The 120,197-nt window shown below is 35.2% G+C and overlaps 14 protein-coding genes, 1 long non-coding RNA gene and 2 pseudogenes across 21 annotated transcripts; 6 read left to right on the top strand and 11 right to left on the bottom strand.

The window, feature by feature from the left end:
• Positions 1-683: 683 nt before the first annotated feature.
• On the bottom strand, positions 684-2,108 carry LOC100251037 (short chain aldehyde dehydrogenase 1). The gene is made up of 2 exons (XM_019221458.2): positions 1,801-2,108; positions 684-1,664 (listed from the first exon to the last, which is right to left on the bottom strand). The coding sequence occupies exons 1-2, from the start codon at positions 1,827-1,829 to the stop codon at positions 845-847; spliced, it is 849 nt and encodes a 282-aa protein (XP_019077003.1). The 5' UTR covers positions 1,830-2,108; the 3' UTR covers positions 684-844.
• A 3,981-nt stretch (positions 2,109-6,089) lies between these two features.
• LOC109122966 (RNA pseudouridine synthase 4, mitochondrial-like) lies at positions 6,090-6,938 on the bottom strand (annotated as a pseudogene).
• Positions 6,939-15,472: 8,534 nt separating this feature from the next.
• Positions 15,473-22,871, bottom strand: LOC100245895 (short chain aldehyde dehydrogenase 1). Its single transcript, XM_059739368.1, has 3 exons — positions 22,573-22,871; positions 16,519-16,524; positions 15,473-16,365 (listed from the first exon to the last, which is right to left on the bottom strand). Exons 1-3 carry the CDS (start codon positions 22,869-22,871, stop codon positions 15,546-15,548), a joined length of 1,125 nt encoding a protein of 374 aa, XP_059595351.1. The 3' UTR covers positions 15,473-15,545.
• Positions 22,872-25,265: 2,394 nt separating this feature from the next.
• LOC100240801 (short chain aldehyde dehydrogenase 1) lies at positions 25,266-26,424 on the bottom strand. The gene is made up of 2 exons (XM_002281316.4): positions 26,365-26,424; positions 25,266-26,228 (listed from the first exon to the last, which is right to left on the bottom strand). The coding sequence occupies exons 1-2, from the start codon at positions 26,391-26,393 to the stop codon at positions 25,409-25,411; spliced, it is 849 nt and encodes a 282-aa protein (XP_002281352.1). The 5' UTR covers positions 26,394-26,424; the 3' UTR covers positions 25,266-25,408.
• A 15,120-nt stretch (positions 26,425-41,544) lies between these two features.
• LOC100242499 (short chain aldehyde dehydrogenase 1-like) lies at positions 41,545-42,830 on the bottom strand. The gene is made up of 2 exons (XM_019221572.2): positions 42,727-42,830; positions 41,545-42,562 (listed from the first exon to the last, which is right to left on the bottom strand). Exons 1-2 carry the CDS (start codon positions 42,756-42,758, stop codon positions 41,761-41,763), a joined length of 834 nt encoding a protein of 277 aa, XP_019077117.2. The 5' UTR covers positions 42,759-42,830; the 3' UTR covers positions 41,545-41,760.
• A 2,550-nt stretch (positions 42,831-45,380) lies between these two features.
• Positions 45,381-46,886, bottom strand: LOC100264788 (short chain aldehyde dehydrogenase 1). Its single transcript, XM_002275710.5, has 2 exons — positions 46,724-46,886; positions 45,381-46,640 (listed from the first exon to the last, which is right to left on the bottom strand). Exons 1-2 carry the CDS (start codon positions 46,759-46,761, stop codon positions 45,836-45,838), a joined length of 843 nt encoding a protein of 280 aa, XP_002275746.2. The 5' UTR covers positions 46,762-46,886; the 3' UTR covers positions 45,381-45,835.
• A 5,577-nt stretch (positions 46,887-52,463) lies between these two features.
• Positions 52,464-53,830, top strand: LOC100259603 (tropinone reductase-like 1). Its single transcript, XM_002275732.3, has 2 exons — positions 52,464-52,504; positions 53,044-53,830. The coding sequence occupies exons 1-2, from the start codon at positions 52,464-52,466 to the stop codon at positions 53,828-53,830; spliced, it is 828 nt and encodes a 275-aa protein (XP_002275768.1).
• A 6,982-nt stretch (positions 53,831-60,812) lies between these two features.
• LOC100263063 (secoisolariciresinol dehydrogenase) lies at positions 60,813-64,155 on the bottom strand. 2 transcript variants are annotated; one of them, XM_003632600.3, is made up of 2 exons: positions 64,071-64,155; positions 60,813-61,843 (listed from the first exon to the last, which is right to left on the bottom strand). In XM_003632600.3, the coding sequence occupies exons 1-2, from the start codon at positions 64,106-64,108 to the stop codon at positions 61,054-61,056; spliced, it is 828 nt and encodes a 275-aa protein (XP_003632648.1). In that variant the 5' UTR covers positions 64,109-64,155; the 3' UTR covers positions 60,813-61,053. The 2 variants fall into 2 exon arrangements, with proteins under 2 accessions (XP_003632648.1, XP_002281462.1); XM_002281426.5 differs by lacking the exon at positions 64,071-64,155 and adding an exon at positions 62,715-63,976.
• Positions 64,132-67,750, bottom strand: LOC100249382 ((+)-borneol dehydrogenase 1-like; annotated as a pseudogene).
• Positions 67,751-68,766: 1,016 nt separating this feature from the next.
• LOC100244216 (IAA-amino acid hydrolase ILR1-like 3) lies at positions 68,767-72,361 on the top strand. Its single transcript, XM_002275802.4, has 5 exons — positions 68,767-69,151; positions 70,619-70,744; positions 70,856-71,170; positions 71,397-71,525; positions 71,984-72,361. The coding sequence occupies exons 1-5, from the start codon at positions 68,810-68,812 to the stop codon at positions 72,359-72,361; spliced, it is 1,290 nt and encodes a 429-aa protein (XP_002275838.2). The 5' UTR covers positions 68,767-68,809.
• LOC104880157 (uncharacterized) lies at positions 70,735-73,210 on the bottom strand. Of its 2 annotated transcripts, none has more exons than XR_009466439.1 (3): positions 72,645-73,210; positions 71,280-72,545; positions 70,735-71,179 (listed from the first exon to the last, which is right to left on the bottom strand). It is a non-coding gene; the product is annotated as an uncharacterized LOC104880157 (long non-coding RNA). The 2 variants fall into 2 exon arrangements; XR_009466440.1 differs by having other exon boundaries at positions 70,735-71,194.
• LOC100257930 (IAA-amino acid hydrolase ILR1) lies at positions 73,210-75,863 on the top strand. 2 transcript variants are annotated; one of them, XM_002281471.5, is made up of 5 exons: positions 73,210-74,072; positions 74,409-74,534; positions 74,656-74,970; positions 75,095-75,223; positions 75,305-75,863. In XM_002281471.5, the coding sequence occupies exons 1-5, from the start codon at positions 73,719-73,721 to the stop codon at positions 75,695-75,697; spliced, it is 1,317 nt and encodes a 438-aa protein (XP_002281507.1). In that variant the 5' UTR covers positions 73,210-73,718; the 3' UTR covers positions 75,698-75,863. The 2 variants fall into 2 exon arrangements, with proteins under 2 accessions (XP_002281507.1, XP_059595145.1); XM_059739162.1 differs by having other exon boundaries at positions 75,095-75,863.
• A 6,412-nt stretch (positions 75,864-82,275) lies between these two features.
• On the top strand, positions 82,276-85,062 carry LOC100266557 (IAA-amino acid hydrolase ILR1). The gene is made up of 5 exons (XM_002275830.5): positions 82,276-82,839; positions 83,343-83,468; positions 83,578-83,892; positions 84,233-84,361; positions 84,463-85,062. Exons 1-5 carry the CDS (start codon positions 82,483-82,485, stop codon positions 84,856-84,858), a joined length of 1,323 nt encoding a protein of 440 aa, XP_002275866.2. The 5' UTR covers positions 82,276-82,482; the 3' UTR covers positions 84,859-85,062.
• LOC100261353 (putative pentatricopeptide repeat-containing protein At5g37570) lies at positions 84,196-88,158 on the bottom strand. Of its 3 annotated transcripts, XM_059739163.1 has the most exons (4): positions 86,152-88,158; positions 85,282-85,395; positions 84,740-84,837; positions 84,358-84,656 (listed from the first exon to the last, which is right to left on the bottom strand). In XM_059739163.1, exon 1 carries the CDS (start codon positions 88,032-88,034, stop codon positions 86,349-86,351), a length of 1,686 nt encoding a protein of 561 aa, XP_059595146.1. In that variant the 5' UTR covers positions 88,035-88,158; the 3' UTR covers positions 84,358-84,656; positions 84,740-84,837; positions 85,282-85,395; positions 86,152-86,348. The 3 variants fall into 3 exon arrangements, with proteins under 3 accessions (XP_019077429.1, XP_059595146.1, XP_002275884.1); XM_019221884.2 differs by having other exon boundaries at positions 84,196-84,837; XM_002275848.3 differs by having other exon boundaries at positions 84,358-85,395.
• A 4,486-nt stretch (positions 88,159-92,644) lies between these two features.
• Positions 92,645-97,156, bottom strand: LOC100256259 (uncharacterized protein At5g41620). Of its 2 annotated transcripts, XM_010655824.3 has the most exons (4): positions 96,916-97,151; positions 96,237-96,695; positions 95,017-95,139; positions 92,645-94,466 (listed from the first exon to the last, which is right to left on the bottom strand). In XM_010655824.3, the coding sequence occupies exons 2-4, from the start codon at positions 96,669-96,671 to the stop codon at positions 93,048-93,050; spliced, it is 1,977 nt and encodes a 658-aa protein (XP_010654126.1). In that variant the 5' UTR covers positions 96,672-96,695; positions 96,916-97,151; the 3' UTR covers positions 92,645-93,047. The 2 variants fall into 2 exon arrangements, with proteins under 2 accessions (XP_010654126.1, XP_019077450.1); XM_019221905.2 differs by lacking the exon at positions 95,017-95,139 and having other exon boundaries at positions 96,916-97,156.
• Positions 97,157-101,218: 4,062 nt separating this feature from the next.
• LOC100252778 (uncharacterized) lies at positions 101,219-107,352 on the top strand. Its single transcript, XM_002281582.5, has 10 exons — positions 101,219-101,743; positions 101,941-102,130; positions 102,242-102,375; positions 102,681-102,793; positions 102,892-103,015; positions 103,169-103,324; positions 106,310-106,465; positions 106,553-106,632; positions 106,730-106,779; positions 106,978-107,352. The coding sequence occupies exons 1-10, from the start codon at positions 101,360-101,362 to the stop codon at positions 107,112-107,114; spliced, it is 1,524 nt and encodes a 507-aa protein (XP_002281618.1). The 5' UTR covers positions 101,219-101,359; the 3' UTR covers positions 107,115-107,352.
• A 5,524-nt stretch (positions 107,353-112,876) lies between these two features.
• LOC100245964 (B3 domain-containing protein At2g36080) lies at positions 112,877-116,654 on the top strand. Its single transcript, XM_002275919.5, has 3 exons — positions 112,877-114,502; positions 115,122-115,312; positions 115,974-116,654. Exons 1-3 carry the CDS (start codon positions 113,704-113,706, stop codon positions 116,022-116,024), a joined length of 1,041 nt encoding a protein of 346 aa, XP_002275955.2. The 5' UTR covers positions 112,877-113,703; the 3' UTR covers positions 116,025-116,654.
• The last annotated feature ends 3,543 nt before the right edge of the window (positions 116,655-120,197 follow it).

Genomic DNA, 120,197 nt, shown 5'->3' on the forward strand with positions numbered 1-120,197 from the left:
TATATAAATCGTTTTCCGAATAGACGATTTTAAAAGGAAATAATGTTCTCTTTCTTACTTGACAAAAACTACTGTAAATTTGGAATTATTTTTTCCACAACGGTAATTTATGAATTATTTTTTTAAACTACCGTACTCTTATAAAAAATCTGGCATTCGAATCCAAACAGGATGCTACGGTGGTTGCAACCTCATTTGTTAATATATGATAATAATAATAAATATGTTAAAGTTCATTATTAGAAAATAAATAAATAAATTTTAATTATTTTATTTATTTAATTAATAAATATATAAATATATAAAAACTATCATTATAATTTTCTTAATAAATATTTTTTAATATCATTTATATGATAATTAAATATTAAAAATATATAATTATTTATTTTACATTATTGGATGTATTTGAATTAAATAAATTATAGTTTAAATGTTCAATGTATCATCATTTATCTCATTAATCTTATTTTAAAAAATTACTATCGCTTCACTTTTAAAAAAATTTTATTTATCATTTTAATTTTATTTAATTTTGAATGTTTTTATTTTAAAATATTTAAAATATAAATTTATTTTAAAATACTAAAATATTAAAAAAAATAATTAAGTTGTAATATTTTATATATTAAATTTAATTTGATTAGATAAATAATAAATTATTAATACCGATATATGGGACATGGACCGATGAATGGTACTTTATTACAAAAAATTTCCATAAAACCTGGTTCGCAATGTGAATTTCAGAATTCTGAGTTGGTTACAACATGAAATATGAACATGAGAACGTTGACAAAACTAGGTTAATTTATTAGGAAATAGAATTAAGAAGGGATTGATTTTAGTTTTGGGATGGATGGGTTGATGACGAGTGAGACTTGAGTACCATTCCCAAAGAGGGATTAGTAATGCTGTAACCGCCATCCACCACCAAGTTGATCCCGCTAACGTACTTGGAGTCATCGCTCCCCAGATACAAGGCTGCCTCTGCGATGTCTTCCGCCTCTAACGCCGCACCTTTTAGGTTGGCCGCAGAGGAAACTAACTCTTCAACCTTCCTCTTCTCCATTATTCCTACTCCTTTCTGTAACATGGGTGTTGGCACTCCGAAAGGAGATACACAATTCACTCTTAGCCCATATTGTCCCAACTCCACACATAAGTTGTTGGCAAGTCCCACCACAGCATGCTTCGATGCCACGTATGCATGTGAGATCTCCCCCGAAACAACTGAAGCCACACTTGACGTAAATATAATACATCCTGTCTTAGCTGGAATCATAACTCTAGCGGCATGCTTAGCGGCCAAGAAAGCCCCATACGCATTCACATCGAAAACCCGCTTAAAGTTTGTGTTATCAGAGAGTAAGATTTCTGAATCCACCTCGCCTGAGATGCCGGCGTTGCTGAACATGATGTCGAGTTTCCCATACTTGGATATGGCAGTGTCGACGGCGTTTTGGACGTCGGAGTCACATGTTACATCGCAGTGGTCATAGAAAACGGTTTCTTCTGGACCAATTTCTTTGCAAACGGAGCGCCCAAGTTGGTCTTGGACATCTGTAACTATGACCTTGGCACCATGTTTCACAAATAACTTGGCAGTGGAGGCGCCTATGCCACTGGCTCCGCCAGTTATTAGTGCCACCTTACCTGATAACCTGCAAAACAAAAGAAGCATTAATTAGTACATGAGAAACAACATCTCATAAAGATATTTAAGTAGTCTGGAGTACTGAATCTGTTAATAAAAGAAATGAAGATCACAAGCAAAAAGCCTAACAATCATCGGCTTACCTCTGGGTGAGGGGAATGGCAGCATTCATTTCTGCCGTGTGATGAAGAAGAGGAAAGATCTGGGGCAATTTCTTCTCAATGTTTTCTGTCTTTATAGGACAAAATTCTCAACAATGTACGTCACAACTCCCAACTTGGTCATTTAAAAATAAAAGTTCTAAGCCCAAGACTGGGGCGGCTAAATTTCTTAACAATGGGCCGGTCGGGCCACGTTAGTCTTACAAATATATTCCAAGCATCTTATTCATTAAAAAAAGATGTTTCACAAATAACTTGGCAGTGCAGGCGCCTATGCCACTGGCTCCACCAGTTATTAGGGCCACTTTCCCTGCTAACCTGCAATTCAAACAAAGGAAACATTTCATCTTTTACATATTTCCATGTGAAATGAATTAATTACATAAGAAATATCTCGTACCGATATTCTCAAAATTATCACATAATGATATGAAATGTATTTGTTTTAGAAGATTAAGTAGCCAGGAGTACCTGAATCTGTTAATCAAAAAATGAAGATCATAAGCAAATTAAAAGCCTAACTATCATCGGCTTACCTCTGGGTGAGGGGAATGGCAGCACTCATTTCTGCTACGTGATGAAGAAGAGGGAAATGTCTGGGCTATCTCTACTCAATGTTGTCTATGCCTTTATAGGACAAAATTCTCGATATGGTAAGTCACAGTCAACTTCCAGGTTGGCCGTTTAAAAATAAAAAGTACTTTGTAGAAGCCCATGTAAAAATAGGAACTCATAGTCATATAGATTAATCATACATGATTAAAGGATACTAACAATAGAAAATCACTATAAAGAATATACCTGTTTGAGCCATGATAAAAAAACGTGATTGATTGTTGTAACCAAGTCTTCCTCTCTATGATCTTGATAATAGCTATGGTGGCTCTATGGGAAAATAGATAAACCCTTTTTTATCTAGATTAGAGAGGGGACTTAGCATAACTCAAATTGGATTCTCATTGGGCCCTCCCATAATGGGCTTTAATGAGACCCATAGCCTACACTTGCTACTCAACTGAGCTTCTACTCAAAAGATGCAAAACCCAATCCAAAATGTGATCACTAGTTAATTGGGCTTATTATAGAATAGATTATCCATTAACCCGTTTTTGCAAATACAAATTATTCAATTAATGTTAGCCCGTTAAATTAAAGTGGCTGCCAAGGGCATTGGAAGGATTTTTTATAATAGTACGGCAGTTTAAAAATATAATTCTTAAATTACCATTATGAAAAAATTAATTTCAAATCTATCATAATTTTTGTTAAGTAGGAATTTTTGTTAAGTAGGAGGGATAACGTTATTTCCTTTTAAAATCGTCTCTTTGAAAAACGATTTACATATAAAAAAATTGTTTTTTGAAGATACAATTTGTAAAAGAAAAAAAATTGAAAGAAATCATCTCTTAAATAGACAATTTTTTCAAAAAAAAAAAAAAACTAAATTATTTGGGAGAAATCGTCTTTTCAAGAGACGATTTTCTCCAAAAAAATAATAAATAATGATATTTTTTTAAATAATATAATTATTATATATATATATATATATATATTATAAAATTGATGAATTTTATTTATTAAATTTAATATATAAAAAATTATAATTATTGAGATATTTATCAACAATAATATTTATAAAAATATAAATTAAGTTTAATACTTAGATATTAATTTTTTTTTATTTCTTCGTTGATGGTTCATATAAACAAGGTTATTGGATTTTGCATTCATGATAATAATTGATTTTTTTTTTATCAAGGTTGATACTTTATTAATTGTCGAGATATTTGTTAGTTTTTTAATATTTACATAAATAATATTATTGGTTTTCTTATCATCATGATAATAAGTGCTTTAGATTTTTTAATATTAAAAACATTTGATGATTAAAGATTGACTTGGTGTTTATATTTATGATATTGTATATTTAAATTTGAAGGCTTTTATTTGGATATATAGTTTTTGAAAAAATGATTTCTTAATTTTTATTTGATGGATTTTCTTGAAACCTATAACATTAAAAATTAAAAACAGATAAAAAATTTTATATAACAAAATATTTCCTCAATTTTTTCTTAATAAAAAATAGTTAATCATTTCTAATTTTAAGTGTATTAAATTATTTTTAAAGAAATATTTTATTATTTTTTCAAATTACTTTAGTTGTTTACCATTTATAATTATTAAATAAAATATTTTAATATACAAATGATTATTATTTCTTTTTAAATTGATTAATACTTAAAAAATTATATCTCTTAATGCTGAAAATTTTATTGAAAATTAATTTATTGAATAATAAATTAGTTTATTTTTCTATATTTTATTCCTTTTATAGTACAATTTTTAATTAAAGATTAATATTTTTAATTTTAAAATTTATATAATAAAATTAATTTAAAAATTAAAATAAAAACAAAATTATTTATTTTTTAAATAATTATTTAATAAATTAATAACAAATTTATTTTTTATAAACTCATTTTTCACATAAAATTGATAATAATTTTTTTAAATTACAAAACAAAAGAAAAAAAATATTAGATAAATATTATTTATTTTATAAATAAAAAACAATATCAAAGTAAATTAATTTTATTAGTTATAATTAATTGAATTAATTTAAAGAAAAAATTGAAGATTAAGAAGAAAATATTTTTTAAATCAATATCTAAATATTAAACATAATATATCAATAATCACAATTTTTTATATATTAAATTTAGTAAATAAAATTAATTAATTTTATAATATATATTTATAATAATTATATTATTAATTAAAAAAATTTATAGGGAATGAAAAAATGTTTTTTTTTTTTTGGCGGAAGAAATTGTCTCTTGAGAGACGATTTCTCCCAAACAATTTTTTTTTTTTTTTTTTGAAGGAGAAAATGGTATCTTGAAGAGACAGTTTCTCCCAACATTTTTTTTTTTTTAAAGAAATCGTCCCTTCAAGAAACGATTTTAGTGTGTAAATTTAAAAAAAAATAGAAATCGTATATTCAAAAGACGATTTCTTTAGTATATAAATCGTTTTCGAAGAGACGATTTTAAAAGGAAATAACGTTCTCTTTTTTACTTGGCAAAAACTATCGTAAATTTGGAATTATTTTTTTCACAACGGTAGTTTAGGAATTATTTTTTTAAACTACCGTACTCTTATAAAAATCTGGCATTCGAACAGAATGCTGCCATGGTTGCCATTTGTTAATATATGATAATAATAATAAATATGTTAAAGTTCATTATTAGAAAATAAATAAATAAATTTTAATTATTTTATTTTAAATTTTATTTATTTAATTAATAAATATATAAAATATAAAAACTATTTGTGGACCCCGCATTTCGGCTCATGCAAATCTTCCACTCGATGGCGAGCTTGATTTTAATTTTTGAAAAATGATTTTTATTGATTAAAAAAAATGACTTGAAGTCGCCGAAAAGATGGTTTGCGGAAAAACCGGATCGGGTTTGGGGTCAGGTTACTTATTGGGAAAGTACAGTAAAGACCGTAGCACCCCTCTAAGTCCCTAAAGTCGGGTTTCTACTAATAAAATGAAACTGATGTGGCAATTGATGCGTAAATCAATGAATACCTAGAATGATCACATATTGTAAGTCAAAGCATATATGGATGAATGATGAGAGTGGGATGAGGTGCGTACCTGGGCAACGAACCACTATACGCTATCAAGACAGGAGATTAACGCACAATTAAGAAATAATCTCACGCATGTCATATAGTAGAATAAAGTAAATCAATCTCGTATGATAATCAGATCAATCAAACAACCAATCACTCAATCAATCACGTATGTGGGGCCCCCACTAAAGCCCGATTTATTTTGAGTGAATAAATTTCGTAAATTCTATCGCTAAGAATCACGAAAATAAATTCACACTTATTTTAAAACATCCTAAAAATCAAAGAAGATTTGAAAGTGGCTTGCCCGAAAGAAAATGATGGCCAAATTTGACTAAAAATGGGATTTTCATACCTAAAACCCTACAAGGACGAAAGATTTCTTTTAGATTTAAAACTATTTGAAAACCAAAGTTTGGAGAATTATTTGCAAAATGGGGTTTGAGAAATCATTTTTTCAAAATCAAGGGATAAGGAAATGGGAGAATAAATAAATAAATAAATAAAAAGTGATATGCGGTCCAAAGTTGATCATGCAAAAGGTGGCCATGCGTATCTGCCTTGGAGGTTTGATTAGATGCAAGCATCCCACTACAGTTACTGCATCTTGAAGACATGGCAAGTATCCAAAAATTTGAGAGGCTCCGCTCCTTAGCTTCCCTCAATCATTTCAATAATTTCCTCTTGTTTTGTACATTGTCAACAATGGTGATTCGTTCAGACTTTCCATCATCCACCACTACTTTTTCTAATGGCGCTGAAATTAATCCCCTTGGACGTCTTGGAGAACCAATGACAAGTGCCCAATACCTCCTTGGCAAAATTCTCTTCTTAGTGTCAATATTATTATTTGATGCTCCAAATGTTTTCTCACGAAATATGGAATGCAGCATTGTAGCACTTGTTTGTGTCCTCCCCATGATTAAGATGCCACTACTATCCCTGTCCAGTCCGTGTGCTAGTCGAGGGGGGTTCTGAGCAGTCATATCTTAAATAAGTAGCAGCCAGTTCATCTAAAACTTCTTTTGATGCAAATGCCACCCTTAACAGGCAATCCCGAAGGTTTATTGACAACAATAATGGCTGGATCCTTATATAATTCAAGGCCATGGATAAAGTTTATTTCTTCATCCTTGCAATGGCACCCATGTTTTTCCGAAGGCAACTCTTCAACTGTGATAGGAAGAAAAATTCGATCTCCTAAGTTCATCAAGTCCTTGGCTGACTCATGCATGCAAAGAAATCTTGCCAATTTCAAAGTAGCCTCAAGTTCAAAGCTCAAGGGTGAAACCCTCTGAGCATTGTCTTACATAAAAGACTTTCTGTAATGCAAGATAACATTATTGTACCGATATTTGACCTCCTCCTCCAAAATTGGATCCTTTTGGCCCATTCGGTCTATTAGTAGAGCACAAACACTGCCCTCCAGAGTTCCAGTATACCAGAAATAAGTCCATGTCAACCGAGCAAGCTCTAATCACTACAAGGAAAAAGGTATATGGTGACATTTATAACGAGTCACCATAATCATAGGGTGTCACTACAACATAACGTCACCTTCTCCACTGACATCATAGAGGGTACCAATTGGTGACGTATTTGGAAGTGACACCAAAGTAGATAAATGGTGACCCATTCGGAAGTGACACCATATATTTCTAGTGATGATAGGGTGTCACATTAAATACATCATCTTTGAGTTATGATGTCACATTAAATGCATCACCTTTGAGTTATGGTATCACATCATTGTAAATTATTGTGGAAGATATGATTGGTTTTAGTTGTTGATTTTTGTAATGCTTATGAATTAATAAGATTAACATGTTTATATTTTGTCCATAAATATAACAATCATATTATATTTAACTCATTTTTCTGTAATGTTTATGGAATAACTCATAATACATTAATCATCTAATAATATTTGTATACCAAATGTTCACAAAAGGATAGTACGTCCAACATATCAAACCCATCAAAACTAAAAAAGAAGAGTGAATACATACCAAAACATGATTCAGAAATGTTAAAGATCCCAAGATTCATGTATACCTCCATTTCATAAGCATAAAACTGGCTAACCATAAAATGACATAAAAGTCTCATCTAAAAATCTAAATTTCTCAGTTGCAATTAAAGTAACGTTTATGTCCTATAACGTATGACATAAGATTTACATTTAAAAACCCAAAATCTTGTTGCCTTCTTCTTTTTTATTCTCCATTTCACCCTCCCAAGAGTGTATACTTGCATTTCAAAATTTAATGAGTTTTAGAGATTTTTATTGAAGAAAATAAACATGGATCGATGTTATCATAAATGAACAAATCTAAGAACTATTTTTTTTTTCAAATAGAAACATTATTCAAAGAATAAGCATTACTATACAATACCTATGGAAAAATTCATGTAGTAGCTAAGGGACTCACCATGCATGGTGATCATGATGCATGAACATGATTCATGATTAGTTGTAGCACAAAAGTAGCCCATTCTCCTCTAATTTCATCGAATTCTACTTGAGAATATGTTTTTTTTTTTTATCACCAAACTGAAATCAAATAAGAAAATAACATTAAAATGCATAACATTTGGAGGCCTAAAACTATGTACAATTCATTAAATAAGTAATACCTTTGAAGCAATAATTGTAGGATAAAAAATTATCTCTTTAATGAATCTCATAACAAAGTAGCCACATTCGAACCCTCCTTCTTGTCTTGGACACTAATCGATCAATTATAAAATAACATTAGTACTCACATATATAAATGGTGCAAATGCATAAGCTAATGTGTAAAGAAAAATTTTTGGATGTCACCTGCACTAGTTGCTAAGATGGCTCCCTCTTAGATGTTTTCTTTGCAAATATTCGAAGAACCCTATGTAAATAAGTTCAATGGGTACATTTTTAAAATAGGTAAATGTTATATGTTTTAATATATATAAATAATCAAAAAAATGTGTTTGAGGTGAATGTATTTTTTTATTTAAAAATAATACTATGAAAAATAATAGGAAGAACTTACATGTTTACGATGTCATTTAAGTCCTCACATGGTTTGTGATGCACAGGGTCAAGATAATGGACTATCATTTTCCTTGGCTCAAGCACTACCTAAATATAAACCCTTTAAGTCCTCATATCTATTTCTATTAACAAAATATAAAAACTTTCCAAAACTCAACTACTTAAATATAAAAACAAAATCAAATAAAATATCTAACTAATTGGATTTTAGAAACTAAATAAACTATAAATAAACTAAATATAAAAACTAAATAAAATATCTATGCCCATGAATTAATTGAATAGGATAGAAAGACACAGAGAGAACATGGTTATGGTTATGATTTCCATCTTATCATCTCCCGTCAATACCACACATGCCCATTTTAAGGTTGGACACTACTTTTGTTGCTAGACTTGGAAAGGGAACTTCAAAATTGAAAACATAAATAAACCCTTCTGTAAAAAAAAATAACATTAAAATATAATTGAGCATTAAAATATTTACTCTCTTTCATCACTTTCATTTGAATATTAATAATCTCTTATTGAGATAGATACTTACAATTTAACAAAATAGAATTTCCTAATAATAAAAAATATAAAAATTTCTATTTCTATTAACAAAATATAAAAACTTTCCAAAACTCAACTACTTAAATATAAAAACAAAATCAAATAAAATATCTAGCTAATTGGATTTTAGAAACTAAATAAACTATAAATAAACTAAATAAAATATCTATGCCCATGGATTAATTGAATAGGATAGAAAGACAAAGAGAGAACATGGTTATGGTTATTATTTCCATCTTATCATCTCCCGTCAATACCACACATGCCCATTTTAAGGTTGGACACTACTTTTGTTGCTAGACTTGGAAAGGGAACTTCAAAATTGAAAACATAAATAAACCCTTATGTAAAAAAAAATAACATTAAAATATAATTGAGCATTAAAATATTTACTCTCTTTTATCACTTTCATTTGAATATTAATAATCTCTTATTGAGATAGATACTTACAATTTAACAAAATAGAATTTCCTAATAATAAAAAATATAAAAATTTCTATTTCTATTAACAAAATATAAAAACTTTCCAAAACTCAACTACTTAAATATAAAAACAAAATAAAATAAAATATCTAGCTAATTGGATTTTAGAAACTAAATAAACTATAAATAAACTAAATATAAAAACTAAATAAAATATCTATGCCCATGAATTAATTGAAGATGATAGAAAGATACAGAGAGAACATGGCTATGGTTATGATTTCCATCTTATCATCTCCCGTCAATACCACACATGCCCATTTTAAGGTTGGACACTACTTTTGTTGCTGGACTTGGAAAGGGAACTTCAAAATTGAAAACACAAATAAACCCTTATGTAAAAAAAAATAACATTAAAATATAATTGAGCCTTAAAATATTTACTCTCTTTCATCACTTTCATTTGAATATTAATAATCTCTTATTGAGATAGATACTTACAATTTAACAAAATAGAAATTCCTAATAATAAAAAATATAAAATTTCTATTTCTATTAACAAAATATAAAAACTTTCCAAAACTCAACTACTTAAATATAAAAATAAAATCAAATAAAATATCTAGCTAATTGGATTTTAGAAACTAAATAAACTTAATATAAAAACTAAATAAAATATCTATGGCCATGAATTAATTGAAGAGGATAGAAAGACACAGAGAGAACATGGCTATGGTTATGATTTCCATCTTATCATCTCCCGTCAAAACCACACATGCCTTCCCGGATTGGTCCTTTTGGGGTTGGATACTCTCAACGAAATTCTATATCTCATTCCCACTTAGATACAAACAGAAAAATCATTCTTTTTTTTTCCTCTCTCGTTTTTTAGAAAGGATGAAGATTATGTGATAATAAATCTCAAAAAAATTATGTACCTGTCATTCTCACACAAATACATATTAAAAATCATTCATTTTTTCCTGTTTTTCACTTTTTTTTAAAGACTTGATCATGTGTTTGGTTTAGATTAAAAAATCAAAATCTACAGTTTTTTCTTCTATGTTAGAAGATTAAACCTAAATTTTTTTTCCCTACAACTCAAGAAAACACAATTCACAAAAACCTTAATACAAAGATGTTGAAACAAATAATATAATGACATTAATAAAAGAAAAAAAATGATAGATCCAAGAGATTTTGGGTTACCTGGGAGTCCACAAAGTGAAGAATGTCCGTTGTGAGCGTGTTGACTATGGATGGGTGAGAGAAAAGGTTGAAGAAGATCATGATTTTATATATAGGATTTATATATTGAGATTTTTTGGATTGTGGGTGAAATATGGAAACAATGGGATTTTTATATAGTATCCATCATTATTAATTCTAAAAGTGGGCTCATTAAGTTATAATATCTAAAAAAATTTATTTTATATGATGTCACTTCCTAAAAAATGACACTATAAATATAAAATTAATATCATCTAACTACCTCAATTGAAGATTTTTTATATGATGTGTCACCTTTATTAATTATAAACCCTATGGTGTCATTATTTTAAAAGTGACACCGTAAATAGTGACACCATAAACTATTTTTGTAGTAGTGAATGCAGTAGTATAATGGGCATTGGCATCAGCAGGTGATCCAGCCAGTAAACAACAGTCACCTATAGTCCTCTGTGCTCGCTCTCTTACTGCCGTTCTCTAGCTGAGAGTCACCGGGGCAAAACCCGAAGCAGCGCTGGACCAGCGCGGAGGAGTAACCCTTACAGACGGCGGCGAACTGATCAACAACGGCGTCAAGATTGGGTGAGGAGGGGCAGTGACAAAGGCCGATGACAGCGAGAATATTGCGATTGGACTGGAAATCCTCCCAGGGACTGGGCGGTGAGCCGCCAAGCATGAACTTGAAGCGAAGGCTACCGGAGTCCCAAGGCTGATTGGAGAAGGGGCCCTTCTGGTGCTCTGTGTAGAAGGAACTGATGGTGGAGAGTGAAATGATGCAGTGGCGGAGTAGTCCCGAATTATTTGGCAGTTGAAGGCAGCATTGGAGTCCAACAGTGACAAAAACGATTCCAGTGCATACACAGGGACCATCAAAATGAGTCCAATTAGCAACTTCTGCTCCTCAGGCTGATCATAAGCAGCTAGGTGCTCGACAATAAGATACATGGACAGCACAAAAGCAACAAGCACGAATATGCTTGCACTAGAGATTGCCCTGCTGTAGACTGATGGAGGCTTTGCATCAAGATCTAGTAACCGCGTTTTCCCTCCGATGCCGGAGCCACCATCTCCGGCTGACTGTTTTGACTCAGGGCTGGAAGGTTCTGCCTCAGCAACTGCTTGTGCAGCAACAACAACAAATTCATGAGCAGTCATGCTCCTTCAGCACTTGTGATATATCTTCGGATCCGCCTTCAATCCGCCCCTAATAATGGTCAAAACGATCTGAAACTCAGCATTGTCGGTGGAGGAGGGGTCCGGAAACCTGCCGCTCTTGACGTACTCCTCCTCAGACTTGACCTCCTCGTGGATCAACAAGGTAGCATCGCCGCCGTCGTCCACGATGAGATAAGGGCCGCCACCGAGAATAAAGAGTAAACAACAATGAAGCAAGGACCAAAACAGAGTATAAAATGAACCCCCCAGAAAACAATGACCCGAGCCCCGTCTTATATTGAAGTCATAGGGCTTATGTATGGGTGGAAAAAGAAACCAGATGGAAACGAGATTCAAACCAAATGGAGACTAGATTCAAGGATATCACTCAAACACACAAAGGAGAGCAAAAGAAGAATTCTCATTCTAAAATCAAACTTCACATGAAGAACAGGGAGTGGATATAGTACAACACAGTCACAACAACCAAAAAAACATCAATGGCAATCTAAATATGGTCTAGCAAACGTACCTGAGAACGTTCCCTCTCTTTCTTTTGTTTCAGCTCCTTGTTGCCTTTCCCTCTCCTCTCTGTTCTCTTTTTCCAGAAAAATCTCTGTTTTCTCAGCTTGCCTCTCAAGAATGTCTCCCTCTAAGCTCTCCGAGACTCACCTCTCTGCAACCAGAAATCCCTACCCTCTGCAACTCCTCTCTGCCAGCCTCAAAAACCACCTCCTGTCAAAATATCTCCAGCCAGCACCTAAAAAGCATCCTTTCTGCCAACTTCCTCACTCTCTCATCCGCTCCTCCTCTGAAAAAATCCGCAACCAAATCACCACCCCCTGCACTCACTAACGACCTGCAGCTTTTAGAATATACAGGTGTCCAACCCTGATTTGTTCTTCAATTCCACTACTATAGCAGCCATCCATGAGCCGACAAGTGGCTCATTGAGAGGCGCCCACCTGGTAAAAATGAGTTGCTGGGATATGACAAAAACCGAGCCCCAAGGTCTACACTATCATTATAATTTTCTTAACAAATATTTTTTAATATCATTTATATGATAATTAAATATTAAAAATATATCATTATTTATTTTACATTATTGGATGTATTTGAATTAAATAAATTGTAGTTTAAATGTTCAATATATCATCATTTATCTTATTAATCTTATTTTAAAAAATTACTATCACTTCACTTTTAAATTTTTTTTATCTATCATTTTAATTTTATTTAATTTTGAATGTTTTTATTTTAAAATATTTAAAATATAAATTTATTTTAAAATACTAAAATATTAAAAAATAATAATTAAGTTGTAATATTTTATATATTAAATTTAATTTGATTAGATAAATAATAAATTATTAATATCAATATATCACTTCTTACAGATATTTTTCTCTTTAACCATACCTATATCAATTACAATTAAAAAAATAACTTTAACATGTGCATTTTTATTTATTTTATCATTTTTTACAGTTTCTCCAAATATTTTTATGAATTTTGAATAATTTTCAGGGATATTTTTTTCAAAATATTTATAAGTTATAGTAGGGAATTTGAATTTCGAATTTTCAAATTTTAGTTGTTTAATTTAATAGATTTAGTTCCTTGATTTTAACAACTTTCTTATAAGGAGGTTTTACCAAAGGATACATATTTTTATTTATTCACTTATCAATTTATTTATCAATTTTGAAGATCAAATGATAATGTAATCCACTAAAATTTTTATATATACGGAAGGATTAAAACAACTTGCTACTATTATATTTTTCAGGTAGGGGTGGAATTTTTGAGAAATATTACATACACCTAACCTATGAATACTTAAAAGCATGGATGACGTTGTGGGGAAAGAGTTTTGGGGCAAAATGGTCATTTCATGTAAACAAATATAACCTTTAGCTCCCTTCCAAAGCTTATGTTCAAACTAACCCCTTTATTGCTACATAAAAGTCTTGTTGGTTTTTTTTTTTTTTTTTTCTCAAAGAAAATTTTGAACTGAAGCCTCAATTACCGATGAGACTTCATTTCTGAACTAAAGCCTCAATGCCAATTGAGGCTTTAGTTATTTTTATTTATTTTTACTTTAAAATATTAAATTATAAATTATTATTGAAATTAAAAATTTATACTTTAATAATAAAAATTTATATATTTAAACTTAAAATCTTATATTATTTTAATAAAAATAATTTGATAAATATAATAATAAATGAATATTTTATTTATCAATAAATTAACAAATTTAAAATATTAAAGTTATATTGCATATAAATAAGATATAAAATTATATAATTTATTAATTTAAGATATTTAATTTATTGTATTTTTAATATATTAATTTATTTGTATTTTGACAAATATTGAAATAAAAGTATAAGTTATTTGTACACACAATATATATGCTTTGAAGATATGTTTTGAAATTAGTTAAAAAAATTAATAAGAAAAAGTCTATAACAAAATCTAATTTTTATTAGTTTCATCAAAGTCACAAAAAAAAATACCTATTAAACATTTATATAGTGAAAAAAAACCTCTCGTCCCTAATCATAACAGGTATTACATGTGATAGAACTTAAATTAATAAATTATATAATTTTATATCTTATTTATATGTAATATAACTTTATTATTATAAGATTATTAATTTATTGATAAATAAAATATTCAATTATTTTTATATTTATCAATTTATCTTTATTCAAGTAATATTAGATTTTTAAGTTTAAATATATGAATTTTTATTTTTAAAATATATGTTTTTAATTTCAATAATATTTTAAAATTTAATATTTTTAATTAAATTTTAAACTAAAAATAATAACAATAATAACTAAAACCTTAATTGACAATTAAGGTTTTAGTTCAAAAGTGACGTCTTAGTTGACAATTGAAATTTTAATTAAAAAATAAAACCTCAATTGACAATTGAAGTTTTAACTTAATTTTTTTTATAAATAATATTACGATATGATTCTTATATGACAATAAAGAGGTTAGTTTGAGCGTAAGTTTTGAAATGTGACTAAAAGTTATATTTGTTTACATGAAAAGATGATTTTGCCCCAAAACTCCTTAAGAAAATTATCTTATCCGCATGTCACATTCAAAATAGAATACCCTATTAAAAAAAATTGGTAGAAGTTGATATGAGTTGTGAAAGTTTCATCCACTTAACCTAACCTAGCATGCTTCAATGCACGAGATCTCCTTACAAAGATCCTAATAATTATTTTGATTATATACATCTATTTGGTTTAGTTAAATTAATGAAAATGGATATTTTGGTATATGAAAGAGAGTAAAATCATAACACGGAGTAGAGAAAAATGCATTTTCGAGGAATTTTTAGTAATCAACGTTGGTTAGGGGTTTAAATGAGACTAGGACCAGTCAAGAAAATAAAAATTAAAAGGGTGAGTTGGAAGCGAGTCAGGTGGTTGAACATCCAACACTAGTTTGACTTTTCTAAATTTTTAGGATAACGTAATGGGACATGGACTGATGAATGGTGTACTTTTATTACAAAAAATTTCCATAAAACCTGGTTCGCAGTGTGAATTTCAGAATTCTGAGTTGGTTACAACATGAACAATGAACATGAGAACGTTGACAAAACTAGGTTAATTTATTAGGAAACAGAATTAAGAAGGGATTGATTTTAGTTTTGGGATGGATGGGTTGATGACAAGTGAGATTTAAATACCATTCCAGCAGAGGGATTAGTAATGCTGTAACCGCCATCCACCACCAAGTTGATCCCGCTAACGTACTTGGAGTCATCGCTCCCCAGATACAAGGCTGCCTCTGCGATGTCTTCCGCCTCTAACACCGCACCTTTTAGGTTGGCCGCAGAGGAAACTAACTCTTCAACCTTCCTCTTCTCCATTATTCCCAATCCTTTCTGTAACATAGGTGTTGCCACTCCGAACGGAGATATGCAATTAACTCTTATCCCATATTGTCCCAACTCCACACATAAGTTGTTGGCAAGTCCCACCACAGCATGCTTCGATGCCACATATGCATGTGAGATCTCCTCCGAAACAACTGAAGCCACACTTGACGTAAATATAATGCATCCTGTCTTAGCTGGAATCATAACTCTAGCGGCATGCTTAGCGGCCAAGAAGGCCCCATACACATTCACATCGAAAACCCTTTTAAAGTTTGTGTTATCAGAGAGTATGATTCTTGACTCCATTTCGCCATGGACGCCGGCGTTGCTGAACATGATGTCGAGTTTCCCATATTTGGATATGGCAGTGTCGACGGCGTTTTGGACGTCGGAGTCACATGTTACATCGCAGTGGACATGGAAAACGGTTTCTGCGGGACCAATTTCTTGGCAAAGGGAGCGCCCAAGTTGGTCTTGGACATCTGCCACTATGACCTTGGCACCATGTTTCACAAATAACTTGGCAGTGCAGGCGCCTATGCCACTGGCTCCACCAGTTATTAGTGCCACTTTCCCTGCTAACCTGCAATTCAAACAAAGGAAACATTTCATCTTTTACATATTTCCATGTGAAATGAATTAATTACATAAGAAATATCTCGTACCGATATTCTCAAAATTATCACATAATGATATGAAATATATTTGTTTTAGAAGATTAAGTAGCCAGGAGTACCTGAATCTGTTAATCAAAAAATGAAGATCATAAGCAAATTAAAAGCCTAACTATCATCGGCTTACCTCTGGGTGAGGGGAATGGCAGCACTCATTTCTGCCACGTGATGAAGAAGAGGGAAATGTCTGGGCTATCTCTGCTTTATGTTGTCTATGCCTTTGTAGGACAAAATTCTCGATATGGTAAGTCACAGTCAACTTCCAGGTTGGCCGTTTAAAAATAAAAAGTACTTGTAGAAGCCCAAACCTTGGGCGGCTAGATTTCTTAATAATGGGCCGGCGGGTAAAACGTCAGGGCCTACGTTAGTCTGACAACTATATTTTAGGTATCTTATTACTGAAAGAATATGTCAACCGTTGTGAGTTGTGACCTTAATTAAAATAAAAATAAAATAAAATAAAACTGTTGAAAGTTTGGCCGAAAAATCGCTTATCGACTATGAATAGGTCACCGCTACCCACCCTGCCCATGCTTCAAATTTCAAATTTAAAGTGGCAGGATGCTGCCACCGAATTTCAAATTTAAAGTGCTGCGCAAGGGATTCGAACCAGGCCAAAAATTCTTGGATTCAAGCTTGGTTGTTATTACACCTCGTTTGTTAATATGTTATAATAATAAATATGTTAAAGTTCATTATTAAAAAAAAAAAATTAATTATTTTATTTTAAATTTTATTTAATTAATTAATAAATATATAAAAAATAAAAACTATCATTATAATTTCTTTAATAAATATTATTTATATAATAATTAAATATTAAAAAGTCATATATACATCATCATTTATTTTACATTATTAAATATATTTGAATTAAATAAATTATAATTTAAATGTTAAATGTATCATCATTTATCTCATTAATTCTATTTTAAAAATTACTATAACTTCACTTTTAAAATTTTTTTATTTATCATTTTAATTTTGAATGTTTTTATTTTAAAATATTAAAAATATACATTTATTAAAAAACACTAAAATATTAAAAAAATAATTAAGTTGTAATATTTTATAAATTAAAATTAATTTGAATATATAAATAATAAGTTATTAATTCTGATATATTCGATATTTTTTCTCTTTAACCATACCTATATCAATTATAGTTAAAAAAAAAAACTAACATGTGTATTTTTATTTATTTTATCATTTTTTTACCATTTTTTCAAATATTTTTATGAATTTTGAATAATTTTTACCTTATCAATATTTTTGTTAAAATATCTCCTTATATTTTTTTGATATTTCCTATATATCCGTAAAATCCAAGTATTGATCTAATTTTTTGTTTTTTTAAAGAAAAATTATAAATCTAAATTCTTTTTAAAAATCTTTATTAAATTAGTGACACTATTAGTTTTTTCCGTCAACCATGATCTTAATAGAAAAAAAATAAAATAATAATGATAAATGGATGTTGACGTGGGAATAGTATGTGTTGGGAAAAGAATCAAAAGAGAGTAGTTGTGGCAAACTCCCATATTTTACAAGCCACTTTGCAAGAGTCCACTCCACATGCCTCAGCCACTTGCGCCGCCTGTTCTAGGTACCACGCACCTTACCTTCCAACAAATTAAAGAACTATCTTGATTGTGCCTTCGTCTTTTTTTAATTTGAAAGAAGTTAGCAAAAGATCTCGTATGGAGAGCCCTTGTGTGACAACAAGTTATCATCTTTTAATTTATTTTTTTGGTAGACTTAAAACATAATACAATATGCACTTTAATCAATTGTATAATATGCTATTAAACATAATACAATATACTTTTTTCTTTAATATTGTGAGAAATATTAATGAAGTTAAAATATTTTGAATTATTAGAAGTTTAAGAAATATTGAAATTTAGAGTTTGTTTAGCCTTTTAATTTAAAAATGTTTTTTTTTAAATAAAAACTAAAAATTAGTTTTTAAGATTTATAGTATTATTTGTGGTATGGAAAAATTAATCTGATTTATTTGATATCCTTTGTTTGATGAGAAAACAAGTCACTAATGAGAAAATTAGTCAGATTCTACAATATCAAACTTATGAGACTTAAAGGAATAAAGAAAGAGAATTTTAAAAAAGAAAAAAAACGAGGGAATTAAAAATCATAAATAAATTAAGTAAATAAAAATAATATAAAAGGATTGGATTCTAAATGAACAAAATTTAACTTGAAAATGATCTTTTTGATGACGAAGAATGAAAGAGAAAGGGATTGATCCATAATAATATTTTATTCTTATTATAAGATCATGATTTGATTTCCATATCTTTGATAAAAAGAATAATCCTTTCCTTCTATAAAAATGGAAAATATTCAATTGAAACATGAAAATGTGACTAAATTGGTCCTAATTACTCTTTGAGACAAAACAAAAAAAGGGAGGAGATTCTTGAATAAAGAAAAAATCCAATGACTTCGATAAAACCGAATGAGGAATGGTATGAGTTGAAATAACATATATATGATTTTGTAGAGTGACCATTAGAGTGACTTATCTATAAACTTTTTCATTATTATGCACTAAAAACTCAACTTTACCCCATGTAAAGTTAGAATGCAATATTCCTTTACATTTGAAATCACTAGTTATATACTTGGTAATTGGTATTGATCTTAATTCATAAAAACATTTTATAATCATAGTAATAGAAGGAAAAGTTGAAGTTTCCTTTCCTTTTGTGAGATGTCACACTATTCAAGTAACCTTAGATGTTGTTCATTCTAATTTCAAGACTTAGTTTATACTCTTTCTTAATCTAATGTCATGACCATCTAATGCTAGATCCAAGACCTTAAAAGGTTTTTTTATAAAAAAATTATTTTTAAAGATTTATTATATTCTTGGAGTGTTGTTACCTTAAAAATAGTTTTTAAAAATAAAGTTAAAAAATAATAGTTTGAAGAGATATTTTCACTTATTTTTAGAAAAAAAATATGAGCAAATAAAAATAGATTCACGAATATTATAAAAAGCAAAATATAATTTTTTTTTCCTTTTATTCTCTTTAGTGCTCAACATTTAAAATCTTTAAATATAATGTCTCTAAATTTTCTTGTTAGGTAAACAAATTTAAAACTTAGACTAAATTTTCTTGTTAGGTAAACAAATTTAAAACTTAGAGGGACTTGATGCATGGGATTTGCTCATGTTTAAAATAATTTGGAATAAAAAAATTATCAAAATTAAAAAAAAAAAAAAAACTTAAAACCTAATCAAAGTAAGGCTAGAAAGTGTTGCACCAAAACTAGTCATGATAGATTTTGCTTGTTCTCCTTTACATATAATTATGATTTTTTTGAATTTTTCCACTAAGTAAATAGACTTTATAATTAAGACTTTAACGTGTTTGAATTCCTTAATCAACCTAATAATTTTTAAAAATAATTTAAAATTCATATACTAAGCCAATTAATACAAGAGATTTATGAACAAAAATTGGTTCAAAATTTATTTTGTTATTTATTTTCTATGTAAAACTATTTGTCACTAAATAAATAAATAAATTTCAAATCAAATGACACTTAATACTTTAGATGTGTTAACAAGACTATTTGGACAAAACTTTTTTTTTTTTTAGGTGAAACTAGATACGTTACATAAACTTGAGTTAAATTCAATACATAAATTTCAAACAAAATTAACAAGTTTCCTTTTTTGTCAATCTAATACATTAATCTTTCATAATCTATAATTTATCAATAAAATTTTTAACTTTGTTAATTTAATTAATAATAATACTAAATAATGAGATATAAATGAAAATTACAATATCGAATAAAACTAATATATATATATATAATTGAAAGTTCTATTTATTTACAAAATTCTAAAAGGTTACTTTTAGTGAAAGCCCTAAATGAAGGAATTATTTGACACTTAAGCATAATTTAAAATTGACATTGCTTAAAAAGAAATGGGTGTTAATTTGAAAAGTGAGCAAAAATGGAAAAGCTTCTTTTTTTTTTTTTTTGAATTTACGCTTAAATTAAGGGGGAAAACAAAGAAGATTATTTGAAAACAATTTGACTAATTTGAACTTGTTCTATATTTTTACTCACATTAACTTTTTAGCTTAATATTAGTATAAGAAAGGTTGTACACTAATAAAACTATTGATTTAGTAGAAAAAAAATTATAGAGACCTCTAACTAGAAGATAATGGAAAAGTATCTTTGTAACCATTCCATCGTGTCGTTGAAGGAACCATAACAAATCTTTCTGGTCCATTAAAAATGAAACAAATTAATTGATCTTTCATTGGTTAGAAGACAAATATAGCGTTCATTACTTTTGGAAAAAAATCATATAATTAATTACTAGTTGACACATGGCAATCAAGAGTGTATAAAAACTAAAAAGTAATGAAATTTCACAAGGAAAGAAACTTTTGAAGACATTATATTTTAATGAATTCATATAATTAAAAGTTGTGCCTTTGACGAAAAGTATCCAAAATTTTAGTAAATTTTATATAGATGTATTAAATTTGGATTTTAGATATTGAAGTTTTTATTTTGTTTTGTTTTGTTTTGTTTTTTTGGTTTTTTTTTTTTTAATTTAAATGTGAACACACTTCCTTTCCATTTCTTTCTTGAAGAAAAGACATACTGAAAAAGTTCACTTGAAGGTCAAAAATCAAATAAAAATACAATGGAACGAAGGTGTATGAACAAATTTCATAAAAGGTCTTGCAAAATTAGTAAAACAAATAAAAAAATAATACAAATAAAATATTTATTGAAATTAAAAATATTATGGGTATAATATCAATATAAAAAATAATATTATTTTCAAAAGAATATTTTTTTTTCTTATTCTGAATTCATTGAATAACACGTACACGTGTTACTAATTTGTAGAGAGATTTGATGAAATTTTTTCTTTTGTTACGAAGAAAACTTTTTCTTTTATTGTGAAAAGCCTCTTTTCTTGTATTGAATTTTCTCTTTTTGAATTTCAAATTTTCGGATTTTAATTAAAAAGATTTAGTTTCTTGATTTTAACAACTTTTATTATTATTATTATTGTTATTATTATTATTATTATTATCTTGGAGATTAGTTTCCTTTTATAGGAAAATTATCTATAAAAGGATACATATTTTTATTTATTCACTTATCAAGTTATTTATCAATTTTGAAGATCAAATGATAATTTAATCAACTAAAATTTTTATGTTTACATAAGGATTAAAACAACTTCTTCTATTATATTTTTCAAGCGGGGTGGAATTTTTGAGAAATATTAGGTACGCCTAACTTATGAATACTTAAAAACATGAGATCACCTTGTGAGAGAGTTTTGGGGCAAAATAGCCCTTTCATGTAAACAAATATAACTTTTAGCTCCGTTTTAAAACTTATGTTTAAACTATAACCCCTTTATTCCCACATACAAGGATTGAAATATCGGTAAACACGGATATATCGGTACTTGAATTTTACGGATATATCGAAAATATCGGAGAAATATCGGTGGATATTTTTCATCAAATATCGGTGAGACAAAAATTATCCAAAATTGATGGGAATGCTTAAAAAAAGCCAAAGAATGATAAAATAAGCAAGAATATGCATGTTAAAGTTATTTTATAAGTGTAATTGACATAAATATGATCAAAGAAAAAAATATCGGTAAATAGTTTACGATACTTGGATTTGAAGAATAAAAAATATGAAATTTGGAATTGTACACTTAGAAAGTTAGAATTGAGTTAAGAAATATTTGATTTCATTAAATGAAAACAATTTACACATAAACATAATACATATGACATTGCAATGGTCCTTAATACCAAAATGAAGATCGATGTGGTTCCATCATATTGTTATTGTTAGATGAAGGGAGCCCATCTTGTTGAAGACAATATTCATACCAGGACATGGAGTTTCGATAGTATTGATTGTATGTACGAACATGCCATGCATAAATTTCTTGAGTCCTACCAACAACTTGTCCATGGATAGGAAATCCAGGGTTTTCCCATGTGCTCGTTTGAAATCCTTGTTGTTGCAGCTGATGTGGAAGGTAGTATGGCATTTGTGTGGAAGAAGGATAGTTATACCTTTCATACTCTTCATCAGTGGAACTTGAAAGATTTTGAGGAGGCTGACCATAACTCATTGCATAAGGGGCATAAATGTTGGCTTCGTTTGATGAATCACTGAATTGAGTCTCTACACTCATCGACTCAAAACTGGCCGACAATGAGTCCTCGTTGTATGGCATCATCCTTCGTTGTCTTCCTCTATATGGCTTTCCAATGGCTCCAACACCTGGACCGGCTCTTCTAGAGCCGTGGTCTTCATCTTGAGTACAATGTGTGAAATCATCTTCACAAGTAAATGCCAAGGTTCTCCTCATCGTCCTCATCAATTAAATGCATATGTCTTCTTCCCATTGTGTCTCGCAGTTCTGCTCGAATCTCTTCTATATCAACAGCTTTCTTCGCTTTTGCCTTATTTCTTTGCTCTATAAGTCGTCTTATTTCTTGTTTCACTTCTGGAGGCACGTTAGGACACTTTTTTGTATTTGAATTAGGGTCTGTATGTGATAGGTGAAATTTAAAACGAGTAATCCCACCACTCTTTATTGCCAACCCACAGTAATTGCATATTGTTCCATTTTTGTTCCCTTCCATAGGTGTACAATATTTCCAACAAGGATCTCGACCCATGGTACCGCTTTCACTAGCCATTTTCTAAAATTGAATTATGAAACTAATATCAAATTTAAAATTATTAAAGATAAAACATGTAAGAAATTTAATATGCATGAAATTGATAAGAACTAATAAAAATTGAAATTAAAATTGAATTATGCATATATGAAATAGATAAACATTACAATAAAATTTTGATAAGAATTAAAATAAATTAAATTTGCATATTCATGAAATTGATAAGAATCACTACTAATAAAAATTAAAATTAAAAATGAATTATGCATATATGAAATAGATAAACATTACAATAAAATTTTGATAAGAATTAAATTAAATTAAAATAAATTAAATTTGCATATTCATGAAATTGATAAGAATCATTACTAATAAAAATTAAAATTGAATTATGCATATATGAAATAGATAAACATTACAATTACATTTTCATATGAATTAGAAAATATCAATTAAACTATATATAACAAATAAAATTTAATTATGCATAATAAAATAAATTTTATGAAAGGTAAGACATACCTTAATTAGCCTTTGACTTGGAGTTAATCCCCTTCACCACCAAATTTTCAAAATAAAAAATTTTTGCTAGATCATATAAGAATTTTGATGTATGAAATGAAATGGAATGTGGGTATTTATAGGAATTTTTTTGGTCAAACTAGCCGTTGGATGGTCAAACTAGCCGTTATAAATTAATTTTAACCGTTGGATCAAAATTTGGTTCAAATTTCACCATTAGATCTTCATATAACCGTTGGAAACACTCCATAGCCCTTGATAAAAGTCAAGATTGATTTTCCACCATTGGATCACAAATCTGACCGTTGGAGGCCTTTACATACACGGGTGAAATCTGGGCCATCAGATCCTCAAAAATTCAAAATTGGCCGTCAGATCAAAAGCAGGGAATCTTCAAAAAATCGCCGATTTTTTCAAAAAATCGTCGATTTATCGCGATTTTATCGGCAAAAAATCGCCGATTTTTCCGATTAATCGCCGATTTTGCCGATTTTTGGCCGATTTTTCCGTCGATCGATAATCGGTGCCGATTATCGTTTCGATGCCGCCCGATAACCGATATTTCTCCGAAATATCGGCGACATTTTCCGATTTTTCAATCCATGCCCACATAAGAGTTATGTCATTTTTTTTTTAATATTAAAATTTGAACGGAAGCCTCAATTGCCAATCGAAACTTCATTTTTGAACTAAAATTTAAATTGACAATTGAGACTTTAGTTATTTTTGTTTACTTTAAAATTTAATTAAAAATATTAAATTATAAATTATAATTGAAATTAAAAATATATACATCAATAATAAAAGTTTATATATTTAAACTTAATGATCTAATATTACTTCAATAAAGATAAATTGATAAATATAATAATAAATGAATATTTTATTTATCAATAAATTAACAAATTTAAAATATTAAAGTTATATTGCATATAAATAAGATATAAAATTATATAATTTATTAATTTAAGATATTTAATTTATTGTATTTTTAATATATTAATTTATTTGTATTTTGACAAATATTGAAATAAAAGTATATTCTTAAGTTATTTGTACACACAATATATATGCCTTGAATATTTGTTTTGAAATTAGTTAATGAAATTAATAAGAAAAAGTCTATAACAAAATCTAATTTTTATTAGTTTCATCAAAGTCACAAGAAAATACCTATTAAACATTTCTTGTGTGAAAAAAAACCCCTCGTTCCTAATTACATGTGATATAATTTAAATTAATAAATTATATAATTTTATATCTTATTTATATGTCATATAACTTTATTATTATAAGATTATTAATTTATTGATAAATAAAATATTTATTTAATTTTATATTTATCAATTTATCTTTATTCAAATAATATTAGATTTTTAAGTTTAAATATATAAATTTTTATTATTAAAATATATGTTTTTAATTTCAATAATAATTTATAATTTAAAATTTTTTCCAAATTAAAAGGGTGAGTTGGAAGCGAGTCAGGGGGGGTTGAACATCCAACACTAGTTTGACTTTTCCAAATTTTTAGGATAACGTAATGGGACATGGACTGATGAATGGTATTTTATTACAAAAAATTCCCATAAAACCTGGTTCGCAATGTGAATTTCAGAAACAACATGAACAATGAACATGAGAACGTTGACAAAACTAGGTTAATTTATTAGGAAATAGAATTAAGAAGGGATTGATTTTAGTTTTGGGATGGATGGGTTGATGACAAGTGAGATTTAAATACCATTCCAAAAGAGGGATTAGTAATGCTGTAACCGCCATCCACCACCAAGTTGATCCCGCTAACGTACTTGGAGTCATCGCTCCCCAGATACAAGGCTGCCTCTGCGATGTCTTCCGCCTCTAACACCACACCTTTTAGGTTGGCCGCAGAGGAAACTAACTCTTCAACCTTCCTCTTCTCCATTATTCCCAATCCTTTCTGTAACATAGGTGTTGCCACTCCGAACGGAGATATGCAATTAACTCTTATCCCATATTGTCCCAACTCCACACATAAGTTGTTGGCAAGTCCCACCACAGCATGCTTCGATGCCACGTATGCATGTGAGATCTCCTCCGAAACAACTGAAGCCACACTTGACGTAAATATAATGCATCCTGTCTTAGCTGGAATCATAACTCTAGCGGCATGCTTAGCGGCCAAGAAGGCCCCATACACATTCACATCGAAAACCCTTTTAAAGTTTGTGTTATCAGAGAGTATGATTCTTGACTCCATTTCGCCATGGACGCCGGCGTTGCTGAACATGATGTCGAGTTTCCCATATTTGGATATGGCAGTGTCGACGGCGTTTTGGACGTCGGAGTCACATGTTACATCGCAGTGGACATCGAAAACGGTTTCTGCGGGACCAATTTCTTGGCAAAGGGAGCGCCCAAGTTGGTCTTGGACATCTGCCACTATGACCTTGGCACCATGTTTCACAAATAACTTGGCAGTGCAGGCGCCTATGCCACTGGCACCACCAGTTATTAGTGCCACCTTACCTGCTAACCTGCAAAACAAAAGAAGCATTAATTAGTACATGAGAAACAACATCTCATAAAGATATTTAAGTAGTCTGGAGTACTGAATCTGTTAATAAAAGAAATGAAGATCACAAGCAAAAAGCCTAACTATCATCAGATTACCTCTGGGTGAGGGGAATGGCAGCATTCATTTCTGCTGTGTGATGAAGAAGAGGAAAGATCTGGGGCTATTTCTTCTCAATGTTTTCTGTCTTTATAGGACAAAATTCTCAACAATGTACGTCACAACTCCCAACTTGATCATTTAAAAATAGAAGTTCTAAGCCCAAGACTGGGGCGGCTTAATTTCTTAACAATGGGCCGGTTGGGCCGCGTTAGTCTTACAAATATATTCCAAGCATCTTATTCATTAAAAAAAGATGTAAAATGTTGTCACGTTAATTAAAAAAAAAAAATACTAGTGGCCATGTGGCCCTCGTTGACAAAAAAGCATCTACCGTTTCAGTAGTATAACTTATTTAGAATCTTATATTTACATAATTTGCTTAATATTATATATTTAATCCATATATGTAATTTTATGATTGAATTTGTATTATTAATTAATTAATTAGTCACTGTGCATTATATATTAAATTTATTAATAAAATATGAAGTGAAGCCAAGTGACTTGTTGGAAAAGGAAAATTAGGTACAAAAGTATTTTATCAATATTTGGGGTGATAAAGTTTATTACGATTTGTCAATATAACTTGATTTTAATGTATTTTTGGTGGATTTGAGTTGAGTATGATGATATTTATATCAAATTTGTATCGATTTGCATAACTTATTTAAATAAATAGTTTTTATGTTAATTGCATAATATGAATTTAACTTGAATTGATCTATTTAATAACGGTATTGATTAAATTAATTATAATTTTAAACTATTTAACCACTTTTAAATTTATTTTTAAATAAATAGATCAATTGAGTTATTCACATATTTGGTTGCGACATTAGTTGTATAGACTTATACCAAACTTAACTTGATTATTAAATAAGACCTGATTACTAAATGAGTTAAATAAGTTACATGATATATTGGTCGATTTCATAATTAGGTGATATTTGGGTTAATGTTTTTAACACAATTATCATCTGTATCGAGTTTTAGATGACTTATGTAGTAAAATATTTAAGCTTTGACAAAATATGATCATGACTCATTTACGTGAATTGCCACCCCTAATCAATGTCTATATTTTTTTTTTCAAGTTAACAAAAGATTTGGTATGGAGGATTTTTGTGTTTAATACAAGTTACGCATGCCCATTCATCTTTTAATTTATTTTTTTAGTTGGCTTGAACCATACTACAATATACTTTAATCAATGGTACAATATGCTATTAAACATAATACAATATACATTTTTCTTTTAATACTGTGAAAAATATAATAAAGTTTAGAATTATTAGAAGTTTAAGAAATATTGAGATTTACCATTTGTTTTTCTATTAAAAATAATTTGATGATATCATACCCTTGGTTCTTGTTTTGCATGGTTATCAGACCTGATCACAAAGCATTGATGCATTCAATACTCATTTTTTGAAAGCCCTTTTTATCCCAAGTATATCGACATACAACAAGGTTACTTCTGGTGCTTCAGTCATTCAATCATACCTTCCTACCAAAAAGATGATCGATAACAAAGGTAAACTACCCCATGGTCTTGCATTCTAAAAAAAACATGGGTGTTTTATCTTTCTTTTTCTTACCAATCTCACTTTGTTTTTTATTGTTAATGTGGGTGGTGTCGTATAGTGAGCAACCAACAAAACATTGTCTTATTGTACGGTTTCTCTAATCATTATTTAGTTGATATAGTGGTTGTTATCGAGTCAAATCTATTTGCACGTGAACTTCCTTTTTAATATTAAGTTTACGTTTGATTGATTAGATATACCAAAAAATAAAAAAATAATATATCATATTTCATGTTTATTCAATCATAAGATGAGTTATCATATTTCATCTTCAATTAAATATGAGATAATTATAAGGTAAGATATAAGATATCAATTATAAATTTATAATATATATATCAAAGTTCTAGAATCATATGGATAAAAACTTCGGTAAAGGTTTTAAAGGATCCACTAAAAAGCGCATGGATAAAAATATGAAAAATTGAAGCAGTTACTATTGATCTTATACCCTAACAATTAGGTAATTATATATAACCTTTTTTTTATTTATAATTAATGGATTATGTAATAGGACTTCATGGCAAACTTTCCATCTACCTCAAAGCACACACATTACTCCCTCTTGTAGCAAGGAAAGAGTCCATGGCTCCAATTACATATCTTAATTGAAAAGTCTCCCAAAAACAATGTTTGCTCAATTTTGCTAATTTAATGGAATCTAAGTATTATTCCTTCATTTTCTATACTAAAAAAATTGCTTGGAATTTTTTCCCATCGGAAAAATTTGTCAGATATTTTCATGGGTGATTTTACAGTACATACCTTGATGTCAATGGAATGTTTTTGGACGTTTTGAATTTAAAAAATGAATAAAATGAAATAAAAATGGATAAAATATGAAACTATAATTTCTTTATGTCCTTTTCAATTTTATCACCTTTGGAATAAAAAAAAAAAAAGAAGGGGGCAGGAAACATACAATTTTAATTTTTCATTAGGGTTCAACTTTGTTTTCATTTTTCTTAATAATCATATAAGATCAATCAAGATTAATTCCTTTTAATTTTATTTATCAAATATATTTAATGGAGAAATATGAATGATAAATATAAAAAAGTACAATGTGATTTTGGTAAGCATTTATATTATGTTCAAATTTCTCATGTTTTTCCTCTTAGGCAAATCTATGATAAAAGAGTTTTTTTAGGAGGATTTATGGTAAAATATAATAATCTATGATAAAATATAATAATTTAATTATTTATAAAATATATTTATTTTAATATAATTAAAATTTTTAAAAGTAATTAAAAAAATTAAAATTCAAAAAAAAAAAAATTAAACAAATGAATATGAGAATTTATCATATCTGTTTCGCCCCATCAATGAGACAGGAATGAGAATTATTTCAAATAAACGGGGTGGGGTTAGGATGGGGGCGACTCGTCCCGAACCCGCCCATTTGCCATCCCTAGTCACTTATGTAGGGACCCCTCCCCTTGGGAAACACGTGGCACGCAGCTCATGGTGACGCGTGGCACGTGTTATCAGCCGGACTATCATCATCCGGATCCCCCTAAAGATATGCATGGTACAATTATCCTATCCGGATCACCTCAAGGAAAGGCAAACGACGTTTCAGCTTCTCCTATCCAAGGAAGAGCAAAAAACGCTGGCAGAGCGTAGACATCCGGATAGTCTCCACAACACATCCGGATAATCAGCATGAGCCATCCGGATATTGATCATCTGGATGATCAATTAAAGTAAAGCGAGTCTTACACGCAATCACGACAAGCAGCCATGGCCCACATCCTATCACCTGCAGAGTGAGAAGACAAGAGGAAGTGACAGCAAGTCACTTCCCACGATCATTCTACATAATCACTTCCCACGATCTCTGACAGCCGCATTACCTACCATGGTCTCTGACAGCCATTCGTAGGATGATAGTGCTCCTACTAACACCTATTGTCATCATCACAACAGAAAATATCTCTTCACCATAAATGAGAGGAACAGTACCCCTGAAGCTGTATATATATGCCTTCGCATGAAGAAGAAAGGGCTGATCCCCCGGTAACCTCTTGATACCTAGTAAAAGGCCAACTGATTTATATATCTCTCCCTCACCATGGCTAACAAAACCATCGGAGGGTGCGTCCGGACACCCTGTCCGGATGCCTTTTTGCAGGTACAAACGCTGAATCAAGAACCCTTTGTGTGTTGAGAATCGCGTGTCTATCCATTTAGCAGCAACGTGGTCCACCTGATACGCGAGGTGACAACATTGGCGCCGTCTGTGGGAACCTTTATTTTTTTATTTTGATTCAGTTACTAGCAAAGATGGCCACACCTTCCCAAAGTCGATCATCTGGTAGAAAGGAGGAAGATAACCACGAATGGCGTCAGGCCATCGAAAAAAGACAGTTGGCGAACGAAAAACAACTAAGAGCTCTCCTCCAGGAGACGGAGAGGTTAAGGGAAGAAAACGCGGTGTTACGCATTCAAGCCTCAACTTCAGGCTCTCCTCGTCGTCAGCGTTCAAGGGGCCAGGTGGCAAACTCTAGGCCAGAACCAGAATCAATATATCCTGGGTCAACAGGAGTTGTCCCAAGAGCATACAACGCAAGGCCCCATGAGCCACGCACACCCATGCCTCGAGCTCCCCGTGAGGAAAGCTCAGATTCCACTCATTTTTCAGCAAAAAGACAACGTGATAGAAAATCACAGTTGTCAAGTTCTATGCGCGCAAGACTAGGCCCACAAGAGCCTGGGAGATCAAGGCCACCAGTAGCCACAACCCGGGCACCACGCCCCGATCCTGTGATCGCTCACATGGTGCAGAACGTACCTCCGCATCGTGACCCCATGGTCACCCCAGCGATGCGGAACGTTCACTCACACCTAGCGGAACGACCAGCTGGGAAAAACCTCCCAAACGAGCCACCCATTGGCTCCATTAGCAAAAGGCTGGATGACATGCTCTCCACGCCCTTTTGCTCTCATATCACCCATTACGAGCCCCCAAGGGGATTCCTCGTACCAAAGTTTTCCACATACGATGGAACCAACTATCCCTTCGATCACATCATGCACTATCGACAGCTTATGACGCTCGATATTGGCAACGATGCATTATTATGCAAAGTATTCCCCGCCAGCCTTCAAGGGCAGACCCTCTCATGGTTTCATCGCCTACCTCCTAACTCTGTTGACAATTTAAGGGACCTCTCTGAAGCATTCGTGGGACAGTACTTATGCTCTGCTCGACACAAGCAGAATATCAGCACCCTCCAGAACATAAAAATGAGAGACAACGAATCCTTGAGGGAATTTGTGAAACGATTTGGCCAAGCCGTACTCCAAATAGAGGTTTGCAGCATGGATGCTGTCCTACAGATCTTCAAAAGAAGCATCTGTCCAGGCACCCCATTTTTCGAATCGCTGGCAAAAAAACCTCCTACAACGATGGACGATTTGTTCAGACTCGCTAACAAATATTCAATGCTCGAAGATGACGTACGTGCAGCCACTCAACAAGTTTTGGTTGCCGGACAGGCTTCTAGAGATAACGCGGACAGACATGCCAAACCTCCGGACCGGCCAAAACCAGTTGACCGGAGGCAGGACGAGCCGAGTCGTCCAGATAGGCCGCCCATCACACCCCTATCCATATCATACGAAAAACTTCTCCCAATGATCCAAGGGTTGTCCGACTTCAGGTGGCCTAGACCCCTCGAAACGGACCCATCTATAAGAGACCGCAGCAAGAAATGCGCCTTCCACAAAGACCATGGTCATATAACAGAGACATGTCGGTCCCTCCAGTATCTAGTTGAAAGGCTCATCAAAGCAGGACATTTAAAACAGTACCTCCGCTCAGATACTGGAGGAAGGGACGTATCTCAGCATCATAACTCTGGGGCCCCGAGGGCCCCAGTCGCCCCCAAGGCTGTCATAAACTATATCAATGGGGACCCGTCTGACGAGGAATACGATTCCAGGCGTAAAAGGCAAAAATTGCTGCGGGCCGCGTCGATACGCGAACGCATCAATTCCATCCGGCCGGGTCTTACTGGAGAGGGCCCTCGCCCCATAGATGGGACAATCATTTTCCCACCAGTAGATCCCACCCGGACGCTACAGCCACATCGCGACGCCCTCATCCTCTCCCTAGAAATAGGAGATTTCGATGTAAGACGTATCTTGGTTGACCCAGGCAATTCAGCCGATCTAGTACAAGCATCAGTCATTGGCCATATGGGACATAGTCTCGCGGGTCTCGAAAACCCCGGACGAATCTTATCCGGATTCAACCGATCATCAACCACGTCCTTAGGAGACATTATACTGCCGGTCCAAGCTGGCCCAGTCACTCTCAACGTGCAATTCTCAGTGGTACAAGAGTTATCACCCTTCAATGTCATCTTGGGACGCACATGGCTTCACTACATGAAAGCCATCCCGTCCACATATCATCAAATGGTGAGTTTCCTCACCGACGAAGGGCAAACTGACTTGTATGGCAGCCAGTTAGCCGCTCGTCAGTGCTATCAAATAGCACGTGAGGCAGTCGCTAACCAGGAGGATGCATCTCCCCCTGAGCCTAGCATTGCACACGACCAATAGCAATTATTGGGTCCGGCGGACAAAGATCCCCCGGCAGCGGATCCCTTACAAACAATCCAAATCTCAGAAGAGAATGATCACCTCACGAATATCAGTTCCCTCATGACGCAAGAAGAAACTCAGAGCATACAAAATATCCTTCGAAGCAACCAAGACATCTTCGCATGGACACATTCGGATATGAAAGGAATTCATCCCTCTATTGCCTCTCACAACCTTAACGTCTTTCCAGCAGCCAGACCCATTCGACAGAAGATTAGACGCTTTCATCCGGATAGACAAAGAGTTATCCAAGATGAAATTAACAAGTTGTTGAAAGCCGGATTCATCAGAGAGGTATCTTATCCGGATTGGTTGGCAAATGTAGTAGTGGTACCAAAGAAAGAGGGCAAATGGCGAGTCTGTGTTGATTACACCAATCTCAATAATGCATGTCCAAAAGACAGTTTTCCCTTACCACGAATAGATCAAATTGTGGATTCCACTTCCGGGCAAGGGATGCTCTCTTTCTTGGATGCCTTCTCTGGATATCACCAAATTCCCATGTCTCCGGATGACGAAGAAAAAACAGCATTCATAACGCCACACGACCTCTATTGCTACAAAGTCATGCCATTCGGACTAAAAAACGCTGGCGCCACGTATCAAAGATTGATGACTAAAATATTCAAACCTCTGATAGGCCGCTTGGTCGAGGTATACATTGACGATATCGTGGTTAAAAGCAAAACTCGAGAGCAGCATATCCTCCATTTACAAGAAGTTTTTTACCTCTTGCGAAAGTATGGCATGAAGCTAAATCCTTCCAAATGTGCCTTTGGCGTGAGTGCTGGCAAGTTTCTGGGATTTATGGTCAGCCAAAGAGGCATAGAAGTCAGCCCGGATCAAGTCAAAGCAGTCATGGAGACACCTCCTCCCAGGAACAAAAAGGAGTTACAACGCCTCACAGGCAAGCTCGTTGCATTAGGGCGTTTTATAGCCCGCTTCACTGATGAGTTGCGACCTTTCTTCTTAGCGATACGAAAAGCTGGAACGCAGGGATGGACGGACAATTGCCAAAACGCGTTGGAAAGAATTAAACATTGTCTTATGCATCCACCCATCTTGAGCAGCCCCATCCCAAAGGAGAAGTTATACATGTATCTAGCTGTCTCAGAATGGGCAATCAGCGCCGTTCTATTCCGCTGCCCTTCACCAAAGGAGCAGAAACCTGTCTACTATGTCAGCAGGGCATTGGCAGATGTAGAAACCAGGTATTCAAAAATGGAGCTAACAGCCTTAGCTCTTCGAAGTGCTGCCCAAAAGCTCCGCCCCTATTTTCAAGCCCACCCAGTGATTGTACTGACCGACCAACCCCTTCGTAGCATTCTACACAAACCAGATTTAACTGGGCGAATGCTACAATGGGCCATCGAATTGAGCAAATTTGGAATCGAATTCCAACCCAGATTATCCAAAAAAGGCCAAGTAATGGCCGACTTCGTGCTCGAATATTCACGAAGACCCAACCAGCACCACGAGTCAAGTGAACAGGAGTGGTGGACACTATGAGTTGACGGAGCCTCACGCTCATCGGGCTCTGGAGTTGGGCTCTTACTACAGTCCCCAACTGGGGAACATCTGGAGCAAGCCATCCGGCTGGGATTCTTCGCGTCTAACAATGAAGCAGAATACGAGGCCATCCTGTCCGGATTGGACCTCGCCCTTGCGCTATCCGTCTCCAAACTTCGGATCTACAGTGACTCGCAGCTAGTGGTAAGGCATGTCCAGAAGGAATATGAGGCTAAGGACTCACGCATGGCGCGATACTTGGCCAAAGTAAGAAGCACCTTACAGCAATTCACCGAGTGGACAATCGAAAAAATCAGGCGAGCTGACAATAGGCACGCTGACGCTTTGGCCGGCATAGCTGCCTCCCTCCCTATCAAAGAAGCCATTCTACTGCCCATACATGTGCAAGCCAATCCCTCTGTCACAGAAGATTCCACTTGCAACACCATTGAGGCAAACCAAACGGATCATCAAGAATGGACGCATAATATTGCAGAATATCTCCGGGCAGGCACTTTACCCGACGATCCTAAACAAGCGCACAAAATCCGGGTGCAAGCTGCCCGTTTCACCCTGATCGGGGGGCACCTGTACAAGCGATCCTTCACAGGACCTTATCTTCGCTGTCTTGGGCATTCAGAGGCCCAGTATGTGCTAGCTGAATTGCATGAAGGAATATGCGGAAATCATACGGGAGGACGATCCTTAGCACATAGAGCTCATTCACAAGGGTACTATTGGCCAACAATGAAGAAAGACGCGGCAGCATATGTCCAAAAGTGCGATAAATGTCAAAGATACGCTCCCATTCCACATATGCCATCAGCAGCATTGAAATCGGTCTCAGGCTCATGGCCTTTCGCGCAGTGGGGCATGGACATAGTGGGATCCCTCCCAGCAGCACCTGCCCAGAAGAAATTCCTCCTTGTCGCCACTGATTACTTCAGTAAATGGGTAGAAGCTGAAGCATATGCAAGCATCAAAGATAAAGATGTCACCAAATTCGTATGGAAGAACATTGTTTGCCGCTTTGGAATTCCCCAAATCATCATAGCTGACAATGGTCCACAATTTGACAGCATTGCATTCAGGAATTTCTGTTCGGAATTGAATATCCGGAATTCATACTCCACGCCACGTTATCCTCAAAGCAATGGCCAGGCGGAAGCCACAAACAAAACTCTAATCAATGCCTTAAAGAAAAGGCTGGAGTAAACCAAAGGGAAGTGGGTGGAGGAGCTACCCGGCGTCCTATGGGCCTATCGAACCACACCCGGACGACCAACAGGAAATACTCCTTTTGCCCTCACATATGGAATGGATGCAGTCATTCCCACTGAAATAGGTCTTCCTACTATCCGGACTGATGCAGCAAAACAAAAAGACGCCAACACGGAACTAGGAAGAAATTTGGACTGGGCAGACGAAGTCAGAGAAAGCGCGTCCATCCGGATGGCAGATTATCAACAAAGGGCATCAGCGCATTACAATCGAAAAGTTAGGCCCAGAAACTTCAAAAATGGTACGCTAGTACTTAGAAAAGTTTTTGAAAATACTGCTGAAGTAGGCGCGGGAAAGTTCCAAGCCAATTGGGAAGGACCCTACATAGTGTCTAAGGCAAACGAAAATGGAGCCTATCATTTACAAAAGCTAGATGGCACTCCGTTACTCAGACCATGGAATGTGTCCAATTTAAAGCAGTACTATCAGTAGAAAGTATACACAAGTGCAAATGAGAAAGAAGTATGTTTTATTGATATGAGTAAATGTAATTACAAAGAGATCTCCGGACCACAAAAAATACAAAAGGAAAAATTACAGCAGAAAAATTGCAAAAAGAGATAAACTATCAGGGAGCGGGCTTCTCATGGAGCTTCTTTTCTTCACCCGGAGGAATTGAAGGGGTATCTCGCTTAATGCCGTTCTTCTTCATGCAGCAGCGATACCCAAAGATAAACGTATCATCCACTTGTTGCTGGTAATCCGCTGCAAGTTCCTCTCTTTCCACAGCAAACTCCCGTTCAAGTTCCTCTTTTTGCACATCCAGACGCAGCTGCAAGTCTTCCTTCTGTTTCTTTTCTTTCAAAACTTCTGTCCGGAGTTGACTCAATTCATCCCTTAGCCGGGCTGCCTCACCCTCCGCCTCATGAAGGCGGCCCGTAGTTGATTCTTCTCGACCCTTTGCCTCAGCCAACTCCACCCGGAGGGCTTCATTTTCCTCTCGCATGGTGGATAGACTGGCCTCAGCCTCCTCCATTCTCAGACGCAGTTGATTTTCAATCTCTTGGCGCCGAGAGGAGAAGGTCCTCATATAGTTTGCAGTCTGCAGCAACTGAGTAAAAAGATCGTGTTGTTGAGACATGCTGCGGAGGCCCCTCACCAGCTGACACACAAACAAGAAAAGCAAAGACATAAATCATACTACAACAAACACATCAGTGCAACAAAAAGTCAAAAAGCAAGAACACAAGACAACGATATACCGTTTCTATCATATCAAACATCTGAGCAGAGGGCTTGATGGCTTTCCAGTCAGGAGTAATCTGCTTTAACTTAACTTCCAACTCCGCGTAGCTGAAAGGGCTAGCAGGAGCGGCATCATCAGCAGATTCCTCCTCAGATGAGGAAGCTGAAGGTAACTCTTGTCCCGGAATCGGAGCCCCCATATCTTCGTCCGGACACATAGGTCCGGATGCATCCTCAGCCGGAATTATTGCCAGAGCGGCTGAGGTCTCAGTAGCCATCTCCACCTCGCCTCCATCCGGATGAGCGTCATGGGCAGAAGCGCAGCTAATTTCAATCTCTTGCTGCCGCTCTTGAAGCCGCTCAAAGAGTCTGGACTGTAGATCGCGCGTCAAACGCGGCTTCTTGAGGGGAGGCCCTTTCACCAGGACTATGGCCAAGCGATCCGGGTCGTCGGAAGGCTGACTTTGGGTTTCTGCCCCCGCTTCCTCCAACGGGGCCGTTTCAGCTGCATCAACATCCGGATTAAGGTTGCCCGGATGGTTGATAGATGCAGCTTCCTCAGCCACGATAGCCAGGCGCGCAGCCGCGACTAAGGAATGACCTGAGTGATTCAACCCCGATATGCGTCCGGGGCCGCTTGAGATAGAGTGCGGAGCAGCATTTACTGGCTCCTCTATCATTACCTCCCCCTCATAGGTAGTTTGTGGAGGAGGAAACTCCTTGGGAGGAGTGGGTTCCTTCACATCCTTCCCATGCTTCTTCACTAGCTTCCCCCTCTTTCCTGGAATTTTCTTTGAAGGAGGGTCCGGACCCCCCTTCTGTCCGGGAGCCTTCCGGATAGTGCCTTCAGTTTTTTTCTGATCTCTATCCTCCAGGAGCTTTCGCCGCCTTTCAGCGTCAGCCTCTTTAGCTTCCTGATAGAGGGGGAGCTCCTTCACAGTATAATGCTCCCCAGACACTATCTCATCCTTTGCCAGTTTCCTAGGAAGAATATTGATAACATATTCCTGAGGCTCCCGGACGACCTCTATCAAATTCCGCGCGGAAAGCAATGTTTTGTAGGCCCTCTCCTTGGGATCTATTTCGAATAATTTGCAGACGCAGGCAAAGGACGCCTTTTCCACCCAATCCACAAGGTGGCCCCTCAATTCCAAACCTGCATTGTCAGCAACAAAAGGTGAGAATTCCGTCCGGAAAAATCAGAAAAAATCAGCAAAGCAAAATCCGGACACAAAAAATCGCAAAACAAGATTACCCGGAATTTTTAAGGTATAATTCGGAGAAAAAGGCCTCGACGGATGCTGCGATAGCCCCGCCCATCCACCCCAGACTGCCACCAGCCCCTTCGCCCCTCCCTTTGTCGAATCTGGTAGTTCTGTCACCATTTGAAGGGAGGGCAGGTGGGCGGACACACTGAAGATATCATTCTTTGCTTTCTTCAGGGAATAGACAAAGAACACTTCCAGTAGCGTCAGGTCGAGGCTGTACAGCATGTTGATGATGCTGCATCCCATCAGCACCCGGACAAGGTTGGGATGAATGAAGATGAGGGGAATCTGAGAGAAGTGGAGGAATTCCTTGAACAACGCCGGCAGAGGGAACCGGAGCCCCGCGTTGAATTGTTCCTTTGTGAAGAGGATAACGTTTTTTCCACCTTTCTCAGTAGGCATAACCGCCTCCTCGTTCACCAAGTCTATCAATACGTCATGGGGGATGCGGAATCGCTCCCGGAACTCCTTCGCATTTAATTTGTCTATCGCCTTTTCGCTAGCCTCGCTGACCCGGGCAGATGAAACAGTATTTTTTGGAGTCATTTCTTACCACAAAGCCAAAGCAAAATCTACATACAAAAGCAATACAACCAATCAAACCAAGCAGTCTGAAAATACACAAACCCTAACCCAAAACAGTCAGAAAAACCCCTCAAAAACCCCTCCAAAACAACAACAAAGTACCAACATTCAACAACAATTGCAAACGACTCGTCCAAAACAACGCCCAAGCAAGCCAGAAAACAAGTGTAAAGAACCAGCAAACGCAACCAAAGGAACGGCAGTAGCAAAGAGATACGTACCAAATACAGCACCGAAGAAGAAGAACGGGTACCGCCTTGATACAAAATCACCAGCAGCAAACCAACAAAGTCGCGATACAAAAGCACTGGTACAAAAGAGCTTTCGGAGTTTTTTTTCTCAGAAAAGCAAAGGGCGCAGAAAAAAGCAGTAAGAAAAAAGGCTCTCAAGAGAATGCAGTAGGAAAAAATACAAAAAGAGGTACAGTGCCCTATTTATAGCAGGACAGCCCCTCGGAAAGCCAAACCAACAGCCATGTTATCATTGAAACGACATATTGCCTGGGGATACACAGGGTCGGCGGCTCGTCATAAATACCTTTTTTTGGCTTCTGCACCCCTACTTGCCACGTGGCCCAGCCAAACGAAGGGACATCTTCAATTTTCAAAAGCCAGTTATTTTTAACCCGCCCATTTTTTCGGGCAAAATAGGCAAGTTAAAAAGGGGGGCAATGTAGGGACCCCTCCCCTTGGGAAACACGTGGCACGCAGCTCATGGTGACGCGTGGCACGTGTTATCAGCCGGACTATCATCATCCGGATCCCCCTAAAGATATGCATGGTACAATTATCCTATCCGGATCACCTCAAGGAAAGGCAAACGACGTTTCAGCTTCTCCTATCCAAGGAAGAGCAAAAAACGCTGGCAGAGCGTAGACATCCGGATAGTCTCCACAACACATCCGGATAATCAGCATGAGTCATCCGGATATTGATCATCTGGATGATCAATTAAAGTAAAGCGAGTCTTACACGCAATCACGACAAGCAGCCATGGCCCACATCCCATCACCTGCAGAGTGAGAAGACAAGAGGAAGTGACAGCAAGTCACTTCCCACGATCATTCTACATAATCACTTCCCACGATCTCTGACAGCCGCATCACCTACCATGGTCTCTGACAGCCATTCGTAGGATGATAGTGCTCCTACTAACACCTATTGTCATCATCACAACAGAAAATATCTCCTCACCATAAATGAGAGGAACAGTACCCCTGAAGCTGTATATATATGCCTTCGCATGAAGAAGAAAGGGCTGATCCCCCGATAACCTCTTGATACCTAGTAAAAGGCCAACTGATTTATATATCTCTCCCTCACCATGACTAACAAAACCATCGGAGGGTGCGTCCGGACACCCTGTCCGGATGCCTTTTTGCAGGTACAAACGCTGAATCAAGAACCCTTTGTGTGTTGAGAATCGCGTGTCTATCCATTTAGCAGCAACGTGGTCCACCTGATACGCGAGGTGACAACAACTTACATATTCTTACTTCTCAATTTAGAAATTGTCTCCTAAAATCAAGAAACCAAGAAATCCATACAGAAATTAAAAAGAGTATCTCTCTTCTTTTAATTCTCTCCTATCCCTCATGGCTCCTTCGTTCATTTTCCCCCGATTCTTTCTTTTTTTTGAACTAGCAGAGTTCATCAAAGGTAAGTTTTCTTCCTTAGAACCCTAGAATCAAAAGCAGTTCGGTTTTGATAAAACACAGAAAAATTAAGGACATTTAGAATTTTCAATTTCAGGTTTTCCATGTTTGGAAAATGAGAAACAAGAAAATCCTTGTGGTGATTGGAATGAGATTCTACAGTTTGAATCCTTTCATTATTTTATATTTGCTTGCGTAGTCCTACCGTCCATTCAATTATTGGAGTCAATGTTACTATTCCTTCCCTTCAATACAATGCTCTGTCTAAGCCCTGCTTTGTCTTGATCTAAAAGATTGTCTCTGATTTATTTGACTGAATGTTTACTGGTGGCTTAATAGGTAACTTGTGTTTCCAAATCCTCTATATAATCAATGCAACCTGTTATTCTATTACTTTGTACCTTTCCTTGGGTTCTCTATATGAATACACTGCATACAAATCTTTAATGATTCAAAGACAAATTATTTATACCTTAAGGGCTCAAGTCCTATATTTTCATGAACTTGTTCATATTATGTGATATATCGAGGCTGCTCAATTATGCAGCGCCCTCCAGCTTCATCAGAAGAGTTCCTACCATAGTTTTTAGACCAAAACTAAGAGGAAATCAGGACTGACAGTACCAATACCTTAGAAAGGACTTGGCTTGGTCTAATTCTACCGGAAAATCTTGCCAAAGTAGGAAAATTTAAATCTTTTTGGGGCAAAGGTACTATTTTTATTTGCTCTCTTTTTAAGGTCCAAATGTTACTGCTGTGCTGTTTTAATCTTCCGGCTTGGTTGCTTGATTGATCATATGTTTGAGTGAGAATAAAGAAATAAATAAAGAGATATGGCAAGCCGAATTGACTTCCGTCTTGTCTTTTCTCTTTCTTTCTTTTCTTGTCTGCCCGTAAAATTCTCCGCTGTAACCTAGGCCTGAGGAATGCCTCCTATTGAGCTATCTTTCCTGCCCCTGATACTGCTGCAGCCCTATTTGTCGATGAAGGGCCACTTGAGCTGATGGCCTTGGAGCACTTGCTGCTCCGTCTCCTGAAATTTGAAATGTTTGTTTCTATCGTTTAGAAACAATTTTTGTTTATAAATTATTTGTATTAATTAGATTATTATTTAAGTTTTAACTTTTTATTATTATTTAAATTATTAATTTTGTTAATGAAATGTATTTCATATATGATTTGAAATTTATTCACTTGAAAACAAAAATATGAGCATATATAAAAAAGAAATTAATCAAATCATTCAAAATGAATTTGGCCACGTTATAATGTTATCGAGGTCCTGACTTTTTAGTATTAATTCAATTGGTTATTAAAATAATAGTAGTTGAGTGTCAAATTATTTAAAAATTAATGAATTTTTTTATATCAAATATAGTTTGATTTAAAGATTAGTTACCAAAACAATTAAAGAAGTTAAAATAAATTCAAAAAAATTTATAATTTAAAGAAAATATTGTATTTGAACCATTTTTGTGCCGATGGAGAGATAAGAAGATCGATATTATATTTAATTTTATTTATTTATTTATCATTTTTTAATCAATTTCTCTTATTCTTTATTTTATTTTATTAAAATAGAAATAGAAAACAACTATCAAACCATCCTACCAGCTCTTAAAAACAGTTTTTTATTTTAAAAAATAACAAACCGTTTTTAAATCACACGGGAAATAAATAACTTTTTAGTTTTCCCGATACATGGCTCTACGACAAGAGAGTTTTAAAAACCGATCCAAAGGAGGGATTAGTAATGCTGTAACCGCCGTCTACCACTAGGTTCATCCCGCTGACATACTTGGAGTCATCGCTCCCCAGATACAAGGCTGCCTTTGCGACATCCTCCGCCTCCAATACTATACCTTTTAGGTTGGCTGAAGAAGAAACCAAGTCTTCAACCTTGCTCTTCTCAATCATTCCTGCTCCTTGTCTTAACATGGGTGTTGCCACTCCAAATGGAGATATACAATTAACTCTTATCCCATATTGTCCCAACTCCACACACAAGTTGTTGGCAAGTCCCACCACAGCATGCTTCGATGCCACATATGCATATGGGATCGCCCCCTCCGCAACAACGGAAACCACACTTGCAGTAAATATAATACATCCTGTCTTAGCCGGAATCATAACTCTAGCGGCATGCTTACCGGCCAAGAAGGCCCCATACGCATTCACATCGAAAACCCGTTTAAAGTTTGTGTTATCAGAGAGTATGATTCTTGACTCCATTTCGCCTGAGATGCCGGCGTTGCTGAACATGATGTCGAGTTTCCCATACTTGGATATGGCAGTGTCGACGGCGTTTTGGATGTCAGCGTCACATGTTACGTCGCAATGGACGTAGAAAATGGTTTCTTCGGAACCAATTTCTTGGCAAAGGGAGCGCCCAAGTTGGTCTTGGACGTCTGCGACTATGACCTTGGCACCATGTTTCACAAATAACCTCGCAGTGCACTCGCCTATGCCACTGGCTCCACCTGTTATTAGTGCCACCTTGCCTGCTAATCTGCAATTCAAAGAAAAGAAACATTTCATCTTTTACATATTTCCCACGTAATGGTATGAAATATATTTGTATTAGCAATAGTCTAGATTGTGTATTTACTGAATGTGTTCATACAAAAATTAAGAGAATAATTTAGTAAAAAAACCCAGCTATCATCAACTTACCTCTGTGTGATGGGAATTGCAGCACTCATCATTTCTGCAATTCGATGATATGCAGATAGAAATGTCTGGGCTATCGATCTTGTACTTCTGCCCAACGTTGACTACCTCTTCATAGGAAAAGACTCTTGATGCGACTATTAGTCTATTACCAACCCACACGTTAAATTTCAACCAAAGGGGGCGGCAGTGGAATACATACATATGAAACACAACACACACAACGGGGAAAAAGTGAAAAACATGGAAAAATTGCATGCATGCGAAAACGCGCGCACACACACCAAGTCTATTGAATTTGGATTTTACAAATTTAAGTTTCTATTTTGTATTTTTTTAAATAGGCTTTTCCCTTCAAAACATTAGGATGGTGGGTAGGAGCTATGATGGGCCAAGGAACCTACTTTATTAGCAGCTACTTCCTTTTAATTTTATGAACATAATATAAATGTGTTAAAATATGCTGTCCAAGTCATTGAAAAAGAGGTTGTGTTAAATATCATCAAGCGTTTAAGTTATTTATTTTTATTATTTTCTTAATGCTGTTAAGTTGCTTATTTTTATTAATATCAAACTATTATTAAGTGTTAAATCTATTTATTTTTATATATTAAAAAGAATTATAAAATCAATTATTATATTTTTTTATTTAATTTAAAAAATATATGATAATTTTACGTATTTTCAAATATCCTAAAATATCATTATTTATTACCATAATAAAAATTTCATAATGATTAATTATTAGTAATTTAGCCTATTGTCAAATATACTAAAATATCATTATTTATTACAATAATAAAAATATAAAATGATTAATTACCAGTATAAAATTAGTATTTGGATTATAATTAGGATTTATAATTATGTTTGATTGACAAGAAAATGTTATAAATTTTTAAAATTAAGTCAAAGCTTCCTTTTATGTGATGTATCTTTAGATTAATCCATTTGCCATTGAAATGTGTGTACCATCGTTGATATTAATTATCAAATCTTGACTTCTTATTTTTCAAAAAGTAATTGAAACTGTTAATTCAAGTGGATATTGGTACGTGTGAATTATGTTTTGGAGTTCTAATTAAAAAAAAATGGAATTGATGATCGGTGGTTTATTTTAGCTATGATGAGAAATTGAATATTGAAATTTTGTAGTAATTTCATTTTTACTCTAATTTTTTTTATGATTTTTAGTGTTTGTTATTTTTATTTTTTGTTGACAAAAAAAGAGAATGAATTATGACATAAAAATAATTACACCATGTGGTAAGATTTTGATTTTGATTTTTAAATTTTGTGGATTGATTTTAAATTAATTTTTCACCCAAATTAAATGACTTTTATACTGTTGCTTTGGATTTTAAGTAACAATTTATGAGAATATTTATATGCAAATATTATTGAGAGAAAGAAGAAAAATAGGAAAAAATATATATATATATATATTTCAATCATATACGATAAATTTTTTAATTTAGAATAAATCCATTTTTCATTCAAATTACATATAAATATTTTAATTAGTTTTTAAAACAAGAATTATAAAAAATTTAAAAAAATGAATGTGGTCTTATTTTGTGTGAGAAATTGGATTTGAATATTATAATAAAGTTAAATATTGAAAAGAAAAGTGGTAAAAAATGATTTTTTTTTGCACCAAAATAAAATTATTCTAAAAATGTGATAAGTTGAAAAAAAAAAGAAGACGCTAAAAATGTCTTAAATCTTAAGATAATCTGGTTTAAGAATTAAACAACTAAAACAAACAATGTGTATATGTTAAGACCAAACTTTTGTGCCAATTAACTTGTGAAAGAAAATAAAAAAACAAAGCAATTTGGTTGCTAAACTCTAGGAATGCGCATAGAAAATTTTGACATTAAATGTCATATAAAATTTTATCTCCACATAATTCCAAAGCATGAACTTTCATAGACATAATGAAAATAATTACTATAGTAGTTTGCTCAAGTTTTGATTAAATTCATATTACCTTTAATAACTTGAAATTTTATCAAATACTTCATTTTTTATATTTTTCGTTTGCTAGTTTCATTCTAAAAAGAATTAGATGTATTTAATCAAAGCTTTAGTAAAAGAGAATAAAATTAATTTTACTTTTATATCTAACAATATATTCCCTTACAAGCTCAATCTTTTTCTATTAATTTTGAATTTTTTATTTTTTTGTTATTAAAAAAAAAAAAAATATATATATATATATATATATAGCAATTTTGATATAAAAAGGTATGTGAAAAATTATCGTTTCTTTGCATTTTTTTAATTTTGATAAGATTTTTTGAGAATATAAGTTAAATTTTTATTTCTTGTATTGTACAGAAGTTTTTATATTTTGTATAAAAAATTTGAATCTTCAATTCATATGCCTTTTTTTTTTTTTTCTTTTTTTAAGATAAATTCGTCTTTGAATGTTTATAATCGCATTTTAAAAAGAGGTGTTAAAGATAAAGATATTTTTTTGAAAGAATTTTTGTGGAGGAATTTTGTTGTTGATATGGAGGCTTCCTTTGTTGCACCATCTTTTGTTCTGTTCATGCAATCATCCTCGTCCTCTGGTTTTATCTTTGCACCAATGTCAAGACCGACCATACCAACAAATAATAAATATAAATTGACAAATTAAACTTTAAAAGTTGTAAGAATACCAAGCATGCTCCTTGGCCCAAAATCACATGAATTTCTGGTACTCATAACTATAACATTTAGACCCGGAAAAATATAAGAAAAAGAAATTAGAAATAAAAAAAAAGTAAAAAATAAATTTAAAATCAGGACTACTTTAGAAATTTTGAAACGATGAATCTGTCCGCCCACCATATCATGATACGTGAGTAGATCATAGGACATCTAATTAAATAACCAAAAATACTCTCACCATGGTCTAATCTTGTTAAACTCATGTTCCTCCGTGAGCTGGTACATTGCTCACGTGAAAATACTACATAGCGCAAATGTGGAATGATGACTCAGGGCACCGGTTTACAGACGCATTTTCTGTGAATGCATATACCTTCTGACACTGCCATATACGCTTCATCCTCACTCAAATTAAAAGTCCCAACAAAATGCCTACAACATCTGATTCTTCTCATTTATTTGAAGAAACTAGGGCTTTAACTACCATGGTGAAGGACTGGTTCGTTGTGCTGTAGCCCCCATCCACCACAAGGTTAAGCCCGCTCACGTATTTCGACTCGTCGCTGCCCAAATAAACCGCTGCCTCCGCCACATCTTCTGCTTCTGCTACCACTCCTTTTAGATTTGCTGACGCACATACGATTCCTTCCACCGTTTTTTTCTCCAGCCCCATTGCGTTTCTTAACAATGGGGTGGCAATAGCGCAAGGAGATATGCAGTTGACTCTTATCCCGTGCTGCCCTAGCTCCACACACAAGTTTTTGGTGAGGCCAACCACCGCGTGCTTCGACATTGTGTAAGCATGCGGAGATTCTCCAGAGGTCACCGAAGCAACGCTCGAAGTGAAGAGAATCACCCCTTTCTTCGCCGGAATCATAACCCTAGCGGCATGCTTGGCGCCCAGGAATGCACCGTACACGTTCACATCGAAAACCCTCCTGAAATTTTCATTTTCCGTGCCTAGAATTGTTGGATCTAGGTTGCCGGATATGCCAGCGTTGTTGAACATGATGTCAAGCTTTCCGTACTTTGAAACGGCAGTGTCAACGACATTTTTGACATCAGAGTCGCTGGTGACATCACAGTGAACAAAGGAAGCAGTGCCATGTGAGCCAAGTGCCTCACAAATGGAGAGTCCAATATCATCTTGTACGTCGGCAATAATGACCTTAGCACCATGTCGAACAAATAGCCTTGCCGTGCTTTCACCGATGCCGCTGGCACCTCCTGTGATGATGGCCACTTTGCCTTCTAGCCTGCAATATAAATAAGAATGAATCCTTCATTTTTAACGAAGGAATGCAATGCCTGGACCATCTGAGAAGGACAGTTGGCTTACCTTTTTCCAATAGGAACTACTGAAGCGTGGCCATTCATCTTTAACCAATGGAAGTGAATGGAATGCCTTCAACTATGAATAAATTTGCATGTTGCCCATGGCTTTTTATAGGGGATATAGGACGCTAAGCTCTCAGAAAACATGTATGTCAGGTTGGTAAAAATCGTGGTACCACAAATTTAGAAAAAGCATACAACGTGAGAGCACATGCCCAACATTTCAATGATTTTATCAGGCTTCGAGGGCTGTTGGTAAAATTCTGATGGCAGAATCGTCACGACTCGCGAGTCTCCAAGAATTTACACCGACGAAGATTTCTATCGACCATAAATGAAAGCGGAAAGCCTACCCTACCGCTCCAACTACCTGCCAGTGAAGCACCGGGCCCTCCAAATAAAGACTCCAATTTAACTCTCTGTTTAAATCTACTCCCCATTCAAATTCATGATGTGACGCGTATGCCCATGACAATTCTTATGGTCATGAATACTACATGAAATAAATCATGGATTAAGAAAAACATATCCACTTTCCCTAAAAATTGGGCTTTGTCAACTAGATGTGTCTTTTGCCCAACAAGACTTCGATTTTAATAATGTGAATAATTACTTAGAACATGAAGGTGAGGAAATATTTGCTTACCCAATTCAGAATTCGAGTGCTGGGTCCTCATTCTCTGTCCATATGCTATGACGCTCAACCTTTGTTTATGGAAAATTTCACTTGGTAATCAGCAGAAAAGTAAATGCTGATAGAAGGTTACTTGCCGTCCTTGTGGAATATACTTTGTTTTTGTATTGAATCAGTGAATTTCTTTATGCTAGTGAGTGATGTTGTGATTTTTTATTGTCTTGGGAATGAATTGGAATGCCCTCTTTAATTCCCCCTCCAGATTCGCTTTTAGTTTGGATGATAGTTATGGAAAGTTGACGAGGATATAAAATAAAGAGAGAGTACCGTGTAATAAACTAGATTTTGAATTTCTTCCAATCAACCATAAAAGCTACTTCTAGAATAACCCAATCTTCCCCCATATTGATCTTTGTTATTGACGTCCATATTCGAAGGTTGAAGTATAGCCTTGCATTGAATTGACATATTGAATGAGGCAGAAAATTGGGCCATGTCCACATCCAAGGTTCATGGTCAGTTCCCAATCGGCTTTAAAACTACATATATAGCTGGCGATGAAGGTCCCATTACCCGTAACATCGCAAATTGATTGATGTATATCAGTCGATTATTGGCGGAGCGCGGTGTTCAATAAATTCTAATATGCCATTTCTGGAAACAATGAATGGAATAACGGGGTTCGCCTTGGACCATAGCCTACCCAATATAATGACTTCCAACAAATCAAGAAACAAGGGGCAAAGATATTGAGAGATGATAGACCCACATGGCTTCAATGATTCGATGCTCTAACCTATCTTCCCCTTATCCGCCTGTTTGACCTTGAGGCATCGTATCCATTTTAACAACAGCCATAATCCCTGTTTCTCTAAGAATTAGGTGATTATCATATGGAAAATATATAAGATAAGCAAAATTTTCTTATGTTAAATGTTGTACACCGTCATTTTTTCGGCTGACTTTTATGGCGGTCAGAAACATCGCCAGCATTTGAATGAATGGTTATGACTTATCATCTCATGACGTACGAAATTTATCCGATTGATATGAATTTCTCACTTCATGAACTATAAAGAAATTAAGGCTTTAATATACTATTTATCAATAGCTGGACCACAATGGAGAAAATATGAAAGCAGAAAGGACGTGTGAGCCATGCCTTTCATTGATCAAATGTTGTCGAGAAATCGTAGAGCGATTCACTGGAGAAGAAAAAAAAAATGGAAAAGGGTCCATTATTATCAATTTATCATGAAGATGGTTCACTGGTAGGTAAGGCTACCACTGCTGTCTCAATAAATATTAATGTCGGCTCTCTCTCCGCTCACCCACCCTTCTGTCTTTTTCCATCTTGAAGTTATTAGGCTCACCCATGGCTTGCACCTTTGCATTGCAAGTAAAAATAAAAAATCAATTTTATTTCTATTTATTAATATGTATGGATTACCTTTTGAAATAGGAATATAAATAAAATATTTAATTATTACAAAATCAAATTTTGCTTTTACTAAGATTTTTATTCATCTCCATTTTCATTCTATGTTTATTCGTAGTCTCACTATCACATGCACCGTTAGGGTTTTGGATGGTTTAATTTCTATTTTTACATCTACCCTTTTAATGAATTTTATAAGGGTAAAAATGTTCTTAAATAAAATCTCTAAACTAGTTTTTTTTTTTCTTCCCTTCTTCTCTTTTATGCTCTTCATAATCTTAACAAAATTTATCAAAAAAGTTATATTTCTCACAATATTGATAAACAAATACTTAATAGAAGTGTTAAAATAGGTATGTCATAATTTATTTTATTTTTGGAGTTAGAAGGAGAAAGTGTTGTGAATAGTATTTTGTGTTATAGGTTCAAACATTTTATTAATGTATGGGCTCTACATTTTTGGACATATTTAGAATATTCAAAATTGTACATGCAAAAGACTTGTTACTCTCAACAATTTTGAACATATTCTCATTGTCCAAACTTCTTAATCCAAACATTTCCACAATGTTCAATCTTTAAAGTCCGAACTTCACAAAATAGGTTTTATTTTCATTTATATTGAACTTTTTCATTGTTTTTAACTCTTAAATCATTTCTGAATTCTTTTTAATTATTATTTTTAACTATTTTTATATCAATCTTTTCGCCAAAAATTACATAATGAATAAGCCTTAAAAGACATTCAATGTGTTATGTTATAAGAATTTTCAAATAAAATGTATTAAAAAATTACAATTGACTATGAATATGTTTCAAATACTCTTCTATTATCAAATGAGTTCCAAAGAAGATGATTTTCCCTTCAAGTTTATGGTTAAAAAAGATGGAGAGAAAAATGGGAAGTGTATTTTGGGTATTTAAAAATTATAGGGTAGATGTATTAATAAGTTTTAAATTTTTAAATGAGAGTATAAATAAGGTGGATATAGAACGAATTTTGGTGAATGTAAATATAATCTCCCTCCCTATTAAAAAAAAAAAAAAGTATGTCGTACTATGTTATTTAAAAGAATAAAATGAATAATAGATTAATATATATATATATATACACTTGATTTTTATTAATAGGTTAAAAACCATGATAAATGAAAATAATTGAAAGAAAAACCTCAACCTTATATTTTTCTTATTCTAAATAAAAATAATTGATATAAGAAATAATTACCCAATTATAAATACAAAATAAAAAATACTTATTATTATAAGAAAATTTTACCATACTATATTTTCTTCATAATAATAGAAAGTTCTTAAAAATATATATACATCTTAATAGAAAATTATAAATAAATTATTTGATATATTAATTATGGAAATTTTTTGTATTAAAAAAAGTGTAAATAACTTCTTTTATATAGATAAAATTTAGTACAGAGTTGTGCATTAATTCTGGGAATATTAGTGATATTTAAAATAGTTAAAAAAATTTCAATGAAAAATTTTATAAAAGAGAATGTCTTATATGAATTAATAGATAAGTTTTGGTATTCCAACTGGATCGGAGGCTAAGTCCACGTTTAGGGCTATTGAATTCCGAAGAGTGGAAACTTCCAATGTTTTGAAAACCAGGCTAAACCGGTAAGTCGAACCGGTCCAACCATCATGAACCAATGACCTTTCGGTTTGGTTCCTCTCTTGAACCTTTTACCCATTGGACCAACCTCGAACTGGGTAAATCGGACGGTTCTTCAGAAACAGAACGGTTCAACTCCCCTTATTTTTTGGCAAAATGAGCCACATTTACCATCCCGGCCCAGATTGCCTTGCAAAATGGGCCATGGATTGTTCATACTGCCTCACGGCCCATAAGCCGTTTGGCTTCTATGGATGAAAGAGGGAACCATGGACGACAGGTTCAGGAAAGAGTAGGTTCACCACTTCACAGCTCTTTTGTATTATATATATATATATATATATATACACACACCATGTTCCTTGAATGATGAAGAGGTCCCATGTTGGCACCTTCGTTACCCCAAGAGGCACAAAAGAGCTGCAGGGGATTTTGAAAAGAAAAAAAATAAGTATTTAAAAAAAAATATTTTTAAAAATTTGATAGTTAAACAATCATTTTCAAATCTATCATAATTTGTAAGTAATCAAATAAGTTTTAATTTAAATAAAGAATTTTGAATTTATTTTTTCAGGAGACAAATATTTCATTTGAAAATATTTTTTTCAGCTATTAAAAAATTTAAATTATTTTTATAATCACCAGGTCAAACACACATTTGAAGGGATTTCTATCCGATCACAAGAGAGTCGCTGCAGCCTGCAATCACAAAGGCCACGCAGGAAGGTAGGACCGACCGTCTAGACTAGAAGCTAGACATGTGGAAGTTAGAGCTCCCATCATCTTTGACATTTTCAAGCTCACTGGTTGGAGCAGTGAGGCTGACCTGGCACTCCATGAAAGTGCCAACATGCCACATCCTATTCCTAGATCAAGCATAGCCCCGACCGCCATCACAGATCTAGAAGAGAAAGACTTCATAAAAAATACAAACCCTAGTGGTAAATGGAATTGAAAAATGATAAAGAAAACGTTTGCTAATATTATATCAGTGACTGACAATAACCATTACCCGTCCCGTCACTACCAGATATAATTCTTCTTAGGGCAGTGACTGATCTGAAACCTTTACCAATTCCTTTTTGGCTTTTCTTTATTTTCAGGAGGCTGATCTTCTCATTGTAGCATTATAGCAGCATTCCAAGGGATATCTATTCGAGAGCCCATCATGTGGGGGCTTCTCCCTGTTTCTAGTAATAGTGCCATCCTGAGCCCCAACGATTTAGGCGCCCCATTACACATGGGATCATGGCCTACCAGTATTTGGAAACTTCATTTATCGACTTCTTCGATACTTCATCTCAGAAAAAAATATGACAAAACTGCTTGTAGTGTCCAGCTTGAGTGGAAAAAAGGTTACAATGGGGCTATGGAAAAGTCGCTCCCATATATCCCATTCTAGGACCAAACGAAGGACGAAAAATTTCACCTGAATGATAATAAATTAACAACATTTCTTTGTTTCTTTCTTATTTTATCTTTTTTTTTTTCTTAAAACAAGTCCAAAATTTTGGTTACGTGATAAATTCATGACACGTCTTCATGTAGAATCATCAATTCAGTGACAGATCATTTTTCTTCTATCCTACGACCGGTCCGAATAATCCAAACATATAACCTCATTTAAATAAGAGAAAATTTTTCTTCTATTCTAAGGCTGTTCAAATAACCCAAATATGCTCCTCAGTTTAGACTTTTGCTTTGAATACGGAGGGACATATTCTCTTGAAAATATACAAAACTCCAAGCCTAAATATATTTGTGTATGCGTATATCTCTCTATTCCAGCCAATCTCTTGCTTGTTTAATTTGTTCAACGCATTCTCCTAAAAGAAATTAATTACAATAATAATAGTATTGTTTGTACTATTATGTATATGTGATTTATTAAGACTAATATACCCTCCTTGTCTATAAATACCTCAGTCGCCAGTCACAAGGCCACAGCCCAAGCTCCTGCTTCTTTCTCTTGTTGAGTACCCCCGACCTTGTTTCCTTTTCTCTCTGCTGAATACCCAGTGACAATGTCATAGATCATGAGTACTGTTACTTCTTCGTTTGCATCCCCCTCCAAAAGGTAAACCTCTTTTTTATTTTTGGTACGCCCGAAATCATTCACGAACTTTTAAGCTCAGGCCCACTGTATTCCTTTACATCTACGTTGCTTAATTTCTTTTCTTACTAATTCCCATACTTCCTTTTAAAAAATCAGAATGGTTTACCATCTTCATATCAGTGGCCGGCACTTCTTTGATCCTAATGCATTCCATTTTCACACACCATTTCAGGGAAAAGCTTAGCCCACCCGTGATTTTCGATAAATGAAAATATCCATGTCATTTTTTTTAACCTGTTGTTAGCATATACTATATGTAATAGGTGATCAAATTTTAAAAATAAAAAATTTAGAATTAATAAAAAAAATAAAAAGAAGAAGAAGAAAGAGACAGGTTTTGGGCTTGGGGATGGCTGCTATGGAAGTGTGTTTCCATGATCCAATGTAATACCGAGTACTTGTAGGTGGACTAGTACACAAGTAGTAGTTTTACTCGCCGTGGGATCTGCGTTGGATCTCGGTATATATGTATATGCATGGTTAATGTATTCTATTTTCAGGCTAGAAGGCAAGGTGGCAATTGTTACAGGTGGAGCAAGCGGCATTGGAGCAAGCACTGTGCGTCTTTTTTGGGAGAATGGTGCCAAGGTTATAATTGCTGATATTCAAGATGACCTTGGACAGGACATTACCAATAAGCTCGGTCAAGATGTTAGCTACATCCATTGTGATGTATCAAATGAAGATGATGTGCAGAATCTTGTTGACACCACCATTTCCAAACATGGAAGACTCGATATCATGTATAATAATGCAGGGATCCTAGACCGCCACCTTGGGAGCATCTTAGATACCCAGAAATCAGACCTGGACCGGCTTATTGGGGTTAACTTGGTTGGGTCTTTCCTAGGAGCCAAACATGCTGCAAGGGTCATGATACCTCAGAAAAAGGGCTGCATACTATTCACAGCCAGTTGTTGTACATCAATTGCAGGCATTTCAACTCATTCCTATGCAGTGACCAAGTATGGCATTTGGGGGCTTGCTAGGAACTTGGCTGCTGAGCTCGGGCAATATGGGATAAGAGTAAACTGCGTCTCCCCTTATGGCTTGATTACTGGCATGGGGCAGCAGGGGCTCACCAGTGAAGAGGTAGAGGCAGCAGAGGCATCCTTGAGTGAGATGGGGAATCTCAAGGGAGAAGTTCTCAAGTCTGAGGGTGTTGCAAGGGCTGCACTCTACCTGGCTAGTGATGAAGCGAGTTACGTGAGTGGGCTCAACCTTGTGGTGGATGGAGGCTTCAGTGTAGTCAATCCTACCATGATCAAAGCTTTTAATATGCATTGATCGAAATTGTATGACTACTTCCTGCAGTCATTCCAGAATTGAAATAGATAAATGGAGTGCTTAGTTAGGTGATTGGGGGTGAAATTTAGATTATTCACGAGTATTAATTTGTTACCTCCGATTGAAGTAATGCTTCACTTGTTTTCATTTTTGTAATAGAACTATGTGCGTGACCGATCTTGCCTTATGGGAGTCTGAATTCCACACATGAAAACATGACAATGGCCAACTCTGCATTAGGTTTAGTGATTAATTTTGCGATTGGGTTGACGGATCGATATGCTCTTCTTTTCTCAATGGATGACTACTTAAAATCTCAATTAAAATCACGTCCTATAATGTTTACGCCAGGAACCACCATATCTTTTCATCCGCCAGTTATTAGAGGCTGAGTTTGGGTTAGATACGCACTTGAATGTATATCCGCTGCTGTCCCAGTGACAACACGATTGCTGGGAGGCTATGATTGGCTTGGCTACTTAATTGAATGGCACCCGGTCCTCAATTTCCCGGTGCTGGAGACTTGAACATTTTAGATTTCTCAGCATGGTTTTCATTTACCACAAGAAATTATTTATTAACCTAATTCTTATGAAGAGTAACTGTCTGCTAGGGAGCAAACTATATATGATGGAAGAGCAACGGTGCCCCACAAAAAGATGCTGCACACTGTTTTCTGTACATCAACTGCAGGCATTTCAGCCAGAACTTGGTATCTGAGCTAGGGCAATGTGGGATAAGAGTGAATTGCGCCTCTCCTTCTGGCGTGATCACTGCTACAGGGGCAGCAGAAGGCAAGATTGAATAAAATGGGGAATCTCGAGGGAGAAGCTCTCAAGGCTGAGGGTATTGCAAGGTCTGCATTCTACTTAGGTAGTGATGGTTATGTCAGCGGCCTCAACCTTGTGGGGATGGAGGGTCCAGTCTCGTGAATCCTATCATGGTGAAAGCTTTCAATTCATGTTACTTATTTGTATTACAATTTCTGCAGTCATTGATCTCTAAATAAACAAAAACAAATGGAGAGCACTGTTTGGCCGTGAAGTTTCGTAATAAGAGCGCATGCATCTTGTTGTCTTATTACTTGAGTGATCAATTCCACACATTAAATCATTGTAAATATTTTAGCCAGGATGTTAACTTCTCTGAAATATAATGTCCTTATGCCTAACACTCTCAAACATCGATGATGTCGCAGGCACTGCAAAAGCCAGGAGTGGGCAGAGGAATAATGGGAGTGGGATTAGTGGGGATGCATGTTTATTTATCCCTTTTTTTTTTAATCGTGTGACAAAATGGCTATCTCATGCTGCCCAATTCTTAGAGGCTATGGTTGGGTGAGACAAGCACTTCCAAATATCCCCCATAAACAATATAATAAAATAAAATTAGAAATATTATATATATATATATATATATATATATATATATATATATATATATATATATTTATTATTATAACTATCTATCGCTATTTTTGAGTTACCTTTAATATTTGAGTTTAAGAACTTATTGTTCTTAACAACTAGATGTTATTTTTAAAAGTCGAACATTTTGTAATAATTATTAAAACATTATCCGTATGTCTACTTACAACTATTTTTATAATTTCATTAGAATATCTAATAACCCATACTGATACACTTCTATTATCTACCCTTAAACCATTAAAATTTAATTTAAAACTTTCATTAATGGGAGGAATTCAATGAATCTATTTTTCAACTACGCGAGATACATTATATCATTCGTTTTGAAGATAAGAATCAGTCACACATTCCTGAAGATTTTAAAAGTTTAAGAGAGTTTTCTCAGTAATGAGAAAGGGGTTGGATTGAATTTTTTTAAACACTATGTGATTTATATGGATTTGTACATTCCATAAAATAATAACTTTTCCCAAAGGACAGTTGAAGAATTTGCAATTAATTTTGTAGTTTTTATACACCATTTCAATCGAAGATAAAAAAAATCACCTTCAAACAAAAATGGTGTGAACAATTAAACTTGATGTGACTCCAAATTCTTTGAACAAAAGAATTTAAAAATATGGTTAATATTTTTAATATTTTGATTGCATAGACAACGTACATGTCTAAAATTTTCATTCTTCTAGCTATTAAGAACTTGTGAGTAGGGAAAGCATTTTTAATAACAACCATAAGAAAAAATTTATTTTTGGCATAATATTTAATTTCTAAATCCAATGCAGAAATTTGGGTTTAGGGTACACCAAAAGCTTTCTCATTGTCCAAGATTTTGATTGAAGAGTGAACTTACCATCTTGAGATAAACCCAAAAAAAACTCCAAATTAGTTTTTATTAAAAGAAAGGAAATAAACTTTCCAAGATGCAAGATTTTTTTATTTATTATTATTTTATTTATTTATTTATTTTTGTAGATTTAAGCATCACTTCAGAAAAAGTGTTCTTTTGTCATTCTACCTTGAATAATTGGACAACCAAGATATTTGTTAAACCATTAGAAAACTTCAATCCAATATATGGCACATTCATGTCTTGATTTTCTTTCTATCAATTGAATAATAGAAGGAAGAAAATAAACCAACCATAAAGAACACAAAAAACACATAATGATTTACTTGGTTCAGCTTAAAGCCTACATCCGTGGACAAAATAATAATAATCATAAATAAATAAAATAAAAAATAAATAAAATAACTTTCACTATTACTGAATAAGATTACAACCCTAGAGTTCTCAAATATCAAAGTCTCAATTACACCCAAAAAGATACTCTACCTAAGTTATTATGTTCCTAATATTGGACAACATCTCAAATTTCTAATTGAAATATATTCATTTTTATATAAGAAACATCATATAAAATATTTCCTAAGTTAATATGTGATTGTAATTAGATTTTTATATAATAGGGAAAGCTAACAAGAATATCTTTATAAATATTTTAGGTTAAGAGGGAAAAAAATTATGAGAGAGAAATGAACTTGTGAAGACTATACATAATGGATAGAGATGTGAAGAAAAGTAAGAAACATCTAGTAAAGTAAAAGAGGTCACCAAAAGGGCTCATGGTTTTGAGTGAAAATATGAAAGGTGGGGAAATGTGGATGTTTTGGGACCTAATAGTTGTATTTATTTTTATTCTCTATAATATTATTTATTGTATAATGGAATGCTATCTCTCATTTATAAAGGTAGACATGATTGGTTGAATCATATTACTCTTGCATTTTTGTTTGTGATTTGCTTTATTTTTGTGGTTTTTCTTTGATTTGTTTCCATTAAAACTTTTATTGACCCAACAAGTGATATCAAAGCTTCCACATATACAAGAAAAATAAGATGTTTTGAGACCTAATAATTGTATCTTTTTTGTCCTCTATAATATTTTATCGTATAGTGGAATGTTATCTCTAATATGTGGAGGTAAGTATAGTTGGTTAAACCACATTAAAACCTTATGTACCTTTGTGTGTGGTTTATTTTATTTTTATGCTCTTCCTTTGATATGCTTTCATTAAAGCTTTCACTAACCCAATTAGTGGTTCAGAGTTTTCACATGCATAAAAAATGGAATTAGAGCTTTTGATTGAAGGTATCTAGAAGAACCTTGAAAGAACAAAGAAGAATATAGTATAAAAGATAATTGCCAAAAGGAATTTTTGTTAAGGTGAAATCAATTATTCTCTCATAAGAATGTGATACAAGAAACAAGAATTCCGTAGCATATGACAAGATCATAGTACACAAAGAGAACCATGTCACACTAGAAGAGTAAGACACACAAAAAAGTTGTATATCGGGGTGAGACAAAAGATTGAATTAATGGAATTTGATTTGAGATGAAAATTATTGGATAGTGTCTCAAATTCCTAATTTGAATATATTCATTTTTGTAAAAAGAATAACTATATAAATATTTTAAGTCATGAGAGAGAAAAGTTATGAGAAAAAAATGAGTTTGTGAGAACTAAACATGATAGATAGAGATGTAATGAAAAACAAGAGACACTTGGTGGGGCAAAAAGATTTCTAGTTCAATACGAAGATACAAAAAGTGGAAAATTTTGGGATGTTTTAGGACCCAATAGTTGCATTCAGTTTTATATTTTTTGTAATATTCTCTATTACATGGTAAATGTTATCTCTTATCTGTAAAGATATGTATGATTGGTTAAATCACATTAAAATCTTATATACTTTTATGTATTGATTGCTTTATTTTTGTGTTCTTTCATTAATTTGTTTGCATTAAAGCTTCCATCGAACCAACGTCTAATTACATAGGAACATCTATATAGGAAACTAATTGCATGATTGTCAAAAATACCTATTCCTAAAAGAAGATCTCACAATAGATTTTGATAACCTTAAGTTCATCATTCTCTTCATTATTGGTAGAGTATCTCTACCTTTCAATGTTTTTCCTAACCCTTGTTGAATTAACAAGGCATACATCTTAACATATTATAAATTGAAATCATTTCTTCTATCAAACTTTGCAACCTCAAACTTTATTATCATTATAAGTTTAATAACTTAAGCTCAGATACCAGTTTGTTGTGAAAAATCATGACAAAGAATAATAATAGGGAAAAGAAAATAGGAGAATAAAAATAGAAAATATATAAAGTATACAATAATTTACGCGGTTTGATTTAAAACCTATATTCACAATCGAATATGAAGAAAAGCTTTCACTACCCTAGAGATCTCAAATCTTAAAGCCCAATTACACCCAAAAAGAAACTCTACCTTTCAATCAAAATTTCTTTCTTATATGTTCCTAATTACATAGGAACATTTCATATAGAAAACTAATTGTATAATTACATATATATATATATATATATATATATATATATATATATATATATAAAAGGTCTATAACTAAAAGAATATCTCATAATAGAATATTTTCTTTATAATAGTAAGAAACTCTTATACAAGAATTAGGAGTGTAACTTAGTTGGGTTAATCCAACCCAATCTAAACTCAACTTGATTTTTGGATGAGCTTACGCAATCAATTTCAATATTCGAGTTAGGTTTGAGTTAGGTTTTTTCAATTTAAGGTTAATTCAAGTCGATTGGCTAAGGTTCAAATAACCTGAACTCGATTTAATATTTTTATTATCCTCTAAGATATTTATTTATATTTTAGATTTTTAAGAAAAAATATCAAATATCATATCATTTCTTTTCATTTTTTTTAGAAAGATATATAAATTTATTTGTACCTTTTGTTTACATTTTAAAATTTTGTCATATTTATTATTTAAATTTTTATATAAATATATATAAAAAAAATTTATAAAAACATTACCAATGGATTTTGAATTATACAACTTGTTGAACCACTTAATTTGAACTTAGACAAATGAGGTTGGGTTGGGTAGCTCAATAACTCATCTATTCAGTTTGCATACCTCCCTTCAAATCCCATGGACCGTGTGGCATTTTGCCTAGAAAAAAAAGGAAAAAAAAACAAGAAAGCCAAATCGGCTTCCATGAAGAAGCTTGGACTTGGCCTAATATGAGTTGGACAAAAAGTTTGGAAGAAAAGAGCAAAAATATGAGTTTTGGAAAGACGGGAAAAAAAAAAGGGGGCTTGGGCCTATTTGGAAACGGGAAGCCCATGAATCGAGTTGGCTCACTGATTCAACAGTTTCACCATCGGATGGACCAATTAGTTCAACTCATTTTCAACATAGTAAACTGAACTCCGATGGCAGGTTGGATTTTTAAAACATTGCTTAAAATAGAATTTGAAAAACCTCAATATCATAACTCGTAAAAAGCCAACCTGTCTTAGAGGCCATGATTGGGATAGAGTGGGTATCCTCCCCATTCTGCCATTAATTCTTATTGGCTATGACTGCCTAGGCCATGCTAAATTCGACGGTTCTTTAATCCCAGGTTTGCCCAATTGATACGCAAGGGAACTTCCCTGTGGCGCTAGATTCAACCCTGCGTGTTCTTAGCTCTGTGCCTACATGTGCAACTGTTATGTAAATTTGGGCAATAGGTTTCTAGTCAATCCAAAGTCCGCTAAAAGATTCTGGGCCATGTTCGATGCCGCCCCTCTAAGGTAAGGTTTAGACTGATCTTTAAAATCCAAGACACTAAAACCCAATAAAAAGGTACAAAATTATTATGCGGTGGGATTTCGACCTTGGCCAGAAGGGACATATATGACCATTGAACCAAACTTTTATTAGTTTTAAAATGCAGTTTTTTATATTTATTAAATGGCTGGGAGGAGAATTATGCTCCGGAGCTTTATAATAGGTCCAAGCCCATTGAAGGTAAAAAATAATAATGCCCCCCTTTTTTGTCTTTTTTCTTTAGTTTATCATTTTTTTTATTTTTTTTATTTTTATTTCAACTTCCTCTTTTCATCCTGATCATGTCGTTGTTATCATCATCATCATCATTCTTGTAATTAATGAAAAAAAAAAAAAAAAAACGTTTCTACATAGAAAAGATAACTACCTGAAATAAAAATATTATAGATTTTACTTATATTCAAAAAATAAAAGAGAAATATATATAACCTTAGAATTTTTTTGTCATCAAGTCAACATGAATGAGAACCATTTTAGATTTTACCTGGCAATGAAAGCATGTGGCATACATATCATCAAAGGAGAGATCCTATGCGGAAACCAGGTATATCTATTCCTAGATAGGAAGAAATTTGAAATTTTTTTTTCCAAGGTTAGGTTTAGTTTCAAAAAATGTTCAGTTCTCGTATTTAGCTGTATTATGAATTTTTTTTTAAAAAAAAAATCAAATATAATTAAAAATATGTATTAATCTTTACTGTAAAAAATTAAAATTAGTGAAATGAGTTTGATACCATATACAAAAATAATTTATTTATTATTTTTTGTGTTTTCTTTTTTCTAATTTTCTTCTATCTTCTTTTATATTTACTTTCCCTTCTATTCTGCTTCACATTTTTGGAAACGAAGCAAAGCCTTAAGAGAAAAAGGTGATATGAAAGATACAATCCATTATTCCAACCACATGATGTAAGGCCAGCTTGAATATCCCTTCGACTTCGTTTTACGCAGTCATACAGCTAAACTCTTGCCTAGTTCTACTGCCAATGACATGGGCCCATGGGGCAGGTACGAACGGAAATTTTATACGTGAAAAGGTCAAATAAATTTTAAAAAGCATGAGAGACGACGAAGATACTGGGCGCAGCGAACTAGGGACGACTGAGGATGATCAAGAGTCTGGATACTGGAACAGGTGGAATGAGGGATTAGCGACAGTGAAACCCCCATCTATGAAAAGGTTGTGCCCACTCACATATCTGGACTCATCACTCGCTAAATAAAGCGCAGCGTTGGCCACATCTTGTGCCTTAAGTGTCACGCCCTTAAGGTTGGCGGTCGCATTCATGGCAGTCTCCAGCTCTTCAGCAGTAAGATTAAGAAAATTGGTAGCTAAAGGCGTTGCAAGTGCATAGGGTGATAAGCAATTAACCCTAATTCCAAATTGTCCAAGCTCGATTGCAGCATTTCTGGTGAGCCCTAATACAGCATGCTTAGAGCAGCAGTAAGCATGTGTAGCCGCAGCCCCTACATTCGAGCTTACACTGGCGGTTGAGATTATGCTCCCACTTTTTGCCGGAACCATGACCCTGGCAGCGTGCTTCATGCCCAGGAAAACACCGGTGACGTTGATGCTAAGGACACGCTCAAAGTCTGCCTTCTCGTTATCCATAATGCGGGGCTTGTAGTTGTTAACTATTCCCGCATTGTTGAACATGATGTCCAGCTTTCCGTGGGTTGCTGCAGTCTTGTCAACGGCAGCTTTGATTTGGGATTCATCAGTGACATCACAGTGGACGTATGATGCATTGGTTTGGCCTAGAGCTTCAATCACGGAGTGACCCAGTTCGTCTTGGATGTCAGCAATGACCACTTTGGCTCCGTGTTGGGTGAAGGTTTCAGCAGTGCATTTGCCGATGCCGCTGGCCCCTCCGGTTATGAGTGCCACCTTGCCCTCTAGCCTACACAGCAACATGGGATTAAGTAATGGCATCCCCCGCAATGGACAGACCTATATATAAATTTACCCCACACCAGTGTTTTAAGCACAAAAACTGGGTCTGGGCCAATTAGAGTAGCCTGTCAATACAACTAAAGACCCAAAGTTTGTCCAAAATCTCCACTGTCCAACTCCATTACTACTGGCTTTTGAATCCTAGTCAAAATTTTAATCGAATGACCTGGCTTTGTAATAGATTCCTTATCCTACTTTTTTTAGCAAACAACCAGAAACTGCTACTGTCATTCCAAAGAATCCAGAACTTTTCACCAGATTTGCCGGTGGTCCAGAAACTACTGAAAGCAGTGCAACAGGGGAATCACTTCACCCAGCAGAGCCTGGAATGGGCTCACTAACCCTGATCAATATGATTAGATCCTGGAAAATGCTGGAAAATTCCACCCCAACAGGGATATCTTAACTGTCTTAAGCCATATTGGAACTCAAAGCACACTTTGGAAGTTGAGGATCCCCGTTCGTGATGTGGACTGGCGAGTGGGGCTTTCCCGATCCAGTCCACATCAAGTACTCAAAGCACACTTCGCCTAATTTCCATGCACTTGTCTGTTATGTTCTATGGTTGTGTTTGTAAGAATAAATACCTAATGTTATACAATACCTTTTATCTATGATCCTAAAACATGGTATTGCCTAGAGAGATTGCAACAGGAACCGTATTCCCACAATCAACCAGCTAATGCTGAGGCCATGTCTGCTTCACTCTAATTTTAGAGGACAAACCCTCCGAGCAACTTGGATCATGACCAAAGATATTGGACTCAGATCACCCTAAATCCAAATCCGTACGTATGAGGAGAAAAAAGACTGCTTACCTTCTTGTGAATACAGAAAGAAATGACGAGGCTGCCATGGCTTTGCTCCCATCTGAAAAATGGTGCTAGGGCACGATTTTAAAGAAGGAAAGCCATCTAAATATTAATTAATAATTATAGTCGATAGCATCTTTTTAAATATGGATTTACACCCACCACCAAAATTGACATGAGCTGGTTTCCCACGTGAGGCTCAACAAACACGACAATATTATTATAAATTATAAATTATAAATCGTGGCCTACGCGCTAGATGACAAACCTTCAACATTGTCTCGCACTCCTAGGGAGCGAACCGCCAAAATAAGAATCTTACTCAAAACTCCTTCACGAAAGTCTCCGAGCACTTTCGGCAACAGTGGTTCTCCTTGTCCAAACCGCGAATAGCATGTGAAGCCATGAATTTGGATGCCCCTGAATGAGCCATAAGCACTAGTGGAGCATTTTCACATCACTGTGTGACATGATGAAAGTGCAGTGTCCTCAAATATTGAAGTGGATGTGCATCATGTTCATGAGCAAGCGCTAGCTCAAAAGCTAATGGTATCTTATGTTCCTGCTGTAGAACAAGTGGTTGACTTGTTCACTAAGCATTTGTCTATCCCCAAGTTTCAGCATCTGCTAACCAAGTTCAACCTTATTGTCTCTCTAGGTTGTGCTTGAGGGCTGTGTTAAGATGTATCTTAGTCAGTTAGAAAGTTAGCTAATCAATGTATTTGTAACTATAGTCAATTAGTAACTACAGTCAGTTGGTAACTAGAATTAGATTCCAAAAATTTGGATATAAAAGCACATGTAAAGCAATTAGTTAGATATATGGAAAAATACGTTTTTCACCCTCTCAATTCCACAATCTTCCAACATTCATCTTCTTCTCATTTGTTACCTGTTTCTGCTACAGCCCTCTTTCTTTTATTTTCTTCAACAAAACAAAAGATTACTAGTCAAGAGAGGAACTTCCTAGCACTTGGGAATCCTTTCTAATGGTTTTTTCAGCGAAGAGCATCAAATGATTTAGTTAATGAAGCTCGATCCAATTAGAAGAACCAGAATACAAGCCTAGAACCCTTTTGACTTTCATAAACAAAGCCACTTGAGCTCTGGTTAAGGTCAAGCTTTGCGGAAGGAGCTAGATCAAAAACTCAACCATGACCTTACGTTTGGACAATTCTCTCACTAAATATGTTTTGCCTCGCACTGCAGGAAAATTTGTAGACTCAGAAACCGGACCTTAAAGATTCCAACTGGGGTATAGCTGAAATCCATGATCTACTTGTTCAGTTTGTGCATAATATAGATACATTTTTTTTTTTTCAATATCTCAAGGAATTGAAAGAAGGAAATTGTTGTACTTACCTCCTGGTAATCGCAGAGAGAAATGAAGAGGCCGCCATTAATCACGGAGAGAAGACTTAATTCCGTAATGGCCGGTGAAGAGAAGGGTAAGACTTGAAAGAGCAACAACCGAATTTATTAATCCTTAGGCTTAGGCAAAGCCGAATTGCAGGACAACAAATGGGTTAAAAATACTGCCCACTTATAATATAAGAAGTAGGTTCAACAAGCAATCGTTTGATCTTAAAATATTTATTTTTCCTTACGATTTCATATGGTTTAGCATTTGTAACTTTATTGTATGTCAGTACTTTTTAATTTTATTTAAGCTTTTCAGGCGGCCAACAAATATTATAGTATTCATTTATTCGTTTATTTTAGTCTGTATTCAAATCATTTATCTCGGTGCATGGACTGTTCCCTCATTTTTTTTCACTATCACTAGGCATGAAGGAGACTTGACCTGACTGCCACCACTATTGAAGGGTTGACAACACTATACCGACCATCCACCCCAAGGTTAAGCCCACTCACGTAAGTGGCTTCATCACTGGCCAAGAAATGCGCAGCTCTGGCCACATCGCTAGCCTTGAGGACTGTCCCTTTCAAATTCCCTACTTCATTCAAAATGGCCTCTACTTTGGGAGTGAAGTCAGCCAGTTCTTGTCCAATATTGGTGCTCACTACATAAGGCAAGACGCAAAACCCGTATGTTATGCTGCCCATGAAAGGTTATAAAATAAATTTATAACACATACAGCGGAAAATTGATCTATTTTGCATTCAAAAATATATACTGCAGCTATTAAAAAATTTAAAATAATAACCTGGATATCAGTTCTTCAAGCATAAAATTTTCTCCAATTGTATGAAGACTCTACGTGTATCCACACCGAAATTAATCTTTGCTATCAACCCTTTGATACGCGGAACTTAAAAAAAATAGAACAACACTTTGTATTTCTTTGGCGTATAAACAAGGAGGATAAAGATAGATCGATCCTTATTCAGATTGTGTATATATGCTATATAGCATATCCAATACAACTTCTGTTTTAAGTGATAAGATAACTCAACTAATTTGATTTTTTGATTTTATCACTTAATCTATCTCTGTCGTGTCCTCCTTCTTTTTTGGGCTACTAAGAGATTCTATTGGTCCATTTGTTTTTCTTTTTGCTATTTTCAATAGCATTTGAAAAAACACTTTGACCAAGTCTTGTAAGTTAAAAACAAAACCCACATCCCTCCGATAAGTTGTTGCATGTACCCATATGTTTAGCAAACATTCTCGTGGACTAACTTCCACGTCCAAAGAAAAATATTTTATTTTATTTTTATCTATATATTAATTATATTCTTGGTGCTAGCAAAGAATATAATAATATTCCACATAGAACATATTTATTTATTTGATTAAAATTAAATTATCTAATTTAATTATCAAATAATAATAAATAGCTCTTTGCAAAAATTAAAACACTCGTTTGTGTGTGACCCCGTAGGTTCATTACTAAGCTGGTAGTAAATTAATCAAATCAATTTACTAATTAAGGTAGGCGTCTAGCAACACTCCTTAACGTCCAGATAGTATGAAGTAATATCTTTTACTTTCAAGAACCGGTAGAAGAATAATGTAATATTTCCTTCCATCATTTACAGCTCTGGGCTAACTCTAGAGTATGGTATTACTGTCAAACTCTAATAAGTCAACACATTATTTATTTAGTGAATGACTTAAGAAACTCATTTCTTCATTCATTCAATTACCCTTGGCCAAGGTCTTATTTTTTTATCATAGAGCTCAAACTCATTACCAAGAGTTGATGGATTCCTTCTTGATTAATCATTAATTCTACAAGTATTTAATTATATCCAATATCCATTCAACTAGTGCCCTAAGGCATTAGGTGTCCGGGATTAAAATATAATAAATAACTTGTTAATTACTTTGATAATCTCAGGTCAAAGAAAACTATTATATTTCTTCTTAAGAAATTCCTATTGACAATTTAAGGTAAAGATAACCATTAGAAATTCTCAGTTGAGTCAGTTCAATGATCACATCTACATGTGCATCATCTATATATGTAATTTAACAAATGAGATATATCAATCTTTATCCAATAAAGACCATCACATATATATTGATCTATCTGGATTATTGATGTCCTGTTGACAATAATCCTATGATCAAGAACAGTTTAGATTAAAATTATTAAAAGAATTGCTTCTCATTATCATAATCTCTATCATGATAACAATTTCAAATTTTAATCAAGGACCTTATCATATAAACTATTTTAAACAGATATGATAATGAAATAAAGAATTAATACCTTATTAAAACTAAAGTTGATTACATGATAGATTGGATCTTGGGCATACATTTATCCCCAACAGCCCAAGCTCGGCAGCTAGGTTCTTAGCCAGTCCCACAACCGCATGTTTGGATGATGCATAGGAATGAGTAGACATGCCTGCAATAGATGTACAAGCACTGGCTGTAAATAGTTTGCACCCGGGACCCCGGGGAACCATGACTCTTGCAGCGTGTTTGGCTCCTAGGAAACCCCCAACCAGATTCACCCCAATCACCCGTTCTAAATCAGACTTTTGGGCGTTTAAGATGCCTTCCATACTGGTATCTAATTATGCCGGCATTGTTATACATTATATCCGGTTTTCCGTACATCGAGACGGTGCTGTGACTGCTGTCAATGAGTTTAATGACTTCATCTTCCTCGGTAACGTTGCAGTGGATGTAGGTGCCGTTCTTCCCAAGATTATCAGCAATGGCTTGGCCTAGGTGGCCTTGGATATCCGCGATGATGACTTTAGCTCCATTTTCCCAAAAGAGATGTACCGCGCCCTCCCCAATCCCACTGACACCGCCGGTGATGATGGCCACTTTGCCCTCTAGCCTGTAAAGCAAACCACCATAAGGGCATTAATCCCATGGTTCAAAAGTCAGCATGATGATTGCGAGTTGTTGCTCCATATCTCATAAACATTATTTACACTAGTTTTTAACATCAATGTCCATTTATTAATATCTCCCACTATTGAATCCAAGATAGAGTTGCACCTGAGTGGCAACCTATCCCCTAATAATTTTGACAATTCACTTCATTGTAACTTCGTTCGGCTACCATGAGCGGATTTGAATAGGAAATCATGTAACTTCGACTACTCACCATCTAAACCAGTGGAAATATACGACATGCGCTCTTTATGTGAACGCTTAATAACAAAAGTAGTGTGGCACAACAGGACAGGGGCGTGCCAAGAGGTAGAAAAGATCAAAATAAGCCATAGCAAAACATGGTTGGGTTCTGACTGCTAGTGAGAAACAGAAAGTACCTTTTGGGGTTGTAAAACACAGAGTCTTCACTGCCCGCGCAAGCAACAGGTATGCGGCTCATTCTGTGTCCACAGGTTGTTGTATAGGAAGGGAGAATTTTAGCCTATCCAATTCGCCACCCCACCCACTTAGCTTCCTCACTACCGGTGTATTTCTTCTTCAATTCTACGCTAATCCTGCATTCATTCATTTATATTGGGGAATGTGAGTTGGTTGAGTAGCGAATCGGTGATCATCCACTCCGCATGCCCGACTCCTCATCCACGCAATTGTTGTCGGACTAAACATCCGTGCAATTTGCCCCCAAAATTAGCACACAGAAAAACCAAAAGCCACACAAAGAAGTGATATGAGGGTAGGTTGAACCCCAAATATAATTGAAGGGATTTTATTACTCCATTTTTGTTCCATCTCAAACATCTTTCATCTTCCGTACGCATGAGTTCTTCGTGGCATCTTGAATCCTGAGAAATGGATATCATTTGTGAGCAAGATGTACCCTGTGATGGGGCTGCTTGTTTTGGGGGACCATGCCTACATGTAGGGTGGGTGGGCCCAAAATTTAGCCTAACAATGAATTGGGCCATAGTTGGGCCTCCCCCAGCCCAACCAACCAAGCAAAGGATCAATCTGCCACCCATGATTGGGATAGTTGATACAGGTTGGATGCAGGCAGAAATGCGGGACCCTCAATCAGGGTGTGCCAAGTGTACCTCAATAAATCAATTTTCATTAATAAAAAAATAAAAAATGAAATATATTTAATTTTACAAACAATTAGGTATTATAAAATAATTAAAATTTATTTAACCAACAAAAACATAATTAAAAAACAATTAGTTTTAAAAAAATATCTTTAATTTTACAAATAATTACATTTTGTCTAATATTGTATCAAATAATAATAATTAAAATATTAGTGTTAATATAAACATTATTTGTATTATTAATAAAAGGGAATGAATAGTTAAAAAGAGGAATAAATAAAGGAAAGAGATGCTTGGAAAAGGAAACGATAAACCAAGGAAAAAAAAGAAAAAAAAAAGGCAAAACAAGATATTTATTATCCTCTTGACTAACCATTTCTATGTTAAAATTTTAAAGAGTATTTATATTAAAGTTTTGTCACGATTTCCACGTAGTGCTTTCACGTGGTATTTATTAAAAAAATATTTTTTTTTATTATAATATTTATAAAATTTATTATATTTGTGAAAAAAAAAACCCTAGAAATATTGGAATTATAATCCAGTCAATGAGAGTGTGCCACGTGTACTAAATAGTCGACTACTTCGAAGAAAACTTGGAAGCACCTAAAATGAGGAAATTAAAAAATTAAAAGTTAAAACAATTCAAAGCTGTGATCCTAAGTGCCTCACCTCTATTAGATTTTGGGATGGAGTTCATCTGCGGCTGGTTGTTGATGTTATCAGCGTTCGTTAGCGGGACTGCTGGAGCCGTCGAGAATGGTTTGGGATCGGAAGTGGGATTGCTGATGGATACGGCGAAGGAGGCTGAGTTCTTTGGGTGGATGAGAAGCGTAAGGAGGAGAATCCATGAATACCCAGAACTGGCATTTGAGGAGCACAAAACGAGTCAAATAATAAGATCGGAGCTTGACTCGCTGGGGATTGAGTACTCGTGGCCGGTCGCCAAGACCGGGGTGGTGGCTTCTATTGGGTCTGGGAAGCAGCCTTGGTTCTCTCTCAGAGCGGACATGGACGCCCTCCCTATTCAGGTTTCTTTCCATCTATTTCAATGTTTCCAAGTATTCTGCCTTTTACCAATATTACTTTCTTTGGTGGTTTAGGTTTCTCTATTTTTTCTTTTCTTTTTTGGAAAGAAAACTCGTTAGCATATCAGGGCATCCCAAGCCCAATTGAAGGTTGAGCAGGTCAACTGCAAACCACTTTGACCATGGCCAAATGTTTGAATAGGAGAGATATTTACAATAATAGATCGTACTAGATATCTGGTGAGGTCCACTATGAGGCAGCAGCTTTGCAGTGCCAATCTACCGTGCGGTTATGTCCAATTTGAGGAGTTTTGGGGTAAAATAGCCGGAATATAAGTTTACCCCAATTGTAAAACTTACGTTCAAAGTACTCCTTTTATTACCATGTTAATATAAAAAAAAAAATTTTGTTTCAAAATTTAACGTGAAGTTTTAATTGGCAATTGATACTTCATTTTTTAATCAAAATTTCAATTAGTATTTAAGGTTTTATTTTTTAAATGAAATTTCAATTCCCAAGTGAGGTTTTGGTTATTTTTTATTTATTTTATTTTATTTTAAAATTTAATTAAAAATATAAAATTATAAATTATTGTCGAAATTAAAAATACATATTTTAATAATAAATTTTTTATATATTTAAACTTAACTATCTAATATTATTTTAATAAAGATAAATTGATAAATATAATAATAAATATATATTTTATTTATCAATAAATTAACAATCTTAAAATAATAAAGTTTTATGATATGATATATAAATAAAATATAAAATTATATAATTTATTAATTTAAGATATTTAATTTATTATATTTTGAAGATATTAATTTATTTGTATTTTGAAAAATTTATCTTTATTGAAATAATAATATTTTCTTAGATTTCCATATATAGATTTTTTATTATTTTAAAACATATGTTTATAATTTTATGTAAAAAAAAATGCATACATTTCAAAATTAATTAGAAAAAGCTTCCTACAAAATATAACTTTTAATAGTTTCATCAAAGTTATAAAAAATATCCACTAAACATTTATATGGTGAAAAAAAAAAAACATGTCTGTCCCTAATTGTAACATGTACTACATGTGATATAACTTAAATTAATAAATTATATAATTTTATATTTTAAAAATACAATAAATTACCTTTATTGAAATAATATTACGCCTTTTAAGTTTAAATATATAATTTTTAAAGTAAAGAGGCTTCAACTTAAATTTTGAAAAAAAAATAAATTATGCCATGATAAAATGGCTGCTTTGAGCATAAATTTTGCAATAGGACTAAAACTTATATTGTTTGATAGGAAACGGCTATTTTGCCCCAAAACTCCAATTTGAGATTGGGGTTGTTTTGACGCCGCCAAGGTTGGTTTGCGTGGACTTGTGCAATTGGTAGAAGTGTAACTATCTTTTTCACTCTCAAATCTTGAAACCGACATTTGCATTTGAAACATGAAAGGAATTGGTGGAGTGGGAGCACAAGAGCAAGTACAATGGTAAAATGCACGCTTGTGGCCATGATGCTCATGTAACAATGCTTCTTGGAGCAGCTAGGCTGCTTCAAAACAAGAGGGATGAATTGAAGGTACTTATTAAAAAGTGAAATTCAAAAATCAAATACATGATTACTTTTCTAATGGCTCTTTTCTTGTTCCTTTCTGCTAAATGAGACTTTTTTGAAAAATCTATTTCACAGGGCACTGTTAAGCTTGTCTTCCAGCCCGGTGAAGAGGGTCATGCTGGTGCCTATCATGTGTTAAAAGAGGGCGCTCTCGATGATTTCCAGGCCATCTTTGGATTACATGTTTCACCAGGAATGCCCACTGGTACTGTCGGTTCAAAACCTGGTCCACTACTAGCCGGTGCTGCAAGGTTTTCAGCGGTAATTAAAGGAAAAGGTGGACATGCTGCCAGTCCCCATGTTGGCAGAGACCCGGTTCTTGCAGCGTCCTTGGCCATCCTTGCACTTCAACAGATTGTTTCTCGTGAGACGGATCCTCTTGAAGCCAGGGTATTTCTTCTGAAATTGTTACACCTAGTTTTATGATTTGGTTGTGAATTTATGGCCAGTTCAGGGGCTCATCCAGACAACAGAAAAGCACATTCTAACCCAATTATACCTTTTAATTTTAGGATGCCCATCAAGCAAGTTCCTTCCTTACTACAACTTTTTGTGTTTATGAACATCAGTTGATGAATTTGAGTTCTATTAACATCAGAAGCTTTGTTTATCATAGGTGATCACTGTTGGGTTCATAGAGGCTGGCCAAGCTGCAAATGTAATTCCAGAGACTGTGAGATTTGGAGGCACACTGCGAAGCTTGACAACCGAGGGTCTGCTCTACATTCAGCAAAGGGTCAGACAGGTATTTAAGGGTGTGTCTGCTAACAAATTCAAAAAAGAAAGACTTGCTAATTCCTTTTTCTGATTGAGCTGGAATTAAACTTGTTTTATGACTTGGATAATACTATGCAGTTTGATGAGATAAAACTAGAAATATCTGGAAAACTCGGATGGAAAAATCATTCATTTCATGTTTGTTTGTTCAATTTTGGAAAGAAATTTGGGAAGTTACATAAATTCAAGAAAACCAAACTGAACATTGAAAAGAAGAACAACTGAGGCTGCCCTTCAGGTGTTAAGTTCGGCAATACAGAGAAGTTGGATTTGAGGGAGGAAAAAAGACAAATCACCTGTAAATTTGCAAATTAAGACTCTGGAGCAGATCTTTAATAATTTTCCAAAAAGGCTGCTGGAATCATTCTATTGTTTGTTAGAAGTTATTGTTTTACTTGGGAGTTTTTTAATGTGTGTTTTTAATAGGTCATAGAGATGCAAGCTGCAGTGCATCGGTGTACTGCAACAATAGACTTCATGGAGGAGAAACTGACGCCTTATCCAGCTACTGTTAATGATGAAGCAATGTATGAACATGCAAAGAGTATTGCAGAAATCTTACTTGGGCAACCCAATGTGCACCTCCTTCCAGCTACCATGGGAGCCGAAGATTTCAGCTTCTATGCACAGAAGATGCCTGCCGCATTTTTCTTCATAGGGACAAAGAATGAAACACTAAAGTCAGATAAGCCTTTGCACTCACCACTCTTTGTTATGGATGAAGAGGCTCTACCCATTGGTGCAGCTCTTCATGCTGCCGTTGCAATCTCTTACTTGGAAAGCCATGCTGTTGAAGGTCTCTAGAAACTGGTATATGCTCTCTTCTGGAAAGGAAAATATTGAAAGAAGTTAGAATATGTTATGAGTACTGATGTAGTTTTAGGGAAATAAATTAATCTAAATAACTCTGTCACATAAAGTTTCATGAGTTTGTGTGTATGCAGAAACTCTTCTACGCATGCTCATTTGCCGATGTCAAATCACCCTCCTGCTGCTCCAAAAGAAAAACATTCTTTTACACTGATCATCAATCACAAATTCTAGAAACTTAATTAGCAACAGGGAATGTATAGAGTACTGTTCTTACGTTTTATAAAAACAAAAACTGAAGCCCGTCAAGGTTCTGAAAAGTGGCCACATTCGCGCTTCTGTTCTTTAAATTTGAAGAGCCAGGCAGCCACATTCCTTACGCTGAGCCCCTGGCCATGCTTCGTTGCTTGGAAATGGGGTTCCGGAATTGAAGTTTGAGGCCCTCATTCTAATGCAAACAATTTTCACGGTAAAGCAAAAACTCCTGAGTTGCACAGAATCGGAATGAAGAACATATCCAATTCTAAGAAATCAAGCGCTTGTTTCTTTGTGACCATGGTTCTCTACTTGACCATTTCGGAAATTGAGAATGAGAGATTTAATTATCCATATGCAAGTCGACAATCCACCCAAGGATTCAAAGTAATCATCAAGTCTTGAATTGAGTTATTCACTTCATCATATGGTACAGGGATATTTAATTTCAAAAAACAACTAATCTGAACAAGGAAAAACAAATTAAAGTGGAATCACCGCCGCACATGAATAAAACAAGAACAAGGAGAAAAAGTAATGTTAAATTTGGAACTAAGGAAGAAAAAAAAGGTAAAGTAAAGTGGGATCATCGTCATACTAGACGATCCTATCCAGCAAGGTTTTGTTAAGTACGAAATGTAAGAACAAATTAATACATGCTGTAATTTTCTTTTCTTTTCTTTTCTATTCAATGAATTTGAAGTGAGTCCATTAATAGAAGTGATGACAAAGACAAGGGACGAGGATGCTCTTCTCAGAGTCGCAATGTGATGGGGATGGCCAATAATTCCATTCCCCACAAATTCTCACAGCTGTAAGCAGGAGAGACGACTCTCATATTAGATTACCATGCCCGCCCGCCAATATTATAATCCATCTTTATAAAAGACTTCACAGAATAACGCCTTTTTATGGACAGCAGAGAGTGCAGTGACACGGATTTCAGGAAAACCATTTATTAAAACTATTTTTCACACGTGCACACATGCTTTCAAAATGATTTCAAACTAATCCTGCAATCATATAAACAAGTAGGGCTGCCAAGGTGGGACTCACGAGCAGAGAGAGCACCTGTTTGAAAATTTTTGGGTATGAAATGGAGTTGATGTGGTGGTGGTTGATGTTGCTATGGCCACTCCTCTGTCGGAATGCGAGGGCTGTAGGCAGTGGTTCCGGGTTGGAGATGGAGGGGCTGAGCAGGGAGCTGCTGGAATCGGCGAGGGAGAGGGAGTTCTTCGAGTGGATGAGAGGGGTACGGCGGAAAATCCACCAGTACCCAGAATTAGGATTTGAGGAGCACAAGACGAGTGAACTCATTAGGGCTGAGCTTAACTCTCTGGGAATAGGGTACAAGTGGCCTGTTGCCAAGACCGGAGTGGTGGCTTCAATTGGATCTGGGGATCAACCCACCTTCGCTCTCCGAGCCGATATGGATGCCCTCCCTCTCCAGGTTCTCCTCTCTCGAACATTTTCTTTTCCCCTAAACTCTATGCTAATAAATCTTTACCTTTCCCCGCGCGTGTTGACTGTTGCGCCACCGCAGTCACGTGTTCCTAAAAGGTCCACCCCACGCAAGCAAAATACTATTCCCACTGTAATACCCAAACTCCAAATGCATTCTAAGGAGCCTGATTTGGCTTCATCCTCTGTAGCTCTCCGTAAACTTTTGATTTTGGAGCTCTTTTGTTGATGCCTGGGGAAGATGCTGGCTTTTTCTATTGGAACTATATATATTTTTTCTCGCTGATTATTTATAATTCTTGAAACCTACATTATTGTTGAAAAGGAATTGGTAGAGTGGGAGTACAAGAGCAAGATCGAGGGAAAGATGCATGCCTGCGGTCATGATTCTCATGTAGCAATGCTACTCGGAGCTGCTAAGTTACTCCAAGCCAAAAGAGGCATGTTAAAAGTAAATCTTCAATGCTACAATCATCTAACAACTCAAAACCATTTTAATTTTTTTCCTTTTGGGTCGGTCTTAATAAGTTGAATGGTATTGATAATTTGGCAATTTGGTATATGGTTTGAAGGGAACGGTGAAGCTAGTTTTTCAGCCTGGAGAAGAGGGTTATGCCGGTGCTTACCATATGTTGAAAGAGGGTGCGCTTGAAGATGTGAAGGGCATGTTGGGATTACATGTCATACCGACAGTTCCCACAGGTGGCATTGCTTCAAGAGCCGGCCCTCTACTTGCTGGTGTTGGGCTATTCTCCGCCACCATTCAAGGGAAAGGTGGACATGGGGCGAGCCCTCATACAGCCAAAGATCCTGTTCTTGCTGCATCCTTTGCAATCCTGGCTCTTCAACAGATTGTATCCCGTGAGACAGATCCTCTTGAAGCCAGAGTAACGTCTTTTTTCTTAACTCCCTTCTCTGTTCTTTTTGGGACTGAACTTGGATCTGGTTGTTTTCATTCTTGAAGCAATAGAGAATCCAAAGACCTCATCACATTGTGTTGTAATCATATAGGTGGTGACAGTTGGATTGGTAGATGGAGGCGAAGCCGGAAATGTAATCCCAGAGTCTGTGAAAATTGGGGGAACTTTTAGGAGCCTGACCTCTCAGGGTCTCTTGTACCTCCAGGAAAGGATCAAAGAGGTAAAACATGCCATCACTTTTGTAATGCATCGTTTCAAAATTTCAGGAGAAAGAGAAATAAATGTGATCCACTTAGTGCAGGTCATAGAGACTCAAGCAGCTGTGCATGGATGTGATGCTGCAGTGGACTTCATGGAGGAGAGAGGGATGCCTCATCCAGTAATGATCAACGACGAAACATTGTATGAACATGCAAAGAAGGTTGGAGAAATACTAGTGGGGGAACCCAATGTGGAGCTTCTTCCTATAACAATGGGAGCTGAGGATTTCAGCTTCTATACGAAAAGGTTCCCAGCTGCAATGTTTACAGTTGGAATCAAGAATGAGACTCTGAAATCAGATTATCCCTTGCACTCACCCTACTTTTTTATTGATGAGGACGCTTTTCCCGTTGGGGCTGCTTTCTATGCTGCAGTCGCCATCTCTTACTTGGATGACCATGCTGTTGAGTCCGAAACCCACTCGATTCTGTGAATTCCTGTCACTTCAAAAAGAAAAAAACTGGCATTACAGCCCAAAATGAGAATTCGGGGAAACATGAAATGGTGTAATTTTCATTTCATCTGTGGAATAGTAGGCCCTTGAAGAAGTAATTTTCCCAACATATGCTACAAAATATTGAATTTACAACAATTCCCGATATCTTTCTTCCTCTGATTACCAGCAGGCGTAAGGAAGCACCAGTGGTATGCTTGTGTGTTATGGCTGTTCAAAGTTCAAACCTAACCTCACTCCAAAATTTTGAATTTTCTACAAAACATCTAGGAAAGGGTGTGTTACTGTTTACCCGACAAAGCCCCTCAATAGTTTTGAATTTTCTACAAAACATCTAGGAAAGGGTGTGTTACTGTTTACCCGACAAAGCTCCTCAATAGCGCAGAATATCGCGTGTGTGTGTGTGTGTGTGTGTGTGTGTATTTTGAATTTTCTACAAAACATCTAGGAAAGGGTGTGTTACTGTTTACCCGACAAAGCCCCTCAATAGCGCAGAATATCGTGTGTGTGTGTGTGTGTGTGTGTGTGTGTGTGTGTATTTTGAATTTTCTACAAAACATCTAAGAAAGGGTGTGTTACTGTTTACCCGACAAAGCCCCTCAATAGCGCAGAATATCGTGTGTGTGTGTGTGTGTGTGTGTGTATTTTGAATTTTCTACAAAACATCTAGGAAAGGGTGTGTTACTGTTTACCCGACAAAGCCCCTCAATAGCGCAGAATATCGTGTGTGTGTGTGTGTGTGTGTGTGTGTGTGTGTGTGTGTGTGTGTGTGTGTGTGTGTGTGTGTGTGTGTGTGTGTGTATTTTGAATTTTCTACAAAACATCTAGGAAAGGGTGTGTTACTGTTTACCCGACAAAGCCCCTCAATAGCGCAGAATATCGTGTGTGTGTGTGTGTGTGTGTGTGTGTGTGTGTGTGTGTGATGTACACATCAACTGAATTGAGTTTTCTAAAACAAATAAAATTTTAAAATTTGGGTTTTTACCGATTGAATTAAAGAAATGATTGAAATGTGACATATAGAAGAGGCTTAATGATAAGAAGGTGATTGGAGGTGGAGAGGATAAGGTGCCTTGTTGGAGATAAAGAATGGTTTTTTTCTTTGTGAAGTCTCTTTACTCTTGCCTACAAACTATGGAGTTTTGACCCCTTCCCTAAAGTTGTAGTGTAGAACTCTTGGGTTTCACAAAGAGTGTGTTTCTTTACTTGGGAGGCTTTGTGCGGTAAAGTTTTGACTCTAGATCATTTCTAGAGAAGAGGGTGGTTCTGACAAACAAATGTTTCCTTTCATTTTCGGGAAGAATCGATTAACCATCTTTTGTTTTACTGTGTAGCAAGGGCCTTGTGGTAGGTTTCGTTTTCTCTCTTTGGTCTTTCTTTGGTGTTATCTTCTTTTATAAGGAAGGCTTTGTTGGTTTGGCATGAGTCTTTTGTTGGAAGGAAGTAGAAGAAAGTGTAAGGGGTAACCCCTTTGTGTCTCTTTTGACAATTTGGAAAGAGAGAAATAGGTCATTCGAAAATAAGGAACTCTCCGTGCTAAGGCTAAAAAACTTATTCCTTTGTTACTTGTTTTCTCAAGCTAAGATGTACATAGTTGTAGGCTCTATGTCCCTTTGTGACTTTATTGATTGGTTGGATCCTCACTACGGGAAGGAGTAGTTTTTGTTTCCCTTTCCTTTTTTGGCCATCTTTTGGCAATCGTTGTATGCATCCTATATGCTTTGGTGCACTTTCTTTTTGGCACTTTTAATGCATCTCTTGTTTACCTATTTAAAAAAAACATAGAAAAGTGAGCTGAAATTTTAAACAAAGGGATATAGGCTTTTAAAATGGGAAAATCCAACGAAAAGGTTCCTAACGTTATATATATGTATGGATTCATTTTAATTTTGTGGACGCGTTTTAATGTTGTAAGAATCCTTTGAGCCAAGAACGGACATACTCAGTTAAAAGTGGGTTATTATAAATTGTATTAGAGTTTATTCTCAATTCCAATGTAGAAGTTTGTTTGACTCTACAAGAGAGGTATGTTTCTTTTGGACTTGCAATCCTATTTTATGAGATCTTCTTAACATTGTAGACGCGTATTTTAAAGTTCAAATGGTCATTTAGGTTTAAAACATACAATTGGTCTGACAAGAGGTGTGTATATTTAGCTTCATAATCATATCACTTCGTCTTATGGATTCTTCTTAACCTTCTAGACATGTATTTTAAAGTAATAAAAGTCTTTTCGACTTAGAGTGGATGATATCTATATGATTGATCCTATATGAGGTATCTTGTTCATTTGGTCCTACAATTTTATCTCATGGATTCTTAACTTTGTAAACACATTTTAAAATCATGAAGGTCATTTGAGTTTAAAATAAATAATATATAATTAAGAGAGGCTTCATAGGTGGTAGAATGTATCTTTTTATTTTTTATTTTTAAAAATAAAAGCTTAGAAACTCTTATACGAAGAGTATAGGCTTTACACGTGTGTATTATTAAATTTAAGGCTTTGAAGTATATATTTTCTATTTTTGAAAAACCTTAGAAACTATTATACAAAGAATGGAGGCTTTATGATATCTCCTTAAAAATTATTTTCAAAAATCTTAAAAATTGAGGAAATAAAAATTTTCTAATACCCCAATTTTTTTAATTAACTTTTAAAATTTATTGCCTTTTTAATATAAGTCTCTAAAAGTTAATATATTTTATAAAGAAGTTATTACTATTTTCCTTTTTTTTATATAAAAAAATAGAGATGCATCCAAACTAATGAGAAGTAATGAATTTAATTTAATTATTTTATAAAAGGAGAAAAAAAAAGTCTAAAAACCTTTTATTTTACAAATTTGTCTCTCATATTATGAATATAATTTGAAAAATACCATATTATATATTTTATAAAGAAGTTATTACTATTTTCCTTTTTTTTATAAAAAAAAATAGAGATGCATCCAAACTAATGAGAAGTAATGAATTTAATTTAATTATTTTATAAAAGGAGAAAAAGGAAGTCTAAAAACCTTTTATTTTACAAATTTGTCTCTCATATTATGAATATAATTTGAAAAATATCATATTATAAATTTGTATATAATTAATTAAAAATAACTTATTTAAGCATTATGTTATTTTAATGTAATATCAACTTCATTCATATGAAGTCTGTATTAATAAAAAGTTTTCATTTTAATTTTGCATTAAAATACTGAAATCAAAACGGCATCATATAAATATTTAAAATAAAATTGAAAATATAATTAGTTTATTGATAATTTATATTACATAATAAATTATTTTTATTTATTTTTATTATTACTACATAATATACTAATATAATAGATGAGTTTAAGTATCACTGGAGACCTAATCAAATAATAACCAAAATTAAAACTAAAAATTTAAAATATATTAATAGGCTATTAAGATTTTTATTTTATTTTTTTTCATATTTATGAGGGGAAAAAAGGAATTAAAAAAAACCCAAAAAGCTATTTACGACTTAAAACCATATCATTTTTAAATTAATATAAAAAATATGTATATTCTAATTTATGCGATAAATTAAATATAATTAAAATTTAAACATTTTAAAGACGAAATGTTGACCCACACTGAAGCATCGAAGCACTCACACACACTTGCATTCTTTTTGTTTTGTTTTATTTATTTATTTTTATTGGGTATGAAATTAAAGGCATATTGTTGGAGAACCCCTCCCTCTAGCTATTAAAGGAGGCCAAAAATTTTGAACTCCAACACGTAACGTCTTTAGAATTGGGACAGAGACTTATTTTGTTTGATATGTTCAAAATCCACAAAAATGATCCAACAACGTCTAGAAAATTGGAAGTTTTTACCCAAACAAGCCTCTCTATTGAGGTTTCAATGCCCGACACGAAAGAAAGTTCAAAAGTGACTGAGAAGGAATCGATGTGGTCATTATAGAAACACCAATGCCAGTATCTAATTCCATCTTTTTCTCTCAATTCAAATGGATGAATCGTATAAACCAGGCAGTGACAACTGACAAGGCCCACACTCTCGTTTAAGCATAAAGTAGAAATACGTAGTTAGAACTTAGAACGCAAAGTCTCATTTAAACGAGGCCGTCTACGTATTTTATTAATTTAGGACAAATCATAACACATATGGGTTGGATTTTACAATAAATATAATTTAAAAATAAATAAATAAAAGTAAAATAAATAAAAAATATAATATTTTTCTTACCATACTCTCTCTCTCTCTCTCTCTCTCTCTCTCTCTCTCTCTCTCTCTCTCTCTCTCTCTCTCTCTCTCTCTCTCTCTCTCTCTCTCTCTCTCTCTCTCTCACACACACACACACACACACACACACACACACACACACACACACACACACACACACACACGGGTTGGATTTTACAATAAATATAATTTAAAAATAAATAAATAAAAGTAAAATAAATAAAAAATATAATATTTTTCTTACCATACTCTCTCTCTCTCTCTCTCTCACACACACACATATATATATATATATATATATATATATATATATATATATATATATATATATATATTCCTTATATTTTATACCTTGGTTGCATTATTTGTCACATTTTACATATTTTAATCATATTATTCATACTTTGATAACATTTTTTTTTTACCTTGGTTGCATTATTTGTCACATTTTACATATTTTAATTACATTATTCATACTTTATCAAAGTATATTTTTGTACATTGAACATATTATTTTCTCTCTCTCTCTCTCTCTCTCTCTCTCACACACACACACACACACACACACACACACACACACACACACACGGGTTGGATTTTACAATAAATATAATTTAAAAATAAATAAATAAAAGTAAAATAAATAAAAAATATAATATTTTTCTTACCATACTCTCTCTCTCTCTCTCTCTCACACACACACATATATATATATATTCCTTATATTTTATACCTTGGTTGCATTATTTGTCACATTTTACATATTTTAATCATATTATTCATACTTTGATAACATTTTTTTTTTACCTTGGTTGCATTATTTGTCACATTTTACATATTTTAATTACATTATTCATACTTTATCAAAGTATATTTTTGTACATTGAACATATTATTTTCTCTCTCTCTCTCTCTCTCTCTCTCACACACACACACACGCGCGCGCGCACACACACACATATATATATATATATTCCTTATATTTTTGTATATTGAACATATTATTTATACTTTGGTTGCATTATTTGTCACATTTTACATATTTTAATCACATTATTCATACTTTGATAACATTTTTTTTTTACCCTGGTTGCATTATTTGTCACATTTTACATATTTTAATTACATTATTCATACTTTATCAAAGTATATTTACTTGGTTGCATTATTTGTCACATTTTACATATTTTAATCACATTATTCATACTTTGATAACATTTTTTTTTTACCTTGGTTGCATTATTTGTCACATTTTACATATTTTAATTACATTATTCATACTTTATCAAAGTATATTTTTGTACATTGAACATATTATTTATACCTTGGTTGCATTATTTGTCACATTTTACATATTTTAATCACATTATTCATACTTTGATAACATTTTTTTTTACCTTGGTTGCATTATTTGTCACATTTTACATATTTTAATTACATTATTCATACTTTGATAACATTTTTTTTTTTTTTACCTTGGTTGCATTATTTGTCACATTTTACATATTTTAATTACATTATTCATACTTTGATAACATTTTTTTTTTAACCCACACACACACACACTCACTGAACATATTATTTATACCTTGGTTGCATTATTTGTTGCATTATTTGTCCCATTTTACATATTTTATGATAACATTTATTTTTAACCTTAATCACATATTATTTATACCTTGGTTGCATTATTTGTCACATTTTACATATTTTAATCACATTATTCATACTTTGATAACATTTTTTTTAACCTTAATCACATTATTTATTCCTTAGTTATATTATTCATATATTAGTCATATTATTCGGGTCTATTGTGATCGAATACTAAAACTTTTATCACTTGCAAGTGTAAAACTTTCATTGCTGAAGGCTTAAAGCCTTAAATAGTGTAGCTGAAGGTTAGTCCTAAGTCTTGACCTGCATATGGCATTGGATAATGTTAATTAAATCAATTAAAAAATAAGAAGCAAAATTTAGAATAATAACTTTCTTGCATTATACCAAAATGAGCAACAATACTAGCAATATTATCCTTCTATCATGTATTTTTATAAAATCATAGAAGTAACAAATATTTGAAATTCCGCCTATTTTGCAATAGTCTGATTTTTTTTTTTTTTGTCTTGCTTTAGACAAGTCTCTCCCTTTTTTAGGGTCCAGCTGCGGGATCTCTCGTCTCTCCCAAGTCCCAACCTGCTAGGTTTGAATCTAGGCATAATGAAAAGACTCAAGAGTTTGCATTTGACCACACCATATATTAATGCAATTTCATCCCATTAAAATATTGGCTAACCAGTTGATGACCTATTGAAGGAGGTTTTTTTTGTTTTTTTTATTTTGGGTAACTTAACATGTGTCGTGCTGTTATCGGATAAAAAGTATGGGTATGGTACCGAAACGTTAATTTCGGTACATAGACCAACCCTCTCCCTGTAGGGGTAGATGAAACTTTCCCTACATTATTATGCACGCACAAGGCAAGGCAATAAAATCCGCCATTTCAAGGCCAAGAGGCAACAAAGGCTGGAGAGCAAATGGAGTCGATATGGTGGTATCTGATGGTATGGACGCTACTTTACCAGAGTACATGGGCTGTGGAGACTCAGACTCGTACCGGATGGGAGATGGAGCGGCTGGGTCGGGAGCTGCTGGAATCGGCAAGGGAGGCAGACTTGTTGGAGTGGATAAGAGGGGTCCGAAGGAGCATTCATGAGTACCCGGAACTGGGTTTTGAGGAGTACAGGACGAGTCAACTCATCAGGGATGAGCTAAACTCGCTCGGTATCAGGTACGAGTGGCCTGTTGCAAAGACAGGAGTGGTGGCTACGATTGGGTCTGGGGCTCAACCCATATTTGCTCTCCGTGCAGACATGGATGCCCTTCCTCTCCAGGTCTGTTCTCTTCCCTGTCTTCTCTACTCCTCCCATGTTGCCCTACATAAGATTTAGTAATCCCATTGAATTGTTTGTCACAATCCATCCAGATTTTACCGACCTCATTCCGTGAAATCATCCTGCTACGAAGATCATAAGCAAACTTAATACGTCACTTGAGTTTCTTATAATTTTGTATACTTCAGGTTGTTCCAAACTTTGTTTAGTCACAGATTACAATCATTCCTCGAGTCTCCATTGCAAAGGTATGATAAATTAAGTGGGGTACGGGATGGAGCTATCAGTCACTTCTTAGAAACTCAAATCCCACTCTCTAAGACCAGAAGGGGCTCCAGGCATTCGGTTGAACCTGGCAACCTGCTTTGCCTTCCTGACCTCAATTTTGTGCTTTTGGTTCCATTTTTTCAGAGCCCTTTAAAGTTCCTAGTATCACAAATTAAAAATCATATCTTTGTATGTCAAGCGTCTAACCCCTTGAAACCAACATTACCATTTGGAAGGAATTGGTAGAGTGGGAACACCGAAGCAAGATTGATGGAAAGATGCATGCCTGTGGTCATGATTTGCACGTCGCAATGCTGCTTGGAGCTGCTAGGTTACTCCAAGGCAAAAGGGAAATTTTAAAGGTAACTTTTTAGTTCTATAATCACAGAAGAAAGACAACGATGTGTTCAAGATCTTTTCTGGGACACTAAATGACATGACACCATATTGTAAATTTGTTATGTTTTGAAGGGAACCGTGAAGCTAGTTTTTCAGCCTGGGGAAGAAGGCTACGCAGGTGCTTACCACATGTTACAACATGGTGCACTCGACAACATCAACGCCATCTTCGGTTTGCATGTCATGCCATCAATACTGACTGGTATGATTGCTTCAAGACCTGGTCCTATGCTGGCTGGTGCTGGGCTGTTTTTAGCCACTGTTAAAGGGATAGGTGGGCATGCAGCAGGTCCGCACCAAACAAGGGATCCAATTCTTGCAGCATCCCTTGCAATCGTTGCTCTCCAACAGATTGTATCTCGAGAGACAGATCCACTTGAGGCTAGGGTAATCTCTCTCCTTCCCTTTCTGAACCATGGCCCTATAGGTTGGTAATTAATCAAAGTCCCCAACATCCCCTCACCCTAGCAATTCCTCCCCTCCAAAAGGCAGAACCTAGGACTGAATGGACCAAATTATAATAATGCTGGAGATGAAGTGTTCCATCCATTTTAAGCAGATCTATCTAGTTTTGCTTCCCATGGCATCACTTGATCTACTCCTATAGAATTGAATTTGGATCTGGGTTATACCATAATATCATTCTAGTCTACCTTTCCCAATCAATTGAAAAATAAAACAAAATAAATATACAAAGACTCATCAATTCACTTCCAATCATATATAGGTGGTGACAGTTGGGTTCATAAAGGGAGGCCAGGCAGCAAATGTAATCCCAGAGTCCGTGGAATTTGGGGGAACTTATAGAAGCTTGACCTCCCAAGGTCTCTCATACATTCAGGAAAGGATCCAAGAGGTAAATGTGCCTTCATTTTTTTTTTTTCTTGTTTTTCATCTTTATAAATTTTCATCATTACCATTCAATGAAAGAGAGCAGTAAATACTAGTCACTTACAGATCATAGAGTCACAGGCAGCAGTGCACCGCTGTACTGCTGTAGTGGAGTTCAGGGAGGAAATACCACTGCCTTATCCTCCAACAGATAACGATGAAGAGTTGTATGAGCATGCCAAAAGGGTTGGAGAGATCCTACTTGGGGAGCCCAATGTGCAGCTTGTACCAATAACCATGGGAGCAGAGGATTTCAGCTTCTATTCGCAAAAAGTACCAGCTGTAATGTTTGAGCTTGGAATAAAGAACGAGACTCTGAAATCTGATCAGCCATTGCACTCACCATATTTTGTTATTGATGAGACAGCACTTCCCATAGGAGCAGCTCTCCATGCCGCTGTAGCAATCTCTTACTTGGATAGCCATGCTGCAGATTCAGTTCTGCAAGTGGGAACCATCTAGGGATCAATATGTTCCAGGTTCAACTTATATTGGGAACCAAAACAGCTTATTTCTACTGTCCAAGAGAAGTGTGATTACCATTCTACCAGAAATTGATCAAAGAAAATGTGAAATTGTGTAACCCTTCTAATTTGTTAGATATATGAACTTAAACTTCTTTGATGAGAACTTTATAAATTGATATACAGCTAAATGTTAAATCCACACGATGTAGTTGGAAAGGAATACCATGAAAAGATCAAGGTTCCTAAAGAATCTTTCTTGCTGATACACTGATATTTGGAATGTGATTTTCCAAAATATGGTCAAGAATGCTGAAGGCATGATGATCTCTAGGTATCACTTTCTCACTCTAGCAAATACTCACTTTCTCACTCTAAAAATACCCAGCATGCTTCCCTGCTTTGGCTGTTAAAATCTTACCTCAGCTCCAGATTTCCAGATTTCCAGATTTTGCAAAGCATCTGGAGGAGATCCTTGGTATATACATGTCACTGGAGAATCATTAAGCATTGTGACGCTATGCTCCAATATTCCCTAAAAAAAGGGGTAGAAGAACAAAAACAGATTAGAACAAAGAATCAGCTCATTCACTAGAAGAGTTCGATTGTGGATATGCAAATGACCCATCAACATTACAACTCAATATTCCATGAAAAAAATATCATCTAAATTTAAAACTATATTACAATTACTTGCAGATGGATATTCATGCAATTGATCATAACCATCAATACTACAAATAATATTTCTGGAGATAGATATAGTACTTCCTAGTATGGAAAGAGTATAAAAGAGTAGCCATGGGGTATCCTCCGAGACAGGTTTTACAGTTAAAAACTTGGGCTACATATATATAAGCCCGGAAATTGTTAGTCTAAAACAAATGAAAAAGAAAGTTTATATGGCTAGAATAACCAAGTCACACCGGTTTTCAGGAATTCAGATAGGAGCTACACGGGCTTCATTACAAGATTTATGAGCTGCAATAAGTCTTTGGTATTGACAATTGCTTGAATGACTAAAGAGGCAATCTGATTTGATATTCAAAACTTTATAGAACCTTTTCCATTAAAAAATGATAATGTACAGATATCTGAATAAGTTAAAAACAAAATTTACTGCAGCAGTAAGTTAAAGGAAACTATTGCAGCCACAATCATTTTTTATGAATTCTTACAACCAAGCGGACAAGTTCATCCAACAAGTAATAAGAATTCCACGCACATCAAGTGCAATAAGAATCTCAAGTCTGCATTAATCCCAAAACCACATTGTAATTTCCATACTTACGGGATTGGTCTTCCGAGTCTAGCATTTCATTTGAGCACTCAATCACATTTCATATACAAGTTGAATCTCTGGGAATAAAATCCCCTCCAATATTTCAGAGATGGGATGAATATCAGCAAGCAAAATGTCCTTCAACAATTTCAACACCAAGCATCATATAAAAGAGTGTGTCAGGAAACTCAACTCAACCCCATCAACTAAATCCAACTACAACCAGGTATCTTTCTAATCCCTCTCTCCCTCATCTTGTTCCTTAAAAGAGAGACATCTAACCATTGTTCAGCTGCCGCATATATGTTTGACAACAACACATAGTTACCAGCATTTTGCGGCTCAAGCTCAAAAAGTTGATCCGCAACCACCTCACCTAGCTCAATATCACAATGTAACTTACAAGCCCCAAGAAGTGCACCCCATGCACCAGCATGTGGTTCCACAGGCATTGACTTTAAAAGCTCATAGGCTTCTTTCAGTCTGCCTGCCCTGCCAAGAAGATCAACCATACATGCATAGTGATCAGGAGAAGGGACTATAGAGTAGTCAGTTTTCATGGACTCAAAGTAATAGCATCCCTCATCAACAAGCCCTGCACGGCTACAAGCCGTCAGGATGACTGTGAATGCCACATCATCTGGAGTCAGCCCTTCATTTAGCATCCTAGAAAAGAGACTAACCGCCTGAGGCCCACACCCATGAATAGATAGCCCTTGCATCATAGAACAATAAGAGATTAAGTCCCGTTTTGGCATCTCTTCAAACAACTTAGTTGCTCTGTCCATGCTCCCACACTTTGCGTTCATATCTATAAGAGCAGCAATGACATGAGCCCGATGAACATCAATTGAGCTTTTTCTCACATAATCATCAACCCATTTAGCCAGTTCCAAACTACCCATTTGGGAGCAAGCCGACATTAGACTTACCATAATGAACTCATCCGGCTTAACATTCCTAGAGCACATTTCAAGAAAAATCTTCACGGCCTCGTTAGGCTGACCATTCTGCACATACCCGGATATCAAAGCAGACCATGCAACGACATCTCTCTCTGGGGCTTCCTCGAAAACAAACCTCGCCGATGCCATATCCCCCGACTTAGCATACCCATCGATCATCGTCGTAAAAGAAACCACATTCCTGTGAGGCATTTCATCAAACATCTTCCTAGCACTCCTCAAATCCCCACACTTCACGTACCCACTTATTATTGCATTCCAGGACACCGCATTCTTCTCCGGCATCTCGTCAAACAACTTCCTGGCTTCCACCAAATCACTAAAACTGGCATACCCAGCAATCATAGCCGTCCAAGAAACCACATTCCTCTCGCCCATTTCATCAAACACCTTGCGTGCACACAAAATCTCCCCGCACTTGCCATACAAATCGATCAGACTCGTCATTACAAAGACATCACCTCCAACCCCACACCTCACTGCCGACCCATGAAATGCCACGCCTTCTTTCACCCCACACACCTTGGAGCAAGCCTTAATCAACGAGGGGTATGTAAATTTATCAGGAACAGCATCGGACCGCTTCATGCGGATAAAAAGCGAGACGGTGAGGGAAACGGAATAGTTCTCAGAGTAGCCTTTGATATAAGTGTTCCACAGAACAGTGCTGGGAGAGGAAACGCCGTTGAAGACGCTAGTGGTGTAAGAGAAGTTAGAGAGAGAATTACAGAGAGTGAGGAATTGGGATATAATAAAATGGTCTTGGTGGAGGCCCTTGCGGATGATACGGGCGTGTACCTGTTCGAGAGTAGAGGTTGTCGTGCAGGCTTTGAGGAGAGTTGAGATAGATGAGGTCGTGTCGAAGCTTCGGAGAGTTGGGAGGTAATCAGGGAAGGTGAGGGCAGTGTACCGGCGGATAAAAGTCATAGGAAGGAAGATGATGGATTGGCATCGCCTTTTCTTTCTCCTTTCCCTACACCTGATTTCATTCAGAGACCCCGATTTACAACCCTCCTCCCACTCCCCAGCGCAAAACTCCTGTTTATTGCTCTTTCCGTGACAGATCATCCTTTTTTTTTTTTTTCTTTTTTATTTTATACTTTTAATTTTTCTTATTTTTAGGATTTTTTTTTTTTTTCTTTTTGTGGGGGGGGGGGGGGGGGGGGGGGTGGGGATTATAAAGGAGTCTTCCAAATTATTAAATTATATTTTTGTGGAAGAAATTTATTTTTTCTATTTTGAATAAAATAAAAAGTTGGATAAGTTTGATCTACCTTTACATCCATCAATATTTATTTTTGGTAATGTCTTGTATTTCTAAAATATTATATTAATACACGTCCAAGGAAAATAATATTCTCAAAAGTAAGTCTTTCTTAAGGTTGTTGTTTTTTCTTTCTATAGATATTGTTTGATTTGATAAAGGGAAAAATGTCAAATAAAAATATTGATAAATTTCAAATTTCAAATAATTGTTTAAAAATAATTAGTATTTTATACATTTTTTCTATTAAAGGTAATATATTTGATGATTTAACTATTACAATTGATCAATGAGGGAATGAAACTTAAATTATATTTTAAAAGTTTATATTTTGTAATTATTTTTATATGAGTGTGTAGAAATATTTTTTTTAAATCATTTCCTTTTATGAATAGGTATTTTTAAATCAAATGACTATTAAAAAATTTCTTTATTTAAAAAAATGGATGACTATATTTAACACGGTATTTAATTAAAACCATAGGAACAAAACACTATAGGATAGAACCTTTACTCAAATCATTTCGATTTGGCTCTAAACATGTTTATTTGAATAAAATAAAGGATAAGTTATTGTATACTTTCACCCGTGCTTCAATTTAATCCCTAAACTAACTTTTAAAGTAATGTCATTCTTATACTATATTATAAGTTCTTTGAAAATCTTTCATCAAAATCTAATGAAAAAACTCGTATGAAAATCACATATACATTTACATGAGTTTTTATATATTATGTTTAGTGTTAATTCTGAGTCAACTGGAGTCAGGTTCGTCTAACTTAGCTAAAGTTAAACAACCTTCTTCCCTTTTTTGTGTCTTTTGGAGAATTTGTCTAACAATAATGGAATAGGATGGATTCTTTTGCTACATAAAAGAATGTCCAAACGAGTGGTCCAAGCACACCCCTCTGAAGTTCAAGTCAGGCTAGAATGGTTTATGCTTAGTGTGAGAAAATGAAAGGGTGTATGTGCACGTACCTCGTGTGTGCATTTTGGAGAGTTTATATAAGACTGATGGGACTACCACTGTAGTGCTGACACACTTTGATTTTCTTCTGTAATGATGATTGTCTTGCAGGTAGTTGGGCAATCATCACATTTTTTGGTAGTTGGCAGGTGCCATCAGTTGACATGCCATGATGTTGGATTGTGTAGTCGTCTATCCTCTTAGCCTACTGACGGTTTGGGTTTATGTGTAGCAATTAAGTAACATGGACTTGTGGGTTATATGGAGTACCATCGATCGTTCACATATCAGACATAAATGATCACGCATGCCAAAAGGTCTAGAAGACTTGACTGGATAGTCCTTCCCATTTGGAGGGTCCGAACTCCCCTTGCCGTGTGGCCTTGTAAGGGAAAAGGGTTTTCTCATGCTCGGTGCCAGATGGAACTGGTTTTGATCCGAACCGAATGATCCGGATGGGTTACATACTTATGCTAGACAGTCAAGATATCCAGGTTGAAAAAGGGACATGTGGAGTAGAGCCCCCTACATTTAGATGTCCAATTTATCTATGTGTTTGTCATGTGAAATAAAGGAAGGTAGGAGCATGCCAGCATGATACTACTGTTCATTGTTTTAAATTTCTTTTAGATAACAGAACACTTCACCATAAGCACTTTGAGCAATGTGAAGCTGGTCTTTGATCTAAATTACCAGGTTATATCTAGAGATCATCATCCCTGCTTATGGTGCCACCTGCTTGTGAAAATAGGTGGCCGGCCTCTTCTGTTGGGATAATGGGATGCCACCTTTAAGAACTGAATTATAAGCTAGAGCCTAGAGGTAGAGCTTTGCTAGTGTTACTGATGTCCCTAATAATGTTATTCCCTTCAGCCAATCAATATACTGAGCAGAAAAAGTTACCATATTTGTATCATATCATAATTTTGACAGTGACTTTTATCAGTCATTCAATTAATTATCAACCATTATAATTTTCTTTTATTAATTTATTTTTTTTACTCCATGTGTAATAAGGTGCGTCCAGTTTTGATTAGGAGCTGTTAGTAATATAAGTTTTGCCTATCAAACTGAGGAAGACCATCTGTTGCTACCAGAATGCGTTCCTGGAGATTTAAATGGAGCTCTGTCCCCAGATACAATCACATGCTCTGGAGGCAGTTTAGCTTCCATATGGGATTAGGGAACCATTTTGTCTAGGCCCAACAATCAAGGAGAATCTCTTTCGGCTGATAGTTTTGTTTTGTTTTTTCCTGATAGGTCTATATTGGCTGATCTAGGTATCTCTTGAAGCCTTTATTGATCATTTGGATTACTGGTTGAGAATTTATGTTGTTGGTCCATCTTGGGAAACTAGAAGGTATATTTTATTGAAAAAGGGGCATTCCTTTGTTTATTTCTCCATGTTTTATTCATGGCTGATCAATTATTCGGTGCTTCCAGATCTTGGAGAATCTGCTAAGGGTCGCAACCATCTTGAATGCCTGCATCTCGTCAGACTGCAATTAGGTAACATCACTGTGCTGGGTCTGGGACTGGGATTAGAAATTGAGTGGAAGAGTACTAGCTGTCCAATTTTCATTGAATGACAGAGTTAGACTCAGAGCTTGAATTGATGTTGAGTGAATGTGGCATGAATAAAGGAAACTCCTGTTCTTATAAAGATTGCATTTCCCCAAGGCATTTGTAACAATCCCAGTATTTCCTTTCTGAAGATAATCAGGTTGTAGGTTTTACCTTTAAGCAGCCCATCTGACTATACTTATTATGATTTTACCTTTAAGCATAAATGTTGACATATTAGTATAAAATTATTTGGTTAATTATGTCGCCATGTCTCCTTACTCTTCCTCACATCTACTTTGTGATAAATCCTTTTGCTCCACTAGTCTTCCTCATATCTCCACCATGTGTAATTGTTCTTCTTTAACTTTGTTTATTTTATAAAGAATATAATTACAATTTTATATAAGATTTTTTTTACAAAAAAACAAAAAAAAAACAGGTTTCAATTAGGAATTTAAAACACTTCTCAATAATCTTTTTTATACACCTTGCTCTCCTCATATGTCATAGTTTTCTTAAATTATGGTTCAATACAATCTTCTTGTTTATAGTATCATGTTTTGATGAAAGAATAATATGCTCTACCTTAATCAAAAAAAATTTTTGCAATCATTTTTTTATGCTTTATTCTTTTTTATACTTCCAAACTTCTTTAACCAAAACTCTTATAAAATGTCAACAACGAGGTCTCTTTTAAATATCTTCAACTAAAACTCTTTCGAACTTTTCAACCAAAACTTAGATTCCATTTATAATGCATGAGAAAACTTCAAAACAAATATATGAATGGAAGAACATAAAATAATGAAAACCACACTAGAAGGTCCAAAAGGTTTTGACCTCACATCTACACCATCTTCAATTTCTATCTATCAAGTATAATGCTTATAACGGTATCTCTATTTTATTATTATTTTTTTTTTATGAATTAGAATATGTATAAAGATATTTCTTGTAATTTTCTTTTTTTCATAAAAAAAAAATCTAATTAAAATCACATATGAAAAAAAAAATTAATATAATCTTTTTCTTTAACTGTAAAAAGTTAAAAACGTCTTCCAATTATGAATTTGAAAATTTGAAACACTTCCTCACATAAAGAAGTGTAACGTGCGTACCCAAGACGAGGCATTCTCCGTGCAAACCATGAGCCAGGAATTTGCTATAATCATTTTTGTGAGGGATACGATGGCGATGAAATCAAGGATGTTGATGGGCATTGGGCGATGAGAGGGAAGGGTGATTTTGGTTGGGGGACGGGCCTAACCCCTAACAAACATGTTTTACGGATAGGTAAACTTTCTACGAGGATGGATCCCCGCATCATTTCTTGCACTTCTTTTTACTCATCTGCTTTATCTTTCTTTTTTGGCAAACCAAGGATTTAAATTTTAAAAATTTAAAGTAGTTAACCCACTCATTTCGGCACCTTCACTGTTATCTTCACACGATGATCGCTCTGTAAAACCAGCTCCTAGGAATGCCCGTGTCAAGAAAATAGAGAACTTGTTCGTCCCTAGCAAATTACACAGGAAACTATGGCCCTTTTCACCTCAGCAACAACCTAAAAACCACCCAATACAAACACAACTTTCACTGGTGCCTCATGGAAACAACTAGAATTGGCTTTTGACTCAACCAAGAGTTTCCCCAATGTGAACTATTATTCAAAGCAAAGGCCAAAGCAAATATTGCTACCTTTAGAAAAGGAACTTAAACACAAATTTAAACTGCAAATATTTAATAATTCTGCCATATTTATTTTTAAATATACTAGAAGTTTTTGTACAGGAGAAACTATCCTCATTACCACAACTTTCTACAGAAAAAAAAAAAAATACAGAAAGAGGAGGAAAAAGAAGATAGGAGGAATAAAAAGCTAAATGAAAACAATGAACTTGAAAACACAACCATTCCAAAAGTTCAAATTCAGCAACCAGTGCTGTGAGTTGAGCTACTATGGAGGGTAGCAAGCAACACATTTATCAGCAAAATGATAGCTTGTCACCGCTTGAATCTTCCTGTATTCAGGAGGCCTCCATCTCTGGACTTCCACCATCATCACTTCCACCCCCAGCCCAGATAAGATAGGATCAGCTCTCAAGGTTCATATGAGTAAAACATCAATCAACAGGAGAAACATCACCGTTTTGATCGTCTTGTAGTCTGGCCCTCACCTTTGGTTTCTACTAGCCTTGACTTCAAACCACTACCCTGTGCAGTAGCAGGTCTCTCCTGAGCTGCACTGCTAGGATCTCGGGATGGCCACGCCTGTCCCCATTGTCGGGTAGGACTAGCAAAAACTCTGGCAGATCCTATCCTGGAGCCAGCCAAAATTTGATCCCTTAGACCTTTCACTGATTTGTATCTCTGCATTTCATCCCCATAACCTTTTCCTTGTGCTTCCTTCTCAAGTTCATAGAATCTTCCCCAGTCTAAGCCGTCTCTGGAACTTTGGAGATTTTCACTTTGAATGCCCCAATCAATGCCATCAGACATGCTCCTCTGTAGAGAAGTGCTTCTCCTCGACATTTTCCCAGAGGTAGACTTCCGAACTCTGGTTTCTTCTTCATCAATAGGGACTTTCCTTAGATCACGAGAAACCCTGGAAGAAGTCCACTTGTAACTCTTGTTATTGTTGTCCATGTTCAATTCTATCGAATGAAGATCACTTTCAGCTGAGTCTTCTTCACAATCGAGCGCATCTTCTACTTCTCCATCATCTTCATTTTCTTCATTCTGGAGAGTCCCAAAATGAGTTCTACTTAAATATGCTGCAATCTCACTAAAGTTGTCATGCTTCAGAGAACCACGACCCTTTTCTTTAGCCTTTTTAGACCTCATAAAAACTTCGAGTTCATTCTTCAACTTTTCAACAACTGCATTTTTCTCCTCAAACTGATATTTAGCCTCTGAAATTTTCGATTGCGCTCTTTCCTCACGCAACACATCAGCTAACTGAAGTATTTCCCTTTCCTTCTCAGCCTCTTCACGAACTTTGGCAGACTCTCTCTTAATTTCTTCCACTTCATCTTTATCTTCTCCGACATCCTGGGTTAATTCATCACAAACTTGTTCCATTATCTCCCTTGCTCTCTTCTCACACTCAAGTTCTTTAACTGCTTTTATAAGAGATGTCTTTGTCTCAGCTAATTCTCTCCCAAGCTTCTTGTTCAAGCTCTCAAACCGTCTTCTCAGCTTCCTCTCTACCTCAAGTTCTCCTGCAATGGATTCAATAGCAGCCTCAATCACTTGCTGCTCCTTGCTTTTCCATGCAGCCTTTTCTTCAGCAAAACACTTCATAAGGTAATTGATCTCACTCTGGTCTGAACGCTGTTCTTGAATCAGCTGATTGATGTGCAAGCGGGCCCTCTCAAGCTCAGCATGTAATGCTGATATAAGAGACATGCTTGAAGAAGGTTGATCTTCATGACCCCAAATGCGACTGATAATTTTCAGCAGCTCTTTAGATGTTGTCAAAGCATTACTAACATCCTTCAAGCGGGTCCTAACTCCAACTGTGGATCCAGAAGGGGTTTGGCCTCGAGATCTAATCTCAATCTGCATTAACAAAATACAAGACAGATGCACTTAAATCCTTGTCATCGTTCTTCCAATCTAAATGATGTATTGTAGAACAAACATGACACACACACAGAGCGAGATAGAGAAAGAGAGAGAGAGATTCAAATAGAAGTTAGCAAAAACCAAATTCAAAAACAATTGTGTCAAGCACACAAGAAGAGACAAACAGAAAATTTGAAAGAAGTTAGCAAAAACCAAATTCAAATACCATTGTGTTAAGCACACAAGAAGAGACAGAAACAGAAAAATTGAAGCAGTTAGAGATGAGGCAACTCTCCGTTTGATAGCCCACTGAAACAGATGAAAAGTAGGAAAAAAAAAAACCTTTGGGTATTCTCCTTTTGGTTTGTGTTTAAAAAAAACGGACTAAAGAAAAGTAAGTGAAATAGTTCAATTAGGTTCCATTAGTCAGCATTTCCGCCTTCTTGTGTCCTCAATCAAGAAAATTTTAGAGATCAAAGTTATGATATCTTCATTTTCGTCATCTTTTGCAGCAATCCAATCACAGCTTGAGGGTTCGACATACCTCCATTAAGCTGGCACTGCTAAAAGAATCCATAACTCCAACATTATGGTCTGCAAGCCTAAGCCTCTGAGAAATGGATGATGTTTTTCTTCGGTAACTACTTGTTCCAGAACGATCTATCCTCTACAAAATCAACAAAAGAAAATAAAATGCTGTTAATGCAGAGAGGGAAGAAAAAAACATTTGTCTTGTTCAGTTAAGCAGAGGTCTTAGTTTTTTCCAGTTGCAAACAATTTAAAAAACTGAAGTCCAAAAATTAAGTTTCTTGCTTTCCCCATGGTTCTTTAGAAATTGAATAGGGCCTATAGAAGTCCAACCACAAGATCCATTCAAAATCCATATAAAGTAAAGAACATACTTTGCAAAACCACAAAACCTCCTACACAAATTTTAGTTTCTAGTCCTTTCCCCACAATTTCTTATCAATCAATCCAGCATCAAAGGATTAAAATCAACATAAAACAAGAACCTCACCTCCCGAAAACCATCAAACCTTCTAATCAAAATTTCAATCTATGCGTACTGCCAACAATTTTTTTATGAATCAAATAAAGCTCTTCTTTTTCAAAAGATAAAAAGGAAGGAAGTGCATAAAACCTATCCTAATCTGGCAAGTCTCAGCTTGGAAATCATGAAGAAATGGCTTGTGGGTGTTGGTTTCTAAATGACTGCCAGAGAACTCACACAGTGACAGTGATAGCTCAGTTGATTCTCTCAAAGGCAGTCAACCCACTAGAGCATTAAAGAAATCAAAACACTAAATCAATTCAAATTCCACTCCAAACGGAAATCCCACGAAACCTTACACAAGAAAAAAAAAAAATTATTTAAATTTTTTTCACGGTTTCTTATCCAACTATAACATCAATTGAAACCCACATGAAATGAAAATCCAACTCCCAAACAACATAAAACATAAGATTTAAACGTGTCAAGTATTTTTTATCCTTGGCCCCATTTTCTCATCACCTAAGGACAAATCAGAATCCCACCCCCAAGACAACATAAAACACAAAACACCAAATTAAATTGCGGTCCCGTTTTGCCCATTTTCTTACCAACCAAACAGAGAACCAAAAACCTTTCCCCAACAACCAAATTTTCAATTCCAAAACAACATGAAACTTATCTTTTAAAAGTCATTTCTTTTCTTCTCCCCAATTTCTCGCCAACGAAAAAGACCTATAACAAAGAATAATCCACATTAAACCAAAACCCACCTCAGAGACAGGACTATGAGACGGATCCGACAAATGCGGAGGTAGAGAACCCGAATGGAGCGACCTAGCAACCCTTTCTCTCCCTCTCACCTCTCTCTTCGACCTCTTCTCATCATCCGCTCTCGGTGAAGGCATCTCATTCATCTCCCAAAGCGTCGCCGCCAGCTTCCTCGCCGAAACGGGTGCTTGCTTCGCTTTTCCGCCGCCCATCGACCTCGGCGACTCCATAGCCCGCATTGCTGAAGCTGGAGATCGAGAGTTCATCAGCCTCCATGTGGGCACGGGCGTACTGGATCCCCCTCTCTTGCCGACGAGAATGGCCCTCTTGAATCTGTACTTTTGGAGCACTGATGATGTGGATGACGACGATGAACAACCCCTTTTCCTGATTTTGCCAGGGATCAGACCTTGAATGCCGTGATTCTGGCGAGGCATTATCACTCCGAATCCAGGATCTCTCTGATTGCAAAAGAAGACAAACAGTAAGACTCAATTTACGCTGTTTGGTTGCCGAGAAAAAGAAAAATTTTGGGACGTGGTAACGCGTCTGAAAATCGATTAGGGGTGTCGTTAGACTCCAAGTTTTCTTACAGTTTCTGTTGCTTTCTGGGCAACCAAACAAGATGTAAAACAACAACAAATAAAAGGAATGGGAAGTGGAAATTTTGGACAAGAATACCGTTTAGTTCAGAAATGTAAGTGAAACCCTAACAGTATAGAGAGATAAGATGTCGTAGTTTTCCATGGTTTTGAAAATGGAATTGAAATAAATTGGCAGGGAGGGTGAGATCTCTGTCGATATCTACTCGCTACTTTCTACAACCACTATAGTAGCTTGGATGAGTAGTAAAGAGAAAGCAAAGCCAAAAGGAGAGGAAGCTCATGTGAGTTGGAGAATGTGGCAGTATTCCATTGGCTTTAAATTTTTTATTAATTAAAAGTTTTTTATTCTCCCTCTTTTTTTATTGTTTTTATATATGTTTTATATTTATTTTCTTTCCCAGTCTGTAATCAATGATCAGTGTGCAGTCATCAACCTTTTGAGGATCACATGACCTTTTGATTATGTTTGGCTGGCCAGAAAATGTGTAACAATTGAGGGAGACCGTAGTTAGGATGGTCCATGAGAAAATTTTAGGTTTTCGAAAATAGTTTTTAAAAATTAGGTTTATGGATATTTCTTTCCTATTTGTTGGCTTTTATTTACCATCATCCCTTATAAGTAGCTCCTTAATCTTAAACTTACCATATCAATTTGGGAAAATCCCTTTCTAGGGATTAAAAAAAAAAGAAAATTACTCTTCTCAATTTATTATTTTTCTTTATAATTACATTTATATTTTATAGATATTATTTAAGGAATTATATGTAAATTTTTAATAAATCTTAGATAATTTCTATATTCGCAAATGTTATAATATAAATAAAATTAAATGAGAATATGTAATTGTTAGAAAGCTATCTTTAATTCATTTTTATAAATATTTTAGGTCACGAGAAAGAGATAAATGTGAGGAAGATAGAGACATTTAATAGAGCAAAAAGACTCATAATTCAAGATGTGAATGCAAAAAGTAAGGATGTTTTAAGGACTCGCTTATTGTATCTAATTTTTATCTTCTATCATACGTGAAGAATGATTTGTTAAACCACATTAAGAATTTGTGTATTTTTTTGTATTCTTCCTTTGATATGTTTATATTAACAATTCTATTGACATAATAATAATTTATAATTTTAATAAAGCATTAGAATAAAGATCTTATATTTTTTTTAAATTATTTAATTTTTATTTATTTATTTTAAAGGTGAGAGGCATCCAATGAAGCATGAAGTATTTGATGTAAAATATTATTAAGTCATGTTTAATAGTTTAACAATTTAGATATATAAAAATAAATAAATATGCTTTGATAAAATAACACATTGGATTCATTGACTAATTACAAAATATTTGAAATTAACATATAAACTTTTGACTATACTTGTAAGATGTTGAAATCAAGTGCTAAAACTAAACTGGAAACACAGCTCCTACATTAGGAATTAAATGGAGATTTACATCACGCCTTCAACACTAAATGGATGAATGATTCTAGTTTTTATTTATGTGTAATTAACAGCCACTTAAGTCTATATATAGATACGGGGTGTTTAAGATTGGGCTTTGATCATCTTATCTATAAATGAATTGGTGACCAGTTAGAATATGTCAAACTTTTTATGACATTCGGCATCATATTTCATAGGTTTGTCTTACAAGTTGTCATTTGAGTGACCCATCATCATATTTTAAGAGTGACATTATTGCATCTCAACAATCTCTCTTCCCAACATGATGCTCTTGTGACTCAAACTTATCTCATCTAGAAACCAATTAGTGGTTAAGAAGGGTAGGTCAAATCTTTTATGACATTCGATATCACATCCCATTTGGCTATTTTAAGAGCCATCATTTAGGTGACCTATCATTAAATTTAAAAATGACATTATTGTACCTCAACAATCCCTCCCCCAACGTAATGCTCCCATAACTCAAACTCATAACTCTAGGCTTTGATACCACTTATACAATCGAACTTTGACCATTTCATCTAAAAACTAATTAATTGTTCATGAGGATATGTCAAATCTTTTATAGCATTTGACATCATATCCTACGACTTTATTCTAAAAATCATAATTTGGATGACTCATCTTTAAGCTTAAGAACAATATTATTACACCCTAACAAGGTGAATAAGTCATAATATTTCATTTATTGCAAATAATTTGGAACGATATGGAAGTTGATAAGATAAGCAAATGACTCGTAAATATAAGGGGCCAAACCCCACAATTTTAAATTGTAATTTTGGATTAGAAAGTGGGGAAGATTAAAGATTGGATAGCTAGGGCCGAACTTCAAAACTCTTGCCCAAGTTGGATGTAACATGTAATACCATGACCTTTTCAGTCTTTAAACCTGGAATACGATAAGAGGCACCAAGTCGCCAACTGTATAGCATCTTCCAAAGTTTGTTGGCTGCTTTGATGGTCCTTCAATTTCTAAATTTTTTACCATAATTGTTCTTACCCCACATTTATATTTTGTGTCTTATGTTTTTAAGAAGTATTTTAATGGATGTGTTTGATGCTTACATTTCTTACCTTTTTTATTTTAATTATATCTTATGTTTTTAAGAAGTATTTTAATGGATGTGTTTGATGCTTACATATCTTACCTTTTCTATTTTAATTGTAGCTATCAAAATTTAAAAAGAAAAAGGGTATAACTCATTAGGGTTAGGGTACGTTTTCTCTTTTCTATTTTTTATTTTAAAATAAAAAAGTAGCATTAATTTTAATATAAAGCACAAAGAAAAATTAGAAACTTACATTAGTAAAAATTGTTTAAAAAAAATTAAAGTATCAAAAAAAATTTACCACTCAAATTTTAAAATTTTTGAAAATAAGTTTTAGGGACAAAGGAAAGACTTATTTAATTTTTATAAGAGTTGGAAGTTTTATTTTTAAAATAAAAAATAGAAAATGCATTTTGATGCTACGAAAATAAAATACCCCTAAAAAAGGTTAGTCCGTCATGAAATACCCCAAAAACGGGTTAATCTACCGTCAAATGTGTCAGAAAATGGATACCTTGTTGTCTATTACCTTCAAGTCAAACCAAGTACCTAGCTTGACCACCAATAATGTCGCCTTAACAAATGGCCTTGCCATTTTGGCATTTAGCAAAATCTCTGCAAAAGCTTATAAAAAAGGTTTACCTCTTCACAAAGAATGGTATGCTCTTTCACATGAAGAATGACTATAAAAAAACACAAAAAGACTTCTTCTGCATCACTGAGAATTGAAATAAATTTATCTCTAGATCCAAAAAAATGGCGAAATGAAATCTTTCATTGTTTATAGAAATTTTAAACATCTTTAATAATAATAAAAATACTCTTCCATATTCACATCAATCTTCTCACACAATATTTTGATGTTACTTTAATATAAAACTATATCTTTTCAATTTAAAAAGAATGATAACTAAATAAATTTAAACTCAAAAAAAGCGGTAGAGAAAAAAATATGGAGTATTAAGTAGATAAGGCTCCAGCCTTCCTAGCATGTTCATATATTCAGAACTATAAATAAATAAATAAAAATAAAATAAAAGAGACGACCAGGTAGGTATGGTTGGAGCCTTCATATTATGCTGCTAAGAAATTGGACAAAGAGAAAATATGATATATAATTAGCGTTGAACAATATTATTAAACAAAAGGATTAGAAAGGAACAAGTTTAATTACATTGTTAATGAGTATTATAAGGGTAGGTTGTTGGAACTTGGAGCTCAAGGATTTTTTAAATATGTATTTTAATATAAATAAATTGATTGACCGACTCCAAATTTAATTTCATGATTTATATGAATTATTTAAAATATGTTTCATAGTAATTTTAGAAAGTGTTTTTAATTTATTTATTTATTTTTTATTAAAAAAAAAACTAAAAACATTTTCCACTTTTAATTTCTTTACACCTAAATTTTACTCACTAATCTACACCTTAGAAATTTTCTGGACTGAGCCCCACAACACAACAAGAAGTGATGAAGTGGGTGGGAGGACAATTCCATGAACATGGGGCCATATACAGGAAACAAGAAAAAGCGATTAATCCCAAGCTCCTCTCTAAAATAAAATCCCATCTTGGGTTCAGATTTGGCCGTGTCCAATTGTAATGTCATGCAGGCCTGAAAGCAAAATTTTATTATTCTTTTACTGTAATAACAAACTTAATTTAATTTCTTATATCCATTCAGAGGTAAAATGCTACATGTTGATATTATTTTTTAGGAAGATTTGATAGAGAGTATCGACCTATTGAAGAAGTTGGATGGAAACCACCAGTCGCCCATTATCCTTACTCAGTCCCACTTCCAGCTAAAAGAGTGAATGGTCCTAAAAGAAGTCGCCTAACTTAAGCTACTTGCCCAACCTCCTGTGGGCCTTATTCCATGGAAGTTGTAGAATTTTGAGATGAGTCTTGCCCCCCTCTCTCTTTGGTTTAAACCCTGCAGGGGAATATAGGAAAAACTTCTCCCTCTCCGCCACACACATAAGCCCCAAACATGAAGAAAATGGCAACGACCTTCATACTTCCATGCATTTTTCTCTTTTCTATATCATCTTCTGGTTTCTCATCAGCCAAAATTACGCCTAGGTTCCCATCCTCAATTGTTAGGCCAGAGCAGCTCTCCGTTTCTTCCCAAACCGAGCTTTATGAAGCCAAGTACTTCACCCAATTACTGGATCACTTCAATTACCAGCCCCAGAGCTACCGGACCTTTCAGCAAAGGTATTTGATCAACGACAAGTATTGGGGTGGTGCTGATAAGCTAGCTCCAATCTTCGTCTACACGGGTAACGAAGGAGATATCGAGTGGTTTGCGCAGAACACAGGCTTTATGTTTGACACCGCTCCCCACTTCCAAGCCCTTCTGGTCTTCATTGAGGTAATTACGACCAAACATAGAAAAATATCTGATCCAATGAATATACACCAAAGATTTTCTTTTTCTTTTTCCTGTTCTTTTCTTTCTTTGAGAATCAATCGAATTGAGTGAGTAAAATTCCATGAGAGCTCATAATAATAAGTGGGAATTGAATTTCATCTTCTTGCTCTGTATATATCTATGTATATGGATGGCAGCATAGGTTCTACGGGAAATCGATTCCCTTTGGTGGTGATACAAATGTAGCTTACAGCAATGCAAGCACGCTCGGATATCTGAGTTCCACCCAGGCCCTGGCGGATTATGCCACTCTCATCATTGATCTGAAGAAGAATTTATCTGCAACGAACTCTCCTGTAGTGGTGTTTGGAGGTTCCTATGGAGGAAGTATGATTTTTTCCTTTTTCTTTTTAAATTTCCCTGTGAATAATTTATATAATTTAATGACGGTTGGTATTGGGATGGATGAACAAAAGGGTTGACAATTATTTATGGCAGTGCTGGCAGCGTGGTTTAGGTTGAAGTACCCACATGTTGCCATTGGAGCACTCGCATCTTCTGCTCCAATCCTCAATTTTGAGAATATTACTTCTCCCTATACCTTCAACAACATTATTACCCAAGACTTCAGGGTACTCTCTCTCTATCTTTTCTCATCACTCTCTCGCATCCCTATTTTGTTTTTCATATAGAAGGCTTAGTCAAATAAAGACTTACAGATGAGGGTTTAGGATAAGATCTATGAGGCGGCCACACCCACACGTTCCTCTCCTACTAACAAATTATATTATGCTGAGTATGATTTCAGAGCCTACGAATACAATCCCCAAGCATGCATTATACGTTAAGAAAAGTAAAAGCATAAATACCTCTGCTTGTAACTGTATTTTAGAGAACAATGGATTTTAATATTGTTTGGATGTGAAAATTAAATCAGAGCGAGAGTGAGAATTGCTACAAGGTGATTAAAGGATCGTGGGAGCAGATCGAGGAGACTGCGATGAAAAATGGAGGACTGGAGGTTCTCCGGAAGTCATTCAGAATATGCAAGTATGAGCTTAACTCAAACATATGCGGAACAGACATGATGTAATCTTGTGCGATGCTTAATGCCCCATACAATTTTTATTTTGATTTCTTGTTGTCAGGAACTATATTAGTGGCGGTGCTATAGAGAATTGGCTTTCTACTGCATACGTCTACACGGCCATGACGGATTATCCCACTCCTTCCAATTTTCTAAGTCCCATGCCAGCCTATCCAGTCAAGCAGGTCAGTGCAAATAATGGGAGAAACCAGAAAGAGATCAGGGATGAACCAATTGTCACAACCACCAGCAATTGTAATTTTATGAAATTGAAGATTAATTTAAATAAAACTGAAGAAATGATGAATCATGATGAGTCGTGTTGACTTCTGAGGCAGATGTGCAAGGCGATTGACGATCCAGCCCAGGGGAATGACACATTTGCCAAGTTGTACGGTGCAGCCAACGTCTACTATAACTACACTGGAACCGCCGCATGTTTCGATCTGGCCGATGACTCTGACCCGCACGGCCTCGGCGAGTGGACTTGGCAGGTGCGCAATATTCTTCCCCTTTTCCTGCATTTTCTAGCTACCTGGGGATTTTGTTGCACTACAATTCATAAGTAGCTGCACTCGTCTGGACCCTCCCGGGGCCCAAACGCAATCATCCAATCCCACGCGGTTTTACACAAGCTGGTAGGGGTGCGACCGACGGTTCACGTCAATCCAATTTTAGGTGGATTTAGGTAACCCTTCTATAGACTATAATTTAGGTTCAACTTCGATTGAAAGAAGAAAACGCTAATCCAAATCCTATTTCGGTTGAAATTAGGTTAGAACAAATAAATAGTAGTTGAATAATATTTAATTTTTAATTAATTTTAAGAATTTAACTAATATTGAAATATTTTGTCTCATTTCAAAAATAAATAAATTATATATTGCATCAATTTTTTGTATTATATGAATGGATATGATGTTATTGAGATTAATAGATGTGATTTAATCCAATTTAACTCAAATTTTGGGAAAAGTGGCTTTTGACTTACTAATATGAACAAAAAAAAATATCATTTTTTTAAAATTATTATTATTATTATATATTTAAAAATAATTTAAAATATATACATTTTTTAATGAGTCATATAATTATTCCTTAAAATGCCTTTTTTACTTATCATGTCATCAATAACCTCACGTAAATGTTTCTCTTTATTTTAGATATATTCTTTATAATAATAAAAAATATATATATATTTAAAATAATAAAAAAATATTTATGTGAAGAAGTCTAGTTCTTAATTGATATTGATAACATGATAAGTAAAATGAGTATTTTAGGGAATAATTATATGACTTATTAATAAACATATTTATTTTTAATTAATTTTAAAATAAATGAAAGTGAGGTTCTTTTTTCCATATATTTTTATATTAGTGAGTTAAAACCCATTTTTTTTCTTCAACAAGAAGATAGTCACATTTCGATTTAAATAAAAAAAGAAGAAGAAAAAAATGAGTTTTAACTCATTGATTTAAAAAATATAAAAAAAGAATCCTAACTTTTATAAATTAGTTTTATATTTATCTATTTTAAAATACATTAAGTTGGATAATTATTTTCTAAAATACCCTTTTATTTGATAATATCAAATAAAATTATTTAAAAAATTAATTTATTATTTTAATTTGATAAAAGTATCTTACAAATAAATATATTATAAGTTTTTTATTATATAATAAGAGATACAAATAATTATGGAAAAGTTCTCTAACATCCTCAATTAACAAATAAAAACTTTCTAATTCTCTAATGATTTTATATCTTATATTATATAAATTCACTCATCTTTTTTTTTAAAATAAAATTAAATAAAATTTTATTAATTAACATTAACAATAAAATAAAAAATATTAAAAATAAAATTAAAACGAAAAATACTTAAAAATTAAATACAATTAAAACCAAAAAAACAAAAATAAATAAATAAATACAATTAGAATAAAAAGCTTAAATTTTTTTAAAATATAATGTTATATTCCATTATATTTCCAACTCTTTGTTGATTTTTATATTTTTTAATGATGTGTTTTAGTGAAAGGCAAGTTAATATTTTATTTTTATATTTTAAATTTAATTTTTTTTAGTTTAAATTATATTTTTAATTTTTAAAATTTCTTATTTTATTGATCTCAATTTTCATTTTAACAAATAAAAGAGTTATTTTATGAAATAATAATATGACTTACAAAAAAAATGTATTTCAAAATATTTTAAATGAATTATTTATAAAAATTGGATTTACTTTTATTATATTTTTAAAAACAAGTGAGTCAAAACCTATTTTTCTTTTTTTAAAAAGGTTTGAATTGAATTTAGGTAATAAATTAGATTAGATAAGACTTTCAATACGTGATTTATTGAAATTTTAACCGAATACATTTAATTTTTATTTATTTCAAATTCCTTTAATATATATATCATGTTACACCACTAATGGGGAGTTGGATATAGGCCCTGAATAGGTGGAGTCAACCTAAGGACTACCTTGAATAAATAATGATAGCAATAATAGTAATAACTTTTTAGGGCTGAAAATTTTCCAAAATCTTAAATGAAAATTGGTATGAGAGTGAGGAAGGGCTCACAGCCCCAAAAGGGAAAACCACTTTCGTGAGATTAAATCAAACAATCTTGATTTGTAAAGAGAGCATGTGAGAGGATCCGAGAAGATCTTATGCCTCACATGCTAAAAGTTGGTCCTTACAATGATTATGAATTATCACAATCTTCCTTGGAGTCTAAAACGTTTTATTGTGAGTAAACAAACACATAACTTGAATTTCTCAACAGACTCCAACAAGCTACATCTTTGGAATGGCCAATGGTCAATTGGCATCGAACATAATGCAATTAATGTGGTGTGGGTAGAGGGAAAGGATGCTTACCTTTTTCTTTTGTCTGCTAATTCAATAATGTTGGTCGCTAGGCTTTTAGGCCTCTTCTAATAAGTCAAGTTTGCAATTTTCATCCATGTGAGGGGCTTAATGGCCAACCTCTAAATTGGGGTATTGTGCTTGGCAAGTGGCAGCTGCAACATTGTCAAGGAAAAATAATTTGATCTATAGCCTTTGTCCCAGTGATAGATTGGTAGAGTTTTGGAGCCCGAGTGGGCAAAATCAGCTAAAACCATTTCTCCTCTGTGGCATGATTTTTTCACCTCATGGGATTTCATGAACTTGTACCTTTATTTGAAGGATCACACACTTGGGCTCAAGCCCACAATTAGAGATCACCAGATTCACCATAATGTTGATTTTTTCTGTAAAGATTCAGGCCAGGCGCCTGAAACAAGTTGGGCATGTACAGTGTTAGATTGGGCTGGACTGATTTGATTCAAAACCAAATGTAATTACTAGAAAACACCATAACAATTGGCATGTGTGAATTGGGACATTTGAAAAGCAAATCATGGGAAATTACAATAAATTGATCCAAAAAATAAACATAGTTGGCTTGTAACTTAATAATTGCAGGCGTGCACAGAGATGATAATGCCCGTAAATGCAAACAATGAGGAGAGCATATTTCCAGTTTCTACGTGGAACTACAGTAACCGAGCTGCTTTCTGCAAATTTGCCTTTGACATCGAGCCCAGGCCCAACTGGATTACGACTGAGTTTGGTGGTCATGTGAGCAACTCTTAACACAACACTCCCACCGCTCCTCACTAACTCTGAAAACTGATCTGCCTTTCTTCTTTTTCATTGTTTGAGTAGGACATTAAGAGAGTTTTGAAACGGTTTGGAAGCAATATTATCTTCTTCAATGGCTTGAGAGATCCTTGGAGTGGAGGAGGGTATGATCATCATTCATCATCACATCTCTCCCAATTTCTGTAGACTCTCTTTCTTGTTTTAATATGAAATAATCTTGGGGTTTTCTGTATGAAGCAGGGTGCTAGAGAGTATTTCCAAGAGCATAGTGGCTATTGTTGCAAAAGACGGTTAGTAGATCATGTTAATATTTTAGAGTAAAGACAACTTACATTAGTCTGGTCAAGGACTCAGGCATACTGCAACTCAGTCAAGTCTTCAAGTACAAAGAAAGCTATGCATTAAATGGTAGGAGTCAGCATGACTCCCACTTGGGTTGATTGCCTCCTTTCCATTGCATTCATATTTGCTTTTCAATTTTGGAACAGGAGCTCACCACGTAGACCTAAGATTTGCAACTAGTGAAGATCCAGAATGGCTTCAAGATGTAAGGAAAAGAGAGGTGAAGATCATTACAAAGTGGTTCTCAGAATACTACCATGACTTAGCTCATCACTTTTCCTAGAGTATACCCTTGAACCAATTCAAGGCCAGCTTAAGTTTTTATTTTTCTTTTTTCCTTTTCTTCCCTCCAAAGCAATCATCTTAGTTATTGAAGGTCACTTGGCTTAAGATGAACATGTCTAGGCCTTTCTCGCTTTTCAAAGTTCACTATTTAGTGGTACCACCACCAATATTGTTTGAGCATGAATGCGCACGAGATTTCAGACCTGGAAATAAATTTTTTCTTGTATTATTGCTGACTTGACTGGAGTGATGACTTGGGTGGGACACTGACATGAAAGTTCTTAACAAACTAGATAAGAACCAAAATTATAAAGAGAGTCTAAAATTTGGTGAACTGGGACATCCACATTCCATACTGGTTAAATTTTACAGGCAATTATATATACAAGCCGAGTGCATGTGCTTTTCATACTGAATGGTGGTCCTCACTAAACTAGCCAAGTTTCCCATCAAAACGTATCAGTCCTTTTCCCACCCCTTTAGGCTTTTTTAAAAAAGAAACCAACCAGAATGAAAGGCTAACTTATTTTCGTAACCAAAATGCACCAATTCTGAGTAAGCACAGAAGATGCCTACAATTCCTGTCAATGATCATGTCATATCCAAGCTCACTTTGAAATTCCCAAACAGCTTCTTTGAATGAATTGGTCTTTGTCTCACTTTTGAAAACTTTATTGGCACAGCTACCTAACGGGCACCAAGACTAGGGGAATTTGAGAATAACTTGGAGCAAAAATAAGCAGGTTGTTGGAGCCTGGGAGGTTAGTTTGATTTATGTAGTATTGGATATGGAAAGGAGGAGAGTAATAATGAGACGTAGTCATCTCCAGCCTTCTTTTCCATCCAAAGTTAGGCCACGATTGGGACAAGTCGCTCCATTATTCAAATCGGTGAAGGGGATTTTGTCATAAAGTCACTTTGAATGCCCATGTTTTTGCAGTTGACTTTGAAACAATCCCCAAATATGCATAAATAAATATACAACTTCTGCCTTGATTACCCTCAAATATTTATTAATCAAAGCCTTCATTTAGTATAGAGGATCAGTATCTTCCATTTTTTAAATGGATATGCTAGGTGTTATTAGTACCCTTTTCTATCAATCAGGTGAATGAACAGTGGGGCACATAAAATAAAGAAAAAAACCAATTTGTGTTTAACGTCATACCATGTGAAAGACACAAAGTCAAGTTAGTGGTGAAGAAAAAAAATAGTACCATTTTGTATAAGAGGCTTGAGATATTAATGGTCCCATTTGTGATGTCTAATGTTATAGAGTAATTCCCACCGCTAACAAAGGTGAGGCAATGGTGAGATGGAATCCACTTTGTGGTCCTGAGTCCTTACAAACCACCGAAAACCCCTAAGGGGGTCTGCAAGTGCAAAGTGATGAATGATACCACATCACATGATATGGTATGGAGGGTCTCTTAATAGTTATTTTGTTGCATGCAAATAAAGTAAACTTGCACTTGTAACAATACGATGAAGCTGACCCTTTCCCTTTCTTATGCTCAACTTGTGCACTATATATTATTGGTATTGCTCATCATGATTGCAGGCCCTAGATGATGCAATTCCAACAAGTTTGACCTTTAGGTCATCGCCCTACCTCCAAAAAAACCTGCCAAACTTTTCATTGGATAATGTCCGTCAGGAATCATCAAGTGTTTATACTTCTCTGGATCGTACGTGCATACCGAGCCTGTGCTCGATGGTTTTTGAATGGGTTGAAAATTGGGATTTAGGGTCCCTAGTGTTTGAGAAGACAGAACACGGATGTGGCAGATATTCCCAGATGTATAGAGGCTGAGATCCATGAGAATTAGCCTCATTGGCTGAAATTTTCAATGTGAGACCTGAGTTCATCCAAACAGATTAGGTCCATCGTTTTCACAGGATACTTGAATGCTCATTCTGGTGTTTGAAATATTCAATATCATTTCTCAATGGAAAGAGGGTCCTGGGTCTTGAAAATCAGTGTATAAAACAGAAATTGACCATCTGTAATAAACCGATACATGCTGAGCTTTACATGAATGTCCATGTCTTTTCCTAATCATCCACGAGAAACCAGAAAGAAAATGATCTGGGCGTTTTCATTGGACACGGATAAGGCACAAAAAGAGGGCAACGCTCAAATTATAACTCACATCATATTTCTGAAATAATATCAAATTAATTAAAAGCTGAAGCACATGTCCCATAAATCATTACATATTCCCGGAGAAGGGCACCCGGCGCCATTGTGGATTTTCATTTTGGGGTCATGGCCAGGCCTTGTCATGGGACCATCCTTTTACGCCAAGAACTAGATGGTCCCACCCCTACGGCCACTACCCTACCCCATACCACGTTATCAAAATCCAAGTGTAGCAAACCTATTGCATCAACTACCACTTTTTTTTTTCTCAAAAAAAAAATAAAAATAAAAATTGGAGGGTGTTTCTTTTTGATGCACATGCGGAGCTAAAGCAAAGATAAGAGATGGGTCCACCAGAAGAGTGCATGCACGCCTTCTGATATATGAAATTGAATTGAGACCAGGCCAAATTTGCCAGTGAAAAAGGAGACGTGGCTTCTTCTACATGCTTTCAGCTTATTAATATTTAAATCAAAAAATCAAACCCAGTTTGTGGCTATGAATGGCGATGCGATGTTCCTTGTGGTAGACAATGGTTTGGGAAATCGTTACTTCATATTTTTTTTATTCTAGAAATATGAATTTTATATTTAGGTCATTGGCAGGTAGCTTCCTAGTTATCAAACGCTTGCATTTAGTGTGACTCCCGTGGGACTTTTTGCTGCCAGGTAGTGTGGTTGCCACCTGAATTGAGATACCCATTCTTTTAATATCCCCGCATTTGTCCATGGGTCTTTCCCAAAAAGAAAATCAATAAATAAAATCTCACTTTCCTCTATCAATTCTCTCTTGAATTTAAATAAAGGGTGGGTGAGGATATGGTTCAACTTTGAAATGTTTCTTCAAATTCAAATTGCCTTCCTTCTTTCCACCAGAGTATCCCTTTCAAGGGAAGCGCACAACTAGGAGATATGGCTTGACTTTTCAAATTTACATTGTCGATTTAGTAGAAGCAATCCACCCCCACTTTGAATTTGTCGTGCTTTCTTTCTTGGAACATTAGCGAAAATTTAAATATCCCTTTACTGTTGAGAAAATAGAAGAAAGGGTCCATATTTCTTATATATTTGGCTAGATTACTTCTCCAAATACTTAACTGTTAGGTGTGATTGCATTTAAAGATATAATATGGGAGAGAGAGTCGGACAAGCTTGATGTAAAATGTATTGCCTTTTTAGATCAAAATTTTGGGTTAATTGAGAAAATTTCACAACCAATCAGTCAACTTATCTGGCAAAGCGTTGTATATTACCAACTGGGGTTAGTTTAATGACTCTCTCTTGGCTCCAACAGCCCCATTAATTGACCATCAGGAGTGGACACAAATTTAACAAATAACAATTTGCTCTTGGATTCCTCTGATATGAAAGTTGCCTAAAAGGTCTACATGTGGGCCAAAAGGCAAGCTACCTCCTTTATTTGAATTCTTTTTTATAAGCCCGAGTGTTAATAATTTTTTCTTTTGGGTCTAAAACTAGTTTTTGGCCACTGCCTCGTTATCCATATGTCGCTATCTAATCAAATGCAATCGCCTGAAACTAATCATACGTAAGGTAGAAGTGATTGGAGTTTGAAATATTAGAAATTAAACAGGTGCTATATGTTGAACCTCCCCCCCATATGAGCTTGAGTCCAATATATCGGCATCATAAATTTAGTAGGATCAAAGTGCGCCGATGGTCCCATGCCAGAGCTTGAATATGAAAGGTTCCCCACTTTGGAGCGTTGAAAAAAAAAAAAATAATATATGTACACATCAGAAAGAGGAGAGAGTGTGTCAATCGGGAATCCAAATTCCAATTTTGTATTTGGCTGGGGTTGTAGCCTGTAGGCATGTAGCTGTACCTTTCAAGCCCTAGTTTTCCATGTTTATGATGGTGTCTTGAAGATTCAACTTGGTTTTTAAATCCTACTTTTTGTTTGCATCTATAGAAAAATAAACTACACACAAACGTGGGTGGAAATTGGAATTGAATTTTCTAAATTGCTTCCTGCATGTGGGAACTTTCCTGGAAAATTTCATTTGAGTCGTTCAACCTGGCCAAACTGAATGAAAAGTTGAAAACTGATATTGCTAGCCAGCTCATGGGCCTTGTAATCAGATAATGGGAGAAAACATTTAGTTAGATAAACCCAGATGCTTTTATTATTGGAATCAATTATTCTTCAAATTAAGTATTGTTTATGTCTCCATCATTAGTGTTTGGAATAATGTGCAGATGCGTATCAAGCTTTAGATTGCGGTACATTGTTCTTGGCCTACTGGAACATGTTTGGACACTTATACGGTTACATTGAACCCATGGCAGTGATCTGAAGCAGCCAAGCATTAATTTATATATAAATCCGTAAAGTAATGGGCATTTTAAAAAGCATCAACTTTTTTTTCCCTCTTAATCCAATCATAGAATTTGGCATGGGAAATTTGTGTGGCTTTTACAATCGACCCATGTGTGTAACGCACCAGCTACGTGTATATTTTATTTTATCTTAAAGCAAAAGGCTAAAGCATTACGTATTGCAAAAAGATATGCATGGACTTTAGCGAAGGAGGTCTCACGAACCAGGTAGGATTTTCACTTGGGAATTGAGGAAACTCCAGATATGGAAATATTAAATTGGTATTCTTTAATAGAATATGAGGCTTCATAGGTCATCACTTTCCTCAAATATCTCATGGGGTCTGTCTTGTTCCCCCACCATTTTCAAATAAACTAGAAGATTTTCAGATAGCAGAAGCCCTCCACGAATTACACTGCAGATTCCTTTCCTTGCATGCCCAACCTGCCTTTTCTTTGAGGTCAAGGAATCCTGTCCTTAGCCAAACAACATCTTAGAGAAAGTCAGAGAAAATTTTCAGGTTTGGGCATTTTGGTTTAGCGTAAAGTGAGGAGCCTAATTTATGGAAGTGCCCAAATCAAACCCAAAAGGAGAAATGTATGCGATGCATGTGAGGATATGGATATGAAATGATTAATGATAGATGGATGGATGGGTGCAATGACACCAACACCTTGTTTGTATTAGACGAATAATATATATATATATAACTCGACCCAACAACCTCTCTTATATGTGTTCCCAACAAGGAGTTGAAAATAACAACTAGTACTCCAACCCCTCTTTTTTTGAAGAGTTGAAATTTGAAAAGGGTGTGTGAAACATAATAATAGAATTAAGGTGATTGTAGAGAAATAATAGAATATATAGATAGATATGGCAGAGAAAGGCCTAGATGGGGAGATGATCAGGGTGTGAGGAGGAGGAGTGAAACACGACTGTCTGAAAAGAAGACTCTCAAAATTCGACAAATCTTATCTCATCTCTATGCTTATTGGAAAGGGAAGGGATTTCTGGATTTTTTTTCAGACCCAATCGTTTTCCTTCCCCCTTTTCTAAACTAGGAATGGCCAAACACCAATAATGCTGCCATGCACGTGACAGAAATACTATTCTCTCACTCACACATATAGTATACCTAAATTCAGCTATTTAATTAATGAACTACCCACCACCCTCTCTCCTCCCAATTGCTTCTTTCACATTCCTCTATTTACTGTCATCATCCTTTTTTTTCTTTTTAAAAACAAAAAGGAAAATATTGAAAACCACTCCAACCCTGTAAGCACCATACCTCTTAAATAGCTCCTTTTGGCCCCTACTCTGTTCACAGTCCAGAGATGGGCAAGAAGGAAGAATTTACCATTGAGTGGGTATGAATTATTCCTGTGGGCAGGTAACAGAGCATTGCGTTTGTGAAGTGGAGATCTGAGATGTGCATGGGTAAGTTGGTAACCCACTAAGCCATTAGATATGCAGTCATGCTCTTGTTCCTTGACAAGTTAGTAGTAGTTGGAAATTGAGAATCTCATGTGCCATTGATAGCTATTGAAGTTGAAGGTGATGAAATGGCGGTCCGGAAGGCACTGGATTTTGACTGTGTCAGGGTGGGGCTTCCCACTTGATGATTTGTTAGCCAATGGGTGCAATGCAGTAACATGGGGTGTTATCCAACGCACAAATATTCACCTGTAGAATCTCTTTCTTGCTCAAGATTCTTGAGTAGCTTACATGTTCTGACAAATTCAGTAATTTTTTTCCCTTTGTTTTGGGTTTTTTTTTTTCCGTGTATTTTTAATTGAAAAACAGAAAACATATTTACACAGAAAATAATGAAATTTTTTCATCACGCAAAACCTTAAAAGTACTCTCGTACTTACATGCCTGCGGTCTCTCTCTCTCTGTGCCTCTCTCTGCTTCTCTCATTGTCATTTCTTCCAACATCAAATAGTTGCAACAGTTTCCACATCAAAACCATAATCATCACGCCTCTCAGCCCACACGCACCCCTCCTTCCCTTTCCCAGTCTCTCTACATCAATAACCCAGCCATCGCACCATCTATCCTGAATCCTCTCTCGCTCTTTCTCTCTTTCTCTCTCAACATGCCCATGAACCACTTCTCTCCAAACCTTCCAGAAACAATCTGGTGGACACAAGTCACACAACCACAACCCATAATGGAACCAGCCCCAAATACCCCTTCCTCTAAACACAAACCCCTCATCCCCCACCACCACCATCCCCTAGTTTCCCTCAATTCCTACCACTCCCAACACTCACCCCCCATGTTCCCTACCCGTAGCACTACCCCTTTCAACTTCAACCTTAACCAAGATACAGAAGACGATGAAGATGAGGAGGTCGAGGAAGTAGCTGCGGAAGAAGAGGAGGAAGAAGTGATAATAGGGGCAGAGAGACAACCCATGTTCGAGAAGCCCTTAACTCCTAGCGACGTAGGTAAGCTTAACCGACTAGTCATACCAAAACAACACGCGGAGAAGTACTTCCCGCTGGGCGGTGACTCGGGCGAGAAAGGCTTGTTACTGAGTTTCGAAGACGAGTGTGGCAAGTGTTGGAGGTTTCGATACTCGTATTGGAACAGTAGCCAAAGTTATGTATTGACGAAAGGGTGGAGCCGTTTCGTCAAAGAAAAGAGGCTGGATGCAGGCGACGTCGTTTTGTTCCAGCGAGACCGCTCCGACGCTGACCGCTTCTTTATTGGTTGGAGGCGCCGTGCTGGCCCTGCGCAGGATAACCCTGCGGCGGCTCCCCCTGTCGCTGTTCACACCAATACTGGCAATACTTCTGTGGGGTGGACCAGGGTGTTCTATTCTGCGCATGCTTATCCTTCGCATCCCCATGCCCCTCCCCTACCATACCAACCTGACTGTCTTCATGCAGGTATTTTGTTCACATTAACACCCCCCCTTCTTTTCTCTTTTCTTTATTTTACTTTTCATTTTAAAAGAATTAAATTAAAAAAAATGTTTTCCTATCACTATTATCACTAATATAATTGTTGTTATTAAACAAAAAGATTCTTGCACTCGTGTTCAAAGAGCGTGCTAGTCACATTCCAATTACTGGGGAGCAACGCGATTATTTAAGCTTTAATTGAACAGTAATCTAAATTTCAGAGTCTGGGTGAGTATTGGAATCTGTTGCTCCCACTGCCCACATACATTTTTCCAACTTTCAGATAAACTTTTTGTTTGTGTCCTGTGATTTATATTTTATTATTATTATCCTCGGGTGACCCTACAATATTTTTCAAACTCTTTTTTCTGTTAATTAGAGCACGCGAGACTTGACTTTTGAATGATCAATTTCCTGAGCCTTTTTTAAAGTTCAAAATTATAATGTTTTGGGTGGTCTATACCAACCAAATTCTCCATTCTACCCAAAAAGAAAGGGTGGACTGAGAAAATGACATGATGAATGGTGGTATGCTTCTGAGTTCATATGTTTGGAGAAGAGAAAAGAGTAGAAAAGTCAGATGCACGTGTTGTATTATTGACAGGGTCGGTTGCAAAGAATCAAACGACGCCGGTGGGGAACTCAAAGAGACTCAGGCTGTTTGGGGTGAACCTGGAGTGCCAAATGGATGAGTCCGAACCATCCACTCCTGACGGTTCCTCATTGTCGAGCCAGGGGCCAGTGCACCACCAATTTTACCCTCAAGCTTACTCTTCCAACGCATACAACCACATGGTACGCCCAGACCTACTACTACTACTACCACTATTATTATTATCATTATTACTCAATTTGCAGTTACTGGAGAGAAGGTACCACTATTATTATTATCATTATTACTCAATTTGCAATTACTGGAGAGAAGGGTGGGGGGGTATGGTCTAAAAAAGAAAAGGGTAACAGTGGGCATATCTTGAATCCTGTTGAATACGGAATGGAGCGTATGGGAAGGGCGGGGTGGGTGAGTGGGTGAAGCATCGGCAGGTATATTTGCAGGAAGCAAGTATAGTGAAATCATAATACAAAATCTGCCTTTTTTTGGAGTCAATAGATTTGGACCCAGCGACACATGGATCCCTTTTCCACCTAGAAACTACAAGTGAACAACCTCAGGTTGTACGCATAGTACCCAACCGAATGAACCCAATACTGGCCAGTTTTAACCATTTCTTTTTTTTCTTTTTTAAATACCCTCTGGATTATAGATTTGTTTCAATGGTTTTGCAATGACACGTTTGTTTTGCCAAATTTCTGGGCAAAAGAAATCCCATCAAGGATGGGTGTGAACTGTGAAGTGGGTAAACATGGGTGGTGTATATAAAATACACATACACTGAATACCTGCTCCTCGAAACTTGAAAACAGTACTGATTGTTGCATTGTATGGTTGTAACAGGATATCAATTTCTCCCGAGACGTCAACCAGATGAGAGATCACCGAGGATAAGATCTGTGGATGTGACGTCCTGGATTTGACTTGTTGAATCCACTTGGAATGTCCAAATAAAAAAAATTATGCAAAAATGAAAAAGTAAAAACAGAAGCTCATAGCCAAAAAAGAAAGCGAGAGAGAGAAAATCCCCTGGTTTGCAGGGAAGTTTGTGGCAGTAGAAGAGGGAAACAAGTGGAGTGACATTAACGTAGAGGGGTAGAGGGAAGGGAGGAGATGGAGGGGGGGCCCCCAATTAGAAACTAAACTAGGGCTGACGTGATGCGACGCCAAATGGGAGTTTTTTTGGGTTCAGTTGAAATCAGGAATCTTAATTTCCCACTGTTGGGATTCTGGGTCTAGATTTTTCAATCACAATAATAAAAGGAGTATGGTGTGGTATGGTGTGTTGATGGTGGTACTGATGGTGGGGAGGTGAGTGGGTGGGTGGACTTGACAGCCCAGTGGGTACTAGCCCACTCCTCCTTCCCCCCCTCTCCTCTCTCTCTCTCTCTCTCTCTCTGCCCATTCCCCTCATCTCCATGTGTATTTCATATAATTCTTCAGTTGTTTCTCTGATATTATGCTCTGCTGCAATTTGTAAAGGTACATATGTTTAATTTTTAAGCATTTTCATTCTTTTTCATATTTTTTCCCCTTTTCCTGTGTTAAATTTTGGATTGTCAGTTGATGGGAGGTATGAGCATTTTTTTACCCCTAAAATATAACTATGATTATTGATATATAAAATATATTAAGCAAATGATGGTGGTGGTTGCGTTGGTACATAAAATTGATAAGAAGCTGATGTGAATGAAACGTGGACCCATGAGGGTTGTTGCTAGTGTCCTTGAAAATGGGTTACCAGACTCCAAGAACACATGCAGGAGGCAATTGACATTTGTGGAGAAACTTGCAGCTGTCGCTTTGATTTTATTAGGCTTGAGGCTTGAGTCGCATGAGTAACATGAATGGGAATCAATAAGCGGTGGTCCTGCTCAGACCATTGTCTACCAAAGGTCTGGAAATCCAACTGTACCCCTGCTGGGCCTATTCTTGAGTCTTGACTATGGTTCCCTGTCTGTCTGCCTGCCTGCCTGCTTGCTTGCCCACTCTTCTCTCCAACCAAGCAATGGCTGGGCGATGTGTTGCTTCAGTCATGTGTGGTTGTTTGATGGATGTCTCCGCCTTAAAATTCACTCATCCTATTTACATGTGGCTTTCCCCCAATTGCTTTATTACTATCTCTACTGTCGCACCTTTTACCTAGACAATTCCCTTGCTGTTATGCTCTTCCGCCATTAGGCTGGAGCAGAAGGCGTGCCCTTTATTTTTCACCTGGACAATTGCTCTGATTTTGTACTCCCAACTAAATGCCAAGTGCCAACCAGTCTCTTACCTTGGACCTGTTCTTCCAAGCTTTCCCTCGAGTTTGCTACGGACTAACACAACGAATCACAGCTCCTTTTTAACAGTAAGAGAAAAATAAAATAAAATAAGATCGAGTCCGCAGATCGTTGCTAGGTTATGCAAATTGATCAGTAGAAAGTAGAAACAAACGAGTCCCACCACTGAAAAAATCCCTACTCTAGAAACACTGACCTAACTTCAATATTGGCTGCTTGAAAATCAATTATTTGACTCCAGCAAGAAATATCCCTGGTGTGATTGGCAAAACATGTATGCGTAAGTAAGCGACTTCTCGGTGTTCGTTTATAGTTTGTAGTTAGGGGAGTAAAGCGGGTGAAAAGAAAAAAGGTTAAAAAAAAAGTAGTAGAGGGGAGGGGAGGGGCAAGGCCAACCGACGACAGTATGGGAAATGTGATATGGGCCACTAGGAAGAAATTGTCCTACCTAAATGGTTGATCAAATGAAGTGGATGTTGAAAGGCCATGTACGACATAAATGCCCACAGAAACAAGTCCGCGTATGATCTGACTCTAATATTACTGATATGATTGACCATGAATTATTGGCTCGAATCCTGCTTTTGTCTAGGTTTGGAGATTTATACAGCAATCATAGCATACAAGTATCAGGTTGATAATGAATTATGGGCCCCATGCCTTGACGCCATGTCTTTTCGCCTCTTAAAGTCTCTATTCCGCGTAGCCCAATCACGTGTCCATCCTCTTCCACTCTAAAGCTTTAAAAAAAAGAACACTCTCGTGCTCTATTTAACTTCAAATGTAGCAAAACCATGTCCCGCTTGTGTTTATTAAGCTAAAACTGAACACCAGAAGAGGGCCTCCAGCAGGGAGAGCCACCAGCCTAATGATTGGTTCCTTCGGGAATTCATAGCAGCTTGACCCACCTGGTAACATGGGCTTAAAGATGAACCCCGCCTCCTGGAGGGTCCATTTCTCCCACTTAATGATGGAACCAGTAAAGCCCCCAGGAATGATGCTCACACTGTAGATGATGGAAATGAAAATTGAATGCCAATCCAAACCAAACCAAGTCCTAAATGACAACTTGGGCCTGTGTGGCCAACCGAAGATGTGACCCATCAACCAAGTGGTTTCAATTAGGTCATGTAGTGCACTGATTAGAAAAGGTCGTGTACCAAAGTAGGTACTAAAAGAAAGGTCGGACAGGTTATCAGAGTTATGGCTACAGGTGTTTAGCTAGTAATTCACGTGTTGGATGCAAGTTGCAAGTGAAAATCATATGGTTGGCAGCTGAGCCGAAGGTATAAAGTCACAAAATATGGAAAGGAAGCAATCCTACCTGTGGGAATAGTGCGGGGGAGGCTTGGAGATTAGGACATCCATTGATTTCACACGGTGGCACAAGTCCAATGTTTGAGTGGGAGGGTCCCCAGGTAAGTGTTGTTATCATTGGGCTCATGCTAGTGGCCAATCACACTCCTCCTGTATAAAGGGTGGCTTGTGGCTTGCGCCGAGGCGAATAATTCAATCATTCATGCTCCCAAGTACAGTATAAATGAAGAAAGATCCCATGTGAGTATTTTGTCGTCCCAATTTGCTTTTGCTTTTATCGAGCTTTTTGCTTTTTGGGATTTTGGGTCAACCTCGCCTTCCCCTTCACCGCCCTTTTACGCCTGCCAGGAAAAAAGGAACACCCTTTTGTCAATTAAATCTCCTAAGGGGAGGGAAGAAGCCACAAAGCAAAGATGATGTTGATATCAGCGGTTCGCACCGTTTAAGGTATCCTTGTCCCTAGAAGGAACAAAATTCTAGAGAGATTTTCTCACTAAAGAATTTAAAAGAACAATTCAAACGACTGCCTCTCCTTTGGAAACCAAGGTTCATCTCATTGTGAAGAAGGATGCTTAGCCAATTTGTAAAGGTATAGATTGGGTTATTGGTTACTTGAGAAGACCTGGCTGAAGCAAAGGTTCATATGGCTGCATATACAAAGAAAACAAACTGAAGTAACGAGGGCTCAGCTGAGGTGGCCCAACCCCACAAACAAGATTGCTTAACAGAGAAACCCACCAACTAGTTCCTATACATGTTGCAGTAATTTTGGTCCTTGGGGTGATAATGCACGACCCATAAAAGAAAGGCTTCTCTCTGCAGTAAGGAAGTAAACCTAGTAGCCAAAAGTAGGAGACAACAACTAATTGCGGTGCTTCAAGGGCTCCTTTCAATCTTTACAAATCCTTATCATGCAAGTCATTTTCAGTATCAGTTTTCAAATCAAGTCTTTCTTTCTCTCTTTCAATCATGCAAGTCTCTTTCAGTTTTTGCTTTCCAATCAACTCTCTCAGTGGGAAGGCCAAAGTGATTACCCACATGGGGCTATGGGAGCAGCAACGACAAAACGTACACTATTCAAAGCCAAGCTTTACCAACCACCTCGACTCACGAATCTCTCTATCAAATCAAACCAAACTGATAACAACACAAAACATAAAATAGAATAAGCTACACGCCCACATCCAAGTACATTGTTCAATTTCATGCATCTTCTCCAACAATATCATGGGCCTCCTCCATTCATCAAAAAACACAAATTATTTGAATCAAAGCTAATTCTCTGAAAACATGTATTTTTTTTACCTTCCATAACCTTACCAGAGTTGCATACGTGCTAAGAGCAGTCAGGTTTGGGTTCAACACATGCTAAAAGCCTCCTGAACAGGAGAGGACAAACTATGGATTTGAATCAGATCCCTTATGACCGATGTGCAGGGATGATATCATCAGGGAATGCACAATGCAA

This window comes from Vitis vinifera, chromosome 8, assembly GCF_030704535.1.
Source record: "Vitis vinifera cultivar Pinot Noir 40024 chromosome 8, ASM3070453v1".
In the NCBI taxonomy this organism is placed as follows: domain Eukaryota; kingdom Viridiplantae; phylum Streptophyta; class Magnoliopsida; order Vitales; family Vitaceae; genus Vitis; species Vitis vinifera.

Bases quoted from the DNA above. Each gene is read 5' to 3' on its own strand.
- LOC100251037 (XM_019221458.2), bottom strand. From the start codon at position 1,829: ATGAATGCTGCCATTCCCCTCACCCAGAG. The intron at 1,665-1,800 runs GTAAGCCGATGA...TTTGTTTTGCAG, and splicing joins GCCATTCCCCTCACCCAGAG to GTTATCAGGTAAGGTGGCAC.
- LOC100245895 (XM_059739368.1), bottom strand. From the start codon at position 22,871: ATGAGGAGAACCTTGGCATTTACTTGTGAAGATGATTTCACACATTGT.
- LOC100240801 (XM_002281316.4), bottom strand. From the start codon at position 26,393: ATGAATGCTGCCATTCCCCTCACCCAGAG. The intron at 26,229-26,364 runs GTAATCTGATGA...TTTGTTTTGCAG, and splicing joins GCCATTCCCCTCACCCAGAG to GTTAGCAGGTAAGGTGGCAC.
- LOC100242499 (XM_019221572.2), bottom strand. From the start codon at position 42,758: ATGATGAGTGCTGCAATTCCCATCACACAGAG. The intron at 42,563-42,726 runs GTAAGTTGATGA...TTTGAATTGCAG, and splicing joins GCAATTCCCATCACACAGAG to ATTAGCAGGCAAGGTGGCAC.
- LOC100264788 (XM_002275710.5), bottom strand. From the start codon at position 46,761: ATGAATGGCCACGCTTCAGTAGTTCCTATTGGAAAAAG. The intron at 46,641-46,723 runs GTAAGCCAACTG...TTTATATTGCAG, and splicing joins GTAGTTCCTATTGGAAAAAG to GCTAGAAGGCAAAGTGGCCA.
- LOC100259603 (XM_002275732.3), top strand. From the start codon at position 52,464: ATGAGTACTGTTACTTCTTCGTTTGCATCCCCCTCCAAAAG. The intron at 52,505-53,043 runs GTAAACCTCTTT...TTCTATTTTCAG, and splicing joins TTTGCATCCCCCTCCAAAAG to GCTAGAAGGCAAGGTGGCAA.
- LOC100263063 (XM_003632600.3), bottom strand. From the start codon at position 64,108: ATGGCGGCCTCTTCATTTCTCTCTGCGATTACCAGGAG. The intron at 61,844-64,070 runs GTAAGTACAACA...GTTGCTGTGTAG, and splicing joins CTCTCTGCGATTACCAGGAG to GCTAGAGGGCAAGGTGGCAC.
- LOC100244216 (XM_002275802.4), top strand. From the start codon at position 68,810: ATGGAGTTCATCTGCGGCTGGTTGTTGATGTTATCAGCGTTCGTTAGC. The intron at 69,152-70,618 runs GTTTCTTTCCAT...GAAACATGAAAG, and splicing joins TGGACGCCCTCCCTATTCAG to GAATTGGTGGAGTGGGAGCA. The intron at 70,745-70,855 runs GTACTTATTAAA...TCTATTTCACAG, and splicing joins ACAAGAGGGATGAATTGAAG to GGCACTGTTAAGCTTGTCTT.
- LOC100257930 (XM_059739162.1), top strand. From the start codon at position 73,719: ATGGAGTTGATGTGGTGGTGGTTGATGTTGCTATGGCCACTCCTCTGT. The intron at 74,073-74,408 runs GTTCTCCTCTCT...ATTGTTGAAAAG, and splicing joins TGGATGCCCTCCCTCTCCAG to GAATTGGTAGAGTGGGAGTA. The intron at 74,971-75,094 runs GTAACGTCTTTT...GTAATCATATAG, and splicing joins CAGATCCTCTTGAAGCCAGA to GTGGTGACAGTTGGATTGGT.
- LOC100266557 (XM_002275830.5), top strand. From the start codon at position 82,483: ATGGAGTCGATATGGTGGTATCTGATGGTATGGACGCTACTTTACCAG. The intron at 83,469-83,577 runs GTAACTTTTTAG...TATGTTTTGAAG, and splicing joins GCAAAAGGGAAATTTTAAAG to GGAACCGTGAAGCTAGTTTT. The intron at 83,893-84,232 runs GTAATCTCTCTC...AATCATATATAG, and splicing joins CAGATCCACTTGAGGCTAGG to GTGGTGACAGTTGGGTTCAT.
- LOC100261353 (XM_019221884.2), bottom strand. From the start codon at position 88,034: ATGACTTTTATCCGCCGGTACACTGCCCTCACCTTCCCTGATTACCTC.
- LOC100256259 (XM_010655824.3), bottom strand. From the start codon at position 96,671: ATGCCTCGCCAGAATCACGGCATTCAAGGTCTGATCCCTGGCAAAATC. The intron at 95,140-96,236 runs GTGGGTTTTGGT...TTGATTTTGTAG, and splicing joins CTCATAGTCCTGTCTCTGAG to AGGATAGATCGTTCTGGAAC. The intron at 94,467-95,016 runs GTATGTCGAACC...TTGTTAATGCAG, and splicing joins GCAGTGCCAGCTTAATGGAG to ATTGAGATTAGATCTCGAGG.
- LOC100252778 (XM_002281582.5), top strand. From the start codon at position 101,360: ATGAAGAAAATGGCAACGACCTTCATACTTCCATGCATTTTTCTCTTT. The intron at 103,016-103,168 runs GTCAGTGCAAAT...CTTCTGAGGCAG, and splicing joins CAGCCTATCCAGTCAAGCAG to ATGTGCAAGGCGATTGACGA. The intron at 106,633-106,729 runs GTATGATCATCA...TGTATGAAGCAG, and splicing joins GATCCTTGGAGTGGAGGAGG to GGTGCTAGAGAGTATTTCCA.
- LOC100245964 (XM_002275919.5), top strand. From the start codon at position 113,704: ATGCCCATGAACCACTTCTCTCCAAACCTTCCAGAAACAATCTGGTGG. The intron at 114,503-115,121 runs GTATTTTGTTCA...TATTATTGACAG, and splicing joins ACCTGACTGTCTTCATGCAG to GGTCGGTTGCAAAGAATCAA. The intron at 115,313-115,973 runs GTACGCCCAGAC...TGGTTGTAACAG, and splicing joins CCAACGCATACAACCACATG to GATATCAATTTCTCCCGAGA.